The 144,179-nt window shown below is 35.7% G+C and overlaps 1 protein-coding gene and 1 pseudogene across 1 annotated transcript; both read left to right on the top strand.

Moving 5' to 3' along the window:
- The first annotated feature begins 36,403 nt into the window (after positions 1–36,403).
- On the top strand, positions 36,404–121,112 carry PRRG1 (proline rich and Gla domain 1). The gene is made up of 4 exons (XM_074214199.1): positions 36,404–36,436; positions 36,621–36,674; positions 85,913–86,073; positions 117,647–121,112. The coding sequence occupies exons 2-4, from the start codon at positions 36,665–36,667 to the stop codon at positions 118,166–118,168; spliced, it is 693 nt and encodes a 230-aa protein (XP_074070300.1). The 5' UTR covers positions 36,404–36,436; positions 36,621–36,664; the 3' UTR covers positions 118,169–121,112.
- LOC141506970 (aspartate aminotransferase, mitochondrial pseudogene) lies at positions 41,752–53,008 on the top strand (annotated as a pseudogene).
- Positions 121,113–144,179: the final 23,067 nt, after the last annotated feature.

Here is a 144,179-nt window from a genome sequence, read left to right as displayed (position 1 = left end):
GTTAGCATCACTTACTACAGATGGCTTCTTATATAGTAGGCAAGTGGGGAGTCAGGAAGAGCTGAACTGGTGGAAATTATCATGAGCAGAAACCCAAACTACTTTTGCACACATCTGGATTTGGTAGAGAGACAGGCAGACTGTTAACACCTGAGCCTACAGAGACTACTTAACACAGGGGAAGCGTGTATGAGTTGGTGACAATACTCCACAGCTTAAGGGTAGACACAGCTAATGATGGAACTGTTTAACTCAAAACAAAGACTTGTTGCAACTGATGAAATAAAACACATCTTTTCAGGTATTGTTTCTGTTTGAGTCTTTAACAATTGGAAGACAAGTTTCTCATGTCTTAGCCTAGATATCCATGTAGGAGGGCAAGAAGTCAGGGGACATTCTTTCATGGGCAAGTAATGTGTTGAAGGCCCTGAACCATCAAAGTGTTTTTATTTTTCTTTTTTTGCAGGCAGTAAAATCTTTCAGTGAGTTTGGATTAAAATGTTTTCAGTGAGATCATTTTGTACTGAATTCTTTTTAATGAGGATATAAGTAGTAATTTATAGAACAATACCAGTTTGGATTTTAGGGGTCAAGTCACTCATTTTAATGTAAGAGTAATGGGATTTGGATTTGAACCCATATCTTTTGACTCCAAGCTCAGTTCTATGCTAATTAACTGATGAATGTGAATTTTTGACTATAATTGTAAAAGAAATAACAAATTAGGTAGTTAGGTGGCATAGTGGATAAAACATTTCACCAAGAATCAGGAAAAGCAGATTTCAAATGAGGCCTCAAATACTTCCTAGCTGTGTGACCCTGAACAAGTCATTAACTTCCATTTGCCTGTTTTCTCACCTGTAAAATGGTGATAATAACAACACCTACCCCAAAGAATTGTAATGAAAATCAGATGAGATAGTATTTATAAAATACCTAGCATACTAAGCATACTACTTATTTCCTTCTCCTTAAAATGAGAGTTAAAGAAAAAAAAATGTCCAGTAAGCAAATTGATCAGGAAATGTAGAAATAGATACATAAGTCATTATGTAGAATGTATATAATAAATTTCAAGTGTTTGTGAAATATAAGTATTCAGAAGTTTTAATGTATCCATGAGAAAATGAATAGTACAGCATGAAGAGTGATGTTGGAAAAAACTAGGATAAATATCATTTCTTACTTCTGCCTACCTACTTTGTATAAGGACTGTTTAACACTGAACTAGTTAATTAAATACAATCCATCTTATTGCTTTCAAAAGCAGTCAAATTAAATCAGACTATTTACACGAAAAATTCCAAAATTTGTACAGAGGTTACTTTTACCACTTCTTATTAAAGATTTAGAGCCCAAATCTATACCGAGCTATGATTGCAACCAATGACAGCTAAAATGTTCTGTTATACTATTTATTATGGCCATAAATATAACAAAGTGGCTAAAATTAATCAAAATATTCTTTATTAAGCTCTGGTTTTTAACTTTAATTCTTTCCTTCTGTCTCTCCCCACCCCCCAACTGGTTTGTAATGCAAGCTACATCCTTCCAATGAATTACAGGGCCCATTCTAATTGCTGTGTGTTCATGAATGGTAATTAGATGCAAATAGCATGTTGGCACACCACTGAAATGAGAGGTTTGGCATTGCCTTAATCCAGTACTAGGTATTTTGAATTGAAACTTGAGATCTAGCCAGGTTTAGTTAACTTTATGATGCATCAATTTTGCTGATAACCCCAAGATAGTGGTTATATATAGTTTAATATCCCTTGATTGAGAAATACACAACAAAAACTACTGTGAATTAAGTGACAGTATAAAATTAATATTTTTGTTAACTATATCTGAGAGGTGTAGAGAGAGAGAGAGCTAGTTTTGATGGGAGGAAGATCTGGATTCAAGTTCTGCCTCAGACACAGAGCAAGCCACTTAATCAGTCAGTATGACTATAATTATGTTATAGATGTGCTGCTGGTCTTTACCAGTGGACAGTTTCCATACTTGAAGTTCCTTATACCAATAAAATTGCTCTTAAAACATCAGCAACTTAAACTAAAGTAGCAACTACATTCATTAGTTGTTTTGTTTTTCTTTTGAGGCAGTTGATATTAAGTGACTGCCACAGGGTGTCTAAGGTCGGATTTGAATACAGATCCTCCTCATTCCAGGGTTGGTTATCCACTACACCACCTAGCTGCCCCTAAAAAATTATTTTTTAATTTTTATTGTCAGTTCTGAATTATCTTCTTGTTCACCCCTCCCGCACTCATTGAAAGGAAAAGAAATAGAAATACTCATTATAAATAAAAACTATGTAAAATATTTTCACATTAGACATCAGTAACTGTACATCTGGTGGGAAAAGGAATGAATATATGTTATGTTTCAGTTGTAGACTGAGAAAAGTATTTGTGTATTTACTATATTTAGTCATACTGAACATTTCATTGTTGGAAAAAAAAGTTCAATATGGTCGGTAGACATGGAGTCATTTGACTAGCTGTGTGATCTCTTTGCCTCAGTTTCCTTCCCTTTGAAAAAAGGATTGTAGTAACACTTCCCTTCTAACTTTGTTGTGAGAATGAGATGGAATAATATTTTTAAAACTCTCAGTAAACCTGAAAGCAATATAAGATGTTAGTTAATTTTGTTATTGCAATATTGACTGAACTTTTTTCAGTAATTCTGTGCTTCTCCTTCCCTCCTTCCTACCCCCACACTTCTGCCCTCCCCTGCATGCTTAGGGAACCCTTGTTGTCCTAGCTTTATTAATAACCAACTGTGTGACTTCCCAATATAATTCAGGAGAGTGTTGGGCTTGGAGTCTGTAGGCTTGAATTCACATCCTTCCTCAGGCACTGAATATGTGGATAATAATGGCATTTATATCCCAGGGTTGGAGCAAGGATTAAACCAGACTGTAAGGAGAGGATGAAATAAGATAGTATATTTTTTAATTCATTTATTTATTCATTTATTTATTTATTCTCATTTTGTACAAATAATTTTTTTTATACGTTAATAAAATATTCTTGTTTAAGAGTAAACAAAATATCCCCTCCCCCCAAAAAATATACACTCGCTTGAGTGATAAAGTGAAGGGGAGAGAAAAAAATTAAAATTAAAAAAAATAGTAATAATTATAGGTATGGTCAGGTGGTGCAATGGATGGAGCACCAGCCCTGGAGCCAGGAGCACCCGAGCCCATATCTGGCCCTGTATACCCAATTATCACCCAGCTGTGTGTCATGCAAGCCACCCCAACCCCTCTGCCCTGCAAAAACCAAAAAAAGAAAAAAAAAGACCCCAAATAAAATAGTAATAATAGTAGGGGTGGCTGGGTGGCAGACAGAGCATTGGCCCTTGAGCCAGGAGCACCCGGGTCCAAATCTGGCCTCAAGACACCCAATGATCACCTTGCTATGCGGCCCCAGGCAGGCTACCCAGCCCCATTTACCCTGCACCCCCCCCCCAAAATAATAATAATAAAAAATGTGCTTCAGCCTTTGTTCCAATGCCACCAACTCTGTCACAGGTGGATCACATTCTTTATAAGTCCATCGCAAAAGTTACTTCCATATTTTTCCACCGTTGCCATTGCTGATCGCACCTCCCTCCTTTCATACTTCTCTTCTACCATGTACTATATTTTCTCTCTCCTTTCACTCTGACTCTGCTGTGGGTAGCTGAGTGGCACAGCAGACAGATCCGTGGCCCTGGAGCTAAGAGGCTCCGAGCCCCCATACCACCCCTTAGGCCCAGCATCCACCTGGCCCTATGGTCCCGGACAGGCCATCCAATCTCAGCCCCTTGCAAGAAGTAAAACAGAAAATGTGTTATATCTGACCACTCTCCCCCCATGGTCCATCCTCTCCTCCATGACTGACATCCCCCCTTCCCCCTGCCCCCCCCTTCTTACTTCAGATGTCTATACCCCATTGAGTATATATATGCTGTTTCTTCTCCTAGCCACCTCTGATGAGAGCGAAGATTCCCTCACTTCCCCTTGCCTCCCCCCCTTCCATATCATTGCAATAGCTCATTGTAATAAAGAAAAACCTTATTATATGAAATATCTTGGCCTATTCCCCCCCTCTCCTTTTTCTTTCTCCCATTACATTTCCCTTTTTGCTATTGACTCCATTTTTACACCATATTTTATCTTCAGATTCAGCTTTCTCCTGTGCTTCAACTATAAAAGCTCTCTCTACCTGCTCTATTAACTGAGAAGGTTCATATTAGTATTATCAGGTTATTTTTCTATGCAGGAATACATGCAGTTCATCATCGTTAAGTCCCTCATATTTTCCCCTTCTCCATTCTCTATGCTTCACCTGAGTCCTGTATTTGAAGATCAAACCTTCTTTTCAACTCTGGCCATTCCAACAGGAACATTTGAAATTCCCCTGGTTCATTGAAAGTCCATCTTTTTCCCTGGAAGAGGACATTGAGTTTTGTTGGGTAGTTGATTCTCGGTTGCATTCTAAACTTTTTTGCCTTCCAGTATATTATATTCCAAGCTCTACAAGTTTCCAATGTAGTTGCTGCTAAATCCTGTGAGATCCTGATTGCAGCTCCACAGTATTTGAATTGTGTCCTGGCTGCTTGTAATATTTTCTCTTTGACTTGGGAGTTCTGGAACTTGGCTATAATATTCCTGGGGGTTGGTTTTTTGGGATCTCTTTCTGGGGGCGGGGGGATCGGTAGATTCTCTCCATTTCTATTTTGCCCTCTGCTTCTAGGATATTAGGGCAATTTTCCTGTAGTAATTCTTTGAAAATGATTCAAGGCTCTTTTCCTGATCATGACATTCAGGTATTCCAATAATTTTTAAATTAACTTTCCTAAATCTGTTTTCCATATCAGTTGTTTTTTTCAATGAGATGTTTCACATTTTCTTCTAATTTTTCATTTTTTTTTGCTTTTGGAGTATGGAGTCCTGATTTCTTGTAAATTCATCAATCTCCCTGAGTTCTATTCTTTGTCTGAAGGATTTGTTTTCCTCAGAGAGTTTTCTTATCTCTTTTTCCATCTGGCCAATTTTGTTTTTTAAAGCATTCTTCTCCTCAATAACTTTTTGAACTGTTTTATCCATTTGACCTAAGCTGGTTTTTAGCATGCTGTTTTCTTCAGCTTTTTTTGGATTTCCTTGACTAAGCTGCTGACTTCATTTTCATGTTTTTCCTGCATCTCTCTCATTTCTTTTCCCAATTTTTCTTCTAACTCCCTCATTTGATTTTCAAAGTCTTTTTTGAGCTCTGTCATAGCCTGAGCCCAACTTCTTTTTTTCTTGGGGTATTTAGATGCAGGAGCTTGTGCTTCCTCATCTTCAGACTGAGTGTTTTAATCCTTCTTGGACTCATAGGCAAACTATTTCTCAATGGTGTTCCTCTTTTTTCTCTGCTTGCTCATTTTCCCAGCCTGGGCCTGTTTTTGGGGTGCTTCCTGAGCTTTTGGGACACTCCCACAAGGATCTCAGTGCATGAGGCTCTGTCCTTCTTCCTGGTCTGTGAATGACCATAAGCACCCCCCTCTGCCATGGGGCCGAGGTGGGGGGGCCCTGTTGTTCTATGGGGGGCCTAGACTGCAAGCAGGATCTGAATGTGGTCAGAGCCCCAGAGTCCTGTTCCAGGGACAGAGGACTGAACTGAGTCTCTCTTCACTCCCCTCCCTAGGTTCAATGGGCTCATACCCTGGGGGCTCCTGCTTACAGGCTCCGCCTGCTTTTGTTTTCTGGATAAGGGCTGCAGCACTCATGCTGCTGGCTGTGTGCCCTGAGGGCTGCTCCCGCTGGTAGAGGTCTCCCACTGTTCCCCCAATTTGGGCCTGTGCTCCCCCTGGGGCATAGTCCAGGAAACTGCCAAGGCTCCCAGCGCCCTGGGACTGCCTCTGGGAGGCTGAAGTTCTTCTGCTCTGGCGGGCCACCCCTCCAACCCCAGGGAGCAGAGCTTTTCTGCTCTTTTCCAGGTTACCTTGAGTAGGAGAACTGCCTCACTGGGTCCCTCTGTCGGTTCTGTCTCGAAAATTTAGTTAGAGTCCTTAGTTTCAAAGATTTATGAGAGAGCACCTAAGATACTATCCGCTCTTGTTGACATCTTGGCTCTGCCCCCCAATAAGATAATATTTGCAAAGTGATTATCACATGCCTAACATACAAAAATAAATATTTTTGCCCCTAATGCATGTTTAAGAAATATTTGTTTTCTTCCTTAATTTCTCTAATGTAAAAATAAAGGAGTTCGACTAGATAATCTCTAAGATTACTTCTAGGTCTATCTTTTAATGATTCTATAAGAGAAGAAAAAGAAAGTTAGATATTTTGTTTTGTTTTTAGAGTGGTGTGGACACTGTTCCTTTCTTTCCTTTCTGCCCCCCTGCCCAAGATAGCAAGTAATTTGTTACATGCACAATCATATTAAACATATTTCCATATTAGTCATGTTGTGAAAGAAACATTGACAAAAGGGAAAAAAACAAAAAAAATTAAAAAGTGAAAATAAATTGCTTTGATCTGCATTCAGATTCTGGAGTTCTTTCTGTGGATATGGATGGCATTTTCCTTCACAAGTCTTAGAAATTAATTATCTTTGATCTCCCTATTGCTGAGAAGAGCTAAGTCCATCATATTTGATCATCACATAATGTTGCTGGTAGTTTGTACAGTGTTCTTCTGGTTCTGCTCACTTCACTCAGTCTCAGTTCTGTAAGTCTTTGTAGGTTTTTCTGCCTGCTTATCATTTCTTTTTTTTTTTCCAAGGCAAATGGGGTTAAGTGGCTTGCCCAAGGCCACACAGCTAGGTAATTATTAAGTGTCTGAGACCAGATTTGAACCCAGGTACTCCTGACTCCAAGGCCGGTGCTTTATCCACTGCACCACCTAGCCGCCCCTTGCTTATCATTTCTTATAGCACAACAGTATTTAATTATGTTCAGATATCAACTTGTTTAACCTATTCCCCAATTGATGGATATTCCTTCAACTTTCAATTCTTTGCCACTCCAAAAAGAGCTGCTATAAATGTTTTGGTACATGTGGGTCCTTTTCCTTTTTTTTTTTTTTTTTTTTTTTTTAGGTTTTTGCAAGGCAAACCAGGGTTAAGTGGCTTGCCCAAGGCCACGTGGCTAGGTAATTATTAAGTGTCTGAGACCGGATTTGAACCCAGGTACTCCTGACTCCAGGGCTGGTGCTTTATCCACTATGCCACCTGGCCACCCTCCTTTTCCTTTTTTAATAATTTTTTTGGACTACAAAGAGAATCCTATTTGTTTTCAGGCTCCATATGCCTGTAGTGCAAAATGGGATAATATGATGCCTTTGACTCTTTCTAAATTTTATAGTGTTTACTGATTGGCAATAAATTCATCCTGCACCTTTAAGCAAGAAATACAATTCCTGGATACTGAAGAACTCGAAGAACAGCTTTTAGTTTGGAGGTTGGAGAAGATTGCATTTTTTTGTAATCTAGAAATGACAGTGAATCTGGGGCACTGATTTGGCATTCAGAAGATTTGGTTCAAGTTTCTTCCCCCTTCCACCTGCTCATTGTCACCTTTGGAAGGTCACTTCAGACTCTCAGAACCTAGGTCCTCATGGGTGACATAAGGGGGTTGGGCCATTTGATTCACAATATCTCCTTTAACTCTGAATCTCTGATCCTAAGTGTATTTTATGTCATCCATATACTGAGTAAATTTCAGGGACTCTATTTCCTCCAAGTGGCAACTCTTTCCTCTCCTGTAGTAGAGAGGAATTTCCTGAAATTTAGCTATGGAAAACAGGTTTTTATAAAACCTGTTGGAAGTCAAATGAAACTACTTGACTATGCCTTTAAACTTAAATCACTCTGCCTTTCATTGATTGGCCAATAATAGATCCCTTACTTACTCATTGTTGGATTTTGTTAGTAGTTAATTCTGGCCCTGAAACTGTGGGTCTTCCCCTCCCAGATTGATTCTTTTGGCAAGTCAAACTAGGCCATCTGTTGCTACAGTTTTACCTAGCTTTTAATCACTGAATGGGTGTTTGTTGCCCAAGACCTGGAAAAGACCCTAGTTTCAAAAGGCCAGAGTCTCCCACTGCACCTGGGGCCATGGCCTGTCTGGAGGAGAGAGAAGCTGATGACTTTGCGTGGCCCTGCCTCACTTATGTCCAATCACATAATGAAGACATCCTATTTGAGGATGAAGGATGGAAAACAACACTTATTCCAGCAAGTCTGCTTCCATTCAGATTGGCTTCCTGACTGTTCCTTGAACAAAACATTTCACCTATTAGTTCTGGCCATTCTCTCTTGCTGTCCCCTATCCCTGACATTCCTCCACTCCACAACTGCTGACCTCCTTGCCTTCTTTCAGTCCCAATTATAATCCTGCCTCTCCAATCCATCTTAATTCCACTGCCCTTTTCTCTGTTAATTAAGTTTGATTATGCATAAAACTTGCTTTGGATATAGTTGTTAGCATGTTGTCACCTCTGCCTCTTCCAGGCTTGTAAGTCTCTTTACATCTTTTGCCTTTTTTTTTTTGGTATCTCCCAACAATGTTTATTGAATTGACTTAAACAGCGTAACAACTAACATTTATTTAAGGCCTACTCTGTGCTAGGAACTCTGTTAGGTACTTTAAAATATTAGCACATGTGACCCTCACAACAGTTCTGAAAAGTAGGTTCTGTAATTCTCATTACATGATTACTGAAACTGAAGCAGAAGTCAGTGACTTCCCCAAGGTCATATAGCTAATGTATGAGCATCTGAGGCTGAATTTGCTCAGATCTCAGAGTTGAAGTCAGGCCTGATGCTCTATGCACTGTACCACCTAGATTTTATCTGAAGGTGTTCTTGGGGGGAAAGGGAAGGGAATTAGCATTTATATGGTACCTATGATATGTCAAGCATTTTGTTAAACCCTAAGCCTTTTTTATAAATATTGTCTCATTTGATCTTTATAACAATCCTGCAAATAAGGTGCTACTAATCACATTTTGCTGTGAGTCATCATTCTATCTTTGTCAGTCACCGTTAGCTGCTAATTGGACTGGGAGTGGAGGTGTGGTTAACCTGGGAGGAAAAAAATTTTGTGTGTGTGTTTGTGTGTGTGTGTGTGTGTGTGTGTGTGTCTATTTTAAAGTAGTTGAGATGAGGGAGGGCAGCTTCCTTAAGGTGTATGCTAAGCTCATAGTGGTTTTCAGGCTTAAAAAGTTTACGTAAATTGTAGTATGTTTAATAGCAATAATTTTCCTGAAATTAACAGGAACCAACCACTTCTGTAAATCTCCTTTCCTAGAAAAATGTGATTCCTGTTAGTTTCTGATTAAGCTGAATGTAAGTTAACCCATGGGTTTTCCAGGAGTCAATATAAAGTTCTCATTATTGTGACCGTGAATAGTAATGGACAGGTATGAAGGAGAATGTCATTCAGGAATTCTTGGTCCCAATAGTTTTGAGATGATTTCACTGTGTAAAAAGGTAGCTAGATGGCACAGGGGTTGGAGAGATGGGCATGGAATCAGAAAGACTACTCTTTGTTAGTCCAAATATAGATTCAGACTTTGTGAAAGTTACTTAACCTTGCTTGCCTCAGTTTCCTTATCTATAAAATGAGCTGAATGAGAAAATAACAAACCACTCCAGTATCTTTGCCAAGGAAACTCCAAATGGGATCATGAAGAGTTGGACATGATTGAACAACAAAATGTGTAAAATGATTGATACAGTTTTATTTACATCACTACCTTCAACCAGAGTCCTCTTATATCTGAGTACTTCAGTTGTTTTTATCAGCCTAGAATGCACTAATGTAATTATATTTGATTCTTAATGTTCCAGGAAAGATTTTCTTGTTTTAAATGCATTAACTGTTAATTCTCAAAAGTCACTGAACTCATTTTATAGGAGAACTTAAGAAGCCACTGTTCATTTTTTTATTTGTAACTGAGAAATAAAGCTTTCATTAATGCCTGACTCTTTGCTAAGGGGATACAAATTTAAGCTAGCCAGTCACCCTGCCCTCAGAGGGTGTGTGTGTGTGTGTGTGTGTGTGTATACACACACACACACACACACACACACACTAGTAAGGAAAGACAATAACTCTAAATAGACCTAAAAAGAGTGTGTAATATTCTCAAAGGTGGCCATATAGAAATGTATGGCTAGAGGAGGTAAAATCTGAGTTATCAGAGCCTTTTCAGTGGATCTGAAAGTCCAAAGTTCCCTTAGAGAAGAGAAGGAGATTATGGTCAAAGTAAAGAAAGCCTAATGAGATGGTTGGAAATCTTTAATTAATATGTTTCTTCAATTACCTTATTAACATAATCACTAACCATTCTGTACATATTAACAGCACTTTATATACTCTCATTTGCTAATGTTTGGGTGTCTGGCCCAGTTTCTTGGTGGTAGAACAATGCTGAGGATAGGATTCTTGAACCATCTGCCATCTTGGTTCCTTAGGTTAGGCTATAATATAACTGATAAACTGCTAGTAGTGATTAATGTAATTGATAAACTGTTAGTAGAGATTTCACCTGTTGCTGTTTGCCTCCTTAGAAGAGTAAGATTTTACTTATCTTTCCTTCCTTAGCATGAGTTGAGTACAGTGATTCACATTTAGTGAATTATATCAACTTTAAATCTTGTGAAGCAAAAGTCAATAGTTCACATTAACATAGATAAAAGAAATCTTTGGGTGCATAAGCACAGAGGAAAAAGAAGGAAACTCAGCTTCTTTGTAATTCTTCTGTGTTTTAAATTAAGAACAAGGAACAGAAAAAAATTATCCATTAAATAATTTAAAAGATGCTTCAGTTTTATATCATGGCTAATTAAAGACTGAGATTGCTCTTCTGTTCTTCTCCCCACTCCCTTCTAAAAAGTATAGAGAAAAGAAAAGAAGCCAACAAGTGTTTATTAAAGGACTACTGTGTTCTGAGCACTGTGCTAACCTCTGAGGGATAGAGAAAGGCAGAAAACATTCCTTACTCACAAGTTCTCAGTCTAATGGGGAAGATAACATGCTTGTTCAACTAAAATTTATATAGGCTAAATTGGAGATAATTCAACCAAGGGAAGGCTAGCATTTTTGGAGGGATTATAATAGACTTGAAGGAAGCTAAGTGACAGAAGTGAGGAAGGAGAGCATTCCAGGCATGGGAGATAACCAGTGAAAATTCCCAGAGTCAAGACATAGAATGTTTTATGTAAAAGAATTGGAAATCAGTGTCACTTGACTGAAGAAGGATGGTAAAGTTGTTAAGAGTTCTGGTGTGAGGTTAAGAAGGGTGAAACAGAGCATTTTATGTTTGATACTGGAGATGATTGAGAGCCACTGGAAAGAGATAGAGAGACATGGTTATATCTGTACTTCAGGAAGGTCATCTTGATAGCTGAGTGAAGGATAGATTGGAGTCGGGAAATGCTTGTAGCCGGAAAATGAACGCAAAGGATATTGCCATATTCCAGGCATGAGATGATGGTGGTACCATGGTGGTAGTTTCAGAAAGAAGGACATATTCAAGAGATATTACAAGGTAAACCTGAGAGGGCTTGGCAATAGATTGGATTTGGGTTGATGAAAGAGTGAAAAGTCAAGAATGAGATCTTGGTTGTGAACCTTGAGTGACTAGAAGGATGATGGTATCCTCCACATTTATATAAAGGGCTTGGAGGAAAAATGATAAATTCTTTTTTACATGTTGAAGATGTCTATGGGATATCCTATTTGAAATGAGATAAGAGATTAGAGGTCAGAAAGGAGATTAGGACTACATTATCTGTGTGTGTGTTTGTGTGTGTGTGTGTGTGTGTGTGTGTGTGTGTGTGATATCTGAATTCTTGGGAACTGATGATATCATCAAGTAAAATAAGAGAAAAAGCCCTAGGACAGAGCCAAAAGTAGAGGGAAAAAAAGTATAATGAAGGACCAAGAGGATGATCTACAATATAAAGGGCTATCAAGAGATCAAGAAGTATGATGATTGAGAAAAGGCCATTAGATTTTGTAATTATGACATTACTATAAGTTTAGGGAAAGCAATTTTAATTCACTAACGAAATTGGAAATCAGAGACTAGTGTTAAAAAAAAGAAAATGAGAGGAAAGGAAATAGAATAGATTGCATTCTCAAAAATATCAGCCACACAAAGAATTAAAAATTGAGGGGAGGCCTATCAGTTGGGGAATAACTGAACAAATTTGTAGTATATCAATATTTTGGAATGCTATTGTTCTGTAAGAAATCATGAGCAGGTCAATTTCAGAAAAACCTGTAAAGACTTCCATGAATTGATGTGAAGTGAGTAGAACAGGCTAACATTGTGTGTGATCAACATGATAGACTTAGCTCTTCTCAGGTGTCCAATGAGCAGACAATTCTAAAAGACTTGTGATAGAAAAATGTCATCTACATCCAGAGAAAAAAACTGAAATCTGAATGCAGACTAAAGCAAACTATTTTCACTTTTTAAAATTGACTTTATTATTTTTCTTTCTCATGGTTTTTTTTAAACCCTTTAGTTCTGATCCTTTTCACAACATGACAAATAAGAATGTGTTGTACTTATAAAACTTATATCACGATTGCACATTTTTAGCCTATATCAAATTACCTGCTGTCATGGGTAGGGAAGGAAGTAGAAAAATGTAGAACTCAAAATCTTAGAAAATATCAATGTTGAAAACTATCTTTACATGGAATTGGAAAAAACAAGTTAGCCATAGCAGAGAGCAGAGAAATAGGATGAAAGCTATTGGGGAAGAAAGACAATGGACATATTTATGAATACACAAGATGTGTATTGTGGGGGGATGGAAGGCATTGAGATGATGAAATTGGGAAAGGGGTGAACATGACTAGAGGAATTGGGAAAGGGCTTTTGCAAAAGATGGTACTTGAGTCTTGAAAGTATCCCTGGATTGCAAGAATTGGATATGAGGGAGAGAGAGCATTTCATGTAAATGGGACAGGCTAATAAATAAAGCACCTATTAAGTCCTTATTGTGTTTAAGTTCTAGGAATACATATATCTGTTCCCTCCTCAACTCTCTCCCCAAAAAACATTTTCCTTGCTACATGGATCTTAAATTCTTTTAAAAAAAGATAAAACATGTAAGAGAACTGAGAAGATGAAGAGGGGAGAGAGCAGGGAGAAAGTAACCAGGAGGGGACAAGGCCAGAAACTAAGTCTGGAGAGTCAAGAACTGAGTTATATTTTAAGTGAGCATGAATGTTATATCTTCTTCATCCATTGGAAGAGGAGGAAGTGGGATGAAGATATGCCAGTATGAGAAAGCTGTTGGGTTAGAGATGGAGAAGTAGACTGATTTTACAAGAAATATTGCCCTCAGAGAAATCAGCTAAACACCAAGAGGCAGCATGTGAGATTAATTTAATTATCTCTGCCTCTTCCCGTCATCCTCTTGCTACTTTGATGGTTATGGGAAGAGAAGGTTCTGCAGTGAATTGGAACCAATCAGAAATAGAATAGAAGAATTAAAACTAAGAACAGGAACCAAACTCTTTACTTAAAGCCTTAAAGCCCATTCACTTGAATGTTCTTAAGTTTAAGGCTGCAGACTTGTTCATCTGCTCCTTTCTTCTCGTTTGCCTTTTTTCCATTTCTTTTCTCTGTATTTAGTGCTTTTACTTATCAGTAAGTACTTATCAGGTCAGTGAGAGAAAAGATAGAACAAATTACCTATTTTGAGTTTGATTGGATAAGCCTTGGATAAGCCTTATCTGTCTAGTTAAAATAATATTTCTAACTGACTAAAAGCCATAGACAAATCTGCCTATAATTAGCCTTCTGCCTAATATGCTTCCTGCTAAGCAGTGCAGTTTTGGAAATAAGTTAAAGGCATATTTTTTTGCCATTTTTGCTTCTAAAGGAATCCTATATCCCCAGACTATACTTGCCTCAACCCTTGCATTCCTACAATTTTTTTACAAATATGATAAGCAATGGGGTTTAGTTCAGTAATTTGAATCTGATTCAGAGGTTGACCAATGGGTGATATTTCACCTACTATTAATAATTAAGATTTGTTTGGGACTGAACATTCAACTATTATACCTTCTGTTTGTGCTGAAATTAAATTTAGAGTAATCTCATTTTTTTCTATTCATTACCACTTAAACCAGTTTTCATTTGCTTATGATCCTGAGAAGAGAGGTCAAATGGATCAAGAAGTAGGTAAGACAGGATTAGGACAGTTTGTCTGGTTTAGTAGTAGGAATTTAAGAGATGAGTAAATGTTTTGAAAATGACTTGATCCTCCCCAATATTCAGACCAGTTATTGGTGGTGGTGGTAGTACTGAATGATAATTTGGGGAAATGAAAACAATAAAGTGATAATATTGGTTCTTTTAAAATTTGATGTGTTTTATTTCATATTGCTGTGATTCCTCAATTCTTCCAGGCAACTCCAGTCCCTCTTCTCTTCCTTCCTTAGGCAACCTTTTATACCCATAGTTTATTATCTGGGCAGCTAGATAGTGCAGTAGATAGAGTGCTAGACCTGAAAACCGGTGAAGTCTCACCATCTTGAATTTAAATCCAGCCTCAGACTCTTACTAACAGTGTGACCCTAGGCAAGTCACTTCACCCTATTTACCTCAGTTTCCTCCTGTGCTTATCTTACCACAATCCTTCCAACAATGACTCTTTCTTTTATCATCTCTGCCATTTTGATGGCTGGGCTTCAATTGATTCTTGTCAACTTCTCTTCTCCAGATTCCAGCTATGTTCTGGTTTATCAAAAGTGTTGGCTTAACTACTCTATTTTATCCAGGCTTTGGTGGATTTTGGGTGAAAGATCATCTTTACTATGCCTAAAGAAAGTCAATAGATCTTATCTCAGAACACAAAACTATTCCAATGATGGTTGCCTGCAGCAACTATGAGATAATGGGAGAGGACCCAGGAGGGCTGGGAATTTTGTCTCTTCAAGGCTACTGAGGGTGTCTGGATCAAAGATAACTTATAATTTCCTTAAGAAACCAAAAATTGAGCACAATCTGTGGGACCAGTGGTGGAAAGAAATAGAATGTGAAAGTCTTAAACTATAATGGATGATAGAAATGGTGTGGTTTTATTTTTTAAAAGTTTATTATAGTCACAAGAAAAATAAAATGTGAATTTTCTTCCCATTTTCTATGATAAGGTGGGAATTATAGTCCTCCTAGTCCATTTCCTTTTAATTATTCTAGGGCATATTGCCTTGATGACAGTAATCAAAGCAGTGACGGGGTTTTTGAAAAAGTAGATACAAAGAATCGTTGGGGTAGGATGAATATGCCTTCATAAATCACACTGCTCAACATTTTCTTCTATATAAGGCCATCCCTCAGAGCTAAGGAGGGAAACAAGCTGGGTGTTATTTACTCAGTCCTTCCTTCCCAAAGAGCCTTTCTCATTAAAAAAAAATGCTCATACATTATTGCAAGGGTGATCCATAGTTTACTTTCTCCTCCCACTAGCTTCCTGTCCAGTTGCCCAATTTTAGCTTTGCCCATCTATATAGAGAGGCTTCTCCTGCTGCACAGTGTATGTAAGGCAAGGCCAGCTCAGGACCCATAGGTGAGCAGGGCTAATCCTGGCATAACTTTAAATTTCTCAGAGTGAGCTAATTTGCCAAATGGAATGAGCATAGAAAAGAAGGAAAAAAACAACTTCCTGGGTTACAAAGTTTTAGATATTTTCAAAGGGGAGCTCCAGAGTATCTTTCCTATCAGTCTTCTTCTCTCTGCCTTCTTCCTTTTCTCTCAGCTGACCCTAGAAAGGCCAGAATCAGTACTGATTATTGTTATATGTGTGAATTGCTTGCCTAATTTTTTCATAATTACCATTCAATACAATCACAGTATGCATACTATTACCTGTTCTAGAATAAATATTCTGTAGATTTTATTTTATTGCTATTCTAAACTATTCAATATATCTTCATAGTTTGTTTTTTGTGTAGTTTAGTATAGTTTTTTGTGTAGTTTTAATCTCATCAAAAATTAAAAGCCAAAAACTCGAGTACTTTTTGATGCTTAAAATATATATTTTTAAAAGGAGGTTACAATTCCTCTTGTATCAATTATAAATCCCTTCTAAGACATTTGAAATTTTAAATTATATTTATAAAACAGAACATCCATTTTTCTTTTTTTTCCCACTTATTTTGCTTTCCCTTAGCTCTACTTTTCATGTGTTAGAAATTTACAAGTCCTTCCTTCAAGACAGATTTCCTCAATTTTATGGTCTCAGAATTTAGAGCACATTCCCATGTTGAAAATTCAGAGGTTCTCTGAACTTGGTTGAGAAAAAATTTTGCAACTTTATTTTCACTAATTTCTAAAAATCTATTTTTTTTAATCTTTAATTCCTTCTACTATTTGAAAACATTCTGAGACGGGGCCTATGTATTTCACCAGATTATCAAAGGGACCTATGCTTAAAAAAATATAAAATGACCAGATTTAGAGCTGAAAGATTCTATATCCAACTCCTATTTGTTGTTGTTTTTTTTGTTCATTAATTTTTGTTGTGCCTGACTTTTTGTGACCTCAATTGGAGTTTTCTTGGCAAAGATACAGAAGTAGATTGCCATTTTCTTCTCCATCTATAAAAGATGTGAAAACTGAGGAATACAGAATTAAGTAACTTGTTTAGAATCACACAGTTATTAAATGTCTGAGGCCAGATTTGAACTGAGGAAGATGAGTCTTCCTGACTCTAAACCTGACACTGTACCCACTTCATCACCTAGCTGCCCACCTTAATTTTACGGGTGAGAACATGGAGCAGTTATGTGACTTACACCATGACCAGAGAAGTTAAAAGTAGCAGAACTTTGACTTGTATGTTCTTGCCGTGAAACTACATTTACTCCCTCCAAGCCAATGCCAGATAATAGTAGCAAATAACAAATATGAATCAGAAAACATAGGTATGAATTCTAGCTATACCACTTATTGTCTATTTGACCTTAAATGAGTAGCATCTCTGGACCCCAAAATCCCCATCTATAAAATGTGGTGAAGTTGAGCTGAACTGTAGCTCTGAATCTGTGATCCTGAGAGGATAGATTGAAATGAGGATTTTTTTAATAACCTCATAGAGCACTATGACTTCATAGCTATGGTTAAGAGATGAATGTTTGACCAAAGAATAGAATATAATTCTTTAGGTCTACTATAGCTATATGGAGATAGCTGTGGGGGAAAAATATTGTATTGTAGTCAGATAATCCTGATTTGGATGGTGACTGTTACTTATTTGTTTTGTGTTCTTGAACAAGTCTCTTAAAAAACCTCATTTCTTTATGTATTACATGAAGGTACTATTGGAACTAATCAATTAGCCCATTGAATTTTTAAGATGATGTATGGAAAAGAGAAAGTGCTGTACTAAATGGCAGATCATTTTTTTATTGTAAAAGTCAGGTTATTCCATTTTCAAAGACAGATGTGAGAGCTATATGTATATATGCTCTACTTATGGGAAGCAAAAATGGGAATTCTTGGGAAAACTGGTCTGATGAGTAACTGGAAAACTTCAACTTAATGCAAGTAATACTATGTTAGACTTAAAGCTTACATTTGAATTGTCTTCTTGACCATTAAGTTTAGATCTCTTAGAAACCTTTAATGAGATTCCTTGAGCTTGCACATTTCAATCAGTGATAGGCACTCTTTTAAATATCCTTCTGAGAGCAGTTTCTTCCTGTAATCCCAAAGGCATATTCAGTTTATCTTATAAGATATGTGATGCTGCTATCTGGGAATTCATTAGCATTATGGTACACATATACATAGGATATAGGAAAAAATACTATAGTATAGTAAATAGTAAAGCTTTTTTAACTCTCAGAATTTCCTTATTGAAATGAAATTATTCAGTATAATTGGATTATTTTTAAAAATTCTCCAAGAACACAATTAGTTTGTCTATAGAAGAAAATTTAAATTTTAGATAATTTATGTTCCATTTAGAATTAAGATTCTTTGCTGTTAAATCAACAAAACTACATTTTCTTTTCTTTCTTTTTTTTTTTGCAAGGCAAATGGGGTTAAGTGGCTTGCCCAAGGCTTCACAGCTAGGCTATTAAGTGTCTGAGGCCATATTGAACTCACTACTGACTCCAGGGATGGTGCTCTATCCACTGCGCCACCTAGCCGCCTCAAAACTACATTTTCGTTGTAGATTTCCAGTAATGCTAAATTTTACTGATTCTTTTCTCTCATATCTAAAAGAGGCTCATTAAATTTTAAGATGTAAACCAAAACAAGAAGTTAATACCATGGTATATTCTGGTAACTAATAAAGGTAGAAGTCTAATTGTAGACTTCTCAGAATACCTCAGTAATTTCTAAAAATCTTTGATTTTACTAATGAGGGTGAATTCTCAACAAAAAAAACTATTCATGTCTCATTTAAAAAATGAGAAGGGTGCAATATGTGTGTATATCAAATTGAGATAGATGGTAATGACTTTAAAACATTCATTGTAAAATATTAATTTTTTTTTAGTTTTTGCAAGGCAATGTGAGTCTAAGTGGCTTGTCCAAGGCCACACAGCCAGGTAATTATTAAAGTGTCTGAGGTCAGATTTGAGCTCAGGTACTCCTGACTCCAGGGCAGGTACTCTATCTACTGTGCCACCTGGCCACCCCCAAAATATTAATTTTTTTTATTGATTTTTATATCCTTAGAGAATCAACTTTTCAACAAACTAGCACAACTCTAGATATTTAATTATATTTACACACACACACACATAGTGGTCTAAAATGAGATACTATTCATTAAGTCCTTACCATAGTTCCTGACACAAAAAAATAGATATTTAATAAATGTTCCCTTTTCTTTTCCACTTCTATGCTGGTAAGCCTTCACCTCTCCAGTGAAATAAGGGAGGCAAACTTTTCCTTTTCTTCTTTGTCATTATACTTACATTATTTGTTGTTTTGGTTAATTCTTTTCCGTTAACATTGTGTATATTATTTTCCTCCTATGTTGATGTGCATTATGTAATGTACATTTTCCTGAGTTTCTTTGAAGTTCTATATATGCTTTCTTAAAGTGAAATAATTTTGTTTCATTCATATAATCTTTACAAAATGATCTTTTGATGCTAGTCTTATTATCAGTCTATTTCTTATCCTTCTCCATTTGAAGTTTCCCTATTGACCATATTTGCTGGCATATGCCTCATTCTGTACCACAGTAACACTGTTATTTCATCAGATCTTTGGAATTAAGATTGAACATTGAATTGATCAGAATTTTTCTTTTAGTATTTTTTCTTTGCATTATACAAGCTATTTTGCATATATTGTTTCTCAGTTTTGCTTTTCTTTTCATCAGTTTACATAGATTTCATTTCTCTGAATTTTTGTATTCAGTTTTTATAGCATAATTATGTTCAATTAATTTCATAAACAGAATTTATTCATTCATTCATTCCCCAATTGATGGACATCTATTTGGTTTCTAGTTTTCTGCTACTAGGAAGAGTTCTGTTAAGACCGACCTTTTTTTGGTTAGGCTTCCAGAAGAAGGACTGGATCAAGAACTATTAAAAGTGTAGTGACTTTTTTTCACACAGTTCTCAATTATTTTCGAGTGGTTAGACTGACCAGTACATGGCTCCACCAACAGAGTATTAATATGGCTATATTTCTACCCTTCTATCATTTATTGTTTTGATTGGGTTTCTTCTTTTTTCCTCCATTTTTTCCATTTTGATAGGTATGAGGTAAACTACAAAGCTGTTTGAACATACAGCTTTTCTTTTTTTAAAAAATATATAAATCTAATTTTATTTGAAACCTCATTTAATGTCTTTAAAAATAAAATGTTTTGTATCTAGATTAATACTTAAAGAACAAGTCATTTCTGTTTCATTGCCTTCCCTTTTGGTTGTGGTAAAGTTAGCAGAGCCATAATATTTAGTCCTCCCCCCACACACACACATTTTGCTTTACTGGCATTAAATAATAGTGATTTTCATTTTATTTGTCTTAACTATTACCAGAGATCGACAAAGAGAAAACTTTCTAATTCCAACTCTATGACTTGAATTGTTGGTCTTCATGTTTTCTACTCTGTTCTGATTTTTCTTAAAACTTTTTTTTTTTAGGTTTTTACAAGGCAAATGGGATTAAGTGGCTTGCCCAAGGCCACACAAGGCATTTATCAAGTGTCTGAGCCGGATTTGAACTCAGGTCCTTCTGACTCCAGGGCTGGTGCTCTATCCACTGTGCCACCTAGGTGTCCTCTACTTAAAATTTTTAATTGACATCTTGTTTTTTCCATCATCTTAATTTTTTTAAATACTCCCTTCTCTCTTTCCTACCCTATAAGGAATCCCTTTGTGATAAGACAAAGAAAGGGGGAAAGTAAAATTGAATATGCCATGTTTGACACTATATAATATTCTGTATTCATATTCCCTTCCTCTTCAAAGAAGTTTTCAAAGAAGGGATCTTGCTGATTTTTTTTTTTTGCATTTAATTCTTTTCTACCTTCTAAATTAGTCAATGACACATGTTAGTGGAGTTGTAAATTGTTGCAACCATTCTGTCTCTTTTTTTTTTTTTTTTTGGGCAAGGCAATAAGGTTAAGTGACTTGCCCAAAGTCAGGTAATTATTAAGTGTCTGAGTTTGGATATGAACTCAGGTCCTCCTGACTTCAGGGCTGGTGCTCTATCCACCTAGCTGCTCCTTTTAAATAGTTCTAGATGCCAAGAATTATCCAACCATTTCCAGGCCATCATTTCTGTCCCTGCCTTTCACAGTCTTGTCCTTCAAGTTGGAAAGAACCTCAGTAACCATGTACTATGGAGTCAACTTAAGGAAGCTCATCCAGGTTCTACTGGAACACTTCCAATGAAGGGAACCCAACCATGATTGTTTTAGACAACTCTAGTACTTTTTTGCACATTTCTATTGCTCCTTGTTCTGTTTTTCCAGAGCCAAAAGTCTCATACTTTTATCATTTCCTCTCCACCCTCTAGTAGTCTTATTTCAAGACTTTTCAGAAACTTCTTTATGATACTGGTTATCCTCCTTCGAATGCTGTTATTCTTATCCTTACTCTTCTGAACACAGTATTATAGTTGTGGTCAGACTTGGACAGAGTGCACAGAAATGATCTTCTTTCTTATTCTGCAACTTATATCTCTTAATGTAGACCATATGACCTTTCTTGGCTTCCACATCATCCTGTTGACTCATTGAGTGATGTCATTGTTACAAGATAGCCGTTAGGATGCCACAAAGCACCTCTAACAGTTTTTTATTGTATTTTCAAGTATATGAGATTTCATGGAGAGATGTAACAGCATTAGTTTGACCTGCTTCTCAGAGCTCTAAAGTCACTCCAGTTGAGGGAGAATGAGGATAATCTTCGAAAAAAAAAATTTCAGTTATTCTATACTTGACAAACAGCCATTAGCATAAATATTCTGTAAGCAAAGATGAACCGAAAAAAGGGTTGTAAATATCTATGAAAATTATTTTATATCTATATAGATACATAGATAGGTATATACATATGTGTAGATATGTATGTAATATATAACATATATATACATCTATATGTAATAGTTTAATATATGATAAATTTAGTGTGTACATTTTAAAACTTTTTATTTGTTTCCAGACTTTTATTCTCTTGTATATATTTGTGTTTTAATAATAAAATCATATAACAAAATAAAAATAAAATAATAAAACATGTATAGCATTTTAAGGTTTTTTTGAAGGACTTTGCAAACGTTATCTTATTTTATCCTTGGAATGACCCTGGGAGGTAGGTGCCATTATTTTCCTACTTTTTAGCAGAGGAAACCAAGGAAGACAGAAGCTAAATAACTTGCCCAGGGTCATAAAACTAGTAAGTATTTGAGTTAGGATTCAAACTTGGGTTATCCTGATTGCCAGACAGCATTTGATTTGCTGAGTTACCTAACTGTATGGAAGTACTTTTTAAAAAAGTGCTTAAATGACCCTCTTCTTTTTCTTTTTTTAAAAAATTCACTGTCGCTCAACAGCCTCTCTTTTCATATCTTCTCCCAAATTAAAAACAAATAACTCTTGCAACAAATTAGCATAGTTAAACTAATCCATACATTGGACAAGGTGGTACAATGAATAGAGAGCTAGATCTGGTGTCAGGAAGATCTGAGTTCCAATTCCAACTTAGATGTGTGACCCTGGTAACTCTTTAACCCTCTTTGTCTCAGTTTCCTCATCTGTAAAATGAACTGGAGAAGGAAATGGCAAACTATTGTACTCCTTGACAAGAAAATCATAAATGAAGTCACAAAGAGTCAGACATTGCTGAAACTAACCATTAACAATATATCTTAAGTCCCTCACTTTCTGTGTCAGCAGGTGAGTAGCTTGTAACCTTTCACTTAGAAAAGTTCATTCTAATATGGATAAGCAACATATTCCAATTGTGGAATCTGAGCTCTCAATTCAGCAAATATTTATTTGACACCTATTATATACAAAACATTTTGCAAGACATTAGAATGGAAAAAAAGTATTCTTTCCCTCAAGGAGCTTCTAATCAGTCAAGATAGATATAAAATAAAGGACATTGTTATGTAAACATTAAATATATAATTTTTCATGTTAAAGTATTATGTGCTTTCTGTATGCCTGCCTCTCTCTGTGCTAACTGGTGGGTATTCAAAAAGGAAGAAAATACCTATACTCAGGTACCTCAGAGGAGCAGACCTGGGTGACCTGAGAGGAAGACTATTTTTTTTTTTTTTTTTTTTAGGTTTTTGCAAGGCAAATGGGGTTAAGTGGCTTGCCCAAGGCCACACAGCTAGGTAATTATTAAGTGTCTGAGACCGGATTTGAACCCAGGTACTCCTGACTCCAAGGCTGGTGCTTTATCCACTACGCCACCTAGCCGCCCCGGAAGACTACTAATGAGATAGCATTTCAGGCAGGAACTCACTTCCCAGTCATCTAGATGAAGGGAACACTGAAGACAGGATATTGTAAGGAAGTTTAGAAATTCTAAGGGCTGGAATTAAGAATCATTTCAGAATGATTCAGTCCAGATCCCTAGTAAGTGTGAATTAAAGATTAATGAATGAAAAATCATTCATTAATCATTATTTAGCTCTTTGCCAAACATTGGTGATATAATTAGAAGAGATAGTCCTTGCTTTTATGAAGCTTACCACATAATGAGAGAAGCCAAAACATTGGGGAAGGGTGATTGTAAAAGGGTATTTCGTTCTGGGAAATCCTTGATGATCTGGGCAGTAGATAGAAGTAAAGAGGGAATTGAATTGATTACTATTGCAGAGCAGGAGGTAGAAAAATGCGGATGGGTGTATTGTGTATGACAAAATGGAGGAAAGGTGGTCCTACAATCAGAGTCAGGCTAACTAAACATAGGTGGTTCAACAGGTTGAAGAGCAAAGTGGTGCCAGGCTGTTTCAAAGCTAAGCAGGGCTTGGCCACCTCCCAAGCATGGTCTCTGGAGGCATTGTTGGGAAGGCACAGCATGGCAGGAAATTAAAGTCTTCTTTTAAAAACTACTGTAAGACATCAGAGGGTCTTTGCTGGTGGGACTCAAATACATCAGAAATTCTGAGTCTCTCTGGGCAACAAAAGTCCTTAGAAAGTAGATGCTGCTAGAGACTCAGATCAGCAGTTGACTGTATGCCCCTCTAATGGAATGGCTCCCGAGAGTGTCTCATTTCCTTCCACCTTGGCATGAGACTGTAGAATTGGTGCCAATTATGAGTTCAGCCAGGCATTTGGAATCTGTGTTCTGGATCTTGACTAACACAGACTCATGCTGCTTCTTCTGGCCCATCACCTCACTGCCTAGAAGTGGGAACTTCAATTCATTGTCAGATATCTGGAGTCATCATTATTAAAATAAATAATTAGAGGCCAGTGGTCAGTTTAGTGGATGGAACATTGGACTTGGCATCAGGAAGACCTGAGTCTTCTCTCAGATCATTACTTAGCTGGACAGCCCTGAGTAAATCACTTAACCTGTTTGCTGCCTCAGTTTTCCATATCTGTAAAGTGGACATAATAATAGCACTTACTTCAAGAGAGGATCAAATGAAATAATAACAAATGCAAAACACTTTAAAAACCATAAAGCTTTATCTGATGTCAGTTATTATCATAGTTCTGAAGTCTTTCACAGTTATTTTTCTTTTAATTCTGAAGTGATTTTATAAATTGTCCTCCTGGTTTTGCTCCCTTTGTATCAGTTCATAAAGGTTCTCCCAAATATCACTGAGTTTTTCCTCTATGTTATTTTTTTACAGCTCAGTAATGTTCCATTATGTACATATACTAAAATTTGTTCAGCTCTTTCTATGAATTATGGGCATCTACTTCTTGCAGTATTTTTAAAAATCAAAATTCAGTAATTTGTATAAAGTTATTTTGTGTGTGTGTGTGTGTATGTGTGTGTGTGTGTGTGTATTCCTTTATTTGATTTTTTGGATTTATAAGAAGTTGAAATATTTTTGTGGAACCCATCACTCTTGATTTGAGGAGCTTAGTATGGATAAAGGGAAATGTTTAGTTTCATATAAAGTGAATTAACTTTATATACACACAACATTTTACAATTTCATTTTTGACATAATTTCTTGGGGTTTTTTTGGTTCAGACTTATGATTTCATAAGTTCTGGGAGATTTACATTGCAAATTGACAGCTTGAATTTAACTTAAGAATCTTAGTTGCCTGGGATATTGAGAGCTTACTTCACTAGTTCAATGACTGACTTATATTGCAAGTATATATCACCAGGTGAACTTGAACCCATATCTTCTTCACTCCAAGGCCAACCCTTATTTGACCATAAGTTTTCCTGGCTTCAAGACTGATATTTTCCACCACTGTCTCATTTGCTCTTTTCAAGGATAAATTATCATTAATATGGACAACAAAGCAGTAAGAGCAAAGTCATATTCCTCTGTTGAGATGGCAAGAGTACTGAATTTGTAATCAGGAGAGATCTGAATTTGAATTTTGCCTCTGACCCTTTCTACCTTTAAATATGGACTGGTTTCTTTTTTTATATTTTGTCTTCCCCTTTAAAACAGAAGTTCGCTTGTGGCAGGGACTGCTTTTCTACTTGTATAGAACTAAATTTAGCTGTGGTATACAGTAAATGATTAATAGATGTTTGTTGAACAAATTGTCATGGTAATTTAAATGTGGCTTCATGTTTCAGCCCTGCCACAAACTTTGACAATTTTGGCAAGTCTATGATCCTGAATTTCCACCTTTGCAAATTTTGGAAACAAACTAGAAGACTTTTTTAAGGTCCCTTACTGACATTCTAGCCAGTGAAATTCAAGTGACATTCTAGTCAGAGGAACAGAAACTGCTAGAGGGACATTTTGAATGAAAAATCAACAGACCTTGGTTACTAGGCATGATTTATAATGTAATCAGACATAACTTAAAGGTTTCAAATCCTATGACTGAGAATTATATTAATATTTCTAGGAAATAAGGAAGTTAAATTGTGGAAATTGGCTTGGGAAGGAAGATATTATTTTAAATATGTTAGGTGGAATTTTTCTTTTTCTTTTTCTTTTTTTAGGTTTTTGCAAGGCACATGGCGTTAAGTGTCTTGCCCAAGGCCACACAGCTAGGTAATTATTGAGTGGCTGTGGTCGCATTCAAACTCAGGTACTCCTGACTCCAGGGCCTGGTGTTCCATCCACTGCGCCACCTAGCCACCCCTGAAATTTTTCAATGGACAGGAATTCTGGTCTGAAATCTCAGAAAGAGGGAAGGACTAGGGATAGATATTTTAGAACCATTTATTTGCCAGAAGGTAATAGCTTATTATGTGGCATTAATGTAATCCAGCAAAGGAAGAGAACATGGGAAATAGAGTTGACTTTATCAGTCAATTTGTAGATATAATTTATGACAGCTTCCATGGTTTATTCATTGAAAGGTTCTTTTATGGCATTATTATAATTTATTCAGTTTGTTATTCCATTATCTTTAATATTTTATTGAGTACTTGATATTCACTCCATTGTCATATAAAATTAATATCTATGGCTTGGTAGTTATTAGTGAAGTGATGACTTTATACCTGATATTATTAATCATTTTAGATATTTGTCCTTCAATCTGTTTTATTTATCCTGTACTTTTTCTGGCAGTATTTTTAAAAATCAAAATTCAGTGAACTACTTTGCAAAAAAAATCACCTTGTCAGTAGTAAAATAATGAAGTCAGTATCTTATGAACAGAAGTATTTTTTTTTCAAGAAACCATTAAAATTAAGTAAACTCATTCGTTTTGAACTTTCTATATCAATACATAGTTGGTTAGAATTCTAAGAGTTGGAGGTAAGTGAATTGTAAAAATGTGCAGTGAAGGAAAAAAATGGAAATAGGAGTGTCCTGAATAAAAAATAGGAAGAAGGCTTGCTCCTCTGTCCTTCCTCCTTTCACATTTCTGGCTCAAAGAGAGAGATCTGAATTGAAATAGTTCCTTCATAAATTCAGACATGATTCTTCTCCCAAGATGATTTTAGGTCACATTATAGCAATGGTTATCTAGATTTCTGATTCTAAGACCTTTTACACTCTTAAAAAAAATTAGTACTTCAAAGAGCTTTGTTTATGTGCCTTATCATATTAGATAATAAAAAATGATAAAGTATTTGTTCATTCATTTACAATTAGCCCATTACACATTAACATAATTAGCATTTTTAATGGAAATAAGTATTTTCCAAATTAAAAAACTTTAGTAAAATGCCTGGCGCACTGTTCTGTATATTTTTCTAAGACTCTTTAATGTTTGATTTACTGCAAGGCAGTTGGGTTTTCATATCTGCCCTGCATTCACTGTTTCAATGTTATTTCATTTAAAATATAGGAAGAAAATGTAGCCTCACACAGATATGTAGTTGGAAAAGTGTTAGTATTATTTTAAGAATAACTTTGGGAACCTCTAATTTATAGAAATCTTGATAAGAAAATCACAATTTGGAATTAATATTCCCAAACTCCAGTAAATACTTTGTTCCTTAGTTGACTACTCCCTTCATGTTGTTGTACTTTAAAGGGAACTCATTCCTTGCTCAGTATCTTAATCCTTCCCTTTTGGAGAAATTAGATTAAGGTAAATCATGGCTTAATGTATTGGGTGCTAGAATCAGGTAGACTCATCTTCTTGAGTTCAAATCAGGTCTCAGATATTTATTAGCTTTGTGACCCTGGGCAAGTCACTTAACCCCATTTGCCTCAGTTTCCTCATCTGTAAAATGAAATAGATAAAGAAGTGGCAAACTATTCCAGTATCTTTGCCAGAAAGCTCAAATGGAGTTATGACAACAGAATTGTACCACTTCCTTCAGGTAGTGGACAAGTAGGAAACTACCCTTAGTGGATCACTGTATTTAAGGGTACAACCCATCTAAATTTTGATTACCATGTTTAATCCATTTCCCTAAGGAAAGAATTAATATTTTTAGAGAAGCTATAAAGTTTTAACTATGCTTCCAAAATGGCAAAATGTTTTATATGTCCTCTTATTCCGTTAGCACTTAAAATTATCTGCTGTAGTTTGTTCATCAAAAACTTTGTTCTAAAAACAAACAAAAAGCATGTTGTCCTTTACCTATACCTTCAGACATCAAATCCCCTTATATATTGACCTGTTAATTCTATTCTTACCCATTCAAAAATTTCAGCATAAGTTCATCTTTTAGAACCAAGATTTTCATTCAAAAACAAAAATTTTCTATCCCCAATGCTCTTCCCCTAACTCCAGCTATTCTGTCTGTAGTAATTGTTTCCCTTAAAAAGAAGGGTAACGACTTTTTCCATACAAAATACATGACATAGCATTAAGCAGAGAACTACTGAAAAGAGGTACCTTAGTGCCATAGGAAATATTTAGTGGCAGTAAAAAAAAAAGAAATATTTAGTGATAAAAGTGTCGTAAAGGGAGTGTGCATTTCATTGTCTTCATGAACAAATCTCTTAGAGGCTCAGTTTCTTTACTGGCAGTCATAGTACCTGCCCTAACTACATTATAGGAAATCAGTCTGCTGCTCTTTACTCTAATTTATAAAATACTTTATTATTACCCCAACAGTAAATAAATACTATGATGCTTAGAGATTATTAGTTAGACTCGAGTTTTAGCTTGGGTCATTGCAGAAGAACAGTGCCAGCCACCTGATATGCATCTTGGAATTGGAAAGCAGAATTTTGATATAATTGTACAAACAGCCTTATTTGTATTATTTTGTTCTCATGATGTCAACCTTGATTGGTTTGGGCATCACTACTCAGGGTGTTCTAGTACTTCTTTATTCCTGTCCTCTAAACAATCAATTAGTCAATCAGTCCCTAAGTATTTATTAAGTGCTGGCAAGCATTGTGCTGATGCCTGAAGATTACACACAAGGTAAAATATTTTCTGCTCTCAGGAGTTCATAGTCTAATGAGGGAGAAAACATGCAAATTAACTACATACAAACAAGATATACAAAGCATAAAAAATTAAGTGTCAGCAGAATAAAGACTGAGGAACCTGGGAAACACTGCCAGTCTTGTTTTGTTACTAAAAGTGCTCTATTATGTGCTTCTGTGATATTTCTGCCCCTGCCCTGCACCTAGCAAAAATACAGAGGAGTAGATAGATCAACTTTGTTATATTAATGGAATGATATTCTCTGAAAGTTCTAACTCTGTTAATGTTCAATTTGCATATAGGAACAGAGACTTGAGAATTATAGTTAGTTCTTTTCATTTATGTCTATTTTCACTAAAATGAATTCTTTCCCTGTATGCTCTTTTATGTGAAGACAAATTACTTATAGTATTCATTTATATTTCTGGTCAGTTAATTAATACTGAGGAAACCTGGAAAATTTTAAGTTAATTGAAAACAGGTGCTAGTTAAAATAGTTGGAAAGTTGTAATCTAAGAAGAAGCCAATTTGCCTTTAACTACTCTGTAGAGTAAGGGGCTGAACCTAGAAATGAAATTGTTTTTAAAAAAATATTTTGGCAAAAATACTTTCATATAATCCTGTAATTTGTAATTTTATGCATTTTGTATTACGTAAATTGTTACCAAGGTATTTATTTTCATTTTTTTATTTTTGCAAGGCAACAGGGTTATTAAGTGACTTGCCCAAGGTCACACAGCTAAGTAAGTGTCTGAGGCCAGAACTCAGGTCCTCCTGACTCCAGAGTTGGTACTCACTCCACTGAGCCACATAGCTGCCCTACCAAATTATTACAAAAAATTATTATGACAAACTATCACAGAAAATAGTTTACATAACAACTATTTAATCACAATATGGAGTTGCTCATGCTAAATAAAAAGGGGTCCCATGGGCTTCAGCAGATTGCTGAATGGGTTCATGCCACAACAAAAGTTTAAGAACTCCTTTTGTAGAGTGACTTCTGTTTCTGGTACTTAAATTATTCCTGTTTTAAAGATAAAAAAACTATGATGCTATAATGTTCAGTGACTTGACTCGGCCAGTGGCATAGCTAAGCTAAGAACACTGATCTTATTGAAGTCTACTATTTACACAGTGAAATTTTTTTTGTGTGAAATACAACAGGACTTGCAATTAATTTTTAATAATGAATCTAGAAGAAATAATTGGAAATTTGTGGATCTGTGTGGCTAAGAATTGGGACAGGCCTATTGAAAGAAAGAAAATAAACTTTTTTTTTAAGGACCAGCATTGTGCTAAGCATTTGAAAATATTTTCATTTGCTTCTGACAACTGAGAAATTTGTGCTATACCTTTTTCAGTTGAGGAAAATGAACTAGACATTTAATAACTTTTCCCAGAGTGACATAGCTAAAAAGGGTAAGCTAAATTTGAACTGAGATCTTCTTGATTCCAGGCCTAATGTTATCCAGTAGACCACTAGCTGCCTCTAGGAAGGCAAGAAATGTAGTATAATGGAAAGCTCTCTGGTCCTGGAGTCAAGACATTCTGGGCCTATATTCTAACCCAGATGTTTATTTCCTGTCTGACCTTGGTCAAGTTGCTTAGTCTCTCTAGGCCTCACTTTCCTTTTTTGCAGAATGATGTCACTGAGCTGGATTGGCCCCTGAGGTCCCATCTGATGCTTAATCTGTGATTCTGTGAATGGTTTCAGCTTCTATCTTTTCAAATGCTGTTTCATTTAGGTTTTTGGTTTTGCCTTTTTTAAATGTTAAAAGAAGTAATGCATATGTGGTTGTTTTTCAGTCTTGCTTTGGGGTTTTCTTGGCAGTGATACTAGAATGGTTTGCCATTTCCTTCTCCAATTCATTTTACAGATGAGGAAACTGAGGCAAATAGGGTTAAGTGACTACCCAGGGTCTCACAGCTAATAAGTGCCTGAATTCTGATTTGAACTCATGTCTTCTCAACTCAAGACTCAACTCTAGGTCCAGTGCTCTATTAACTGAATGACCTAGCAGTTCTACATTGGTCTCATTCTTTAATTTTTTTTTTTTAGGTTTTTTTGCAAGGCAGTGGGTTTAAGTGACTTGCCCAAGGCTACACAGCTAGGTAATTATTAAGTGTCAGGCTCGATTTGAACTCAGATCGTCCTGACTCCAGGGCTGGTGCTCTATTCACTGAGCCACCCAGCTGCCCCTCATACTTTAATTATTAATGATCCTGACTATTATAGACTGGGATCATTGATAATTAGACTTATGCACCCTGAAATGACTTTGAATTTTAATGACACTTCTGAAATGGAGATAGTTATTTTGTCCTATATAAGCAGTTGAACTTTGAATAAGCAAAATAAAGAAAATAAAAAATGATTTTGTTTAGTTTGTTTAAATTCTACCCTTTAAAGGCCATTGGATTATGGTTGTAAGGTATGTATGTATTCAGTGGATAGCGGAATGGATTTTGTTTCACTTATACCTGGCAGACATTTGGTGCTCTTCTAGTGGATCAAATGTGTTTTTTCAGTTGTAATATTGCAAATTAATCAGTCACCAGATTAGACTTTGAAGTTCATTCTTACCTGACAGTTTACTTGGCTAATGTAATCAATTCTAAAAAATGTCATTGTTTGTTCTTTATTTTTGAAGACGACCATGACATCAGGAAGGAGATGTCATGACTTGTAAGAGAATTGGATTTAAATGATGGAGGGCTTAAAAAATTACCAGCCTTCCTCTCTTCTCTAAAGTCATCTGAGGTCCAGTGAAGACTGGACTTGGCTCTGGATTCAGGCCTTGGTCTTTTTAAACTAAGGTCTTTCCCCAGTGTCAGTTTATCTGAGACAATATCTATTCTGTAATTAAGGCTAGGTAAGAAATGAGGCAAAGGATGACCTCTTTTACTTTGTCAAAGAAACTGAAATCGATTTGGGAGTGGAAAACCTTCAGGGTTTCTATCTAAAACAGAAACTTCTGCTATTTACACTCAGTCTGAACCATCAGAATCCAAACATTGATCAATGAAACTGGGACCTACTATTGGTTATCGATTAGAGCTAGGGTGATTTGGTTTTAAGACATAGCCCATTAAAAAAAATCTAGGACAAGATACCTCAAGAAATCTTGCTAGGTTTCAGTGATCAAAATTTATATTTCTTTGGGCAGGTATGGATAACGTCTGGTTTCCTGTGTAAAGAGAGGGAGGGAGGAGAAAAAAGGAAGGAAGGGAGGAAAGAGCATAGGAAGGAAGAAGGAAAAGAAGGAAGGGAGGGAGAGGGAGAGAGATGAGTTGCCCAATTGAAACTGGTCTGTTGAGTCCCCAGTGGGGCAGCTGCTATTACTTACAGGTTGTTGCTTGACCTTGGTTCTTGGAAGAGGATCATGACATCAGGAAGGTGATCAAAATGAAAGTACCTTCTGTAGAGAGCTTGTGAGATGCTTTGTAAGTGTCTTAGTTTTCCTTTGTTCTCTCATTATGGCTTATTCTCAATTTTTCACATACATTGGGGAAAAGATCAGTTTCCACATTGGCTAGGTACACGGGAGTCACTGAAGAGGCGATGATTCATTCTTGTCCTTACAAATTACAGGCAGAAAATCTGGAGGGTGCATTATATATGCCACTATGGGAACAAATTCATTGATTTTAGAGTAATAAAAGAGTTGTAAGCAGCCAAAATAAATTTTAGCAGACGTTTTAATTCTGGAAGTTTCTTTAATCTCATGTGAAAGATTTGTGAGTTACAATTTTTTCCTCCTCCTTTCTCACCCCTTTTCACTTCAAATCCATTTGTGTACAGCATAACCTTATTCAAGGTTATGATAGCATAGCATCAACATTTCTTATATTTTCAGATTTTTTAAATTTATTGATTAGGTTTGCTAAATGTTTTCTTTTTAATCTTTTATATGGGATGGCTCTTTGGAAAAGGAGAGGGATACAGAAGAATTTAGGTGATGGGAAAAAACCCAAAGATCTAGGCAGATCAACAAAGCAAATCAATAAGCATCTAGTAAGTTCCTACAAAGTGCCAGGCACCAAACTAAAGTACTGGCAGAAGACAGTTCTTGTTTTCAAGGAGTTTACTCTCTAATGGAGAAGATGACCATGCAAAGAACTTTTACAAACAAGATATATACAGGATCCTTTAGAAATCATCACTTGAGGAAAAGGAAGACAAAGAAAAGCACTAAGATGGAGTAAAGGCTTCTTGTAGAAGGTAGGATGGAGTGAAAATTTAGAGTTAGGAGGTAAAAAGTCTTGTAACATCAAGAAGGCCGGGGGGCGGCTAGGTGGCGTAGTGGACAAATCACCCGCCCTGGAGTCAGGAGTACCTGGGTTCAAATCTGGTCTCAGACACTTAATAATTACCTAGCTGTGTGGCCTTGGGCAAGCCACTTAACCCCTAACCCCGTTTGCCTTGCAAAAACCTAAAAAAAAAAAAAAAAAGGCCAGCAATAATCTCATTATAATGTAAATTTAAAAAAAAAACATTGATGCAGTAGATATAGCTCTAGGACTGCAGCCAGAAAGACCCGAGTTCAAATTTGACTTATTACCCTTTTTTAGGCCAGCTTTTTTCAAGAGAATACCATTTTGCTTTAGGACTGAAACATTCATTACTGAATAATATAACCCCAAACTTGCACTGTTATCTTCTAGACCACCTAGAGATTTACTAAATTCTAGTCAGTATTTATATACCAAACTCCTGTCTACTTTTAAGAGACAGTACCCTTTTGCAGTCTTAAGTCATATGGTTTTTCCATAATTGCTATGTTGAATCACCATCATGACTGGTGTCTCTGCTTCCTACCCTCTAGGACAGTTGAAATTATTTCATTTAATCTTTTCAGTTCAACAAATATCACATAGTTTCTCTTTAGGTTTAGGGGAAGAGGTTAGTTATTTGGGATATCAATAGAAGAAAAATAGCATTGTGCTAGGTGCATTAGTGGAAAATCCAACAGCTCATACCTTCAAGGAATTTCACTTAGGTCATATAGCAAAATTTAATAAAAACTGATATTTGTATGCCACTTTATTTTGCAAAACACTTCTAATGTGCTCTCATTTGGTCTGCATAACATCCTTGTGAAGGAGATATGTTATAGGCAATATTACTTTCATGGTATATAAGATTCTTACGATCATACTTCTTATAAATCTTAGAGGCAAAATTAGAACCAAATCCAGTATTCATATTGATTCCATGGCTGTTATACTTTTCAGCATATACTTTACTGCCTTTGTCTACTGGAGGGTGAATAAATTGCTGCTTAGCCTTTTCTTTCCCAGGCCACATCATTTTCTCTTTAGCCTTACTTCTTAAGGCCTGGGTTCAAATTCATGAATTATTCCAAATCTAACGCAACTTATGTGAGAAAACAATCCGAGACTGACTACAGGGAGAAGAAACCCTACTGAAAACGCCATGGCAGAAGAAGGCCATGAAAGTCAAGTCAGCAAAATGACCTGAGTGAGAGGGAATTGAAGAGATCAATTGAAGAACAAAGGGCAATGGGAATTCCTGTGTCCACAAAGATGGTTCAACAGGAGGTCAGAAGAATTGCGGATGAAAAAGAAGTGAATGATTTCAAAGGAGGACACAATTGTTGCTTCAGGTTCATGAAATGGAATGGACTAAGCATGTATTCACACACCAGACTTGCCCTGTGAACCACAGACCAGAGCACAGGCAGGAGAGCAGACAAAGCCTCTCCTAAGACAAATGAGAATGAGCTGATGGATGGGAGTTTTGACAATGATGAGGATTATATGAATTTTATGATGAAAAATCTGAGTTCAATAACTATGTAATACTTTTTTTTTTTCAAATTTTGGGCTCCCCCAAATTAAGGTGTGTCTTATACAAGGGAGTGTCTTATGGGTAAATACGGTGATTCTCCACAGTGCTGCCTTCAGGAGCTTTCATGGCTACTGGAAACTGTTTTCTTTTGTCCTTTGGCTAGGGAAGTCCTCACATACTTGGGGTAGACATTCCCCTAACTCACTAACAGTTTTGAAGTCTGTAGGTTACTTTCAACCTGGTTTAGTTTGTCTACTAGAGTGTTTACCAGGGTGTAAATGCTGCACAGGTACAGCATGAGAGTTGGGTGAATCAGATGGACACCAAAGGTGAATGAACAGCCCTAAAAAGTCCTCACATCAGAGATTCTAGATCTCTTCAACATCCCAAACACACTAGAGATAAAAATACTATGAATGAAGTAATCCCTTTATGTATGAGGTTTACCTACTAACTGGGAATGTAGATAAGCAAGCATATAAAGAATAGCTTCATAGATTTAAAGCTGTACAAGACCTTGGATACCATTGAATCCATCCCCTTCATTTTACATATGAAGAAAATGAGGCCATATAGATTAAATGACTTGCCTAAGATAACAGTTAATCAAGTATCTGGGATTTGAATTAAGATTTTCCTGACACTAAGGATCATTGATTTATCTACTATATACTATTCTGCATCTCTCTTTATAAATCAAATCTACATGTTGATTATAAATTAGTTTGTGATCAAGGATACTTGCATTTGGGCATATCATGAAAGGCTTCACATAGCCAGTGGTATTTAAGTTGTGTCTAGAAGCAAGAGAGGGAACTTAATGAGGTAGAAGTGAGGAGGGAGACTTAGGAAATGCCAGACTTAGGAAATGACCAGTGCAAAGTCATAAAATCTAAGGGAGATATGTGAGGATTAGAGAGAAAATCTTTTTGATGACATCACAGAATAAAGAGGAATGTTGGAAATTGAAGTAATATGCAGTGAGACTGGAAAAATAACTGAGACAAGCTTGGGAAGGACTTTAAAAAGCTGTACTGAAGAGTTTATAGCTGATGTTAGAACCTCTCTGAAGATGTAATATTATGTTCTGGGGAAAAAAAGGAAATAGACTAGCTTCTTTAATTTACACAAAAGTAAACTGAGGCCCGAGGATTTTATTTGCTCAAGGCAAATAGCCAGTTAATGACAAGACCAGGACTTAGAATGCATACTTTGAGTCTATTTTTTATTTGACAGTACCTACTATACAATTTAGCACAACTTATATTGTTTTAGCCTTTAATTGCTTCCTTTAAAGCATGTTACTTATCCTCATGTAAGTCATAAACTTGTGGCAGAGACCGTGTCTTATGATTCTTTTATTGCCCTTGAAGTGTTAGGTAATGACTAATACCCCACCAAAAAATTGTTACTTAATTGATTGTTTCCTCTCTTGATTATGGGTTTAATGCTGTTCAAGTGAGTTACATTATTGGGTTTTTTTAACTTGTGTATTTTTTTTCTTGCCTTTGGGAAAAATTGAACACAGCAGAATTTTCTTTTATCTTTGTATACTTTTGCATTTGTATGTATTTTTCTCCTAAGTTTCTCTTCTATATTATATTAATTCTATGTTCATTAAAAACTTTTATAGAGAGGAAACCAGTTTTAATAATGCAATCTAGTAATCTGCAATTTTTGATTTTAGTTGACAAGGCCACACAGCTAGTATGTGGCAGAAATGTCAGCCTAGGTCTCCTTAACTCCTAGCTAGACTTTATCCAATATACCCTACTGCTTATCTAATCATTACATTAGATAATTTAATAATGACAACTTGCCTGGGATGCTGTGCTTAATCATGACTCTGTCAATTTTATTACTATCCCAGAGGGTGATGCTTTCAGTTAATGTGTAAAAAACATGTTGAATTTAATAGAGAATTGGACTATATTTCTCCAAGGGATGGAGGACAGACCCGTTGATAAGGAAAATATGTCAGAATTTAAACTGTAGTTGGAAATCTTTCTGGCAATTTCTGTAGCTGAATGGTAAGTAGAATGGTGAGATAACTGTTTTTTTTTTCTTCTTTGTCTACCATAGAAACTTCATCTTGAGGGTGGGAGTGAGGAAGGAAGACCAGAGAAGGAATATATGCAGAGGACAACTATCAACTTTGCACTGAGGTTAGACTGTTTGTCTCTTGTATTTAAGTCATAAAGAAAAGATTCAAGACTAAGTTCGATATAGATTAAAAGGAAATGCTCACATTTTCTGTATGTATAAGAATCTGGATTTCAGAAAATTCATTCTAATTTACCAATGAACCTTTGAAAAACTGATAATATGTTCATATCATGTTTTATACAGGGTCATTATCATCCAAGGGCCTACCTAAACCAAAGAGAAAAGTCATGGAGAGGGGTAAGTTACTCTTTACCTGTAGGTGGTGTTAATGTTACCAAGTTATTTTAGAATTAGACTACCCCCACGACAGATAATTCTATTTTTAATGCCAAGTTTTTTGGTGGGAACTTATTTTCATCTGCTGTTTGTGTCACAAGGTTTGTACATGAGGGTAAATTTAACCTTTTCCCAACCCCAGGTATATGAAGTAAATGATCTGGAACAAACCGCATCCAGCTAATATAATAATTTATGACCTTGTATAAGCAAGGACAGAAACATATCTCCCTCTTCCCTTTTCCCTCCTTCCTTTTCATTTCTTTCCCTTTGGAGAGCTACCATACAGTCTCTGATGAAGGATAAAAGGGAACTCTTAAGTTAATCCTGGTCCTAGTTAGTAATAACTCTCCCCCTCAGACTTTTCCCATACTTACTATTCTTTTTTCCTACAACTCTGTAATAGTTATGGTGTAATGTTGCATATTATAGTTATCTGTGTTTGTGAATTATTCTTCTACCAAGTGGTAAACTCCTTGAGGATAGGGATCATTATCTTATCAAAAGTTTGCCTCTTTCCTGTGAGCTTTGCATGTAGGTACTTAAGTGTTTACCAAGAATTATGAAGAACCCAAGTTCATTTGTTCATTTTGTTTGTGTTTATTCATCTGATAACCTATAAAATTAAGGTTTAAAATCAACCTAAAATTGTGATTTCACCGTAGAATCAATTTAGGAAGATCCACTAGAGTACATATAGAATTCTGTAGTTCAGATTGGTAGATGATTTTGTTTCTATTGATATGAAAGAAACACAAGAAAACATGAATTAATGACCAGTTAGGTTTTTTTTTTGTTTTTTTTTAGGTTTTTGCTAGGCAATGGGGTTAAGTGGCTTGCCCAAGGCCACACAGCTAGGTAATTATTAAGTGTTTTTGAACCTAGGTACTCCTGACTCCAGGGCCGGTGCTTTATCTACTGTGCCACCTAGCCTCCCCGACTAGTATGTTCTTACCAGAGAGTAACGGAAACACTCATAGTGGGTGTGAATGGGCTGCTGCATATCCACACAAGTAGGAGTTTGGAGAACAGGGATAAAGAATGTCATCAAGGGGCAGCTAGGTGGCACAGTGGAGAGAGCACCAGCCCTGGAGTCAGGAGGACCTGAGTTCAATCTGGCCTCAGATACTTAATAATTACCCAGCTTTTGTGACCTTGGGCAAGTCACTTAATTCCATTGCCATAAATTAAAAAAAGAATTTAAAGGAAAAGAAAATGGTCCAGGGATGATACATTAGTACTGTTGGGATGTCAGAATAAAGGGAAAAGACTTCCACACACCCTTGTGGAAAATTTACAGGACAGACAAATGTTGCACTGAGAAAGCATTATGGAAAGATGACATGCACAAATCTGAGAGGGTACTTTTAACTGCTCCTGTTTAATCTTGCTTACTCTAGAATCTCTGATACTGTCAGCTGTCCATAAGTATATTTAGTGAAGACGTGTGATCTTAAGGTTTGTTTGCAGGATAATCTTTTTTGTTGTCCAAGTCACCAAATGCATAAATCAATTTAATCAATTATAAATCCCAGGCCTTGCTGGAAAGCACAATAGAGTTAACTTTGTGCAACACCTTCACTTTGCTATTGAGAGAAAGGAGGTTCAGAGAGTCCAAGTGATTTATTCAGTGTCACACAGCTCATTCATTACAGAACTAGTATAGAACCTAGGTTTTCTGACTGCCAGATCGGTACTTCCCTCTGTCCTTTCCCTTTGCCCCTTTGTTCTAATTTAAACAAATAGATCCTCAACCAAGACCTTCAAAGCACCTCATTGTGGTAGAATGTTGGCTTTGAGTTCTTGTGTCAATAGAGAGTACAAGCTATGGATGCTCATGAAAGCCCAATTGAGTCTACTTTCAGAAGACCAATCTGGTTTAATACAGAGAAACTCCTTATCAGTAGGTTGGCCACTCAGTGATGGTATTTGAAACTGGTAGAACATGAAGCAAATACAATATTAAACGACCTTCACTTTGTGCTCCATCCTTCCACTTTGACATTGCCAGTGTCAGTGAAAAGAAAGAAGGCTGAAGGTGCTCACCTAGTTTTAGACTAACTATAAACTTAAATGGAGTGTGTAGTATGCTGCGTGTGAAATCCTTATCTTGTGAACAGTAGGTAGATACAATCCTGAGAAAACTGAATTGTGGTTTTCCACGAGGTTTCTATCAAGTTAAACAAAGAAGAGATACTTCAGCTAAATAGAAGACTCAAATTCTTGGAGAAACAAATAAAGGAATGGACATAGTTAGTGTTATCCTGGACTCAAAGGAAACAATGCATTTGCTCATATTGCCTTACAGAGATCATGACTAAATATTTATAATCATTAAATAATAATAGCTCAAATTTGTAGCAAAAGTTTGCTGTGTTTTCCATACATTATTGCACTTGATTCTTGATTGCACAAGAGACAAGTACTATTATTTTACATATTTTATAGATGAGGAAGCTAAGATTCAGGGAGGGAAATGACTTGCCAAGGGTCACACAGCTAGTGTCAGAGGTGGGATTCATGCCCATTTTTATGCATATGCTTCTTTCAGGTCTGTCTTTGCCCTTTCTGGAAGAGTTATGAGCAGTGTTATATAGAGTATATACAGTTTAGTGACTTTGGTGGTTGGTATAGTTCTCAACTACCTTCCCAAATGTTTAGGTTACTTCGTGACTACACCAACAGAGCATTAGTGGTCTATCTCAAATACTTTCTAGTACTATGATCCTGGATAGTCACTGAATCTCTCTTGAGCCTTGATTTTCCTTATTTATAAAATGAGGATAATAGTTTTGTCCAATGTTCCAACATGCAGAGGTTCTGTGAAAGAATTTCACTGACCCAGACTATCTCTCAGTTGAGGAAACTTTTAATGCAAGCTGCATTTAATGCAGGATGGGGTATAACAGTAGGGGGAAGGTTTTTGGTGTGGGATGGGTTTGGAGAAGGGTCCTTAAAATGTTTTTGGCAGGTGTAAGCAAGTGGTTAGGGTACAGCTGGTCTTAGGATGCAGAAGGCACCTCAGGGAGGATGAAAACATATTTATCACAGGAAATACTAGATTTGTAAACATGTTTTCCAAAATTAAAGTTTTGGAGTACAACAAACTCAGAGTAGAGAGATTTGGGTCTCATCAGTGGCACTTATTTCATGGGGTGGTTTTGAATATCAAATGAGATAGTCACTTTATTAATTTTATAAATATTAAATGTTTCTTAATTATTAGACCATCATCAGAGAAATTTTCTGTAAAGATTTTTAGCCTAGACTAGTTTGATTTATGCCAGACTATTTTGTAGTTTTCTGAACAGCTTTTCTCCTTACTCAAGTAGACTGACTTTGGGTTTATCAGTGTGTGCCAGTACTGTTAGATTGCTTCCTGCTCTTGTTTACCTAATGTGTTCCATTGATTAGTTTTACTGTTTTAATTAATGCTCAATTCTTTTAAGGATTACTGCTTTTGAGATATGATTCTACCAAGACCTTTTTCATTTCTACTTTCATTTAGAGACTCTTGACCATTTTTTCCTCCAAGTGAATTTTTTTTTTTCATTTGTGTCTAGTTCTATAAAGTAACTCATGTTATTTTGATTGGAATGGCACTAAATCTGTAAATGAATTCAGATAGTATAATTTTTATAGTTTTAGTACAATCCAACTAAGAATGGCTTATTTTTTTATTTCTATAAAGAACATTTGTATAAATTCTGAATGTGTCTTAGTAGGTAGGGCCCCAGGTATTTTATCTGTAATTATTGTGTCTTTCCTTATTCCTTCAAATTTTTTTACCTTATTTTACCAAATAATTAACATTTCTTAAGTGATATCAAATAATAATTTGAAGTAAATATCCTTGCTTTATTCTTTCTCTTATTGAAAAGATCTCTTATGTTTATCATAGATAATACATACTTTTATATGCTAATGAGATTAGAAAGTAATATATTTGTGCCTATGATTTTTACTGTTTTTTAACATCAGTGAGTACTGCAGTTTGTCAACTTTTTTGCATGTATTGATATAATGCATTTCTTTTGTTATTAATATGGCCTATTATCTTTATAGCTTACTTAATGTTATATGAATTCCTAGTATCATTCCAACAAGGATGTAGTATATAATCTTTTAAGTATGTCACTGTGTGATCTCTTTTCTAACATTTTATTTTGTAGTTTGAGTCAATATTAAATAACTTATTTGTCTGTTATTTTATTTCTTTTTCTCTTTCCCTTGTTTGAGTGTCAGAATCATACTTATTCCTAGAAGAACTATGTGAGAATTACTTAATTTTATATTTTTGGCAAATATTTTATGGAAAGTTTTACATATTTTTTCTTGGAATGTTTCTTTAAATTAATATGTACTCTCATCTCAGTTTTTCTCTTTGAGAATTCACTTATGGCTTATTTTATTTCCTTTTTTGAGATCTGAGTAATTTATAATTTATATTCTTTATGTTATATATTCCATTAATTAGCATTTTATATTTAAGTATATATGTATATAAAATATATTTATCTCTTGATTTAGTGATGTTTTGTTTCATGTATTTGAGTAAGATTTACTAACAGTTTCCTTCATCTGTCATTAATTCTTTTTCATTTTTCTTTTTTAGATTTTTTCAAAGCAATGGGGTTAAGTGTCTTTTCCAAGGCCACACAGCTAGGTAATTATTAGGTGTTTGAGGCTGGATTTGAACTCAGGTACTTCTGACTCCACTGCATCACCTAGCAGCCCCTGTATTTTGTGTTTTTTAAAAAAAAAATATTGGGTCTTAATTTTTTTTAGTTGCAAGACCAGTTCATTGATACTTGCTTCTTTGGTTAATGAAAGTGATTACAGTTATAATTTTTCCCCTTACGACTTATTTGACTACATCCTATAAGTTTTAGTTTGTAGTCCTGTTACTTATATTTTCCTTTGATAAAAGTCTTTATTGTTCTGTAATTCATCATACTCTTTTAGAATTATATTATTTTATATTCATTTAACTTTGAATTCCTTCTTCAGATTTACTTATTGTTTATAGTTCTTATTCTGTTTAGTTAGTAAAATATATTTGACATATTTACTTTTCTGTATTTATGAGGTCTTTGTAGCCTAGTGATATGATCAGTTTTGTGATAAAGGTATCATACAAAAGTAAGAATTATTTATTCTTTTCATGATCTCATTTAGTATTTACCAGAGATCTAATATACCTAACTTTTCCAAAATTCTGTTCTAGCTCTTTCCTGTTTATTTTTCCTTTGATTTTTTTCTGTAAGGGGATTATATCTTTGCTTTTTAATGAGATTTTGTTTGAAATTTAATAGTCAATGTAATTTGGTATATATTCATATCTAACATTGATTTTCTTTTATTATCTATTGACTCTTTAAGCATAATGTAACTCTTTTAACTATGTGCTTTAATTGCCTTATCTGAGATCATGATTACCACATCTACTGTTTTGAATTCATCTGTGATATAAAGATAAGACTTCACTTCAACATCTTAATTGCTTGTGAATCATTATGTTTCAAGTGAATTTCTACTTTCTAATCCATGTCACTCACTACCTTCCTGTTTTATGGATGAGTTCATCCTATTTCCATTCATGGTTCTCATTGATAGTTGTATTTTTCCATTTCTTATAACCTCTTTTAATTTTCTTCCTTTGCCTTCCCTTTCCTCTTTTACAAAATAAAATAAGAGATTAAAAGAAATAGAATTCATGCTAATAATCTATAATTAGAGTTGTCTGATCCTGTTCTTCTAATCTTTTTTCCCTCCACCCTTTTGATTAGTCTTCTGTAGTTGTTTGTTTTGCTTTTGATTATTCCCTTTTCAATTCTCCCTTTCTATGAAACTCTTTTCTCTCTATTCCTCTTTTCCCATTGACTTGAATGCATTTTTAAAATTTTTAAATGCCAAATTCTGTGTGTGTGTGTGTGTATTCAGTTCTCCTTTGTTCTCTTCAGATAAAAAGGGAGGTTCATGTTATACTACTTCTCTCTACTACTTCCTCCTTTTGTGAATAATCTCCTGCTTCTTGGATTTATTTTGCATAGTCCTCTATGTGTACAAATCATTTCTGTGATAAAACAAAGCTTTGGAGGGCAGGAACTATTTCATTTTTGTCTTTGTGTCCTTAGAAACAGATGTTTGGCACATACTAGTGGCTTAATACATGCTTGTTGGTTTGGTTGACATCTAGCAGCAAAGTAATACTAAAATAATTATGTTGTAGGACTTCTTTCACTAAAAAGAGTGCAGTAGTTACCATATTAGTGTGACTTCAAAACTTATTAAGTAATTTCAGGCTGTTGAATAAAACAAAGAAGAGATTGAACTACTTTAAATTATTTATTTTGTGAAAAACAGTATTCTTTATCCTTTGGGAAGCTGCCAAAATGAATTCATTATTGTCTGTGTGTTCCAGACCCACATTTTCAGTGTTTGTTTCTTTGGATAGTAAAAAGCAGATTTGTCTAATGTTGGGTTTCCTCCATCACTGGGTGGGGCACATTCTTTGGTAGAAAGCTCTAAAGTTCTGATTTACTCATAGGAATCCCCACACTCAAGATTTTGGTGAAGATGGAGCAGTTTTTTGACCACCTCTCACGAGAGTTTTAATTGCTGTTTAGCTCAGGCTTTCTTAAGGGGACAACTTCCAAGTGCTCCAAATGAAATTAGAAGGCACAGGTAAGCCATATGGAAGATTTGCTCACATGTTTGAGGCAAATAAAGGAGCTGGTCCAGGTGGTTTTATTGCGTGTTTAAATACAACCAGAAACATTTCATGGGACATTTGGTTTGAAGAAATATGCTATAAAAATCATTCCATGTTTTTATGGTCATGTAAGAGATTGTAAATTAAGTCCATAAAAACCAACCAAAAGTGGATATATTAGAAGTAGAGAGTAAGTAAATGAAATTTTTCATTAGATTATCATTGTTGCCCATTATTAGCTATTGTCTTTCTACTGTTTGGGCATCTGAAATCCATTTCACTGTATATTGGCTTACCTGGTAAATCACAGAATTACAGATTTAGAGCTGCAAACAATCTTTAAGGTCAAATACTCTAATACATAATTAAAGCTTGAATCTTAGCTGCAACAAGTGAAAGTCTTAAGATTCCAGGAATGGGGAAAACACTGCAACTTGAAATACTTCATATTCCTAACAGTTGTGTATGTAAAATAGTCCTATGTGAAGTCAACAAGGATACATTGACTCTCTTCTTTTTTTTTTTTCCCTTGAGGCAAGGCAAATGGGGTTAAGTGGCTTTTCCAAGGCCACACAGCTAGGTAATTATTAAGTGTCCGAGCCTGGATTTGAACTCAGGTACTCCTGACTCCAGGGCCAGTGCTCTATCCACTGCGCCACCTAGCCGCCCCTATTGACTCTCTTCTGAACAAAAAACACTAATAAGTTTGTTTCAAGACCATATTGCTAGACCCAAGATGGCATAGTAGCAAATTATTTTTATTTTATTTTATTTTTTAGGTTTTTGCAAGGCAAATGGGGTTAAGTGGCTTGCCCAAGGCCACACAGCTAGGTAATTATTAAGTGTCTGAGACTGATTTTGAACCCAGGGACTCCTGACTCCAGGGCTGGTACTTTATCCACTGTGCCACCTAGCTGCCCCTTAAACATTTATTTTAAAAATTTTTTTCCTAGGGGCGTCTAGGTGGTGCAGTGGACAGAACAGCAGCCCTTGGCGTCAGGAGTACCTGGGTTCAAATCCGGCCTCAGACACTTAAAATAATTACCTAGCTGTCTGGCCTTGAGCAAGCCACTTAGCCCAATTTGCCTTGCAAAAACCTTAAAACAAACAAATAAACACATAAATAAATAAATAAATGAAAGTTTTTTTCCTTCCTACCATCCCCTCCCCTTACCGTAGAATAGCAAGTAATCTGATATAAGCTATGCACGTACAATCTTGTTAAATATTTCCCTATTAGTTGTGCTGTGAAAGGAGAATCAGAATAAAAGGGGAAAACCATAAGAATAAAAAAAACAAAATAAATTAAAAAAAGTAAAACCTGCATGCTTTGATCTGTATTCAGATTTCATAGATCTCTCTCTGGAGGTAGATGACATTGTCTATTGCAGGTCTTTTAGAATATAGATAGTGTATTTCAAGAAATTTTAAAAAGAAACCTATCCAGTTCTCCTTGAAACAGGACAAAATAGAAATGGGAAGAATCCATGTGTCACTTCCTATTAGAAACCTTAATATAAAACTTCTAGGAACATTGTAGTCAAAATATAGAGCCTCTAGGTAAAAAACATACATATATACATATACATACTGTATATATATGTGTGTGTGTGTGTGTGTGTGTGTGTATGTGTGTGCGCACACACATATATATTGCAAGCAACCTCAAAGAAAAATTCAGTTACAGAAGGACTACAACCAGGATCAAACATGATTTATTCTCTACTGTCATAAAAAAATACAATATTCCAAGGCAAAAAATAACTTATCTAGCAAAAACTTAGTTAAATCCTACAATGACATAGAGAACTTCCAAACATTCCTGATTTAAAAAAAAATTAAAAAACCAGAGCTATGTGGAAACCTTTATTCAAACTCCGGTGTTAAGAGAAATATAAAAATGTAACAAATGAAATATTGTAAAAGACATTAATCATACCAAGCACTGATATGTCATCTGTTTTATACAGGTACTGTGCTAAGTGATTTAAAATATCTCATTTTATCCTTACAGCAACTGTTGGAAGTAGGTGATTTTATAATCCCTGTTTTACAGTAGAGGAAACTGAAGCAAAGAGTTTAAGTGAATTTAATCAATTTCTTATTTTCTATTATGGGGAAATAATACATGTTTCCCCTGACTTCTATCATCATCAGAGGTTATAGAAGGAATCTATTTACACAAGTATTGGAAATGGTTTCATTCTATCTTAAGTTTAAGAGAAGACCAGAAAGAGAAGAGAAAAATAATATAGTCGAGGAAGGAGAAGGAAGGAAAAGGAAGGTCAGGGGAAATTACCTTTATAATGGCAGTGCACAAATAGACTTCTGTACAAAGAGGAGAGGATGGTTAGGAGGAACAAGCTGGTACCTGAATATTACCCGCATTCTCACAATCTCACTCTGAATTGGACAAAGAAGGGAAGACTATACCCATGGTTGGGTATAGAGATACATGTCACTTAACAGAGAAATGAGTGGATGGGGGAGGGGAAAGAGAATAGAATAAGATGGAGAGTAAATTCAGGAGAGATTAGTCCTAAACAAAACAAAATCCCAAAAACCTCTAAGAAAATACAAAAATATTTGCATCTATTTTAGAGGATGCAAAGAATGGAAGTACCCATAAGTTCTTGAATGGCTGAACAAGAAATGGTATACAAATATGTGGAATACTATTGTGCTGTAAGAAATTAAGGAAGTGAGGGTCTATTTGGAAAACCCCTCCCTGAGTAAAACTATATTCATAAAAATAATTGTTTCAAACATGTGTAAAGTAGCTGGACAATAAAATTAAAATTTCATGTTTATAATATGAAGACTCTAGAAATATCTTCATATATTGGAAAGCTCTCTAGAAAATTGGGGTATAGGGGTGGCTAGGTGGCACAGTGGATAAAGCACCGGCCCTGGAATCAGGAGTACCTGGGTTCAAATCTGGTCTCAAACACTTAATAATAACCTAGCTGTATGGCCTTGGGCAAGCCACTTAACCCCATTTGCCTTGCAAAAACTTAAAAAAAAAATTGGGGCATAAATTCCAACCCTTGTGACCAAGAGCAAGTCCCTTTCACTCTGTAGATCTGAGTTTCCTGGACTTTAAAGGGAATCCTTCAAAACTGCAATTTGGAAGACCTGAGCTCAATGTGGCCTCAGATACTTGTTGTATAATTTTGGGCAAGTCACTTAATTACTGTTTGTCTTTGTTTCTTCAATTGGAAAATAGTTACTAAGTGTCTATGGTCAGATTTGTACTTGGGTCTGCCTGCAGGCCCAGGGTTCTTTTTGCTGTGGGACATTCTCATACTGGGTCCTACTTTATTCAGAGGGACTGAATAACAATGGAGTTATTTTTCCCTTTCCCTTTTGCTAACAGCAAAAAAGATAAGGCAAGAGCTAGGTATTAGTTACTAATTGTAATAATGCCAAGGATGGCTATTTCCTTCCTGAACAACTTATACATTCCAGAAGAAATGATAAAAGTTTAGTGTTTCCTCCAGGGTTACATTGTTCAGAAAGCCTTCCTCACAAAAATATTCTGAAAGTGACTTTTTCCTTTATGCTTTTATGCTTAAGTAGAATTTGTTGTTTTAGCATGTTTGTTTTCTGTCCCAAGATGTCTTTATCAAAATATACTACTCTTTATCTTAGTCATATATATATAGTTGCGATATTTTTCTTGTTTTTTTAATCAATTTTTATCTTGTTTTCATCAATTTTTCTATATAGTATTACTAAAAATTGTTGGATCAAGTTGAAAAACAATTCATTAGTTAAATATTGGCATATCATGTAACATTCCAGTGAAGTAAAAGAGTGATAGCCTTTTTGTACCAATGTCAAGGTCAAACTATTTTTAGAGTTAATTTTAACCCTAACTCTTGGCGGCTGTGCCTGAAATTCTAAATGCTTTTATGTTGAATTTGTTGCATAGCTTACATTTGTTATTGAATATCCAGTAAGCCATTTTATTTTATTTTATTTCATTTTATTTATTTACTTTTTTTAGATTTCTTTGGCAAGGCAAATGGGATTAAGTGGCTTGCCCAAGGCCACACAGCTAGGTAATTATTAAGTGTCTGAGACTGATTTTGAACCCAGGGACTCCTGATTCCAGGGCCGGTGCTTTATCCACTCCGTCACTTAGCCGCCCCTATTTTATTTTTTTAATGATGCCTGTTTTCCAGAATACCCAGCATGGGAAAAGAAACTTCAAAATGCAACATTGATGACAAATGTTTTCATTTTTTCAAATATTAAAACTTGCTCTAGTTATTTTTTTATTTGTTTTTGTTTTAGGTTTTTGCAAGGCAGTGGAGTTAAATGATTTGCCCAAGGTCACAAAAGCTAGGTAATTGCTAAGTTTCTGAGGTCGGATTTGAACTTAGGTCCTCCTGACTCCAGGGCCAGTGCTCTATTCACTCTGCCACCTAGATGCCTCTCTGGTCATTTTTAATCTATTGCAAGTATGGTTATTGTTGTTGATCAGTCATTTCAGTCATGTGGGACTCTTTGTTGCTCCATTTGGGCTTGTGAAAGATACTGGAGTTATTTGCCATTTTCTGCTCCTTCTCATTTTTACAGATGTAGGAAATGGAGGCAAATGGATTAAGTGACTTTCCCAAGGTTACAAAGCTATTAAGTATCTGAGGCCAAATTTCAACTTAGGTCTTCCTGACTCCAAGCCTGACACTCTATCCACTGTGCCATCTGACTTCACAAGTCTGGTATTCCAGGGCTTTATCCTGTCGTGGACTCCCAGAAGGCTATATCAAAACATATTGGAAGGTTCTACCAGGCTCCAAGTATGGGACCTATCCATGTTTAGTATCAACTCCCAGACTGATCTAAGGTCAACTCCACCAGTGGGTTGGACACTGGATAATGAATTCTTTGGCCATGGCAACTCAATGAAAGGCAGCATGATTGAGTAGATAGCATCCTGAATATGGTACCTGGAAGACCTGAAATTTCCTGAATTATTAAAAAATGGTTTTATATATTTCCTATTTTCTCTATATCCCTTTGTCTCTAAGAAAATCATCCCTTGTAATAATTTTTTGAAGATTGAAAAATCTCTGCAAACTCAAATGATACTGTATGTCCTTTTAACTTTTTAAAACTGTGGTGGACCCCTTTATCTCTGTAAGAAATCAACTTGAGTCTATATTTCTATTTTTGTCCTTATTCCCAGTTTTAGACCTGTGGGAAAATATTAAGCATTTTTTTCAAGTTCTATCCCCAGTTTCTTTTTACCACCAAATAGTCCTAATAAAGTCAATGTGGTAGAGTTCTCAGTGGTCTTCCAAATGTCATTTTAAAAGTCCTAGATAGTTCTTTCCTTCAGCACAGTTCTTAGATGGTTCTGAAATTAAACTCTGGTAAAGATTGGAGAGAAGTGATACAGGCCTTCTATAGCTTTTAGATGCTGAAGATCACATCAACCCCAAATAAAATAACTATGAAAATTCAACAAATGATAGTTTTCAGCATTTATAATAGCTAATTAGTAATAGGTAATATTTAATAGTGCTTTTAATGGGCTAGACTAAGCACTTTACAATTATTATCTCATTTATCAACTTCAGATTATGGTTCTTTCCCCCCCTTCCTCTAAGTTATTATTTTTAGCATTTTAAAAAAAATTTGAGTTCCAGATTTTTTCTTCGCTTTAACATTTCCACATTAATCATTTCACAAAAAAAGATAAGAAAAATAAAATGAAAAAATATATATTTTAGCTTGCACTCTTTGTCTCCCTGGAAGTGAATAGCATTTTTCTTTATGAGTTTATTGTCTTGGATCTTGGAGAAGCTAAGTCTTTTTAGAGTTCATCATCATTACAATGTTGCTTTTACTGTGTGAAATGAACTCACTTCACTCTGCATCAATTCATATAGATATATTTAGGTTTTTATGAAAGTATCCCTCTCATCATTTCTTATAGCACAATAGTACTCTATCATAATCATATACTATAGCTTGTTCAACCATTTCTCAATTAACAGACTTCCCCTCAATCTCTAATTCTTTGCCGCCATTAAAAAGGACTGCTATAAATATTTTTTTTACAAATAGGTCCTTTGCCTTTTTTTTTTACTGTCTGGTTTTTCTTTGATTTATTTGGAATCCAGCAGACCAGTTGTCCAATCCCTTTATTGTCTCAGTCCTCCCGACTTCAAGACCAGGGCTCTATCCACCATGCCACCTAACTTCCCCACTTGTAGGTTTTTTTACTTGTATTTCCTGCTTTTTTTTTTCACACTTGTTGTCTTTGTGCTCATTGTTTTGCATTTATTACCAGTATATTAAGTTCCTTTTTTTTCAACGTTCTGCCCAGAAAAGATTTTTGAATAGTACTGAATTCAAATTCAAAGTGATCTGGTTTGCAAAAGTGAATGGAGAGGCAGCTAGGTGGTGCAATGGATAGAACACCAGCCCTGAAGTCAGGAGGACCTAAGTTCAAATTGGGCCTCAGACACTTAATTAATAATTGCCTAGCTGTGAGACCTTGGGCAAGCCACTTAACCCCATTGCCCTAAATAAAATTTTTTAAGAAGTGATTGGAAATCATGCTGCTGAACCTAAGTTTGGTCCTTCTTAAACCTGAGACTGACTATGGAAAGGAAAAAACAGCAGAAGATGGCCATGAAAGGCAAGTCAGCAAAATGACCTGAGTGAGAGAGGGAATCAAAGAAATGGATTGAAGAATAAAAGACAGTGGAAATTCCTGTATCCACAAAGATGGTTCAGCAGGAGGCCAGAAGAATTGCTGATGAAAAAGAAATTCCTGATTTCAAAGGAAGAGACAATTGGTGCTTCAGGGTCATGAAATGGAATGGACTAAGCATGTGTCCACGCACCAGACTTGTCCAGGGAGAGCTTGTGGACAACCACAGACCAGGGCATAGACAGGAGAGTAGTCATGGTCTCTCCTATGGCAGTGATTCATCATCAAGCACAGATGAAGACAAGCTAATAGATGGAAGTTTTGAGAGTGACGAGGAGTTGTATGAATTTTGTGATGAAGAAACTTGAGATCAATAACTTTATGTAATAGTTATTTTTCAAATTTTGAGCCCCAAAATTAAGGTGCTTCTTCTACATGGGGTAATACATGAGTTGATATCTCAAAATTTAATTTGCATTTTTCTAATCAATAGTAATTTAGAGAGTTGTTTTCATATGATTGTAGTGAGCACTAATTTATTTTCTTTTAAAAACTGTTCATGGTGTACCCATGTCTACTGGCTCTCTTGCCAGCAGCCACTCACCTCTCTGCCTCTCCATGGTGCTGCTGCACTCTTGCCACCTGCTCTCTGGAGCTACCTCCTTCCACCTAGACCTTGGTGCCACCGCCCCTAGAGCCAGCTCCTGGTGGACCCATGTAGAAATGCCCCCACCACCACCCTATCTTGGGAGTGACAGAAGCACTTAAGAGAACACCAATAGCAAGATGAGTCTGGGAGTTGGGGCCTGCTGAGATGATAATGGCAAGCCCTATATTCTTCCAAGTGACAGTAAGGCAGAGGTCCTAATTGCAGGGAAGAACATGGACAAAGAGTATCTGCCCATCGGAGGACTGACTGAGTTTTGCAAGGCATCAGCAGAGTTGGCCCTAGGAGAAAATAAAGAGGTTCTGAAAAACAAATGTTATGTCACTGTACAAACCATTTCTGGAACTGGAGCCTTGAGGGTGGGAGCAGTTTTCAACAACGGTTCTTCAAATCCAGTCGAAATGTCTATCTTCCTAAACCATCCTGGGGAAATCATACCCCTATCTTCAGGGATACTCACATGTAGATGAATGACCATCACTACTATGACCCTAAAATTTGGGACTTTGACTATACTGGAACTGGAAGACATTTATACTGGACATTATACAAAAATCCCCAAACAGAGCATCATCCTTCTGCATGCCTGTGCCCAAAACACTATGGGAGTAGATCCTCTTCCTAAGCAGTGGAAAGAAATGGCATCTGTGATAAAGCAAAGGAAACTCTTTGCCTTTTTTGACATGGCATACCAAGACTTTGCCAGTGGAGATGGCAACAAGGGTGCCTGGGAAGTTCACCACTTCATTGAGCAGGGCATTAAATTCTCTCTTTGTCAGTCATATGCCAAGAACATGGACCTCTATGGTGAATGTGTGGGAGCTTTTACTGTGGTTTATAAAGATGCTGATGAAGCCAAAAGGGTAGAATCCCAGTGGAAAATCCTGATTCCTCCCATGTATTCCAATCCCCATCTCAATGGGGCCTAAATTGCCTCTATGATCCTGAATAGTCCTGATCTGAGGACCCAGTGGCTGCAAGAGGTAAAAGGCATGGTAGATTGCATTATTAGCAAGCAGACCCAGCTAGTTTCCAACCTCAAGAAAGAAGGCTTCTCTCACAATTGGCAGCATATCTCTGACCAGATTGGCATGTTTTGTTTCACAGACCTGAAACCTGAGCAGGTGGAACAGCTGAGCAAGGAATCTGTATGACATCCATCTATATGACAAAAGATAGCTGCATTTCCATATCAGGAATCACATCAGGCAATGTAGGATATCTTGCCCATGCCATTCACCAAATAACCAAATAACTTTCCCTGGTGAGATGGAGCAGAGACAACCTTCACACCTTCAGACTCTGCTATTTTGCGATTCAGAAAGGTGATTGAGCTGGCAAAGATAGGAGTGGTGTGAGAGTTTCTTTCAACCACAGTGTTTAATGCTCAGTCATTGAAGGTATCTCAGAAAAAGATCTGTGATTAAGCTAAAGGCATCTGAGACTACTGTTTGAAGCAATTTAACCCCAACTCATCCTCTACAACTTTTTCAAAACATTTTATGTTTACAGTAATACTACCAAAAATCCTGTTCTAAGATCAGAATTTCTCTCTCTCTCTCTCTCTCTCCCCCTCCCCAAGTCCAAGATCTCCTGGCATTAAAATATTCAAGAGCTTTAATTTAGGTAATAAATAGCACAAAACAGAAATCTCTGAGGTGCTAAAAGCTTTCAAAGAAGATTTGTTCTAACTTCTACCTCTTATGGGTCTCCTGGGACAGATGGAGTCTCCTCATATTGCAGGGTTTTTGAAAACCATAGATGCTGTTGTCTAGCATCTTGGCTTCAAAAAATAACAGAAGAGAGAGATGACTGTCAGCCACTGAACATCTAAGACTTTTTTTTTAGGTTTTTTTTGCAAGGCAAACGGGGTTAAGTGGCTTGCCCAAGTCCACACAGCTAGGTAATTATTAAATGTCTGAGACCGGATTTGAACCCAGGTACTTCTGACTCCAGGGCAGGTGCTTTATCCACTACGCCACCTAGCCCCCCCCAATCTAAGACTTTTTAAACTTTACCTTCCTCCCCCATGTTCAATTGCTTTCTGTCCCCAAATCTTCCCTAGTTTCTCTCTCTCTCTGCTTGAATTAACCTTCAGATCTCTTCTATAAGGATGCATATACATAGAGAATTAAGTTAAATATAATTTGAGAAATGAGTATGTTCTCTCCTCCCCTTTCTTAGCAAAAGATGAAGGAGGAGAATTTGGTAAACTGACTGTACTTTGATCTCATGATGGTAAAGTTTTTAATCATCCCCCTTTCTGCCCCCCCCCCCCCCCCACTGGACCTCATCAGTGTGGTTGTGCAATACATAACCTTTCTCCTGACAAGTCTGTCCAGGGCAGTCAGTCTTGGGAGATGAGCATTTTGAGCTGTGGTTGTAAGATTCTCTATGTTGCTAGCTGAGTTCAGATTTGAACCTTTAAGAGATTACCTTCCAATGTAATTGCATAAGCCTTTATGAACTGCTTTCATCTGTTACAAGAAAATTGTTGTAGATTGGAAAACAGCACCTGTTCATATGCTTTGACCTTTTATCAATATCAACCCTATATACTTGAGAAATGAGACCTTTATCAGAAAAAGTTTATAAAGTATTTTTACTTCATTGTCTATGGCACCTTTTAACAAGATGTATTTTTTCTGCTTATTTCTTAATTAGGTCTATTTTGGTTTTTACTTTGTCTAAAATCATGATTTCTCCTCTTTTTTAAACTTGGGTTAAAGCAAAATAGATTCTACTCCAAGTTCTTATTTTGACTTTGTGTGTCTTTCTGTGTATCCTGTAAGCAACATATTATTGGATTTCAGTTTCTAATCCATTCTGCTATTTACTTCCAATCATCCCATTCACATTCATTATTATCATTTCTTTGTTTTTTCTCCATTCTGTTTTCTTCCATTTATCCTTTTCTCTTTTTTATCCTCTCCTCAAAAAAGTCTTGTTTTGTTTTTGACAACTGCTTCCCTTAATCTACTCTCCCTTTTATAACTCATCTATTCTTTTCTTCCTTCTTCCTACCTTTCTCTTCTACTTTCCTGATAAGTGATTTTTCTATCTGTGTGTGTGTATATTATTTTTCTTCCTTCTTGGAAACAATGAGATTCAAACATTGTCCACCCCTCCTCTTTATTTTCCATTCCACTGTAAAAACTTTTTACACATCTCTCTTTTACTTTTTCTTTTTTGAGATCACAATTTAATCATCTCACACCCATGTCTTCTGACTATGTAGATTCCATCTACCTACCCTAATAATGATAATTAATGTTCTTAGGAGTTACATCTTCCCATATAGGAATGTAAAAAAGCTTAACCTTAAATCTTTTATGATTTCTTGTTCATGTTCACTTTTTTATGCTTCTCTTGAATCTTGTGTTTGAATGTTAGATGATTTATTCAGCTCTGGGCTTTTCACCAAAATGATTTAAAGTCTTGTATTCATTAAATGTCCACTCCCTCCTACCCCCCCCCCCCCCAAGGAATGTATTGGTTTGTTGAGGAATTTATTCTTTCTTTTTTTGGGGGTGGAGTTTGCATAGCAGTGGGTTAAGTGACTTGCCCAAGGTCATGCAACTAAGTCAGTATTCAAATCTGGCCTCTAAGTCTTCTGCTCTATTCACTGCCACCTAGCTGCCCCTAATTAATTCTTGTTGGGCAGCTAAGTAGATAGCTCACTGACTTTGGGTTCAGGAGGACAGGTGTTCTAATCCAACCTCAGACACTTGTCATTTACTAGCTGTATGACCTTGAGCAAGTCACTTAACCCTGATTACCTTGCATCCAGGGCTCTCTCCAGTCATCCTGATTCATATCTGGCCATTGGACCCAGATGGCTCTGGAGGGGAAAGTGAGATTGGTGACCTAGCACAGCACCTGATTCACTCAAATCCAATTCTGGTGCTTGTCATGGTATCATCTCCTGGATGTGGTAGTTTTCTTCAAAAATGAAGGTCAGACATAATTCTTGATCATAATTCTAGCTCCTTTGTCTTCTAGAATATCATATGCCAAACCCTCTACTCCTTTGACATGGATGCTGATGAATCTTGTGTGACCCTTACTATGACACCATGATCTTTTTGAATTAGTGGAATTAGTTATTTTTGATGACTTGCAACACACACACACACATACGCATATACATACATACATATACATACATACATATATATATATATATATATATATATATTATTTTTAATTTTATTTTTCTAATTACATGCTACGGTAGTTTTTCAACATTTGTCCATTTGCAAATTTATAAGTTTCATGGTTTTCTACCACCCTCCCTTCCTTTTCCCCTTCTCTTGGTGGTCAGCAGTCTGGTAAAAGTTGTAAATGTACATTTGTGTAAGAGGAATTAGGACTAAGGGGAAAGAAAGAAAACCATGAGATAGGAAAAAACGTAAGTTTTTAAAAAGTACACATTCATTGTATAAATTCAGATTCTGTGATTGTTTTTTCCTCCTCTGGGTATGGGTGGCATTGTCCATAACAGTCTCCAGAGTTGTCCTTGATCTCTGAACTGCTGAGAGGAGCTGCATCCATCATTGTTGATCAACCTCCAGTAGTGCTGTTACTATGTACAATGTTCTTGGTTCTGCTCCCTTTGTTGGTAATATTTTTTCCTCTGAATTTGACTGTGAAGTTCTTGGTAATTTTTATATTTTCATCTCTTTCAGGTGATGAATGGTAGATTATTTTAATTTGTTTTACCCTCTGATTCTAAGATATCAGGGGAATTTAATGAAATATGTTACTAGACTTCTTTTGATCACGGCTTTCAGGGAGTCCAATAATTCTTAAATTATATTTCCTCAAATGTATTTTCCTGGTCAGTTGTTTTTCCAGTGAGATATTTCTGATGTTTTCATTCTTTTGACTTATTTCATTGTTTCTTGATATCTTGTGGAGTCTTTAGTGCTTCCACTTACCCAGTTGAATTTTTAATGGTCTGTTATCTTCAATGAGCTCTTATACCTATTTTTTATTTGGCCAATTTTGTTTTTTAAAGAATTCTTTTCTTCAGTGAATTTTGTGCCTCTTACTATGGGCCATTTCTGTTTTTAAAGATTCTACTTTATTTAGTGTATCTCTTTTTTTGTATCTCTTTTACCTAAATTGCTAATTCTCTTTTCATAATTTTCTTGCATTATTCATTTTTCTCCTCATAATTTTCCTCAACCATTCTTTTCTGTCCCTTAACTCTTCCCTGAGTTCTTATTGGACTTGTGTCAGTTTTTATTTTTTCTTTGAGACCTTGCTTATATCAATTTTACATTATTGTCTTTTGGGTTTATGTCTTGGTATTTCCTGTCACCAGAGTAGCTTTTTAAAATTAGGTTCTTTTTGTTGGGGTGATTTTTTATTTTTTAGGTTTTTGCAAGGCAAATGGAGTTAAGTGGCTTGCCCAAGGCCACACAGCTAGGTAATTATTAAGTGTCTGAGACCGGATTTGAACCCAGGTACTCCTGATTCCAGGGCTGGTGCTTTATCCACTGCGCCACCTAGCCACCCTGTTTGTTGGTTTTTTAATATTTATTTTTGTCAAACTATTATTACAATAATTTTGTTAAAAGAGTAAGCATAACCCCCCCCCCCCCCCAAGAAGAAGAGAAACCTCAAGAACAGTGAGACAGAGAGAAAAAAATGTACTTCAGACTGTGTTCAGATTCCAATGGTTCTATCTCTAGGGTGAGTTGCTTTCTTTATCATAAGTCCACCAGAGAAGTTGCTTCAATATTTCCCCCACAGTTGCTATTACTAGCTGTATTTCCCTCCACTCTATTCCTCCCCACTTTCATTTATTCTATTGTTTCTCCTTTCATCCTGGCCCTGTTCAAAAGTGTGTTGTATCTGAGTACCCTCTCCCACAATCTTCTCTCTCTTCTATCTCCTATTCCCCCCGCCCCCTTCCCTCCTCCCATTCCCCCTTATCCCATCCCTTTCTTCTCATTTTTTCCCTAGGGTAAGATAGATTTCTATATTCTATTAAGTGTGTGTGTTATTTCCTCTCTGAGCCATTTCTGATGAGAATGAAGACTCACTCATTCCCCCTTGCCTTTCCCCAATCCACTCCATTGAAAAAGCTTTTTCTTGACCCTTACGTGAAATTTCTTAACTTCTTCTTCATCTCCTTTACCTGTTTCATTGAAAGTCCTCTTTTCCCCTGAAAGAGGATGTTCAGTTTTGGTGGGTAGATGATTCTCAGTTGCCTTCTGGAACATCATATCCCAATCCCTATGAGCCCTTAATATAGATGCTGCCAGATCCTGTGTAATCTTAACTATGGAGCCTCAGTAGTTGAATTGTTTGTTTCTGGCAGCTTTTAGAATTTTCTCTTTGATTTGGGAGTTTTGGAATTTGGCTATAATATTCCTGGAAGTTTTTCTTTTGAGATCTCTTTCAGGAGGTGATCAGTGAATTCCCTCAATTTCTATTTTACCCTCTGCTTCTAGGATCTCAGGGTAATTTTTTCTGTATTATTTCTTGAAAAATGAAGTCTAGGCTCTTTTCTTGGTCATGACTTTCAGGTAGCCCCAAAATTTTCAAATTATTTCTTCTGGATCTGTTTTCAAGTTTGGTTGTTTTTCCAGTGAGGTATTTCACATTTTCTTTTAATTTTTGGCTTTTTTTGGAAAAGTTTTATTTCCTCCTGATTTCTTGCAATGTCATCAGCTTCCTTTAGTTCCATTCTGCATTTGAAGGAGTTATTTTCTTCAGAGAGCTTCCCCCCCCCCCCCCCCTTTTTCCAGCTGGCCAATTCTGCTTTTTAAGGCATTCTTTTCCTCATTTGCCTTTTGTTTTGCTTCTTCCATTTGACCTAAATTGTTTTTTTCCCCGTAAATTGGTTTTTAACATATTATTTTCTTCAGTATTTTTTTGTATTTCTTTCACCAAGCTCTTGATTTGGTTTTTCATGATTTTTCTGTATCACTCTCATTTCTTCTCCCAATTTTTCCTCCACCTCCCTTAATTGTTTTTCAAAGTCTTTTTTGAGATCATCCATAGTCTGAGCCCATTTTCTATTTCTCTTGGAGGTTTTAGATATGGAAGCTTCAATTTTGTCATCATCTGAGTATGTTCTGATCTTCCATGGGACTAAACTAATTCTCTATGGTCAGATTCTTCTTTTTCTGTTGTTTACTCATTTCCTCTGCCCAAGACTAATTTACAGCACTTTCAAGGCTTTAGGGTTTTTTTGGGGGGTGGGGGACACCCCACTGGAACATTTATTCCTCCAAAGTCTTATGCTCTCTTGCCTATACTTTGATAAATAGGTGACCACAGGCCATCCCCTCTGCCCTGGAGCTATAAGGAGGGGCCCTGCTGGGCTATCTTAGTATGGAAACCCAAACTGCAAGCTGGATCTGAGTGTGGGCAAACAGCAGAGTCCTGCCCCCAAGGAGAGCAGAGATATTTCTGCCTTCTCCTCTGGCCCCTTTACCTCTGTGGGCTGTGCTCTGGAGGTGCAGGCTGGTTTCTCCCGATTCTCACTGCAGGTTCTACCACAGGTGCTCTTTATTCCACACTCATTCTGGTCTAGCCAGATTCTCTCCCTGCCCCTTCAAGCTGTTCCTGGGCTGAGCTGTGACTGGAGCTTTTTCCAACTCCCAGTCCTGGTGAAACACACCTTTCCCATGGAACTTCTAAGTTATCTTGGACTGGGAAAATGTATCACTCAGTCTTTCTGTGGGTTCTGCCCCTCTAAATTTTGGCTGGAGTCATAATTTGAGGGCTTTTGGTGTTCCCTGGGGAAGGAGTTCCCAGGAAATGCTGCCTTCATGCTGCCATCTTAGTTCTGCCCCCACCCCCTTGTTGTTGTTGATGATTGCTCATTTTTCTGTCCTATTTCTTGATTTGAATTTTTTATTTCAATTGAACTCTGCTACTGTTCTAAGATTTAGACTTTTTCATACTACTGTTTTTAGAGTTAATTCTGGGAGTCAGGTAAGTTTTCAGTTCTTCCAAAGTAGTGTTATGCTGGTCTTTACCCAGAAAGTGCTTCTGGTCTCATGCAGTGCTCCCCTCTGTGCTGGTTCTAGGTCCTGCTTTGAGATGGACCAAAAACATTTCTCTCTATCCTGGAACTACAACCCACTACCACTTACGGGCAATGGAATTGCCAAACACTACCCATCCTTGTGCCCAGGGGTTAGTTCAGGATCCCCTATAATCTCTTTCTGACAAGTTGTCTAATCCCTTTATTGTCTCAGGACCGAGGGTTCCTGATGTTTTTGCTGCTGCTATTATAGTTATCTTCAATTATCACAGTTGGTGATTTCTGGGTCAGCCCCCCCCCCCCCCCCCCCCCCCCCCCCCCCCGTGACACAGACATTTCTTGACAACCTCCTAAATTGTCTGGGGCTGGAAAAAATTCATCGCCCTGACTTTTTGTTGGTTATGTCTCTCCAGAATTTGGTATTATAGGTATTTTAAAGTTGTTTGGAGGGGAATGTTGGGAGAGTTTAGATGAGTTGCAGCCTCTGCTCTGTCATCCTGGCTGCACCCAAAGGATGGTTCTTAAAGAATATTAACATCTACCTTAACTGATTGAACTCCTAGTCTCCCTTGTCAGCATATAACATTGATAGAAGCCTGGAGACTACTTATACTTAGTTCACCCTTCTCTGCATCTCCCTTTCCCAACTTCAACAATGTCAGTCTCCTCCAGGCCTTCAGAGTATGCCAAATGGTAAGGCTGGACTTGATTGAGAATTATCTTATATTTCAGGTTTGAGGTTAAAATGAGCTCAAACAATTGTATATCACTTAATAAATTTAAAAACCAAGGTTTACTTAGCCATAGTGGGGAAAGATTACTCAGCAAAAATGCATCATTATTTCCATGCCATAATAACGCCCCTGCCTCTGGGTGGGTAACACTGACGTACAAATCAGAACAATGAGGAAGGACTGGTAACTTCTCATGCCTGATCTCTTTCTGTTTTTAGGCACCCACAAAGCTGTATTAATGGTCTGATCTTTGGGCATTTTAGCCATTTGAGTTTAAAGGATGGTTTCTGAGCTTTTAAAGTCTTTGTGGGATAGGGTCTTAAATTATTCCTAGCTTGGGTCAGCTCTGGGAGAGCTTGTCTTCTCTATGACTTTTCATGTTGCCATCTTAAATGAAAAGCACAATCATGTTTTCAGTGAATATTTTTGGGCCAGCAAAGTGATATCATTTAAAACTATGTTCCCAGGACTATTAATAATAATACCAATAATAGTAATCATAATGATGCTAATAAATAGCTAATGCTTATATAGGGATTATATGGTTCAGACACTGTGCTAAGCACTTTGCAATTATGATCTAACTTATCTTAAATTATTATCTTTATTTTACAGATGTGGAAAATGAGGCAGATAGGCTAAATGATTTGCCCTGGAGTCCCAAAACTAGTAAATGTCTAAGACTAGATTTGAACTTAGTTCTTCCTAGCTCCAAGCCCAGCAATCTATCCACTGTGCCACCAAACTCCTTACTTTCCCCTCTTTCCCCATTTGCAAATTGGAAATAAATAATACCAGCTATAGATTTAATTTAGTTTAATGTTGCTAGTATTTGATGGGTGGGGAAACAATGAATAAAACACATTTGAATGAGGACACTAGCATCTATTTGAAAATCAGATGAAAAAGCAAATGTAATTTCTCTTTTCTTCATTTTAAACTCAAATATCAAGGGGCAGCTAGGTGGCGCAGTAAGGGGCGGCTAGGTGGTGCAGTGGATAGAGCACCAGCTCTGCAGTCAGGAGGACCTGAGTTCAAATCTGACCCCAGATACTTAATAATTATCTAGCTGTGTGGCCTTGGGCAAGCCACTTAACCCCATTTGCCTTGCAAAAAAAAAAAATGAAAAAAATATTCTAGAGCACTGGCCCTGGAGTCAGGAGTGAGTACCTGAGTTCAAATACGGCCCCAGACACTTAATAATTACCTAGGTGTGTGGCCTTGGGCAAGCCACTTAACCCCATTGCCTTACAAAAACTAAAAAAAACTAAAAAAACCCCAAATATCTCTTTCTTTAATCTTAGCTCCAGTATTAACTACTTTGTGATCTTTTGTAAAATGAAGAGTTTGGACTAAGGGATCTTGAGGAGTTCCTTTTTACTGCTAAAACTTCATGGTTATCAAATCTTTAAATTCTGCATGACCTTTTTTTCCTGAACCATTATTGCTTTTAATCTTTTACTCATATTTGGACCCCATAATCTTTCCCGTAATCAATCAATCTCTCTCTCTCTCTCTCTCTCTCTCTCTCTCTCTCTCTCTCTCTCTCTCTCTCTCTCTCTCTCTCTCTCCCCCCCCCCCTCCTTTCCACATAAAAGAAGGACACAGGGATGATTTGAACTTCATCTTCTGTCTTTGGAGATAATTCACATTACTCCTAAATCACTTCTTTTATGTTCTGATCTTTAGACATCTTTTCTTTCCTCTGGGAAAATAAAGCTAAATCAGTACTGCCTTGAATGTCCCAATGATAACTCATTTGGGATTTGTACTCCTAGTCTTCTTAATATAGAGTAGCCTCCGATCCACAGAAACCAGTGAGACATTCTGTAAGCTTGGGTTTCATAAACTCTTTGCTCATTTGCTTGAAGATAAATGGAGGCAGAGTCAACCATCAGAGTTGTTGAGAGATTGGTCACTGGAAAGTGGGAGCCAATAAAGGGAATATGTGTATAATAGTTTGGCTCCTGTTACAGCTTTGAAATAAGGATGGAAGGACCTAAACAACCTATTTGAGGGATGGGTTTATTGTTGTGGTATTTTTTAATTAGATCAAATGTGGAATCTGGAAAGCCTCAACATTCTGTATCTAAGAGAGCTTCCTTTTTGGTTTTGTGGAGAAACAACCATGAATGGGTGACCACTCTACTACTCTTCTATCTGAGAGGGTCAGATGAGCTCCATCTACCACATCAGATTTTTGTTGCCCAAGGACATGATATTCTTCTAGGATTTCAGAATGAAAGATATTTTCTTTGACTTGTGTATTTGGGAAGTTTTATTGCCCTAAACTGGGGTGGTAAGAGCTTATTCTTGCATAGCTTAATTCTGTCCTCCCAAATGCTGGTTAAACACAAAAGAGAATTGTAAATATTGTATTTATCAGAGCATAAAGTAAAATAGAGAATAGAGCACAGTTGACACAGCAATGGACCTGGAGTCACAAAGACTTGAGTTCACATGTGATCAGAGACTGTTAAGACCTGTGTGATTCTAGACAATTCCTTTAACTCTATTTGCCTTGATTTCTTCATCTGTAAAATAAATTGGAGAAGTAAATGGCAAACCACTTGATTTTCTTCGTATACAAAACCCTGAAAGAGGTCAGTCAGACACAATGCAAGCTTGCCTGGTAATGTTAAATGGATTATATTGCTGTTAGAATAACAGGACAAAAATTATAGTTTTTTATAAATTGTTGAAGGGCAGTGCTATCCTATTTTTGTTTTAACTAACTCACTTTTTTTTAAACCTTAAGCTAACCATCAACCCTATGATTCTTTTTTCCTTATATTTAAAATGATAGAATTGGAACAAATGGTCTCACTAGTGCTGCTTCTGTTTTTTCTAACAAGTACAGTTTTTAATGGACTTTATTAATGTACCAATAGCATTAAGTCGGTAACAATTAACATTTTTTTTCATTCTGACTGCATTTGGAGTTTTCTTGACAAGGGTACTGGAGTGGTTTGCCATTTCTTTCTCCAATTCATTTTATAGATGAAGAAACCTAGACAAAACAAGTTTAAAGAATTGTCCAGAATCCTATACCTGTTCAGTGTCTAAGAGCAGATTTGAACTCAAGTCTTCTTGACTCCAGACCCTTTGCCCAATCCACAGTGCCACCTAGCTCTCCCACCATGAACAGTTCAGGGAGATATATTTTGAACTCAAGCTCATAGTATTGTAGATTTAGCTAGAAATAGGACATTGTGATTTTCCCAAGATTGTACAAATCATATATGCCATTCAGGATCTGAACTTCAGTTTCTCTTTTGTTTTTCTAATTTTTTTTTCTACTTCACAATTTAGTCTTGCTCTCCATCAGTGAACTGCCATCTGAGTATAAGAACTTCCTTTTACTGGAGGAATATTACTGGAAACTAGATGACAGTATTGGGCATATCTTAAGGAAGGGGTCAGGTAGAGAATGAGTAATATTATTTTTCTCACTGATTCAATTAATAACCAGTCTTTTGTATTTTCCATTTTTATTCACACTTGAATAAAATGAAACTATTATGCCCTAAATTTTGCTAATTTGTATGTTTTCAGTAGCTCATGGAGCACCAACTTCAAAAGTCAATATTTAGGATAAGGATGCATAGTTTATGGACTCTGTAGTAATTATACCTCTTTGATTTGTCTTTGAACTATTGCTCATTTGAGGTTGTATCAGAAGTTTAAAGCTGGATGTCTTGTTCTATATTGTCTAGGATAGAATGAGCTTTTAAACTCAAGAGCCCTGGAAAGTGATTATTTTGTAATGTAGTATCTAATCTTATTTAGCAATTTCCTGGTTTATAACTCATATAAAGACTAATGCCATACATACACATTTATAGACAATTAATTATTTCATTTTATTTGCTTCCATTAAAGTCCTGCCTTTTCTTGATTTATTGTGGTGACATATTCATGTTTCTGTAGTTAATCTCATGTCAACAATTCATTGTAAACCCATATCTTCAGAATTTTAAATCTACAATGCAAACCTAATTGTTATTGACAGCTACCATCCTTTTTCCTTAAGCAGGATTTTCTCTCTAGAAAAATTTTCTTTCCACTTCCATGACAAATATATTTTTTTAAGTCTACTATGGTTCTTGGGGTATGTGTATGTACTATATTATAACAGTATGTATTCACATGTAAAATGTACATTTTGCCTGTGGAAGACAGAACCTTTTCCTAGATTTTTTCAGGACAGTAGAAATGGAAGAGAATCTGTGTTGTTCAATTGTTTTAGACTCTTCTTGAACCCTTCAGAGTTTTTTTTTGACAAAGACAAAGACACTAGAGTGGTTTATCATTTTCTTTTCCTGCTTATTCTATAGATAGGCAAATAAGACTAAATGGACTTGGTCAGAGTGACACAGCTACTAAGTGTCTGAGGTCAGTTTTAAACTCAGGAAGATGAGTCTTCCTAACTCTAAGCCCAGTGCTCTTTTTGACACTGCCTCACATAACTGTTCTACTTTATGCTTATGATTATTCTGTAATGTAGGTTGTTATCCCGATTTTATAGATGAATAAACTGAGGCTAACTGAGTTACCCAGGGTCACATAATGCTAGTTTTATTTGAGGGCATATTTGGAATCAGGTTCTCCTGAATTGGGGTTAAAATCCTCCTTTTTTTTCTTTTTAAAAATTTAGTATTTTATTCTTCCCCAATTACATGTAAAGACAATTTTAACATTCATTTTTAAAATTGAGTTCCAAATTCTCTCCCTCCCTCCTTATCCCACTCATTGAGAAAGCAAACAGTATGTTTTAGGTAAATATGTGTAGTTATACAAAGCCTATTTCCATATTAGTCATATGATAAAAGAGAACATGAGATTTAAGACTCTTTTCCACAGTACTATCCAGCTGCTTCTAATTGTTATCAATGAGCCAGTTTAGACTCAAGTGAGGTTTCAGAATTCTTTTGGTTTGTATGGTGGGCCCATACTCAATTTTCTTCTATAAAATGGCAAAGTAATGTATGGGGATGTCAGAGGACGATAGAGTAGATGGCGTCTGTGATTTCTTCCAACACTATATCTATGAGCCTATGTTTATTTGTAGTTGAACAGAACCTACCTAGATTTGTGATCTCTTAACATTCTTTTGAGAACTCATGGTCACCTTCATATAACAAAGGCATAAAATCACCTTCACTGGAGATTTATATATCTTTATTCAAATGAGTCCTCAAAAACAGAAAACCCCATGCACATTGTCCTACCCTCTGTGGTTCCTGTCCATGTTAGTCTTCAAGTCCTCTACAGAGATTCTGCCTAACATGCTTGATACTTTCTTCCTGATTTTTTTATATTTTGTAGCCAGTGTTAGAGTGCTGGTATTCATTTCTCATCTTTTGTCTTTGTTTCACAATGGACACATCTCTTACTTTTTCTCTTTTATTATAAATCTAAAATGTTTACATTTAGAATGATGGCAATTGTCAACACCATACATATTTATATTACAGTTTTAAAGTTATAAAGATAATGGTTGACATCAAGTTGTTGACAGCATCTAACTACAGAAGCATGAATATTCCACCACATTACATAAAGAAAGTGGAAGGTTCTGATTTAGACAAGTCAAATGAAATTATTAATTGCTTTTAAATATGTTTATTAGTTATCATCAGCCTTCACAGGAGTTAAAAATTAGGAAACTGTCAAAATTTAAGGTGTTTTTTATTTTTTGCAAGACAAATGATGTTAAGTAGCTTGCCCAGGGTCACACAGCTAGGTAATTATTAAGTGTCTGAGGCTGAATTTGAACTCAGGTACTCCTGACTCCAGGGCTGGTGCTCTATCCACTGCGCCACCTAGCCGCCCCTCAAAATTTAAGATTTAATCATAGAAATTTTGCACTTTAGAATTCTGATTAATATAATGACCATTAAATTATTTGCTAGACACTGTACAAGGAAATGCGCAAAAGATAGTCCCTGTCTTTGAGTAGCTCATAGTCTAATGTGGGAGACAATATATAAATTACTACCCACAGACAAGCTACTATATAAATAAATTGGACCTAATCAGCAGAGAGGAAAACTAGAATTAAGAGGGATTGGGAAAGAATTCTTAGAGAAGATAGGATTTTGACTGGAGTTAGAAGGAAGACAGGGAGGCCTGCCTAGTGAACCATACTACCCATTTTCTGATAGAAAGATACTAGCTCAGGTTGCAGAATGAAATCCATTTTTGGATATGGCCAATGCAAGAATTGGTTTTGCTTGACTGTCCATAATTGGTTTATTTGACAGTTAATATTTATTTCTATGGTTTTGTTTTTCCCAGTAAGATAATTTACTCTTTTAGATGAGATAAATGACCTTTTTAACCATTAGCTCAGTCACTAATGGAGAAGGGATAGAGTTTATAAATTCATTGGTATGGACAACTCCTGGATGAGCATTCTTGTCAATGCAGTTTGGCATCTTTAGTGCAATGTATGATCTAAGAAGGTTAATTCAGAGCATTGGAGGATTCCTGGCCTGCCTTGGGTCACCCAAACAGTATGTGTCCAAGGTGAAACTTGAACTCATGACTTTTTGGTTTTTAAGACAAACTCTATCCACTTTTCTCAACTGCTACTAGTAAAAGAGGAACTCTTTCTTATTTTCTCTTCTGTTTTAATCTGTATTGTTAAAGGAGAAATCATTAAATAAACAGAGTAATGTGGTTTTCAGCAAGATCATAATGAGTTTGGGGGAAAGACATAGTAATGCTTAGGAAAAAATTGAGGAAAAAAATATTGACTTTTCAATCCCACAGTGCTTCCTTCGAGTCTCTTCTATTATATAAATCCATTTCTGGAATGTTATCTAACTTTATTCCAGGAAACTCTATTGTTATGGTTGTTTTCATTTCATGAACCTCTTCTCCCCTAGCTCTAGGACATTTTAGAAATGGTTTATCTGAAATGCCCCTAGGCATCAGTTTCTGTGTATTAAAGATACAAAGGAAAAATAGCCACTTGTCCCTTTCTTAAGACAAACTCTTAAGGCAATTTTTTTTTAGACTTATTTAAAGATGTCTACAGTAGAACTCAGCCTTTTGAGTGACAATCAAGTTCTGTTTTAGAAATCTTTCTAAACTAAAAGCTAAATGACTATAAATCTAAGCTACCTTTTCTACGTGTTGAGGATCCTTGCATGTTTATTGATCTAGATCCAATTCTTTAAATATTTATCAAGTACTTTCTGTGGGTCAAACACTGTATTAAGAGCTGTAGATACAAAAGAAGCAAAATACAGTCCCTGCCCTCAAGGATTTTTCATTCTAGCAGGGGAAATGACATAAACACACACACACACACACACACAGAGTCATGGAAAGAGGAGTAGGGAGGGTGAGAGAGAGAGAGAGGGAGGGAGGAGGAGGGAGAGAGAGAGAGAGGGAGAGGAAGGGAGAGATTTTTTGGGGGGGAGAGCAAGAGCACAGGCTAAATAGGAAATAATCAACAAAAGGGAAGACACCGGGCTTTCAAAGATTGGGTCAGGTTTCCCATAGCAGGTAGTATTTTAGTTGGAACTTCAAGGAAACTAGGGAAGTCAGTAGGGGAGAGGAGGAGAAGAAAAAGCTAAGAGTTGGAAGTCTTGTTCATGGAACAATCAGGAGGCCAGTATCAGTGACACGAACAAGGACATATCAATATATGGAGAATGGAAAGGTAGAAGGTCTGGATTATGAAGGGTTTTGCCAAAAAGCATTTTCTATGGCACTGGAGTTTCTAGAGGGGAGAAGACTTGATCAGATTTAAATTTTTGAAAGAAAATCACTTTAGTGGCCGAATGGAGAATGTACTAGTGTAGGGAAAAAATTGGGGCAGGCAGACCTACAAACAAGGTAGGTCTGATGAGAACCTGCACTAGAGTGTTGGTGGAAACAGGGGAGAAAGGGGCACATTGGAGAGATGTTGCAAAGGTTTTGGCAACAGATTGGATATGAAGGGTGAGAGATAGTGAGGAATCTGGAATGACTCCATGGTTGTGAGCCTGTGGAATTGGGAAGATGATGTTATACTCTAAAGTAATAGGGAAGGGGATGAGTGGAGAGGAAGTTAGGGGAAAAGTAATAAATTCTATTTTGAACATGTCCAATTATGATGTTCACTGAAAATCCAGTTCAAAAGGGAATGAGTTGAATAAAGATGGCATAATTAAATCCTTGGGATCAGAGATCCCAAATGAAGTAGTATAGAGGAAGAAGCAGAGAGGACCAGGACAAAATGAGGAACACTTATGATTAACGGATGTGATCTAGAGGAAGAGATGACAAAGGAGAAAAAGGAGCGGTCAGGTACATAGGAAGAAAGCAAGGGGAAAGCTGTGTGCTGGTATCAATGAGGACATAGTGCAACTAAGTTCAAGAGGAACGAGGATAGAGACTGACCAAATCGGGCAACTAAGAGATCATTAGTGACTTTCAAGAAAGCAGTTTTCATAGAATGATACGATTAGAAGCCAGATGATAAGAGATTTTTAAAAAGAGTGGGAAGAGACCTATTATAGTCAGCCCTTTCAAGGAATTTAACTGCAAAGGGCAGAAGAGAATAGAGCAGAAGAGAAATAAGAGGATGAGAGGATAGAAAGAACAAGTGTGAGGATTTTTTTCATGATAGAGATGACGCAGCTATGTTTTTAGGCAATAAGAAATGAGAGAGCGGGAGAGAAAAAGAGATCCATTAAAAATAAGTGATGAATGGTGATGGCAGAGGGAGCAGTCTGTTGGAGATACTGGATGGAATGAACAAGTAGAAAAGGGTTAGCTTTGGTAAGGTGTAAGGCCACTTATTTATACTCCCAACATTTAGCTGGACACACAGTAGGTACTTTATTTATTGAATTACCTACTATGGGCCAGATACAATTTCACTTGGGGGAGGAGTTCAGAGCTCCACTCTCCAGCCCTCCAATCAGAGAGGAGAGACAACTGAGGGTGAACTGAGATGTTAAGCAACAAAACCAGAGTTAGTCTTCCTGGTGATGAGATTTCAGTTAATCTCCTGAGAAAACATGTAATTTCTTGGAATTAAGCCAGAGCTGCTTTTGATAGGTTACAAGTATTGGAACTTGAGATAAGTGCAGTTACTGTCGTTTTCAATTTCCAGGACAAGTTAAGTCAACAAACATATCTTCAGCTATGCTTCACTTTGAGAATAAAAAAAAAGGCAAAAAACATTTTGTGCTCTCAAGGAGCTCATAGTCTGAAGACACTAAAATTCAGAGAGGTTAAAAAACTTGTCTTTTGACAGTTTGTAAATAATAGCACCAGGGACTTGAACCCAGTCCTTTAAATTCTTTATTTCCGATGTCCCATTCTGCACAACTTATGGCAGTGACATCGAAAGAAACAAAAATTTAGAATTGTTATTTTTCTCTATTCTTTATTTCTTAGCAAGAGAAAGTTTAATGTTTGTATTTGACTCTTTGTTTTCCTTGGGAAGATGGATTCTGTCTGTCTGTGATCACAGCGAGCCTAGCTGCCAAACAAAACAGTAATACTTTACATTGGATGCAAGAGCAATAATCAAAGCAAGCAGGTTGGAGCTTGGTAGATGATTACAAGAAGGGCTCAGATTATGTTCATTGTCAGAAAAACATCATTTGTGAGAATGCCATTCCATAATGTTTCTGGGGTGGGGAGGAAATATTTGAGGCTTTTCTTTTAGGTATTGACAGTGGATAGAGCATTGGGCCTGGAGTCAGAGAGACATGTAGTCTCTGGGTGACACTGGACAAGTCATTAAACCTCTGTCCACCTCAATATCTTCAACTAGAACATTGTGATAATAACAGCACCTATTTCAAGGGTTCCTGTGAGGATCAAATAACTTAATATTTGTGAAGTGCTTAACACAATGACCACCATATTTTAAGTGCTTAATAAATATTTGTACTTTTCTCTCTTATTCTGTTTTGACAACAAATTCTGATAAATGATCATAATCAGATTTAGCCAACTAATTGCCTCATTTTTAACTATAAATGCCTTTCTCAGTCATAGAATTCCAGAATATAGAATCTGAAAGAGACCTTAAACATCCATCATATAGTCTTAACCACAACCATTTTACAAACAAGTAGGCCAAAATGATTTACCTAAGGCTATATTGCTAGTAACCTCCTTATATCTTTTTTTCCATTGCAGACCCCCGTATCCAGTCATTTCCTTTCTCACAGTACAGTGCTTGAAAAAGTGAGGCATAAATGCTGCCTCATTCCTAATGTTATGGTGTAGTTTTATAGATGCCCTTTGATTTCTCCCAGTTATTTCTCTTCATCTCTTCCCCTCACCACACTGAATCCATTAAATTTCCTTTATAATCAAGAAAAGGATTTAGCAAACCTAGTAGACACACTAACCACATCTGATCATATGTCCCCATCCCCCAATCTATAACCTCCCTGCCTTTTTTTCTGAGATACTGGGGGGGAGTGTTTTTTACTTCTTTGGAACAAATTGTTTATTACAATTAATTAGAGTTCAGCCTTAAATACACTACGTGAAATAGTTGCAGAGGATCCAGGTCTCAAATATGTACTCTGACAAATATTTAAAAATAAGCACCAGATCAACTAATATTTAGAAAAACTAAAGAAAAATTATAGTTTTAAAAATAAAAAAAAGTACAAACACAGGTAAATAAGGCTCAAGATTTCTAGCTTGTACCCCAGATGCCCCAGGAGCACCTCACTGCATTTAGGGTAGCTAGGTGGTGCAGTGGATAGAGCTCTGTCCGTGAAGCCAGAAGGAACTAAGTTCAAATGTGACTTCAGATCAGACACTTGCCAATTACTAGCTATGTGACCTTGGGCAAGTACTTAACCCTGATTGCCTCCTGTCCAGGGCCATCTCCAGTCATCCTGATCCATATCTGGTCACTGGACCCTGATGACTCTGGAGACCTCATTCAAATCCAGTTCACATGCTTGTCATGACATTACCTCCCCTGATGTCATCGTCTTCTTTGAAAAAAATGAAGGACAAACATCATCATCATCTCTGCATTTCCTTACTGTGTTCTGACCAATGAGCAAATTAGAATTAAAATGAAAAAAGCTTAGTAGGAGTTTTTTTCCTCCCCCCATAAAAGGTGGAGGGATCCCTCTCTATAGTTTACCTTAATACTACAGCTACAGTAGATTGCTGGGCCTGGAGTCAAGAAGATTCATCTTCCTAACTTCAAATCTGGCTTCAGACACTAACTACCTGTGTGACCTTGGGCAAGTCACTTAACCCTGTTTGCTTCAGTTTCCTTATCTATAAATTGAGCTGGAGAAGAAATAGTAAACCATTCTAGTACCTCTGCTGAGCAAAACCTCAAATAGGATCATGAAGTGTCACAGGTGACTGATAGGCCTGAACAACAATAAAACACTACAGTCCTCTATATATTGATGGAAGAAGTAGACAAAGCCAGAAAGAAAACAAATTTGTAGAAACAACTAGGTTAAATCAAATGCCTATAGACTATATAGTTGTGAGGGTATTGTATATGAGATATCTGATGGATACTTAAAGGTATGGGTAAAAAAATCTTAAATTTTTTTAATATTGAGAAAAGGTGTCCTAGAAATCATTTGGGGGGGGCACGTAAGGTCCATAGGGAGTGTCCAATTTCAGAGAGATCAACTTGAATGGAGAAAAAAAATGGCATCTTTACTTTTGCTGATCTCATAAATGTAATACTTCTTTTAATTGTTCTGAATTTTAAAAATCCAAACTATTATTCTGAGAAGAGTTCTGTGATAATACTGATATCCACCAAGGTTCACCTGTGCCTTTCACTGTCCCAGCATGGGTTAGCCTCCTTCCCCAAGTTCCCCAAACTACTCAACAGGAGATTCATTTCTGCAAAAGAAGACAAAACTGACCCTATCCTGGTACCCTCAGTCTATATTGATGTGTCTTCTTGGTTACCCACGTCTAGTTACCTAGTTACCTATGTCTAGTCTATCCCTCCAAGACCCTAGACCCTGCTGGGCATCTTTCCTTGAGCAAGAGAAGGAGGCTGCACCAACCCAAACTGAAGCTAAGTGGTAGTGTTTCCTTGCTGATAATCTTTCTGTGCTATAATTAAATAATTCCCTTTTGTTAACTGTTTGACGACCTCCAGGTGCTTCATTTCATCCCAACTTCAACCAGAACTAATGGTTGTCATCGTTAGGGCCACATGTGGATCCTTTTAGTAATGGACTACATCTTTATCATTTTCACTATGAGCTGAAAGATATAAAAAATATAAGGTCCCATTATGCTATTGCTGCCTTTGTAGGCAGCATTTGACTTGGTAGAAAAAAATATGTGATCTTGCAACCTTTTTTTTTTGAGAAGAAGGTATTTTTCCATCCTTTCATCAAAATCATTTAAGATTCCTTTTAATTGCAGAAAGAAACCATCTTTAAGTACCATTTGACAATAAATATGAGATGAAGGATGAACAGGGAGGATTGGATGCATATTCATCCAAGGTGTTTACCATTGTGATGGCAGAGATCTCCTTTGAGAGGGTCTTTCCTGTGGATCTTAAGCATCCTTCCAGATGCTTCTATTTGCTGATGATATTGTGACAATTTCATCAATACCCAGAAATATTGTAGTCTCCTCATTTTAAGAACTTTGACCCAATCATCTAGGAAGGACCAAGTAGATATAGTGTTTATTGCCCAAATTTCAATAAGCTTTCTTTAGATACAATATTGCTCTTATCCAATCATGTATATAATTGAAATTATTCATATGGACAGAGATGGGGATGAAGGGGCCTGGAGATGAATGGGAGAAAGAAAACTGTATTGCTTTTAGGCAATTTCAAAGTTCTTTATTCTTCCCAAGCATCCCATGAAAGCATATGAAGCAAGATGACTGCATCCAGAGAAAGGCTCATCTTTTCAAAGATAACCTTTTTTCCATTGTTTCTATTTGACAGCAAGAAATGGAATGACATTTCCTGAAATTAGAAATAAGCATTTTATAGGGAATACATGGTGGGCATGAGCAGTTTGTAAAATAATAACCAAAAAGAAACAATAAAGAATAGGAGCAAAAGATTGCATCAGTGAATTTTATTATGGGAAGAGAAAATGGATTATGTGGCAAGCCAAGGATAACAGGTAGACTCAAGTGCTCTATTGCTACCTACCCTCACAAGGTAAAGTAAAAACAACCAACATGGTAAAGATTTGCACAGAATCAAAAGACATAAACAGTTTATAATCTGAATCACTGAAGGGAATTCCTGAAGTAATGGAATGGCAGATACATTTAAGTATTGAGTCTTCTCTTGCTATAAAATTACTTTTTGCCTGCTTCCCTTTTTTCTAATTTGCTACTTCTTCTGTTAGGATAGAAAACTATCAAACAAGCTGTGAAACATCAATAGAACATGAGACTGAATATTAAAAAATTTCAAAAAATAATGTTTTATTTTTCAATATATGTACAGTTTTTAATATTAATTTAAAAAATTTTCGAGTTCCAAATTTTCACCCTTCACTAAGATGGTAAACAGTTTAATATAGATTTTATATATGAAATCATGTAAAACATATTTCCTTATTAGTCAAGTTGTGAAAGAAGAAACAGACCAAAAGGAAAGAAGCACACATAAAACTCTGAAAAAGCAAAAATAATATGCTTTGACCTGCATTCAGACTCTTCCAGGTCTTTCTCTGGAGTCAGATAGCATTTGCCATCACGAGTCCTTAGAATTGTTCAGAGACTTTAAATGAGTAGAAAGCATGAACTTGGTGCCCACCCCCCACAAAATAGAATGTTTTGAGACCTCTTTCCTGCATTAATTCTTGTTTCTAGATTGTATTGTGGGCAATTGAGCTTGCTAAATATGACAATTTTTAATAATCTAATCATAACAATAATGCTATAAGATCTTCAATTGCTTTCTGAGTCACAAATACTAAAAATAAAAGGCATATAATGTAACTTTTAAGCAAAGTACTTCACATTTAAATTTAAAAGTCTCTGTGTGTGTGTGTGTGTGTGTGTGTGTGTGTGTGTGTGTGTGTAGTGACTCCAAATTCCAGCAAGACTATACTCTGATGTTTCTTCATTGTTCGATGGTAAGCCTGGATTTTTGAAGACTATACTAGGAGAACAGAAGCTATGTCACATTCTGCCAAATTGTAGAGGCTTTGAGTACACTTTTGGGCATCAGGTTGTACGTTTTTCCTAAGAACTAGGGTTAAGTGAAAACAAACTCTTCATCAGATGATTTGGGAAAAGGGAGAGTTGTAATAGAAAAGCCAGGCTAGTAAGGCATAGGAAACTCATCAAATAACTAGAAGATAAAACCATAGATGTTTTTGGAGTTTTCAAGTTTATGTGTTGATATCAGGAGAAGTTGTGTTTTTGTGTGTGTGTGTGTGTGTGTGTGTGTGTGTGTGTGTGTGTGTGTGTGCAATTATCCAGATACACTCCAATATTTAGACTTTCTAGAGAAACATAATTTTTCTCCTCCACTTTTACTAAGTGGCGTGAATCTTTTTTTGTGATTTTACTGAGTTTCTAATGTTGATGGTATGACAGAATATGCACCCATTTAAATTGTGTTTAAAGCTATTGGTTAAACATTTCTCATTTTGCACTCATACATTTCTTCAACTGATATTTTCTGAAGTGTTAAAGAATCTTAAAAAATGAAAAAACAAAAATTAAGCTAAAATCTTAAAATGTTTATTCTGAGTATTTTTCATACAGTCACCTTCCTCATGTTATTCACATAAATTGTTTCTATCACTTAATAAGTAATCAAAATTATAGCTAGGTGGCCTTGTGTTTGTATCTCCTGGCTTAGAGTCAAGAAGACCTGAGTTTTTATTCTTATTTTTTCTTTTTTCTTTTTTTTACAAGGAAAATGGGGTTAAGTGACTTGCCCAAGGTAACACAGCTAGGCAATTATTAAGTGTCTGAGGGCGGATTTGAACTCAGGTCCTCCTGACTCCAGGGCCAGTGCTCTATCCACTATGTCAACTAGCTGCCCTTAGTAGGAACTCTTTACTCAATCTGTAAAGATCAGTTTTCCCATCTGTAAAATGGAGCTAATAATAATAATAATAATAATAATAATAATATAGTACTTCCCTTTATAAGTAACTACTTCTAGGGTTATTATAAGACTTGGATGACATAGTCATTATGTTTGCTGATGAAATTCTAGTTGAAAATAAAATTTTAAGATAGCAAAATAAATATTAGCAGTTAATTGCTCACACATAACTAACTTTTGACCACTCATAATGAAATGTAAAAAAAGAGACTCTTTCCTCTTGCCTAAGAATGAGACTGGTAAAGTACAAGTGAAGACTTTGTGATCAGCAAACATAAGCATTTCCATATAATGAAGGCTAGAAAAAAATCATATATAGAATTATTATATATATAGATAGTTTAAATTTGACATTGTAGGACCAATTTCCCTGTGTTGCCTTCTGAACTTCCACCTTTTCTGTGTATTTTACAATGTTTATTAATGCTTGTCTATTTTTCTTTGCAACACTATTTTTCCTGTATAACTGTCCTTCTTACTTCCTGTCCTGAAAAACAAATAAAAATTCTCCTTAGTAGAAACAGAAAGGGGGGGGGGTAAAATAAGTATAAACATTGTGCTATAGTTTTCATGTTTGAAAATGTTTGCCTCAGTGGGGCAGCTAGGTGGTGTAGTGGATAAAGCACCAGTCCTGGAGTCAAGAGTACCTGGGTTCAAACTGGTCTCAGACATTTAATAATTACCTAGCTGTGTGGCCTTGGGCAAGCCACTTAACCCCATTTGCCTTGCAAAAAAAAAAAAAAAAGAAAGAAAATGTTTGCCTCTTTCTGTATCACTAGTCCACCACATATCATTAGATTTGGGGGTATCTTGTTGCAGGTATTTTCCCCTTTTAACTATTTCTCAATTGCATTAATTTTGTACAAAAATCTTTTATGTTATTTTAACCACTTGTGGTTCTTTCTACCCTTTTATTCATTCATTCATTCCTTTGTTTATTTATTTATGCATTGCTAAGATAGCTCTTGTAAGAGTAAACACAATCCCTCCCCAGCCCCCACTAAAGTAGAAAAACCTTATGAAAAACAAAGTGAGAGAAAAAGAAAAAATTATACTTCAATCTGGGTTTGGATTCCATCAGCTCTGTCCCTGGGCTAGATTACATTCTTTATCAGAAGTCCATCAGAGAAATGGCTTCCATATTTTTTCCCACAGTTACTATTGCTAATTGTATTTCCCACCATCCTTTCCTCCCCACTCTCATTTATTCTTTTCTCTCCTTTCACCTTGTCTTTTCTCAAAAGTGTGATAATAGGGTAACCAAGTGGCACAGAGGACAGAACACCTTCCCTTGGGCAGGAGGGCCCAAACCCAAGTCCCACCCCAGGTACCCAACAACCAACCAGCTCCAGGTCATCCAACCCCACCACCAAGCAAAAGTAAAAAAAAGTGTGTTGTATCTGACTACCCTCTCTCGTGATCTACCCTCTCCTCTCATCACCTATATCCTCTCCCCACCCTCTGTTCCTTTCTCCTATCCCCTTCCTCTCTTTTTTTCTCTAGATTAAGATAGATTTCTATACCCTATCAAGTTCGTATGTTGTTTCCTCTCTGAACCATTTCTGATGGGAATGAAGACTCACTTAACCCCCCCTTCCATTCTACTGCAAAAGCTTTTTCTTGACTCTTTTATATGAAATATCTTATCCTAGCCTGCCTCTCCTTTCATTTTCTACCAGTCCATTCCTTTTTACCCTTTGACCTCCATCTTTATAATATATTATACCTTCATATTCAACTCCCTCCTGTGCCTTGTCTATATATGCTCCTTATATGATTCTTATGAGTTATCAGTATCATCTTCCCATGTAGGAATACACACGATTCAACATCATTAAATTCCTCATAATTTTCCTTTGCCATTCTGAGTCCTGTACTTGTGAAGATCACACTTTCTGTTCAGCTCTGGTTGTTTCAGGAGGAAAGTTTGAAATTCCCTTAATTCAATGAATTCTTTTGCCCTGAAAGTGGATGTTCAGTTTTGCTGGGTAGTTGATTCTTGGTCATAAACTAAGATCTTTTGTCTTCCAGAATATCTTATTCCAAAGCCCTATGAGCCCTTAATATAGATGTTGCTAAGTCCTGCGTTATCCTGACTGTATTCCACAATATTTGAATTGTTTCTTTCTGGCTGCTTGTAATATTTTATTTTTGACTTTGGAGTTCTGGAATTTGGCTATAATATTCCTGGGAGTTACTTTTTTGGGATCTCTTTCAGGAGGTGATTGGTGGGTTCTCTCAATTTCTATTTTGCCTTCTGCTTCTAGGATCTTAGGGAAGTTTTCCTGTAGAAATTTTGTAAAAATGAAGTCAAGGCTTTTTTCCTGATCATGAATTTCAAGTAATTCAGCAATTTTTAAATTGTCTTTTCTGGATCTGTTTTCCAGGTCAGTTGTTTTTTTTTTTAATGAGGTATTACACATTTTCTTCTAGTTTTTCATTCTTTTGTTTTTGTTTTACTGTTTCTTGATTCCCCAACAAGTCATCAGCTTCCTTTATCTCCATTCTACTTTTGAAAGAGAACTTTCTCATCTCCTTTTCCATCTGGACAATTCTGCTTTTTAAGGTATTCTCTTCATTAACTTTTTGGACTGCTTTTTCCATTTGACTTAAGCTGGTTTTTAACATATTATTTTCATCAGTATTTTTTTGGTAGCTCTTTGACCAAGTTTCTGATTTATTTTTCATGTTTTTTCCTGCATCTCTCATTTCTCTAATTTTTCCTTTACATCCCTTAATTGGTTTTCAAAATCTTTTTTGAGCTCTGCCATAGCTTAAGACCGATTCCTATATTTCTTGGAGGTTTTAGTTGCAGAAGTTTGGACTTTCTTATCTTCTGTGTGTGTGTGTGTGTGTGTGTGTGTGTGTGTTTATCCTCCATGAGACCAAAGTAATTGTCTATGGTTTTTCTGTTTACTCATTTCCCCAGTCTATGCCCTGGTTTGGGGGTGCTTCCCAAGCTGAGTGTTATTGGGATACCACTGCAAGGAACCTAGTTCCTTCAAGGTCTTAAGAGTCCTGTCCCAGAAATAGTGAAGAGATCTTGTCAATCTCCCCCCACCTCCTTACCTTTTGTGGGCTGAGTGCTCTGGGAGCAGCTGGGGGGGGGGGGGGCTCCCTACTGGGTGGTTCCGCAGGCCTGCTTTCGTCTCCTTGGATCAGGTCTGTGCTGGCCTGGACTCCATGCTCACTCTGGCAGAGTTTTCCCGCTGATATTTGAACTTGTGCTTGGTGATCCCTGAGTTGGAGGGTCTGGATACTGCTTCAACTGCCATAAGCCCATGTGCCCCCAAGGACCCAGGTGCCAATGGGCTGCTCCTGGGAGACTGGAGCTCATTTACTCCTGTGCTAATGCCCCCTTCAACTCGGGTGAAACGGAGCCTTCCCATGGATCTTCCAAGTTTCCTTGGGCTGGAGACTTGCCACTGAGTCTTTCTGTGACTTCTGCCTCTCCCAGATTTAGTTAGAGTCATAATATTAAGGCCTTTGGAGTTTCTTGGAAGTGAGATTCTGGGAAATCCTGTCTTCATGTCACCATTTTGGGTGTGCCCCCACCTATCCAGTCTTTAATCAGTAACTTTTCTTCTCTCCATAGCTGTAAGAGAGATCTCCTTCCCTGCTGTTTTGGTATGGCCTTTTATAATCTATTTCATGTTTCTGTTGGGAGCTTTTTTAAGGTAAATAGTTTGAGATGATAACTAATAAGACTAATTTTTCCCAGACTGCTTTCTAATTTCTCAGAAGTTTTGTTAAGTAGCAAGTCCAGGTAGTAGTTGGTTTATTAATTTATTGAAGTAATCTATACTACTCATATACAATTGCTTCTGAGATCTTGTGTACCCAGTACATTCAACCGATCAATTTTGATCAATTTTATAAAGTAATACTAAATTATTTTCATGTTTTCTGATTTAAAATGAAGTACTACTAGACCTTCCTCCTTAAAATATTTTTCTCTTAGAAGTTAATGACTTTTTTTGTTCCTCTATGTAAATTTTGTTATAATTTTGTCTAGTTAAGTAAAGTAGCCATTAATTTCTCTTGCAGAATTTCATTATTTTTGTAAAAGTTCTATAATTATATTCATATAATTACTAGATGTATCTTGTTATCTATTTTCTGTATTTGATTAATTTTCTTTAATCTTTTCATACTATGTCATTTGAGATAGATAGTTAAACAGACAGACAGATAGGTAGGGTAAATAATGGATTGTTTCATTATCTATGGTATATTTAAGTCAAAGGTTCTTAACCTGAAATCCATAGCGTCTCCATAGGCATAGATTTCAGTGTAGTACATTCATTTGCATGGGGAAATTTTATTTAATTCTATTTTTTAATTAATTTTATTTATTTTGAATTTTACAAATTTTCTCCTAATCTCACTTCCCTCCCCCCACCCTCCACAAAGGCAGTCTGTTAGTCTTTACATTGTTTCCAGGGTATGCACTGATCTAAGTTGTATGTGAGGAGAGAGAAATCATATCCCTAAGGAAGAAGAATAGAATATAAGAGATAGCAAAATTACATAATAAGATAACAGTTGTTTTCTTAATTAAAGTAATAGTCTTTGGTCTTTGTTCAAAATCCACAATTCTTGCTCTGAATACAGAAATTTTATTTTTTAAAATTTTTTACTAACCTCATTGTGAAACTTAGCATTTCTTTCAATAATGAATTTTTGAAAAATATATATTGAGTAGGGGGTTTATAGGATTCACAAGATGTTGAAGGATCCATGATGCTAAAAAAATCCCAAAAAGGTTAAACTCATTTTTAAAATATAGTAGAGCTTCCTTGTTAATCTCTTTTAACAATGTCTGTTTTTGGAGTTGTCCCTTAGGAAATCATGATTCTTTTTCCCCTCTGCTTTTTTGAGTTCATTTGAAACATCCAGGACCATATTTTAACATTCTCTGAATCTTTATGTTTCTCAAGGGTTTTTGTAAATAGCATGTTGTTGAATTGTGCTTTTTAATCCATTCTACTGTGTTCATCCCATTCTCATTCATAATTACAGTTGTTAAATCTTCATTTCCATCTGTCATATCCATTTTCCTCCTTTGCCCTCATATCTGCCTTAATAAATGACAGTGGTAAAAGAGAAGGAATATCCTTGATACTAATAATCTATAATTGAAGTAGTTTAATCCCATTCCTTTGCCCTTTCTCTCCTCAGCTAATTCATTTCCTGATTATTGGTTCTTATACTTTGTTTTTCTTTTGATTATCCTCTTATGATCCATCCTCACAATGTAAAGTTTTACTTCTAATTATTCACTTTCCTTTTTTTAGATCCCTCTTAAACTAACATCTCTCTCCCCATCTCTACCTCGTTTTCTGATTAGTTAAATTTATTTGTATCCCAATTTGTGTTTTTGAGATCCTTCTTTGCTTAGTTTAGGTAAGAGTACTTGTCTCTCCCTATTTTCTTCACCATGTATTTTCCTCTCCTATACTACAGTTATATGGGGAGAATAAGGTAAATGTTTCCCATTTCTTCATTTCTTCCCTAGTATATTTCTCCCCCCCCTTTTTTCTTCCTTAGAAACATACAATATGGGGTAAATCTATCCCCAACCCCTTCATTTCTTTTTAATTCTGTGATCCTAGAAAACAGTGATCCAATTCCCTTTGTAGCTAGGGTACTGCTGCTGCCACAGGGATGAACTGGTTGTTTAATAGTATGAAATAGCTGGAATTCCTGGTTTATAAGTATTTCCTGGTGTTCCAAAATTAATTTTGGCCTTTATCCTTCTTTATCTCATTTTCCTATGTCCAGTCAGTAATTGAGTCTTTCTCCCTGCCATTTTTGGACCTGTCAGGTTCCATTATTTATCAAATCACAGTATATGGTTTTGGCTCAGTCTCCTCTAGTTTGAGAGCTCCATAAATTGACTTCAAGCTTCATTATAGATTAGGTAGAGAAAACTAAAGCAGAAATATGGGGGGAAGAAAATGCAGTTTTTTTTTTAAAGCAGTGAAACTTCACTGTTGGAATTTACTTCTCATTGGAAGGTTCAAATCCTAGTTAGTTCATAACTGTCTTTTCATAGATGGTTATTTATTTTGCTTAATACACATAGAGTTTTTCTATAGCAAGTGGTCCCCCCCCCAATAACATGTCTAAACAGTTTTTAACAGAACATTTTGTGTTCCAAGTTCTTTTCCTCTCCTTCCTGAAACAGTAAACAATATGATAAAGGTCATACATGTGCAGTCATGCAAAACTTATTTCCATATTAGTCATTTTGTGAAATAAAATGGATCAAAAAACTCACAAAAATAAGTGAAAAATAGCATGCTTTATTCTGCATTCAGACTCGATCAGTTCTTTCTCTGGTGGTAGCTAGCATTTTTCATGCTGATCATCATAGTGGATGATCAGCATATTGCTGAGAATAGCTAAGTCCTTTGAAGTCATCATTGTGCAATATTGCTATTACTATACACAGTGTTCTACTTGTTCTGTTTACTTCACTTTACATTGGTTCATGTAAGTCTTTCTAGGTTTTTCTGATGTCATCCTGCTCATCATTTCTTATAGCACAACAATATTCAATTACAATTATATACTACAACTTGTTCATCCATTCCCCAGTTGATGGACATCCTCTCAATTTCTAATTCTTTGCCCCTACAAAAAGAATGGATATAAATATTATTTTGCAAATAGGCCATTTTTCTTTTTCTTTTGTTTTTAATCTCTTTAGGAAACAGATCTGATAGTAATATTATAGTAGTTACAGTATAACTCTTTGGGCATAGTTTGAAATTATTCTCCAGAATGATTGGATCAGTTCACAACTCAACCAACAGTTCATTAGTGTTTCAATTTTCTTACATCTCTTCCAATATTTATTATTTTCCTTTTCTGTCTTATTAGCCATTTTGATAAGCATGAAGTGGTACCTCAGAATTGTTTTGATTTACATTTCTCTAATGAATAGTGATAGAGTATTTTTTCATATAACCATAGATAACTTTGGTTTCTTTTGTCTGAAAACATCCTGTTCATAGCCTTTTACCATTCATCAATTGGGGAATGACTTGCATTCTTCTGAATTTGACTCAGTTCTCTATATATTTGAGAAATGAGGCCTTTAACAGAGACACTTGTTAAAAAATGTTTTTTTCTAATCTTGGTGAGCAACTTGGGCATTTTAAATTTTTTTTGTCTTTATATTTAATTTTGTTTGTAATATATATTTATCTTAAGCACTTAAAAACATTTTCCTATGAAAGTACATAGTTTTCATTAGACTGCTAAAAGGGAGGCTGTGATGCAAAAAAGGTTAAGAAACTTCTTTACTAAGGTAACTTTTAGAGAATGTGCCATAGGATGAAAATATCTTTTAGCATGAGTAATTTGAAAAATGTACTTAATGTGGAGTTAGAAGAAACTTGGGATAGAAATTTCCTGTGTCAACTGTCTATGGTAAAGTCACTTTTCTCTCTGAATCTCAGTTCCCTTTTTGCAAAGCAGAGATAACACTCTGTGACACATGGACTTGTTACATACCAAATCAGATTTGTTAAGAACTTTGCAAATACTATATGAATACCAATTATTAAATTATTCAATCCAGAATACAAAGGAAGATTTCTGACTGAGATTATACTGGGACCAATAAAATATCAAAATTCACATTTTTAGATGTGTCTCTGCTCTCTCAGTGTAACAGCTTGACAGCTCAGAAGGCAGGAAGAGGAAACTAGGGATGGAAGGAACCACAGTCAGGGAGGAGAGTTAGCTTCTCCTGTTCAAAAGCTTTAAGAAGTTAGGACCTGGGCAGCTAGGTGGCGCACTGGCTCTGGAGTCAGGAGTACCTGAGTTCAAATCTGGCCTCAGACACTTATTAATTACCTAGCTGTGTGGCCTTGGGCAAGCCACTTAACCCCATTTGCCTTGCAAAAACCTAAAAAAATAGTTAGGATCTTTTATAGTATATATTGGAAATCTAGTCAAAATTTGCTATGATCAGTTGGTTAGAAAACGTGGATCTTCATTCTGATCACTTTTCATAAATTTTCTGCTCTGGTGGTGATGCAGAAATCAAAAGATTTCTGGGGAGAAAATAAGAAAAATGTTTAATAATTTCAAACCTCTCCTTCCTCTGGCTATGAGTTAATTTAGGAGGCTATTATAGCTACAATCAAGTTTCATGGATACATTCAAATTCAAAATTATGCACCATAAATCTCATTTTCAAGGTCTTAGTAGTATGCTTCTGTAGAGCAAATGACCCTTTATATTCTTCATTACTTTTTTGTTTGTTTTTTTTAATTCTGTACAGATCGGCAGGTCAGTTGATAATTTAAAGTTTGAGAAACATTTGTACTTAAAATTTTGGGGAAAAAAAAGAGGTGATATGTAAAGTAACTGCACCATGAACAAAAATTAGAAAATTAGGGGTTTTGGGGGGGCAAATGTTGGTTAGAGTTTAAGTTTTTGATTGATTAGGTTACATTTCATATTTCCCTCTATTTTTCTTCCTTTCATTCATTTTACATGGCCTCATATTTTGTAATTTGGACAACTAGATGGCATAGTGGATAGAGTATTGGACCTTAAATCAGAAAGACTCCTCTATTTATGAGTTCAAATTTCACCAAACATTTATTAACTTTGGAACCCTAAAAAAGTCACTTGACCCTGTTTAACTCAGTTTGATTCACATGTAAGCAGCTATGGTTTTAATCCATGATGTTTCAGATCTAATTCTTCATCACTTCTGTTTTTCTTCTGTTTTCCACTGCTGTCTCATGTGCATTTACAAACAATTTTTTCCCCAAAGTAACAAAACAAAGTCATTTATTGTTACACAGCTTTGTATTGTTCAATTGTAGTTTTGATTTACAAGATATTAACAAAAGTCCAAACCCAGGGTTTCTTGCAATGCAATCTTTTCCCAATGATCATCCATAACAGGTCCTTTTTATTTTTAAGAAATGTAGCTAAAGACAATCCTGAATACCAACAATGAGCATATGACCATGTGGTTTGGGAGTTCTACATTTCCTTTCACTGGTATTACCTATAGAAGGGTTTCACCATGTGCATGATAAAATTGACCTTTCCAGGAGCTGAAACAGTTTCTTAAATGAGCTCTTTGTTATTTTGTTCTTGGTTGTGTTTGGTACTTGTTTTTGTGTTCCTCTTGTATTCCTATTTGTTCTCCATGAAAAACAAATAATTTTTTTTTAGGTTTTTGCAAGGCAAATGGGGTTATGTGGCTTGCCCAAGGCCACACAACTAGGTAATTATTAAGTGTCTGAGACTGGATTTGAACCCAGATACTCCTGACTCCAGGGCTGATGCTTTATCCACTGCGCTGCCTAGCCACCCCAGCAAATAATTTCTTCCAGTTTTCTTTCTAGGACACCTCTTTTTATTGAGCATCCATTTATTTTCATTTATGATTAGATTTAGATTTGTGGAATGGGTCATCTTGGATTATAGCTTAAGCTGTTTGCATATGGATGAAAATAAATTTTAAAATATTTTTAAAAAAGAAAAAAATTAGCTTAAGCTCTTTTGTTCTTTGGAATCCCTAACACAATTTCCTCCTCTAATTTGTGAGAGAATAGTCTTGTTTTTCAAATCTTTTCCTTTCCATTTGAAGGTCTTTTTTCTGGTTACTTGCAGAAATTGTTATTTGCCAATGTGATTGTTGAATTTAACCATTATATATCTTGGAGTTTATTGTAATTGTGTTTTTTTTTTCCCTCCTAGATATGATCTGTAGATTCTTTCCTGTTGTTTTCTGTATTAAGAAATTCTGAGCAGTTTTCTTATATTATTTCTTAAATTGTGTTCACGTTTTTGAATGTATATTTTTTTCTGGAAATCCTATAATCTTTAAATTGTATGTACAGAGCCTTTCTTGGCGATCAATTTATTTTGCCTGAATGGAGATTGTGCTTTTAAAATTTCATTTTTGTTTGTCTTTTAGATCCATGCATTTTCATTCCCAATCAGTTATCCTCTCCATTGTTTCTTTTATGAGATTTGAAGCTGTGGTTTCATGTTTTTTCGTTCTGTCAGTTATTCCTGATGTGTACAAAATAAACCCTGCTCTCACAAATTTTATTTCTTTTTAAAAAACCATTCAGGAGCATCCTACTCTTTGTGGTTCCATCTTGTCTTCAGAATCCATAGAATCCTCTTCATCAGGTCTTGATTCATTTTATTTAGACTTGCAGAACTCATTTAGAGATCCCCGATCTAGAGTTCATCATTTCTCTTCTTGTTATTACTATCTTCCCTTTTGATTTTGCTACTTATGAAGGTTTTTAATTGTTAACTTCCTGAAGTATTTGTAAATTTCATTCATCTTTTCTTTATTTTCCACTTTTACTCTTATCACATTCCCTTCCCTCTTAGGTTATTTTCCCTAAGTGCTAAATTTCAAAACTGTCTCAGGTCCCTTTCCTCTGGCTAATACATGGTTAACCACTCTAGATTTCTACCCCAAATGACTCCTGGGAGGAGAGATATGACCCCAACATGCGCTTTCCTTCAGCCTTTTTGGAGAACTGAAGAGCCTCACATACATCTCCTGTTCCTCTTTTCTACAGTTCTCTGACTGATAGTATTTGTAAAGAGCTTAGTGTGAGATTTAGCTGATAGTTGGTGCTAAATAAATGTATAATCCCTTTCCTCTGCTTCCATTAGATCATCAGCTCCATTAGGAGTTTAAGGTCTGCTTTTCCCTTTCTTCCACTAAGCTTAGCACAGTGCCTCAGACCTAGTAAAAATGCTTGTTGATTTGTGAGTTCCTGGAAGACAGGAACTGTCTTTTAGTTCATTTCTTATCCACAACTCTTTAAACCATGCCTGACTCAGAGTAGGTGCTTAATAAATGTTTGTTGATTGATTTTATTTGACTTGTTTTCTGGGTTTATATTTTTACGGCTTCTAGAATTTCATACGAACATTTCGTTGTTGACAAAATTGAGGCAAAACCTAAATTACAGGGAAAGTAGGTTTTGATTTTCTGTTAGATAAATGAATGGGTGTAACAATTCATAAAACCATTGAATTCAGTTCTCAGCTTTATTTATCTAGTATAACCTTCAGTCTCTCATATCTCATAATGTCATTATGGGCGCTGCATTTCGACAACTGTATAGTACAAGGAAAGTGTGCTGAAAACAATTATTTGTGCCATTGTTCATACTGAGTGAGCTACCAGTGACATTTTTTACATTTATAGGGATGGAGAAACCCCTGAGATTCAATAATTCATCAACCATCAGTTTTCATTTTGAATGTTTAAATTCAATTATTTTTGAAATGTGTTTTTAATTTCCCATCTTTTTTTCAGTTTTCCTCACTGAAGAGAAAGCCAATTCAGTATTAAAACGTTACCCAAGAGCAAATGGTTTTTTGGAAGAGATAAGACAAGGAAATATTGAACGTGAATGCAAAGAAGAAGTTTGTACTTATGAAGAGGCACGAGAAGCCTTTGAAAATGATGCAAAGACTGTAAGTATTGGGGAGGGTAATTAAAGATATTCCTTTGTAGATTTGTTTTTCTTCCATACTACTGAATATGGAAATCCTGCATTTCAGAAATGTCCTCCTACCTGAAATCCAACTCAGCCTAGGTTGCCTCACCTTCTCTCTGTCTCATTGTGAATAAAAGCCTGTGACCTGAAGGAGGTTCTGAAAGAAAGGAGAATTTGTGTAGTAGTCCTGTGTATAGGACTAAGAAATCTTTTCTCAATATTTCTTCAGAAGCTTTCATAAGCTAGAGTATGACCTCTACTGCCTGGAAGGAAGCCTTTATTTTCATGAATAGCTTTGTTCCTGAACATTATTATGTAATAAAATTTTGTTTTATGTAGCCAAGATTGATCAGTTTTATTAAAACATATCTGGCTAAGCTGAGGGAATCAAAAATGATTCCCAATCTTTATAGTATCAAAGTGTATTTCAGACATTAACAAACAGTATAAATAATTCCTTTTGTGAGAAGCCACTTATATCTAGACTTTTTCTTCAATGTCTACATCGAGGAATACTAACTACTATAGAAAACAGATATTGAGAGAGGACATAAATTTAAGAGTTATATAGGAGACACATTAGGCAGGGTTTTTTTCTGCTTATCAGCATCTTCCTTAACACAGAAGCGTATAATTTGAGGAAATGAAGAGAGAGAGAGAGAGAGAGAGAGAGAGAGAGAGAGAGAGAGAGAGAGAGAGAGAGAATGAGAGAGACAGAGACAGACAGACATGGTATTGCTTATCTGGCTTATCTGGCTTCTGTAGTCTAGTCTCTTTTTTTGTCTTTTTTATGGACAATGTGCTTTCTCATTCTAAAGATGAATCAAAGAGTTCAAAATGGTCCTTGGAGGAGCATTGGACCAAGATTATTTTTAGGGATTTCTCCACTCTCATTCTTTTTGGAATTTTTGGAGATTGCAGCCTATAGATAGGAGAACATAGGGAAGGAAAATTCCTAGGAAGTAGGATTTTCCTCTTCTGAATAGGGACAGTGTAGAACCAAAAATCTTAAATAATACAAAACTGCCCTTGAGGGTTTTGAGGAGGTCTAAAAGGAGGCCAGCATTTCGAAGAATTATTTATTTTAACAATTCCTTCTCCTTCTTTGGGTTCTGGGAAATGATTTGCAGAAGCCATTGGCCTTTTCAGAGGGTGAGCCAAAGGGAAAAGTAATGGAAAATACAGAATTAGGCTATGGTGCTAATAAAAATCTGTCCTGAATGCTACCTAGAAGAAAATAGTTAAAAACACTAGGGACCCTAGAAAGAGTTGTAAATATGCATTGGCCTGAAAACTAGAAGAGAAGACAATCCTATCAACCCAGCATCCCTTCTGGCCCCTGTTTATGTGTGTTTTTTTGGTTCTTCCTTTCCATGCAGTTCTTGAGCTGTCATGGTGATCTGTATTCCAAAGCACTTTTAAGTTTTGAAAAGCTCTTTATATCTCTTCTGACCTTCACAACAACCCTATATGGTAGCTGTTATTCTTAGCCCTGTTTTATAGATGAGAAAACCCAGCGACTTACCCAAGGTCACATGAGTAGTAACATCTGAGGTAGGAATCAAACATGTAGGTCTTCCTGAGTCTGAGTCCAACTATGTCCATAATTTCTCAAACAGGAGCCTTAGGGCACTATTTTTTTTTAAGGTTTTTGCAAGGCAATTAGGGTTAAGTGACTTGCCCAAGGCCACACAGCTAGGCAATTATTGTGTCTAAGGCTGGATTTGAACTCAGGTACTCCTGACTCCAGGGCTGGTGCTCTATCCACTGCACCATCTAGCCACCCCCTTAAGGTCACTATTAACTGCCCAGAACTTTCATCCTGATAAGGAGTAGGTTAGCTGTGATCAGTGAGGTGGGGTTTTGTTTCTGTTTTGGAGTGTTTTTTTTTTCAAGGCAATGTCCAAGGTCACATAGCTAAGTAAATATTAAGTGTCTGAAACCTAATTTGAACTCAGCTCTCTATCCTCTTTGCCATACAGCTGCCCCTTAGAGTTGGTCTTTTAGGATATAATCTCTTTTTTGAGCTGGTGGCATGTGAGACTATTTGAGAAGACAGCCTAAGACTAGAAATAAGAATACTGTACACAACCTATGAGTACATGACAAGTTGTTGAAAGCAACTAACATTACCCAGTTATTTCAGCTTTATCATCCTTCTACCTGCTTCATTTCTGATGCAAATGAATAAAGTGTAGATTTAAGAGGAAGATCTGGTAGGCTGTTTTGGACTGGATAATAAGCCCTCATGCTCCTCTTGACAAGTTTACAACTATCTGCACACTGGTTGTTTCCCTTTAATGGACATCAACATAATTGATCAATATTGTTAATTCTACCCTGCATCCCCAGTTATTGATAGGTCTAGAATACCTAGTGGCAATAAAACTTGTCCTAAGAAATTTATTTGACCATAAGGAAGGCCAGAAAAATTTAATATACAAAAGAAAGTGTGAAATCCTTCTGACATATTTCCTGCTGGGTCTGGGTTTGAAAAGGACAGATTGACTTCCCATGGCAAAGTAAAAAAATAAAACCCAACTGTTTGAATCCTAAGTATAGGTCAGAAAATGATTTGGAGTAGCTAGTTTATAATTTGTACATGAGGGATTCAGCAACCAACTTTATAATCTCCAAGGTAGGGAATTATTCCCCTTCAAAATGGAAATCACACACTTGAGAAAGGAGTTGAGAGAATCTTTTCATTATCTCCACAAAGGTGCCCCCAACACTATACAAGCAATGAAAACTGATTCTGGTGTCAGACATCACATCTCATAGTTCCCCATGGTCATTTTTTTGTATAACAGATTATCAACTCAGTACAGTAAAGACTTTCACCAGGAATCATGTTGACATCAAATCAAATAACAGCCCCACAAAGTTCTACTTAACAGTAATTTTCACTCTGCCCAATTTGGTACGGTGCACTGTGGCTATTAATATTAATTAGTATAAGACAAACGGGTGACAAAGTAGAAAGAAAGAATTATGAACCTGAGGTTATAAAAATATAAGTCCAAATCTGGCCTCCAATGTTTACTAGCTGTGGGACCTTGAACAAGTCATTTAACTTACGTTTGCCTCAGTTTTATCATCTGAAAAGTGAAAATAATAACACCTGTCTCATAGTTATTATTTCAAATGAGATATTGTTTGTAAAATGACTAGCACAGTGCTAAGGACAGTTAGGTGGTGCCATAGAGCATAGTGTCCTGGATCTAGATTGAGGAGACTCAGCTTCCTGAGTTCAAATCTGGCCTTAGATACTTACTAGCTGAGTGTCCCTGGGCAAATCACTTAACCTGGTTTGTCTCAGTTCCCCCATCTGTAAAATGAGCTGGAGAAGGAAATGGCAAACCTCTTCAATATCTCTGCCAAGAAAACTCCCAAATGGAGTTACAAAGAAGTAGACTGGATTGAAACGACTAAACAATAACAGTAGCACAACTTTCTATAAATATTCATTCCCTTCTTCCTAAAAGCAGAACATATTGGTGTAGTTTTACAGCTGTAACATAATATGCACCAGGCATTGACATTTCCGTTTTGCTCATATAAAATATTTGCTTGTATAAAAATTCTAAAAGCATCCTGTTCTCCTACCTTCCTCCTTTATCTTCCTTTTTATATGTGTTTTGACTTCTCTCCTTCATTGCATTCAAATGGTTCAAATCCACAGTCACCAAATGACATGATGCCATTGTGAGATATCACAAAGAATGCTAACCACACTGTTTTGATTCCATTTTCAGGTTACCAGCATAATCACTCTTCCTTTCTGTTTTAGTTATAATTCTAAAGGATAGCTACAGAACCTTGAGAATAATTTAAATAATATTATAAGGAAAATCAAACTTTAAAAGATTTAAGATATTTCATCAATGTAAAGACAAATCATGATTCCATAAGACTCATGATGAGGAAATGGACTTAACATGTAGAGCAAGAGATTTTTCAGACACCACCAATGTGGGAATTAATTGTTTGATCATGATGTGTTTATGTTACAAGGCCTTTATTTTTCTTTTTTTTTCCCAGTTGGAAAAAAAAGAAGAGTAAATACTTTTTAATTTAAAAAAAATTAATTTAATCTTTAAAAAAAGAGAGAAATTGAAAAAGTCACCAAGATTGGGAGCTTGGGTAGATGGCGATACTATCAGCAGTATTATGGAGATTAGGGAGAGAGGCTATTTCAGGGAGAAAGATCATATATTCCATTCATGTTTTTTCAGATGTCTATGTGACATTCACTTAAAAATGTTTGATAATTTAATACTATTCATGGTATTTTAGTAATTTGTACAGAAGGTGCCCTATTTAGTCTAGTTTTCTCATCCTCCTCAGGATGGGGTATTTTTAACTATAGATGAGGGTAGGATTCTTCTCTTCTGTGTAAAGAAAAATTGCCTATGTCAGTCCTTATTATAATACGTAAATCATACCTGAAATTGACCCTTAGAATATCCTGGTTTTGTTGATCAAGTTTAACTCTAACCGACTTACTGCAGTTAGGGAGCTACTCTTTGGTTAGCTAATTGTTGTCTCTTGTAATTTAGTAATCATAAGGACCTATATCTTTATTAAGACTAAACAAACTTGAGTATTTGAACTTGAATGCAAAATGCCCTGATCTTTCATCTGGATAAATTTATCCCCACTAGAAAACCCTGACTGACTAAATAGGACTCAGTAAAATTTTGGATTAGAATAAGTTGAGGAAACTGAGAAAGAATCTGTCTCTTAGACAGGGAAAAGCCCAAGTATTGGACATTTCAATTTCAGACTTTAAAAAGAACAGTAGAACTCATTCAACCTTTCTGGAGAGGAATTTGGAACTATGCCCAAAGGGCAACAAAAATGTGCATACCCTTTGATCCAGCAATACCACTACTGGGTCTATACCCTGAAGAGATAATGAAAAAGGGTAAAAACATCACTTGCACAAAAATATTCATAGCAGCCCTGTTTGAGGTGACAAAGAGGTGGAAATCAAGTAAATGTTCTTCATTTGGGGAATGGCTTAGCAAACTGTGGTATATGTATGTCATGGAACACTATTGTTCTATTAGAAACCAGGAGGGATGGGAATTCAGGGAAGCCTGGAGGGATTTGCATGAGCTGATGCTCAGTGAGATGAGCAGAACCAGAAAAACACTGTACACCTTAACATAGGGGCGATGATCAACCTTGAAGGATTCACATATTCCATCAGTGCAACAATCAGGGACTATTAGGGGCTATCTATGATGGAGAATACTTTCTGTATCCAGAGAAAGAACTGTGGAGTTTGAACAAAGACCAAGGACTATTACCTTTAATTTAGGGGAAAAAAACCCTGATATCTTATTTTCTGATCTTGCTATCTCTTATACTTTATGTTTCTTCCTTAAGGATGTGATTTCTCTCTCATCACATTCAATTTGGATCAATGTATACCATGAAAACAATGTAAAAAGTGGCAAATTGCTTTCTATGGGGGGTGGGGGAAGGGAAGTAAGATTAGGGGAAAAATTGTAAAACTCAAAATAAATAAAATCTTAAAAAAAAAAGAAAGAACAGTAATTAAGGCCATAATAAGTAAGAGGGGCGGCTAGGTGGCGTAGTGGATAAAGCACCAGCCCTGGAGTCAGGAGTACCTGGGTTCAAATCCGGTCTCAGACACTTAATAATTACCTAGCCGTGTGGCCTTGGGCAAGCCACTTAACCCCATTTGCCTTGCAAAAAAAAAACCCCATAGTAAGTAAGAGTCAGAAGGATCTCAAGTAATAGACTCAGGATTTAGGGTCCCAGTAAGAAAGAGAATCTTATATATATCTTAAAATTGCAGGCTCTTAGATAAATGATATTTTATAGCTAGGATGATCTAAATTATGATTCCCTTTTGGGATTAAAAAACCTTCAATAAAATTATTCACTTTATTCATTCCCTTGATTTATAGTTCAAAAGATAGTAAGATTTTATTTAAATAATCTCTTATTCCTTTTAAGAAAGAAATTATCAGTGGATAAAGTTCTGGGCTTGAAGTTAAGAAGACTCGTTCAAATTTAGCTTCAGATATTTCCTATTTGTGTCACTCTTGGTGAGTCACTTAATCTGTCTGCCTCAGTTGCCTCAACTAAAACTGGTTATAATAACACCTACCTTCCAAAGTTCTTGGGAAGATCAAATGAGATAATATTTGTAAAGTGCTTAGCGTATAGTTAGTGAAAGTAGGTGCTATATAAAAATGCTTATTCCTTTCCCCTTAAGGAACACCCATTCTATTTACAGGCAGAATGTTCTAAAAATAAAGCTGTATTCTTGGCCAAGAATCATTAAACTTTTAGAGTCAATTAAAACTGCAAATTCAGAAATGCAAGGGAGAACTTGACTTCCCCAAATTATAGCTTAACTTGTAGCCTTCTCAAGGTCAAGAGAGCTGCAACCCTAAAGTCATCCTAAAGCAGTGAAGTTTCTCTGTGAATATAAATGGAAAAAAGTTACTGGCCTGTAGCATGCAAAAATAAAAGGGACGTCTCAAAAACTGGCTGTGTGTGTGTTTGTGTGTGTGAGAGAGAGAGAGAGAGAGAGAGAGAGAGAGAGAGAGAGAGAGAGAGAGAAATCATGTCAACTTGTAGCTTGCGGCAGTTTGAGGAATGAATAAAATATTAACCTTTGCCTTTAATTATAGCTCATTAAGTAATGTTAAATAGGGATTTTAAGATTGCAATGATTGTTCCCCAGTAGACTGGACCTAGGGAAATTGGGAGTGTTTATTATTCACTATTTAATAACTAATCTCAAGATGACATTCCTAGAACTGCCTACGATATCTTTGTTCTTAACATTTTCCCTGTTAATCTAAATTACAGCTACATACTACAGGGTGAGAATAGAAGGGGAATGCTCAAGTTTTCATTTTAAATGGAGAAACGAATGACCTTGAAAGAGATTAATAATCTATTTTTTTTCTGCTTTTTTTTTTTTAAGATTTTTCAAGGCAATGGGGTTAAGTGGCTTGCCCAAGGCCACATGGCTAGGTAATTATCAAGTGTCTGAGGTTAGATTTGAACCCAGGTATTCCTGACTCTAAGGCCGATACTCTATTCACTGTGCCACCTAGCCGCCCCCACTCTGCTATTTTTTAGATTATATCTAAAAAAACCAACCAACATAGCTGTATTAAAGCTTTGGGATGCCCTAGTTACCATTAATTTTGTAAAATTAAGTTATTTTCAATGATATATCAGCTATGACTAGAATTAGTCAGAAAGATTCTAAACTAGCCTGACCCTTAGTTGTTATGCAAGCCATTTAACTTCTACCTCCCTCAATTTACTCATCTGCAAAATGGGAATACTAATAGCACCAGGGTTGTTGTGAGAATAAAAGGGGTAATATTTATAAAAGTACTTTACAATTTTTAGAGCACTACAAAAATTCTAATCATAAGCTATTATGATGCTAGTATAAGCTCAATGTTGGGTCAGATATTCAGCTGTATACTTTTTTTGTTTTCTGTTGTTGCAAGGCAATGGGGTTAAGTGACTTGCCCAAGGTCGCACTGCTAGGTAATTATTAAATGTCTGAGATGGGTTTTGAACTCAGATCCTCCTGACTCCAGGACTGGTGCTTTATCCACCATACCACCTAACTGCCCCTACTGTATACTTAATTACCCAATCCAAACAGCAACTTTTAAAGAGGTTATTTGTTTTTTATTTCTATTTTCTCAGTGTTATGCTGACATAGTAAAAAATGCATACATTTGGTAGGCTGTATAAAGGGCAGAGAGAGTGAGGAACTGAGAAGAATTATTCATATAAACTGGTGAAGAACTGGAAGATTGGTGTGGCTTTTCACAGAAAACATATTTGGGCTTTGGATAGAAAGATGAGGGAGGGATTTGGAGGGATATATTAAATTTGGGATGTTTCTGGGACGTCCAGTTTTAATATCTAATTGATAAGTTATTATGCATGACTGGGGTCAGGAGAAAGACTTGGACTACATAAAAGGTTTTGACTTCATCTGCATAGATATGACACTCCTATAGAAGTTGATGAGGTCACCAAGAGAAAAGGACTTAGAAAAAAGCCTTTGTTATCATTCAGCTTGGCAGCCTGATATAAATCATGTTCCAGCAGAGGAGACTGAGAAAGAATGGTAAGATAGGTAGGAAGAGAAGAATATCCAAGAAAAAATATGGTCAGCAGAATAAATGGATTGAGAAGGATTAGAACTGAAAAAAAAAGAGCACCAGATTTAAAAGATTGTTGCTGTTTTAGAAGATAACAGTTTAGGTTTAAGGATGAGGTAAGAAACCAGATTGCAAAGGGTTGAGGGGTAAATGAGAGGAGAGGAAATGTGACACAGTGTGAGTATAGACAGGTCCAGGCATCTATATCAACTGGTAGGCACTAGATAACTATCTGTCCCTAGGACTGCTCTCAGAGTCTTTCTGGCCTCAATAGGATCTGTTAGAATTTACATTCTGCTAGCATTACTTCAGCTTCTATGGGTAACCTCTACTACAAATTAGAAGTGGAAAATTAGTATTATGCAATTATATCATGAAACATGGATGCGATAACTTTCTTCAAGAATTTGAAGGACTGCCATGTGGAGGAGGGATTAAACTACAATTATCCCTTCTACTATCTCTACTTTCCCCATTGCATGTAGTTTTGATATAACATAAACTGGCATAAGAAATTAAATGGGGAATTTTGGGGCAGGGGAGAGTTTGTGAAGGCCAGCAGACTGCACAAAACCTATTACCATATTTTAAATCAAATTTTGCAGTAAGATACTGTGAAACTCCCCATAAAAGAAAATTTCAGATTTCTTCGCTGGTACAAAGGGAGGACCAAAAAAATTTTATATGGATTTTCCAGATCATTGGGGCACCATACCCCTAATCCTCATGACGTGGAAGGGATAACTACAGTTCAATTTGGCCTCTTTGGGCAGTACTGCAGAGAGACTAATTTGGATTTGATTTAAAAAAAAATTTTCCTTAACAATTGAGCTGTCCCATCATGGTTCCCCTCCTTGAAAGTCTTCAGGAGAAACTTTTCAATCTCTTGAAGTATATTAATAATGGGGATTTCTTTTGTTTGAAGATTGAAGTAGTTGCTGCTGAGTTCTCTTCTAATTTTCAAATTCTGTGATGCTGTGATTTATGAGAGAACATGAACAAGAGTCCCATGGATGAAATGTGGATGAATGGGTTGCTATTTGTCCTTTAGGAGAAATACTCATCTTGATGAAATTATAGGTACAGTGAAGTCTAGAATCTTAGTGTTTCAGAGCTAAAATTCATCTCAGAGATAGCTCAGCTCATTCATCCCTGGAGATGAGAAAGTGGGAAGAGATAGAGATGAAATTACATGCTTCTACACGCAACTCAGTGTGCTCAGTTGTACACTGATTTTATTTTTGAGACTGCAGAATGGACAAATACTTGATGAAATCAATGCTTTTATGCCATGTGCCATATTCTAATATATCTTTGTATGATTTATGAAAGTACTTCAAAACATGATATTGCATAAAAATACTGAACTGAATCCTGAGTCCCAACACTTGACTTTTAGTTGGATAACCATAGGCATGTCATTGAACCCTCTCTATGCTTCAGTTTCCTATTCTTTAAATGAAGATAATATTTACTAGGATTTTGTTTCATATTAGGTAAATCATATAGTACTATATAAATGATGATTATTATTCAGAATAAAATTTTGTTCTCAGAGGATATTTTATTTGAAGGTACCTTTCTAAGGACAGATAAGTAACATCTTATCCTAGGCCACCAGACCTTCTCTTTAAGAGTTTTAGACTGTTCTGACTTCTAATCTGTGACCTATATAATTTAGACTATGTAAAAATGCCTAAAACTTCAGTGTTTAAAGGAGTCTGTGTTTGGGTTCCTCTCTCATGATTTTCTGCTAACAAATTTTGTTTCCACTTAATGCAAATATTAGGTATCTTGGTGCTTAATTCTGAAATGCTAGTTAAATCTTAAAACTGAACTAAACTTCAGACAACTTTGAACTCAAGCTGGTGGGCAATTTGTGCCTGTCTAATGAATGAATGTAAGAGAGAACAAGTCCAGGGAAAGTGAATGCATGTTGGAACTTGTTGAAGCACATTCATGCTCTTGTTTTTTAAATAGTTCAAGGCTGAAATTTTCAATGCCTGAATAATTATTTTATATTAGACAAATATGCATTGGTCTCTGGTATCCATACCAACTGAAAACAATGGGGTTATGTGTGTCTGTGTTTATGTGTCTATTTCCTAGGCTGTGTTTGCTTCCTCTCTTTCCCCCAATTTAAGATTGTTATCACAGAATTGAATTTGGAAGGAACCTTTAATCTTTTGCCAAATAAAAATCTTCTATGAATAGGTCTGGCTGGGTCATGCTCATCCAGTCTTCAGTTGAACACCTCATTAAGGAAGAATCTAGTCCTGCAGAAAGAAGCCCAATCTACCTGGAGTCAGCTCTCATTATTAAGATGATTTTCTTTGCTTTAAGTATAAATTTGTGTCTATTCCCTTGTTTTTAATTTTATTCTCTGGGGCTAAATGGAACAAGTGTGATCCTCTTTGAACATACTTTCACATTGTGAAAAATGGCTATCATGTCCCTAATATTTAAATAAAACCTCATTAAACATTAGGGAATCAGGAATCTTCCAAGGCAAAATCTAGTTCTCAAATTCTTAGGTACTTTAGTTTATGAGTTGATCTGGAGTTAAGGATGTCTCAGCAAATGTATCTCTGGGAGGATAAATATTTTTGCATCTCTCACAAATTCCTTCTTAGAGTTCTCATAACACATAACATGTTTTGTTGATCTCCATGTAATAGAATGAAGGCAGGACTTCCATGTTTGCAAAGTCTAGTCCCTATGTTTTTTTGTGAAGAAATCAGATGTTCTTTTTGCTAATCATTTATGGCTGCTGGAAGATTCACTTTGGAGTCATAATAGATTATTGATCTGTAATTCCATCTAAAATGTCCTTTGTTCAGATGATTTTCATATGTCATGAACTTCCATCAACATTCTTTCCTCCTCATTGTTCTTGATTTCCAATCTTCTACCAGAACAGAACACAATTTTTCAGACATGTCTGACCAAGGGAGAGGATAGCAAAAATATTATCTTCCCAGTCTTGGACTCTGACCTCTCTCAGTGTCATCTATGATCATGTTAACTTTTGACTTCCATGTCATCCTGTTGACTCATTGAGCTTTCAGTCTACTAAAACTGCCTGATTTATTCAGAAAAAAATTCACATCTACATTGCTTCAAGTGTTTTGTTTCTTTGCTGTTGACTATACATTTATCCTCATTACATTTTATCTTATTTGATTTAGTCTAGTGTTTCAGCCTGTCTTGGATACCTACTCTGGCTTCAAATTAGCCATTTACACAGGCATTGCATCTCTCCTTCCTTCCTCTCCTTTTTCTACCCATTGAGAAAGCAAGTAATATGATATCAATTATCTAATACTACGTCCTTCATATCAAAGATCAATTAGATATGAGGTCATGCAAAACATATTTTATATTAGTCATGTTGCAAACAAAAAGTATTTTTTAAACCCAGAAAAATAAAGTGAAAGACGTGTCTTTCATTCTGCATGCAGAGTTAGTTCATCAGTTTTCCCTCTGAAGATGAATAACATTTTTCTTCATGAGTACTTTGGAACTGTTTTGGATTGATGTCTTATTCAGAGTAGCTAAGTCCATTGTGGTTGATCATCTATCCTGATATTTTATAAAGGGAAGAGAACAGTCTGCACAACATGGGTTTGTTAGTTTGATTTCCATTCCTAGAAAGATTATTTAAGAGAGCATTAAAGAAATAATTGGAAGCAGTGATAATAGAAAGTTAGTATGGCTTCATCAAGGGTAGATCATACCCAACAATGACAGAAAGGTGATGAATAGGGGGATGCAGAATGTAGACATGGTTTATCAGTGGATTTGCTTGGATTGATTTCACTTGTTTGTCATGAAAAGTGTGTTTTTTGTTTTTTAATTGGGGAGATGGAGAGCTGGAGGTCAGGGAAATAGGGAAGAGTCATTGAAGCATTTTTAAATTCTTTTTAAGCATAATAGAAGAAAATGCAAAAATTCAGGAGACACAGGCAACAAGACAACTTTGAAAGTAACAGGTTGAATTTATCGTGCTTTTTTTCAAAGTAAGCTATTTATATTAGAGGAAGTTTCATACAATCATTTTCTGTTTTTTTTTTAATTCAGAATATTGTAATTGGTTTCTATTAAAATTAAAAAAAAACAAAAAATAAAAATTATTTTCAAAACTTCCCTGGTGTTGACCCTTATCACCTTCCACCTGGACTATTTCAATAGACTTTGAGTTAGTCTCCTTGCCTTGATATCTCCCCCAATACCATCCATATTCCACTCAATTTCTAAAGAGCTCTATCTAAAGCATAGATCTGACCATGTCACCCTCCCTATTCAATAAACTCCACTTTTTTTTTTATTATTTCTAGGATCAAACATAAACGAATTCTTTTTTTTTCACTTTTTAAAGTATTTCATAATCTATCCCCTTCCAGTCTTCTCACACTTTACTCCCCTGCATGGGGCAGTGACATGAGCCTTCCATCCCCTGGCTCAGTCAAGATTTTCACTGACCATCCCCATCCTGAAATACTTTCCCATCCTGTCTCTGCCCTCTGGCTTTCTTTAAATCTCAGCTAAAATCTCACCTTTAGCAATAAGTCCTTCCTGATCCCTTTGATGCTAGTGCCTTCCCTCTAAATTCTCTTGTATTATCTTATAGGTACATAGTTATTTGTATATCGACTCCTTGCCTTCCCATTAGGATGTGAGCTCCACAACAGCAGAGGCTGATCCCCATCCCCATTTTTTTAAATAATACAGCATTTAATGCAGAGTTTGAGATATGGTAAGTATTTAATAAATACTTTTTGAGAGACAGACAAAAAGTATGGGGACGAAGGAAAAAGAGAAAATGGAACCTGTACCTTCAATTTTGGAAAAATTAGTGTAGCAGATAATTTCAGCGGTCTTGCATGTGACATCAGCAGTTTTGGAGGCAGAGGGGGTTTCCAGCTGGGAAATGACCCAAAGAGTATACAATTGTCTTGACTAAATGTTTCTTGTCTGTTCCTTCTGCCACTGGTGACAGGGTAATCTGTGGAAAGGTATGTCCCAGTATATCTGGGGGCTGGAAAGAAGTTCCTTGTTCCATTTCTTGCTCACTTATTTAAAGACTACTTACTCTGAGGAAAGGTTATGCAAGGCAAAAATTAGTAATTTACTAAATAAATTATAACAATAACAGCTAACTTTTATGAAGATTTCATGGTCTTCTTTGAGAATGAATCATCATCATCATCATCATGTGCTTTAGGACTTTACAGATATCTCATTTGAGCCTCACAATAACTCTTCGAATAGGTGATCTTTATCATCCCCTTTTGACAGAGGTTAAGTATCTTACCTAGAATCATCCTGCTAGTGTCTAAGGTCTTATTTGAATTTAATTCTTCCTGACTCTGGCTAAGCCTGTCTGTTTATTGCAACCCATTGCTACTAGTTCTTAGGTAAGAGTAGCTTATTTAGATTTTAGCAAAGGTTTTGATAGAGTATCTTTACTAGAGAAGATGGAGGGACTTTGTAAGAGATAAATACAATTAGATAAATTCATAACTGAACAAATTCAGAACAGCTGGCTTCTGTGAGTAATGAATATTCCTAGTCAATATAGCAAGAGTTCTCCCGTAAGTTGCCCTCAGGTTCTGTGGTCATCCTTGGGCTGTATAACATTTTTATCAATTTCTTGGATAAAATTGATAACCTGCTCATCAGTTTTGCACATGGAACAAAACTGAGAGGAATGGTGAACACCCTGGAGGACAGTCAGGATTCAGCTTTGGGCTGAATTTAATAAGATGTGATTCAGTAGGGATAAAAGAAATTTTACAGAGGGGTACAAAAAAATCAGCTTCATATGTACCAGCTGGGGGAATGCATCATTTGAAAGCAGTGGTTTGATAAAAGATCTGAGAATTTTAAAGGACTCCAAAATCAAGATGATGTGACTGCCATTATAAAAACTGATATATGTTGAACTGCAATAAGAAACACATAGTTTCTAGGACCAGAGAGGTGATGTGTATTCTACTTTCATCATGCCTTATCTACAGTATTGGGTTTAGTTCTGAACACTGTAATATAAGGAAGATATTGTTAAACAGGAGAATGTTCAAAGGAGGGCAGCCAGGCCAGTGAAGAGCCTTGAATTTACATCACATGAGAGTCAATTGTAAGACCTAGGTGTGATCAATTAGCCTGAGAAGACAGGGAGTATGTAAAAGTTATTCCAAGTTTTTGAAGGACTGGAGGAGGGATTAGACTTTGTTCTGTTTGGCCTCAGGGAGCATAATCAGAAACAATAGGTGGAAATTACACAGGCCAATTTGGACTTGATGTTAGAACAGACTTCCTAACCAAGAGAGCTATCCAGAAGTGTCCTAGGCTCCTCAGGAGATAGTGGTTCCCACTCCCCAACCCCAACCCTTGCACATGTTCAAGAAGAGGTTGGGTGATTACTTGATAAGTGTATTGTTATTATATTTTGTTTATGAGTTGGGATTAACAGCCACTAAGGTTTCTTCTATCCTTCACAAATTTGTGTTTTTTTTGAAATCATGTATCTATCAAAATATTACAGTATTTTTCTTGACCTGAAGAAATGCATCATTCTCATTCTTGCATCAAAATAGCTCATTTCCAACCTGAGCCCACAGAATATAATTCTGGTCACATGAATTTTTGGGTTTATTACTAATTATTTCTAAATATGAATCCTACGAGGTATAAGTGTGTTTACAAACTAGACATTTCTACATCTGGTAAATGGGAGCCTGTTCAATCTCAAAAAAATAATTCTTCTTATGCATGATTAAAGTAAGGTAAGCCTAATACTTTATGCAGTAGTCCTCTTTAGAAATAAATCATTTTCTCAGAATAGCCATACGTAATTGTTGCAGTGGAAAGCCAAGACTTCTGAGTGTTTGAGGTGTTTATTGCCAAGTGAGTTAAATGAGCATAAGTGCCATGGTCTGAAAAGACATTTGCATTTGACAAGAATATTTACCATGTTACCTTAGCCTGTCCCAGTTAAATTTCTCACAGTAGTAGCATGTGGCTGTGGCATATGTCCTATCTGTCAGTCTTGGACTTGCAAACAGCAGACAGGTGGTGAGAGACAGTTCCTGAGTTCTCAGTCTTTTCTCTGCCTCGAGAAACTGGCAGGTTGGAAGATTTGGTGTTGTGTGTACTCTGTTGGGGCTCATGCACCAAAAGTTGAACATCATCCTGGAAAACCCAGGGTGCTCAGGTTGTGTTTGTGTATTCATTTATTTGCTTGTGGGTTTGAAATTATGTTTTTATGTCAGAAAATGTTCTTCTTCTTCCCTGCTGGTTTTTGCAATATTTAAAAATTTGTGATGCAAGGTAGTTTAGCCACATGATAGAAACCAGAGCTAAAAAACACCAAGACAATTCCCAAGCATTTAATTAATAGTCAAATGATTCTTTTATGATGAATTTTGCTTGAGATCACATCAAATATATAAATATTCTTGGACATACATAATGTTAGCATAATTCAATGAAGGTATTAACAAATGTCAATAAATTTTAAAAAATCTTTTTTTTTTGTGACTATTGGAGGTCCCAAATTTATGATTTCATCGGTGTGGTTAACTCATGGTTGAAAAAGTTCCCTCCATTCAGGCAGATATGTTATTTGTCCTAGTAAGGAATTTAGCACACTTCCTGCCCAAATGAAAAAAACTTCCTGAGAGGTTCAAATTACCACCTGGCTAATCTATGTAAGGCTGAAAGCCAGTTTTCCTACTTTAGAGTTGGTCTATCAGCTCGCCACCAGGTGTTCAGCCCAGCTTGCATGAATCAGCACCATTCCAAGTATGTCTGGTCTTACTTCACCCAGATAAGAATGCTATGAAAAGAAAACAAAACAAAACACTAGGCCAAAAGTCCAATTTTTCCCATTGCCCCCAACAGTTCTTCTGATTTTGAGGTCTCCTCAATAAAACTGGCTTTCTTGCCTTTCTTTCTATTGACTGCCCATTTGTGTTATGTTTCCTTGTACAGCACTTTCAAATCCTGAACCTTGAATCACCCCTGCTGATTATTAATTTTCATTGGGAGCATTTATATTTTGAATTGACAATCCCTAGAAAATCAGAGCTTGATTTTATTTTGGATTTATTTTGGTTTTGCCTTTTGTTTTTTCTTATGTTGATTGTCAGAATTTAAGAAAGAATTGGGGAAAATATTAAAAATGCAGATTAAATTTTAGTGCATGCTTTTTTTTCTTCTTGAGAAATGATTGTCAATCATTTGCTTAACCTTCAAACAGTATGAAGACAATCTGTAATTTAGTCTTGCCTAGATCATTGAAAGTTTACAAGACTTGCTTATTTGAGGTCACACTGATATTATATTGAGCCTAGGTCTTCTAGACCTGAAGGCTGACCCTTATGCCTTTGCATGGAGCCTGTTCTGCTCACCTCATCCTTAGTTACTATATTCTCTTTATCCCTGTTATTTTATATGTAGTTTGTATTATATATTGTATAATACATTTCAAGATAGAGAATGTGAGCAATGCAGACAAAAGGGTTTATTCTTTTAAATGTTTATTTTATTTTTTCCAATTATATGCAAAAGTAATTTTCAACATTTACCTTTTTTGTAAGTTTTTGAGTTCCACATTTTTCTATTTCCCTTTCTTCCCCTTCTCCACAATAGCAAGTAATCTGATCTCAGGAGAGTTGCTAAGTCTATTCTTTTAGTTAAATGAGTTTTCTGGATCACTTAAACTTTTCATAATGGGATCATTTTATCCTATTTTGTGTCAGCCTTGCAGATGAGTGTCCACCTATTTGCCAAGATTGAAAATAGTTATCATAGTAAGCCTCAGTTTCCTCATCTTTAAAGCAAAGATTTTGATGTGTCCATAAAATGTGTAATTGTTGTTGAGATCCAGCAAGATATATAAAAATATCTATCTGAAAATCTAGTTACAAGACTACATTTCTGTTTATTTATATGGACATCTTTACCTACCTCTTCCCTACCTTCCACATTTGAAATGCAGCTCCATTAGTAGAATGTGGTATAGGTTAAGCAGGAAATAACATTTTGCATGTACTAGCATGTTTAACTTATTTCAATATTAGTCATATTGTGAAAAAAGAATCAGAACAAAAGGGAAAAAGAGACATGAGGAAGAAAAAATATAAAGCAAGTTTTAAAATAGTATGCTTCAGTCTATTCAAACTAAAGTTTTTTCCTCTGGATGTGGATAGCATTTTCTATCATAAGTCTTTTTAGGATAATTAAGTGTTTATTTTTCTTCTTGTATTTATATCCCCAGTATTCAATGCCTCACTTTATTAAAGATGCCTTACACTGTCCATATCCAGAAAAATAACTGATAAATAGAAGTATGTATTGCATGATTTTGCATATTTATATCTATTTATGTCTAATGGTAACTATCTGGGGGGGGAATAGGTGAAGAAGGAAAAAAAAATTACACAATTTTAATGCATATTTGAAAGTAATAGCAGATTTGCAGTTTTCATGTAATAATCATCTTTTTTATTATATTGTTATGGGAATACTTGTTTTATTCCATAACTGAAATAAAATAAATATATAAAATATAAAATTCTTATTGAATTCATTTACCCTATGGTGCCAATTAATCAGATTTTACTAATTTGCAGCTTTACTTTGCCTTTTGTTGAGTTGGATAGTCAATTTTGAAAGTATCTAAATTGCTGCTAAGTATTAGTTTTTATTGATTGGCCCAGTGTGATACATGAACTTGACATTTTGTTGTAGCTAGCAAAAAATACTTTTGTTAGGACTTAGATCATCTTGTAAATTTTTTTCTATATGCATTTTGAAACAATAATGATCACAAGTGAGTTGCTAAGTATCCTCTTTCAGTGTAAATGTGTACATTTTCTGAATCACTTAAACTTTTCATAATGGAATCATTTAGTCCTATTTTGTAACAACCTTGCCGATGAGTATTCACCCACTTGCCAAGATTCAAAATAGTTATTATATCATTTCTCATCTTTAAAACAAGGATTTTGATGTGTATGTTCCATATAAGGTGGGATTGTTGTTGAGGTCCAGCAAGATATATGGAAATATTTTATGAACCACAGAAATACCTTAGAAATGTGATCTGAGATGGTAAAGGCATCCTAGGCTGTTGTATCCATTTTGGTTAAGAGATAGCTGGCAGTCATTTCCCCTAATTACTCTGGAGCTCATGTAAAACACTCCCTGTTTCCAGAGAAGGAAGAAGGAAGGAATTGAAAGGTAGTATTAATAGATTACAAGATTTATAAATAGAAGAAAGAATTTGGCAAATTACTTGAACTTTCATAGGCTGCTTGTGAAAACTCAAACAGGCACATTTTGAAAATCTAGCTACAAGACTATATTCTGGCCTTTCTGGTCTTATGTTTTAAATCTTTCAGGTTTATTTATATGAATATCTTTATCCACCTCTTCCCTACCTTTCTCATTTGAAATTCAACTCCATTGGTAGAATGTGACATGGGTCAAGCAGGAAATAACAATCATGTCATAATTAAAAAATGAAGAACAATATGCATGTCCCAGCTAGAACTTATAGGGGAATTTTATATGAGCAAGGTAAAACTAGGATGTGGACAACCTGCCTCCTTGGCAGGGAGGGGGTTTACTATGAGATTTTAATGACTCAAGGTGTTAAGCAAATCTATTTATTGCCATGGTTGAAAGATGACTTCATTATATGCTACTCTAATAGCATGTTGGAAATAGTAGTTCATCTAGAATTCATGCTAATCAGGGACAGGTAATATAATGGAGACCTGGTTTTTGTCCTAATTCAGTCACTTACTGTGTGGTCTTAGGTAAATCACACATTTAAAATTTCAGGTCCTCACTTTCTTGAAATGAGGGAATTTAAGTTTGATATAAGGGAAGAGACAAGGATTTATGCCCCTGCTGTGTGTTATTTCATGTGATTTTCACAACAGCCCTGGGAGATAAGTATTATGATTCCCCATGTTACAGTTGAAGAACCCAAGGCAGACTTGGATAAATGACTTGCCCAAGGTCTCAGCTAAAAAAAGTGTTTAAGGCTAGATTTGAACTCAGTTCTTCCTAACCCAGGCTTACTGCTCTGTTCAATGTGCTACCTGGCTACCTCTAAGTAGCTAATAAAATATAAACATGATAAAAATTTTTTGTTTGTTTTTTGCAAGGCAGTGGGGTTGAGTGACTTGCTCAATCACCAAGCTAGAAAAAACAGTAATAAAATTCAACTGGAGCAACAAAAGGGCAAGAATAGCAAGGGAACTGATGAAAAAAAAATGTAAAGGAAGGTGCCCTAACTCTACCAGATCTAAAACTACACTATAAAGCAGCAGTCATCAAAACTGCTTGTACTGGTTAAGAAATAGAGTTATGGATCAGTGGATTAGGATAGGTTCAAAAGAAACTGCAGTAAATGACTACAGCAATCTACTATTTGACAGACCTAAAGACATCAGCCTCTGGGATAACAACTCAGTATTTGACAAAAATTGTTGGGAAAACTGGAAAGTAGTATGGCAAAAACTAGGCATAGATCCACATCTCACACCCTATACCAAAATAAGGTCAAAATATGTACAGAATTTAGACATAAAGATCAATACCATAAATAAATTAGTAGACCAAAAATACTCTTAACTATCTGATCTATGGAAAAGGGATAAGTTTGTGACCAAAAAAGAATTAAATCACATTATAAACTATAAAATGAATGATTTTGACTATATTAAAAAGGTTTTGCACTACTATAATCAATTAGGAGGAAAACTGGGAAACAATTCACAACTAGGAGTTCTGATAAAGGTCTCATTTCTAAAATATATAGAGAATTGCATCAAATTTATAAGATCACAAGTCATTCCCCCAATTGATAAATGGTCAAAGGATATGAACAGACAGTTTTTGAATGAAGAAATTAAAGCTATATATATAATCATTAAAAAAATGCTCCAAATCACTATTAATTACAGAAATGCAAATTAAAATAACAATGAGGGATCATCTCACATCTATTAGATTAGCCAAGATGAGAAAAGGGAAGATGATCAATGTTGGAGAGATTGTGGGAGGATTGGGATATTGATGCATTGCTGGTGGAGTTGTGAATAGATCCAATCTTTCTGGAGAGCAATATAGAACCTATGCTCAAAGAGCAATAAAACTGTTCATACCCTTTGACACAGCAATTCCAATTCTAGGTCTATATCCAGAAGAAATTGTAAAAAATGGGGGAACTCATACACATTCAAAAATATTTATAGCAGCTCTTTTTGTAGTGGCAAAGAATTAGAAATTGAGGGGATGCCCATCAATTGGAGAATGGTTAAACAAGTTATGGTACATGAATACTATGGAATATTATTGTTTTATGAGAAACCATAAATGGTTGTACTCTAGAGAAGCATGGAGTGACTTAAGGGATCTGATGCTGAGCCAAGGGAGTAGAACCAAGAGAACAGTGTACACATCAACAATAATATTGTGAGATGAACAACCTTGATGGAAGCAGCTCCTCTCAGCAGTTCAGAGAGCTAGGACAACTATATTTGTGACTGGTTATGGACTATATTATCCCCAACCAGAGGAAGGAAAACAAAACAAAAGAAAACATACACAAAAAACCAACCCTTCCAAATCTGATGAACACTTTATAAAATTATCTCTTATGTGTCTCTTTCCCTTAATCCTAATTCCTCATGCCAAAAATTACTAATTTGTAAACCTGTTTATCAAAACTTGCATGTAAAATGCTAACTTGACTGTTCCCTGCTGAGGGGAGAGGGGTAGGAAGGGAGGGTGGAAGGAAATTTTGTAACTTGGAAATATGCATGTACATTTGGATGAAAATAAATCAATATTTTTTTTAAAAAAAAGCTTGCCCAAGGTCACACAGCTAAGTAAGTATTAACTGTCAGAATTCTGATTTGAACTCAGGTCCTCTTGACTCCAGAATTGGTGCTCTATCCCTTGCATCACCTAGCTGACCCAGGACATGACAAATATTTCTAGTAATGTTGAACTTCCCCTGCCCACATCTTTTCTTTTTTATTCTCCTTTTAGGGTGAGTCATATATTTTTTGAATGTTGGTTAGGAATAAATCAACTCAATTGGTGGGTCTGCAAATCATGGATGAAGAAGGTAGATTTTGAAATCTGACACTATCAATTTACTAAATGCTTCACTACCTCCCCCTCTTTATGTTTGACTTCTTGTTATCTCCTTGCTTCTTTTCACTGCTTACATTTTTTGGCCTTTTATGTAATTTACAGTCTAGACACACTGGCCTAGTTGCTGTTCTCTGTATTTAATGTGACATCTCCCACCTCCTGTCCTTTGCTCAAGTTGCTCCTCACATCTGGATTGCTCTCCCTATTCATCAACCATTCTGGAACCAATTTTCTTTTCAAAAAGTGACTCTCAGGAAATTCTCTTATGACTTTAAGTTCTAGAGCAAGCCACTGAACTGGATTGGCAGTGGGAATTTTTCCATAGAGAATTTCCTGATAGTACTGAAATGTTAAGTCACTTATCTAATGTCACAGTACATAAATATATATATATATATATATATAATCACATATAAAACCTGAATCCAGATATTTTTGACTCTTAAGACTGGTTCTATATGTAATATGTTATGTTGTGTGACTATGTCTTGCAGAAGACAATAGATCTTCTATGCAAAAGATATCTCACATAGTAATTAATTAGCAAATGCTTATCAAATTGAATTTTGGTATTTTAAACTGACCCTTTGCTACTTAGAAGCAAATTGTACTAGACAGAGTTTATATTTGATCCAAGAAACAATCAGGAACCTTTGTAGTTTATTAAGTAAGGGAGAGGCTAGTCCAGGGGTTTAGATTTGGAAATGGAATAAAGTGGGATTCTTGTGATCCATATAACAAATATTAAAAAAAATTTGCTTAGTTTCCACAATATGGAAAAGATATTATTCAGTTTAATGTGTAGCACTGATTTAGTTCAGTCCCATTTCTCTGCCTTTTGCAGGCCCTGTTAGCTCATTCTCAAACCTAAACCATTGGATCAACCTGAAGAATGCAGAAATCACATTAAAACTTCCCTGAATATATTTGATTTGGAGCATGGGTGTCACCCAACTTTTTCTTTTTTCCTTAGTGATAGCTAAACTGAAGAAAAATTAAATTGTGATTTTTTTTTGGTTTTGTTTTTTCCAAGACAGTGGGGTTAAGTGACTTGCCCAAGGTCACACAGCTAAGTAATTATTAAGTGTCTGAGGTCAAATTCAAACTCAGGTCCTCCTCACTCCAGGGCCAATGCTCTATCCACTGTGCCACCCAACTGCCCCATCCTCCAACTTTTTAACTCTTCTGGGTCATATTGCCCAACAAAATATTGTCAAGGATAGCATACAGAATATAATTTTTATTTATAGATACAACATATTACCAATGGGTATAATAATCAAATTTAATGCCACATGAGTGGGCTTTGAGGGCCACATGTGGCCCACAAGTTGGACACACCTGAGATGATGTGGAATAGAAGAAATAACAAAATTCCTGATAGCCATATCCCCCCTGTGAGATTCCATGATCCTCTGAGTCTAAGCCAGGAAGGGTTCATCCAGTAGAATAGAATTTCCTTTGTGACAATCTGAAATTTTGTTGATGATTTATAGCCACTCAACATACTCAGTTAGATGATGAGAATATTTGCAAGACAGCCAAGAGTTTACCTAAGAAAAATGAACTAGAAATGTGGAGAGAAGAAAGAAAAAGGAGCCCCATCCAAATTCTATGCATATTCTAGTTGATTGATTGATTGGATGGTAGAGGACTCTTAAGCCAATTATAATTTCAAGGAAGGAGTTGTGGATTTCAGACACTGGAGCACCTCAAAGGGAGAGGGATTGCCAAGGAGCAGTAGGTTTCTGGCATCCCTCAAATCAGATTTCATGGGAAGCTGCCTATTTTGCCTACATTCATCAAGGGTCATCAAACTCAACCTCATCATTTTGCAGTTGAGAAAAATGAGGCCCAGAAAGGTTAAATTGTAATTTAAGAATTACAATTCTTGAAAGAATTGTAATTTCAAAGGCTTCATATTCCAAAGTCCCAAGATGATATTTAGAGGTAAAATGAATTAAATCAATTGTTAATTACAGTGCCCGATTAACCCAGATCCTGTAATAGTGTATAGTATCATTAAATTTTCACATTGAGTTATTCTTTTCCATTTCAACTTTTTGCCACTTTAAGATTACACCTGGTATTAATCCTAAGTAGTTGAATTTTCCTATTAAGAATTTTAATTTTTTATTAGTTTACCTCATAGTTTTCTCTTTTTCACATCTTTCCCCCCTCTTATGCTTTCCTAGTCTCCTTTTTGAAAGAGAAAAATGATCTGATTAATTCTATCTGAATAATTCTGTCATATTCATAACTTTATTTGATAATTTCAGAAAAAATGCTTTTAAAGAGAGGGCAGTATTTAAACAAAGGAATAAATTGTGAATTTCAGGCAATGGAGCATTCTAAGAGGGAGATTGCCAAGGAGCAGGAGGCTCCTGGCACCCCTCAACTCAGACTTCATGAGAAGCTGCCTGTTTTGCCTACATTTGTTCAACATCATCATTTTGCAGAGGAGAATGCTGAAGCCCAGAGAAATTAAAATATTTTGTCTAAGGTTCACACATGTACTTATTATTGGGGTAGAAAATATTGGGGGTAGAAATGATCCTTTCCCACGGTCTTTCTTGAAGTTCAGGAAGGAAAAGAAAAGTAATGTTGGCTCTGCAGCAGAATACATTTTTAGTGTTTTCTATTCTCAACATGAAACAATCAATAGAAAATCTATCCCATTTGCTATCTAGGTCCTGAACTGATGCAGTTGTGATGAGACCTGTTTGTTGAAATGTTAGGGCAAAATGCCCAGCTGTGATTTTTAAAGCAATGTATCTGTGAATCCTTCTTGTCTTGATTCATTTTCCCAGTGATAATTTATTTCCTTTTCTTAGGCTGTAGGTAGAGAAGACAAAATAGAAATAACTAAAAACCTCCTGATCATTCTTTGATAGATCTTATTTTCCACCCCCCCTCCAAACCTCACACCTCACTTTTTTTCCCTTAAGGATTTATTGATGTTTTGTTTTGTTACATGACTTTCATTTCCAAATAAACCCCCATTCCCTTCTCTGACCCCCAGAGAGCCACTACTTGTAACAGAGAACTAAGAAAAATATTTTGATAGACTTCTAAGAAATATTTCACTTGGTTCTGAAAAGCCTCACATAAAGCTTTTGGCCAGCTGGATTTCTTTCCTTGAAAATAAATGGTTGTCAACCACTCATGACTTCAAATGGAATTTAATTTTATCATTGATATAATTTTACCTTTATCTAAAACCTTCTGAGACTTTAATGAGAGTCTTCTTTCCTTTAAATAAATATTGTATTTGGTACTTTAAGGTGACTATTACTATAGAAGTGTTTAATTGCACAATCAGAATTTCAGCTGGTTATTTTCATCCTTTCAAAGTGTTGCCCTAATATGCTTTCAATGTCACATTCATAGATATGAAGTACTCTCAAAGTTTTTCTCACTTTTTTTTTTTAACTATATGGGGTACAATGGCACATAAATTACTTGTATGAACTTTGCTTTTTTTGTTCATGTAAATAAAATATCATCTGTTCTTTAAATTCAAGCAAACTTTAATTTGATCTACAGTCTTAGGTCGAGGGGAGAATCTAATTATTGATGGCATTAATTCTGTCACCACATACTTTTTATCTAGGTAGATATGTAAGGATAGCTAAAGCTGCAAGGTTTGGTTACCCTAATTAAAGATATTATAATCCCCAGTGAAATGAACGAGCTGAATTTTTCTCTTGAGTGTTCATTATAATTAAATGATATGAAGATTGAGTTTTCCAGGAAAAAGATAAATTGAGAACTGTCTAATAGAGTAATTTTCTTTAGAGCTTTATGTTTTAAGGAAAAAGGACTGAATTTTTCTTTGGGTAATAGAGTTGGGATGGGTAGGAGAAGAGTATGGAAGTACATGAGCTAAAAAGTAGAAATTTACATAAATTTAGTAGATCAAGACTGGAAATTTCCATAGAGAAATGAGACTATGTCCAGTGACTTTCATTTAGTGGGTGTCTTGCTGTATGAATGAGAATATATAGAAGACATTGAGGATACAGGGAGACTTTTTCTTTTCTTATCTTAGCAGTGACTCATATTTATAAAACATAAAATATTATAAAATATAACTTTTACCATCATAGAAGCTGCTCTTCTCTCTTTGCCCTTTGAAGGAATGGATTTTTTTTTTTAGGTTTTTTGCAAGGTAAATGGGTTTAAGTGGCTTGCCCAAGGCCACACAGCTAGGTAATTGTGTCTGAGACTGCATTTGAACCCAGGTACTCCTGACTCCAAGGCCGGTGCTTTATCCACTACGCAGCCCCTGGATTATGTTTAATGTTTAATAACGAACCCATTGTTTCAATACTCTGAATTTATCCAATTAATTTTCTTGGTCCTCATCAATATTTCAAAATCTTTCTGAATTAAGATGTCATACAGTATGCATGTATACTATATATCTAGTTTACCTCTTTCTACATATGTGTATATTATATATCTAAATTTTTGAAATAATAAGTTTCCTCCCCTTTCTTACTTTCTCTTCTTGTGAATTCCTTTTTCTTTTTTCTTAAGAAAACAACAATGCATCTCATTCCTCCCACCCCCCCTACTTTGCTCTATTTGTCTTAATTTTTTCTTTTCCTTTCTTTCTTTCTCTTTCCTTCCTTCCTTCCTTCCTTTTCTTTCTTTCTTTCTTTCTTTCTTTCTTTCTTTCTTTCTTTCTTTCTTTCTTTCTTTCTTTCTTTCTTTCTTTCTTTCTTTCTTTCTAGGCATTGGGGTTAAGTGACTTGCCCAAGGTCACACAGCTAGATAATTAAGTGTCCCCAGTCTCCTGACTCCATAGCCCAATGTGCTATCTACTGCGCCACCTAGCTGCCCCTTATTTAATTTTCTTTATTACCTTTGAGGACATTAAGGTTCTAAAGGGGAAACTATATTTTCTAGAAACTAATTAGAATTTGAAGATAATTTTATAGCCTCTTCCATTTTCTGAAATATATTTATCTTTCTAGGTTTCTCTTAATATCTGTGTTTGCATTTCCATGTTTCTTTCCAGCTCTGGTACCTTCATCAGCAATGCTTGAGAAACATTTATTTACTGTAAATGTTATTTTTTCCCCTACCTGTAGGATTGTACTCAAGTTTATTTTAAGAATAAGTTCTCTGTAGTTGCAAGACCTTATCATTTGCCTTTTGGAATATCATATTTCAAGATCTTCTTTCATATATAGTTGTAGCTTTGTCCTTGAATTCTTTTTTTCTGACTACTTGGAATATTTTTTTTTCTTTGACTGGGAAGCTTTGTACTTTGTCTATAATATTCCTGAGGGTTTTCATTTTGAAGTTTATTTCAGAAGATTTTTGGATTCTTTTTTCACTTTGCCCACTGGTTCTACTAGATCTGTGAAGTTTTCATTTGTGATTTCATGAAATAAAATAAACAAGCTTTTTGGCAGAGGGGGAAGAGATCATGATTTTCTAGTTTTTAGATTTTCTTTCCATTTCTTTTACATGTCTGTTGTTTTTGATAACCAATATTTTATGCTTTTTAAAAAAATCTCTTGTTTCTGTTTTTTCCAATTTTCAAGGAGTAAGCTTTACTACTTTTGGTTCTAAGCTACTAACTCCTTCATATTATTTCATTTATAACTCATTTCATTTATGATTTTATTTTTCTCTTTATTTCTTCCAGGTATTCTTATAGTCCTTGTTTTCAAGTCATTTCTTCCCCTCCCCTCCCCCAGGATTATGTTTAAAATTTTGATGTTATCATCTTCCAGATTTTCCTTTTGAGAGATTTTTGTTCCATAGTAAATCATAGCTTTTGGTTAAATTTTCTGGTTTAGTCATCTCTCTAACCTCATTTTGAATTGTGATATTGTGTGGGGGTGGGGGGGAGCTCTTCCACCACTTGTACACTTGGATGGTGTAGTCAATGTCCTAATCTCACTTTTCTGGGGTTCTGCTTCTGTTTTTCATTTCCTTTAGTGTATCTATACTCAGAACACTGACAGGCTTCATCCTGTGTTGCTTTTCCTGATATCAAGGCACTGTATTATCTGGAGTTTCAAGATCAGGATTTTAGCTGGTCTTTCCCTTCTGTGACAGTCATAGTACTGTCACAAGTGCCCATTTGGGGTGCTCCTGTGGGGTTCCAGGCTATTTATTACTACTAGGAACCTCTAGGGATACTCATAGGTTTCTGCTATTTATGTAGTCCTAGGCTGAATGAAAGCACTTACTAATGTTTCTTTTTGTAGTTCTTGGTTGTTATTCAGTCTGATACTTTCTAGACATGTGTTGGAATAAAAGTGATCTCCTTTGTGATCTATCTTGGTTATTAATTTTTTATTTCCCTTCATTATATCCTCTTACACTTCTTCTAATCTTTTCTACTCATTCACCTCTTTAGAAAAAAGGAGAATGTGATCAGCGCTGTTAATCTAAATTTGAAACAGACTGCTCTCATTCCAATGCCCCTTATCTCTCTGCTGCTCTCAAAACCCAGGCCCTGGTTCATACTATGTCTTTCTTTCAATTTCTTTTTAAAATTTTTATGGTGGCGCAGCTAGATGGCACAGTGGATAGAGCTCCAGCCCTAGACTCAGGAGTACCTGAGTTCAAATCTGGCCTCAGACACTTAATAATTACCTAGCCGTGTGGCCTTGGGCAAGCCACTTAACCTCCATTGTCTTGCAAAAACTAAAAAAAAAAATCTTTATGGGAATATTTCTGGTTTATGCTTATTAATGTGATGGTTATATATTCTATCTTAGTTGATCCTTATAAGTCCAAAGGGTAAAACCCCCAAAAGTAACTCAGTTGTGCCCAATACTTGAGAAAGAAGAGTTTCAGAGAACTCAAAAGAGTATCTGGAAAAAATGAAGGAAGAGAAGAAAAATGAACTTTCTTAATGAAACAAAAATTCTGGACTGGTAAAAAAAAACTGCAAGGGGAATAAATACTCTTGAATGGAATGACATTGTTAGGTTCTTTCTCTTATATCTGGCGCTTCTCCCTTTGGCTTCAACCTCCTCTGGTAAGTCTACACTTCAGGATCCTCCACCACAGCACTGGTTATCTTGTATCCATGGCTTTCCTGGTCAGAGTTCTGAGGACTTCTTTACTCCCTGGAATGTTCCTGATTTTAGCATTAGCAGATTTGTGCTGGCTGCTCTGCACATTCTTCTTATATATATATATACTTTTATATCTTTTATATCTCCTACATCTTCTTTGGGTGTCCTTTTTGTGCAGTTCTGGCCTGGATAGAGTTTACTGTTTTTTGGGGGTTGTTTTCCCTCTTCGGATTTCTTTTTTGTTATTTAGTCTATTTCCTGTTTTAGATTTGTACTGGACTATATTTGAGAGATTTGGGTGCTTTTGTCACATTTTGGTTTTTATAGCCAGATTATTTTCTTAAAATTCAATTTGTTGTGATTGGTGATGCTAACCTAGCTTCTCAGTCACTACTAAGCAGGAGTAACTTGGATTATGTAAATGTATATATTAATGTTAGCAATTTCTATATTTATAATGTTTTATAGTCAATAAGTACTTCACATTTATTTTGATATTTCCAGGGCAGCTAGGTGGCACAGTGGATAGAGTGCTACACCTGAAAGCAGGAAGACACAAAATCAAATCCAGCTTCAAGACACTTAATAGCTATGTAACCCTGGGCAAGTCACTTAATCCTGTTTATCTCAGTTTCCTCATTCATAAAATGGGCTGGAGAGGGAAAAAAAATGATAAACAACTCTATTACCTTTACCAAGAAAATTCCAAATGAGGTGAAGAGTCTGAAACAACTGAAAAATCAAGAAATGCTTTGAAGTGGATAGTGCAAATATTATAATTCCCACTTTACAGACAAGGAGTCAGAATCTCAGAGAGGTTGCACCCTGGATTATTTGGATATAAAGCTTCTGACTCCTGTTTCACTGCTGATAGAATGCCATTCTGCCTTGGTAAACTGGCTATTGTTCTCAGTAAGTCAGTGCGCCACCTGCACTGTGTGGTTTAAGTACTGGGAAGGTAAAGAATGGCAAAAAAGACTATTCAAGTGGTGATGGGGTATTTTTCTAGGTGATTGGAAATAAAGTAAAGCACTTATGTTCCACCCATTGTTTAAAATTGTCACATGAAATCCCTAAGGTAGCTTAAAATCTCTAAGGAGATAATAGAGAATGGACTACCTGAAAAATGAAGATTGACATGAAATATATATCAGGAATTTGCATCATCACTTTTATGGGACTAGCTCTGGAATCAAAAGATCTGCATTGAAATCCTCCTGATATTTATTATATTTTGGTCTAGATCTCAATTTCCTTATCTGTAAAGTGGAGAATTTGTACTAGACAGCTACTGGGATCCTTCTGATTATCTTGTAATCTTACAATAATCCACACCATTAATAGTTTCATGAGTTGCTTTGGCTGAAAGGATTCGTCACCTGAGAGCCAACCCCATAATGTTTAATAAATCTTTCTGGACTTAGCTAGTTTGATTGGACAGCATATTAGAGTATGTTGTTGAGAGCCATTAAGGATTATACTTGCCTGAAATATTTATCCATTTGTGCATTGTTCAAAATATTATTCTTTGTATTTTTCTTTGTTCTATTAAGCTTTATGTTTGTCATGCTTTTATGTTTAATGTCATTAAACTTGGTGAAATTATGTTGATGTTATGTGCTAGTTTTGGAGATGCTTAAAAAGGCCCAGTGTTCTCTGTTACTGAATCTTTTTTATTGTTGAAGAAAAAGAAAATCTAAATGTATTTAAGAATCTACTGCTAATTTCTGTGCTGATCATTTCCAATTTGCATTTATAGAATTTTATAGAATATTTGTAGAATGTTAAATAACTCAAAATTTTCATGTTTACAGTTAAATGTTATAGATTTTTTTTGTCACCAATTTTTGGCAAAATTATGAAAAAAAATCTAGATTTCTAATGCAGATGACCCTTTGGAGTGATTACTTATTTTTTATAAATTGTTTCTTTTTTCCAAAGGATTCACAACTGTTTTCTCTTAAGTAGAAACTTCTCTGGTGCATTAAAAAAAATTTATACACATCTTCAAGAGCACCTTGTTTTTTTTCTAAAAGCAAGAGGCAACTGTATAAAATATCCTGTTACTGATTTTATAATTAAGAGAAAAAATGAATTATTAAATGATTAAATTTTCTCTACTAGTGATCACAAAACGCAAAAAGGTACATTTGTGTTGCACTTATGCTACTTCTCATTTCCATATGAATCATCTGATTGGGGCTGTGTACATTTCCTCATACACTTCATCATCATCATCATCTACATATTTGAAATATTCATAATAGCAGCAGTAAACGTACATCAGTTTCTTAGCATCATGAAATACTAGCACTCAAAGGATAGAGAAAGAAAGAGGACTACAGAGGCAAATGATGTATGTAAAGGCTAGGCAGTGATAGAGCTGGATACTCAAAGCTACGCCTTCTGACTCTATGCTCTGTCCATTATTCTCTTCTCTTTACCAAAAAAGAAAGAGGGTTGATTTTATTTTTATTATTCTTTTTGTGACTTTTATTTTGTTCCTTAATTTTACACTGTTGATTTCAAACCTTCCTTGTTATTAAAACCAAGTCTCCATAATAGAATTCATTACCTGTAGCTTCTGCAGTTATATAATTGTAATTAACTTGGGGTATAGATAGTGGAAAGATAGGGTGATGTGGGGGGAAAGCAGAATTTTAAATTTTAAGAATGGCACAAGCAAATCAATAGTCCTTGTCACAGGGCTTCTCTGGTCCTGGGTTAATATCAAATTAGTCGATTTGAAGCAAAGACTTGATATTATAAGAAGTAATAGAGTGTTTTGTTTGAAATTCAGTTTTGTAATTTTAGGCTTCTGCTTTGTACAGATTCCTATTCACATTATTACCTTTATTTAAAAAAAAAATCTTCTAGCTAAATACAGTATAAACATAAAAAAGAACCCAGTCAGCAGAGGGATTGATTGCAAGAGAATGTAAAGAGAGGTATGGGAGAGAACACAGAATAGATTAAGGGGTAGACAGCAAGATGATTGCCATCTCCCCCCCCCCAAATTTGAATTCTCTAGCCTGGATTTAAATTTTTTATATTGTAGTTATTGAATGTTCAGCTTTTCTATTTGCTATCTTTTAACCATTTCAGTTTCTGATTTATTCTGTCTTACTGTTTTTAGAAGGAATTCTGGAACAGCTACACAAAGGAACCTCAGGGAGAAAACAGAGGAAGTAATTGGTATCCATTTTACCTTGCATTTCCATTAATCATTGGCCTTTTTGTTATTCTCCTCATCATATTCATAACTTGGAGATATCTCCTAAAAAAGAAAACACGCAGACAAACCATGTACATGAGGCGGGGAGCTCTCGAAGCTAGCAGTGATGGCCCCATGACAGACAGTAGAGGCCCTCTCCCATCTCACCTCAACATCGCTCATTCCCCACAGGAAGAACTGTTTGACAGCAGTGGGCTCTCCCCAGGATTTTTGGGCTTTGTAGGTGGGCGCTCAGATTCTGTCTCTACACGACTCTCTAACTGCGATCCACCACCTACCTACGAGGAAGCCACTGGTCAGACAAATCTGAGAAGAAGTGAAACAGAACCTCATTTAGATCCACCCCCCCAGTATGATGACATCATGAACTCCAGCTCAGCCAATGCCATTGCTATGGTACCTGTTATCACTACCATCAAGTAAAGCAGAAAAACAAGTCTTTATTTCTCTGATTCTTTTTAAACTACTAATGGGAGAATTTTATAGCACTTTATCATTGCATAATCATGCATTTGCATAATTTATTGGACCTTTGAAGTAAACCACTCCCCCCTTTCCATATCATTTTTTTCTTTGCTTTTGTTTATTTTCTTTCAGGTTTTATCAGTGCTTATTTTGGCTAGTGGGGAGAAAGGAACAGATACCCACAGCATTGTTCATATGGGAGTGCATATAAATTTCGGCTCAGTATATATGCAACTGGCTTAAAAAGCCTTAGTTACCTAAGAAGGGAGACTCACCAGAAACTGCGAAGTGTAGCATTTAACTAAATCTGCAGTTTAGAAAGCCAACAACATGCTAAATTTTGCAAGTAGGAAATTTTGCTGGACTAACTTTCCTCACTAATTTCCCATTTACCTTAAAATGAAAATGCATGCATTAATCTGAATTTAGACACTTCTGACAGAGATAGCAATAAATGATAAAGTGCTAACAACTTTTAACTAGTAAGATAATTGGTTTATGACATTTCAGGGTTTGTGGTGTATTTGGTAAAGAACCAAACAGTGTTTATGTATTTCTAGATGACTTTGGCCACATTTATACATTTCATGCTTTTTTTTTTCTTTTGCCATGAGATAATTTGTAAAATGGATATGGAAATCTATTATAGAATGATGCATTGCTCAAATTTGATCTTAATTCCCTCTTTACTTCCCCATTACCTATTAGCACCATCCCAAACTTGGCACTTCCACCATCCTCTTAGGAATATAATTAAGATTAAAAACTCTAAAAGAAAATTATTTTGTTACAGTTATAGGTTAGACTGAAGTCATTGCCTCAGGATTATAGGGAGGCAATTTCCCATAAAGTTAGATATAAAAGAATTAAAGCACTGTGATTTTTATATTGGTTTTCTATTGACAGAGAAAGATTGCAAAATCTGTGTAGTACCAGGGGCAAATTGGAATCCAGTTGCAGCCTCGTAAAGGTCTTTGATTGTGTCACCATTTTCTTTTCATTTTGTTATGTTTTGGAGGGAGCTACAAAAAGTAAGAAGTTGATGTAACACTCCCCTAGGCAGAATGTTTGAGAAAGAAATGCGAACCTGTATTGGTAGCTATGCTGTTCCCTACAGTTGAGTCTGAGTTTCTATGTTGCACTGATATGAAAATGATCAACCTATCCACCTGAATGTTTTCATGAAGCCCCACTCCTATGTTCTCAACCATTTCTCCACATCATCATAAATTCCAGTCCCCAAGAGACAAAGGGAATTGTTTCCTGAATATAAAAGAAATGTATATTTCTCATACATATAGACAAGAAAGATGATGACTCCGGACCAAGTAGGTTATGTGTTAGTGAGAAGTTTCAGCAACAATAGTCTATGTGAATCATTAATTCATAGTGCTTCCACACAGTCAAGAAGGTAAAACAAACTTCTCTTGACCTTGCCTCCAACAATGTACTTCATTCAGCCTTGATCCCACACATCTTCTACCATTTATTACTGTGCTGACATCTGGATTGCTTGCTCAGCATTAACTGTCCAAAGGCCCAGGGGAAAATTCTATAAGATTTTTAAATTCAAAAGTTACAAAACAACTCAATCATGGACTACAGCCTTGACACTAAGGACATTGTTTTCTTGAGCCTCATGAACATGACTATAAATTTACAGTAGACAGAGATGCCTTCTTTACAAATGAGAGGGCAGGACTATTTGACCTCCATGATTTCATCCAGTTCTTAATCTATATCCTATGTACCCTCAATCTTTGGCATTTTTTAGAGACTAGGTATTAGGAATTTTCACTTCAAAAGGGTTTTTTTGATGTGGTTTTTTTTTTTTTTATATTCTGTAGAAGCTGGTCAAAGCCCTTCTAAGATAATTAGTATAGTGCAGTGCTTGAGTTGAACCAGTAGCTAGAAGGAATTGAAGGACAAGAGCTGGGTATACCATAATATAGGCCTGAATTATGTTTGTTTCCCGTTTTAAGCTCCTGGGCTTAATTTTACTGCTGCTTTTTATGGATATCCAAGCTGCAATACAGAATGGATTTTGGTCTTTTGAAATAAAGGCCAGATCCTAAAATATATCAATCAGTGACTACAGCTGTTGATCAGAGAAAATCCTCTACAAGACTGATAAAAGGCAACGAGCCAGAAATGTCTGTGAAAGAGGCCAGAGGGGGAGAAAATACCACCTGTTTTGTTTAAGATTCATTTAGGATTTGGTATTTCCACTCTCATCCTGAAATAAAAATCCAGTTTTATAGACTCAATTTCTTAACATTTGCAGAAGACAAGGGGCTCATTCGATGTAGCAATATATTTTTTATGTTTATGCCTTTCCAGTCTGATTGATATTGCATTTGCCTTCAATGGTTTTTAATAAAGGTTTATTTTTGCAGAATATATTTACTACCTTTCTTAAATTAACTAAATTGAACCGTTTTTGCATTAAATAATTGAAGTAGAATTTACAGCCTTAGTCCTGGATGTTTTACATGTGCGACTGTTTGTGAACCTCTAAGACAAGCAACCTTGCCTTCTTTGAATGTAACAATGAATTGCATCATATGCAAACAATAAAGTGATTTCTGATTTTTTGATGACCCTTGTGGATAGAGGCACTGTTGTTGTTCATTCAGTAGTTGAATGATAACTTTGAGATTGATTATCTGATTGATATCTGTGGAGGTTATTCTAACTCAGTTTTGTGTAAATAACATGTATTTGATTACAAGATTTAATATTTGAAGACATTTGGTTTACATTAAATTATGGTATTTAAACATTTTACTTATGTTCATAATAGATGAGATTTTTCTTTGTGTCTGTGATTTTTGGTATGCTAAATAAAGCTATTTTTAAAACCAAGAAATTCTTTATGCCAATAAAATTATACTATATACAATTTTCTTCCAATAAATTTTTCTCTGGGGATTTTGAATTTTAGCTGACTGAATCTCTAAAATTTTCAATCTTGGAGCATATCTACAAAATTTTCCTCTTAAAGAAAGCAAAGAATAACTGGTGTGATATAACAGGCATATTTTAAATGGGAGTTTAAAATACTGAGAGAGAAAAGCACTTTTCTGTGAGAGCTGCATCAAATGATCCTGGCATGATATAAACTGGAATCACTTCTTCCAAGAAGTGTGTTTGTGTACTTTGTCAAGATCTTAGAATGACAAAAAATGAAGATACTTAAGGACTGGCTATGTTTGAAGGCTTCTCTTTAGCAGATGAAAATCAGCAGTTGAGGATGAAAATCTTGGTGACTACCAAAACTTCATTTTTTTCAGTTGAAGATGGGAAAATGGTTTGCCTTATCACAAACCAGTTTAAAAGTAAGTATTCATATTTGAGTGGTGTGGAATAAAAAGGTTTCAAATCTCTTCCTTTTCTCTTTAGATTAAGATGAAAGTTTGTTATTTTTAAAGATGGTGTGCTTTTCATAGGTAATTTAAACCACCTGCTCTTAATCTGGGGTCTGTAAACTCTTAAAAAATATTTTGATTACTATTATGACATAATTGGTACAGCTAGGTGGTGAAGTGGGTGAAATGGATGAAGTAACCCTTCTTGTGAAGACACATCTTCCTGAGTTCCAGTTTTGCCTCAGACTCTGGCTTTTAACTCTGGGAAGGCCACTTAACTCTGCCTTGATTTTCTCACCTGTAAAATGAGTTGGAGAAGGAAATGGCAAACTAAAGAGTTGGACATAACTGAACAACATGGTATAAGGGCTTTTATTCTTAATGCTATATTTTTTAATTTGATAATGTTATTCTGCAGAGGGGTCTGCGGGCTTCATCAGACTATTAAAGGGATCAATGACATAAAAAATGATGAAGAATTCCTCCTCTGGGCCATCTAGTCCAACCTCCCATCCAAAGTAGGAATACTCAGCATCCTTGACTTAGAGTCCTGCTTGTGTGGATAAATAAGCATGAAAGAGTTGAAGAAAAGCAATACAGGACAGCAAATTTTGACATGTAGCTCTTTAATGATCAAGAGAAAGCAGTACAAGTTTACAAAGCAACAAACCATTTAGTTAACATATGGTAAGTATGCAGGAAATATTCTTAAAACAAAAAAAATTCAACGGAAGTGGGGATCTCTTTCTGTATCTCTGAATATGTCAAATCAATAGCTTCTTTCCTAATCTCTCTTTCCTACCTCTCCCCTTCTTAGCCCACATTGTATATTACTGAACTGAACTCAGTAATCCTGATTAAATTATGTGATTTTTCTCCCCCTCCTTTTTGTGTGCACCTTCCCCCAGAATTTAGGCTCTCTATGGTCTCCATTAATTCTGAGCTTTGTCATAGTTGTGACTGCCTTTGATAATATGGACTTCTATATCTAATTATATATATCTATATCTTATCTTATATACCTAATTCTTATGTTCTTTAATATGTATCCTATAATTCTATTAATTGTTTATTGATTATTTCCTTTGTGCCCCTGAAAAGTTTATTTTATTATTATTATTTATTTTATTCTAGCCAGTAAGTCCTATTACTGTTATTTGATTCCTTCTCTACTTCAGCCTACTCAACCCTATTTCCCTTTAAGTTTCTATGAAAATTGCTTTCTATGTAATTTAACTTAGCAAATCTGTATGTCTATATTCTATTCCCCTTTTTGTTCATCTCCTTTTCCTAATTATTTTCTTGAGGGCAGGAACCATTGTAAATAAGAGAGAATAGAAATGCCAAATTATAATTCTCTCTTTATTCTGGTCAAATTATTTAATCAAAAGGGAATTAATTCCAATTCATTTCAACTCCAATCAGTTTTTGACTTCTGTTTGCATTCCATCAATTTTACACTTATTTTAATGTAACTACTGAAGTGTTCCATTTCAATATGTATTTTATCATCATAAGCTTCTTGAGTACAGAGGAAAATTTGGTTTATTTTATATCCTATCAGAACACTGGATACTTAATAAATGATGGACTCTGGAGCCTAAAATAACCCCATCCATGTTGTAAACCCCTTTTCTGAGACTTCTCTTTACTTACTCTGGAATTTTTAACATTGTGGGAGAAATTTTATGGCAATTTTTTATGCTACTTTAAAATTAAGCCTCTCAATTTTATCCATATATTTTTCTATCCTTAATGCAAACTAAATTTGTTTTATTCGAGTCCCTTTGTAGGTGTTGAAGCTCCCCAAAATTGGGGGGGGTTGGTTCTTAAGGAGGAGCAAAAACTGAATTAAGTTAAAAGCACATTTATTGCTGGTTTGCTAAATCTTAACCTCCAGCTAGCAGGCCTGGAGCAATCTCCAACCTGAGGGCCTGGAGGGGTGGTTACTTTTCACTTAAATGCCCCTATCCTGTCACTTTCCAGTTCATCCAACCCATGAAGGGCAACATAGAATGGGGCCAGACAAAATGTGGAAGAAGCTGAGGGAACCCCAGGGAGGTGGGGGGGGGGGGTTGAAACAGGGAAGGAAAGAAGACCTTCTAGTGAAAGGAAGAGAGGAAGAGTCTAAAGACCCAACCTAAAAATATACCTTCAGGGCCTATTCAAGGCATTACTGATCCTTTGGTTTTACTCTTCCTAGTTGTCTCTAAATAGCCTTTTCAAATGCTTATTGCTGGTATCTTGAATGGGTCTCACCCACTCTGATCAACTGGACCCTTAAAATATAGAGGAATTTCCAATCCCTTATTACAGAATTATAAAACCTTTGATTTAGACTTTCAGAGATATTGAAATTATCAGATTTAAACTCCATCAAAGCTATTCAAAGTTTGAAAACTATACATCATCAGTGATGAAACTGAATTTTGTAGTTGTTATTCCTTGCCATTATTCCTTCCATTTCTCTTCAGTCCTTAGATATTCTAATTACTATATTGCCAAATCCTTTCCCAAGATAACAACATTGAAGCACACTATCTAGCAAAACTTATGAACTTAGTGTCAAGTTGTTATCCAAAAATGAACAGTTAATTATTTTTCTAGCCCATAAACAAGTTACAAATTACATTGTGCCTTTATCCATAATACAAGTTTATTCTTGGTTATAGCTGCTCATTCAACTAAATCATGTAAGTTTAAGTAGGGCCATTTCTTATCATCATTTTTACCTTTGCCAGATCTAAAATTATTTTATTGACATTCCTTTAAATTTTAAACAAAGCAAAGTACTCAGTTAATGCCCTTTCTCATTCAAAATAGAAAATACATTTACAAAGAACAGTGAACTTCAAAAATTCTTTGAAATTTGGAGAAAAATTGATCTTACTTTAGACCATGTTTGTATCTGAATGAAAATATATTTCATAATCATCTCAGAATGTACTTTCCCACTGTCTTAATAATGATCAATCCCTACAAACCCAGCCACAACACAATATTTTTATTCATTGGCTTTTTTTTTAAGAAATCCAAAATAGAAATTTAGTCATTCCATTCAAGTTCCTTTCTGCTGCCTCATCAACGTATTGACAAATGACCTTGGGTCCTTGAAAAATTTGGCAGTTTTTATCAAGTTGCAAAGACTTCCAAGTATGGTTTACGCCACATTTGATTGTTAGAAAAGCCTCTGGAACCCTAAATTGGAGGTAAGTTCCTTGTGTTGCTACCAGAATTTTTTGAGGTCACCCAATCAAATATGGAATTTTGAGGGTAACCAAGAAAGGACGATCACTGAAAGATGAATGAATTCATGCACTCTGAGATTTTAAAAACTGCTCAGGATTTTATTATAAAATATAACAAAGTAAACTGGTTAAAAAAAACTTTTCCTCTGAAAGAGTCAACTAGCACTTTAGAACAGGGTGAATAACAACCCTGTTGCTAGGTCCACAGAGAGAGGGAGATAAGGAGAGGTAGGGATAAAGTCAGTTGGAGAGAACTGACTGACTCAGAGAGACTTGCCCTGGGTGGAAGTCCAACTTAGGTTTTTAATAGTCTTGCCCCTTATCTGAGCACTGAGGGCAAAAGGGGAAATCCCTCCTCCCCTTATGTGATGGTAGATGGTTGGAGACTCGGGGTGGGAGGGTGGAAATGAGACAGGATATAATTTTTTTTTTTGCTAGGCAGTGGGGTTAAGTGACTTGCCCAAGGCCACACAGCTAAGTAATTATTAAGTGTCTGAGGTCAAATTTGAACTCAGGTACTCCTGACTCCAGGGCCGGTACTCTATCCACCGTGCCACCTAGCTGCCCCTAAGATATAAATTTTATGTTCAACAATGAAATAATAGGAATCAATTTGCATCTCAAGAGCAAAGATCCTTCCACACCCATAATGATTCCCAGATGTAACAGCATTAAAAATTATAGAATTTGTTTCTGGTTATAATTTTTCTACATTCATAATTCTCTACATCATTTGAGGGCAATGACTTCATTTTTCTCTGTTTTTCTTATGCTTAAGAGCAGACTTGCCCATAGTAAAATTTAATAAATGTTTTTCATATTGAACTGAACTGAGCCAAGTTTGAAGAGACTTATCACCATAAGTTTGATCTCTAGAAGATTATTTTAACAGAAATATATGCAAAACTAATCAATGGGACAAATTGAAAGGCCTAAGTAATCCTTGCCCTCAAGGAGCTACTTTCAAGTGGAAGAAGCTACATGCAAGAAATTTTCTCAAAATATACACATGATAGATGGAAGATTACCTTAGGGTAATATGGTAGTAGTGGAGGGTATTGGGAAGGCATCATTTGAGCTGAATTTTGAAGGAAGTATCAAATTCTAAGAGGTAGAACTAAAGAGACAGAACCTTCTAGAAATAAGGGAGAACCAAGGGAAATGGTCAGATAATAGCAAGAATCCTAGTATTCCTGGATCACAGAGTACATAAAGTAGAAGAAATAGGAAGACCAGAAAGATAGCAAGGGGCAGGTTGTGAACAACTTTGTTTAAATGTCAACCAAAGGAACTTATAATTGATCCTGAAGGTAAATGGGGAACCAACAGAGTTTATTGAAATGCAGATTGACATGATCTCATGCTTTAGCAAAATCATTTGGGCAAAAGAATGGAAGACACACTGGACTAGAGACATTTATTGGTTTAGGAAGCTATTAAAATAGTCCAAGCATGAGGTGGTGAAGACTTGGACTAAGGTGAATGGATGAGATGGGGAAAAATATTTAATAGATATCATACAAGTAAGAATGACAAAATTGGATGATATATTGTAATATAAATGAAGAGGAATAAAAAAATAAGAATTGTTTTGAGAATATAAAGACTGAGGTTTTTGGTATCACCAATTTAAGATTCTTAGTTTTTTTGAATAGTGAAAGAATTCACACAAAGCCCTGGGGTATTAAACTTGCTCAGGATTTATTATGGACTGATTTTTTTCTCCTAGAGAAACAGCAAGCACTTTGAGAACAGGAATGAATAAAAGGCTAAGGAGGTTTGTTTGGGAGATATAGAGACAGGCAGGGTGAACAGACTAGGCCACCAAGGGAGTTTAGGCCACTTTTTTTATAATCTTGCCCATTCTCTAGGAAGTGAAGGGTCTGGAAACTGAGGGCAAAGGGGAAATCCTACCCCTCTTATGTGACTGAAATCAGGTAGAAGGTTCAAAGTTGGGGTGGGGGTAGAAATGTTACAGATTTTACATTTAACAATGAAAGAACTGGAGTCAATTTACATCACAGAAGCAAAGAAGCAGATAACATCTTTTACAAAGTTTAAAAGTATAAAATATTACCAAATCTGTTTCCAGTTGCAAATCTCCTATATTCATAACTCCCTGCATCATATTTTCATAATTCCCTGTATCAATAGGACATAAAGTTTGAGATATCCAAAAAACAATTGATAGTATATGACTAGATCAAGAGAAAAATTAAGGCTATATCTGGGAATTATCTACATAGAAAAGATAATTAAATCTATCTGATGAGACCACCTAGTGACAAAGTATAGAGCAGAAAGAATAGGGCCTGTGACAGTTTTTGTAAATATTATACTATGAGGTGAATTAGCTACTTAATGGTTGTAAAAGTAAAAGAATCATTAAAGCATGGAAATCTGTGCAAGCAGTTATGAACCTCAGAAAAAGCACAAATCTTGAAATAGTTCTTTAATCATTTTTGGTAAGCATTACTAATTGGGCATGTGAATTTTTCTTTGGTAGTCCTAGCCTTATAATTCGAAAATGCAAAAGAGGTAGTTCAAACCCATGAAGCTCTATTGTCACATCCCACACCTTGACTTTGGGGGCAGTTGGAGAGGGCTAGGACTGGAGTCAAATTCAACCTCAGATACCAGCTGTGGAGCCTTAGGCAAGATACTTAACCCTGTTGGATTCAGTTTCCTTATCTAAAAAATAAGATGGAGAAGGAAAGGACAAATGGCAAAATGAAATTACCCAGAAATCCCAAATGGACTGAAATGTCTGATTATTTGCAGAATTCCAGTAAAGGGAAAATCCAGTAGTTTTTGAAGCAATCCATTTTACTTTTATACATTTTAAATTGTTAGTTTTAATATACGGAAAAAGTTTTTAATTTATTCTCTACAACTTAGGATCATAGATTTATAGCAAAAAGGTATAATCATTTTGTCCAATTCCCTTATTTTGCAAATTAGAAAATTGACACCTAAAGAATTGAATGCTTTTTTTTTTCAAAGGCCACATAAGTAGGAAGAAGCAGGCAGGATTCAAACCCTGATCCTTGAATTCAAAATCCAATGTTTTTACTATTCTACTGTACTGCCCCAAGAGACTAAATTGAAATAGTCAATGATTCCCTAAGTCTTCTATTATTTTAAGTTTAAGCACTATGAGAAATAAATATGTATGCTTTTCTGTTTTGAAAAACTCAGTTGAATTTCTTTGAATTAGACCTGCTAGGTTTTTCCAATGATATTTGTAAACAGTGGTTGAGATTTCTCCAGATGATTCAGTGTGGAAGTTAAAAATGACTTTAGTAGAGACTTTCTTCCTATGCAATCCCCACGGATATGTAGCCTAAATAAGATCAGAAAGCCAGCATATTGCTGACTACATGTGATTTTATTTAAAATCTACCCGTGCAAAAGGGAAATGAAATAACTAGTAGTTTGGAAAATCCATTCTGACATCTTCTTGTTTTCCTCCTACCTCTGGAGTGACCTTGGCCATGATTCATTTACCTCATGACATGGTGTATCAGGGCTGAAAATGGCAACTAAATGACAAATCCCTCTCTAATGGTTTCAACCCTATTTATATTTCTTTCCCCCCATACTTACCCTTCAGAAATATTTCAGAAAGATTTTTTTTTTTAGGTATTGTTATTAACATTAAAAATGATGCTTGGGGATTTGTATAGTCTATTACAAGTAAGGATTCATCTTACTGAAATATTAACTAATTGCTAAGGGGCATCTTTTCACTTACAAAATTCTTCCCAGACATCTTTGCAACATTCCCAGCTCAGAAACAACAAATGAAAAAAAGACTGACATTTTAGTCAGATGACACTGATTTGAATTGAAATTTTGCTATCTTTATCAACCTCAGTTTTCTGGTCTATGAAATGAGAAGATTGAACTTAAATCCTTTCAGATGTCCCTTTATCTCTAAATCCAGGATCCTGTAGACCCAAGCTTCTTCAAATTCCCCTCATTCCATTTAATATGCATTTTCAAGGTAGCTCAGTTTTGTTTTATCCAACGTTGAAACCAATTAGGATGTAGTTATGGATTAGACTAGTAAAAAGACTAGTAAAAAGAAATAATCAACTTTCAGTTAGCATAATTTTCAAATACTTATATACAGTATAGTCAAAGCGAATGACTATGGGAAGAAGATGGGGAAAGAAAATTTATGTAACTCCCTCCTACATGACAGGAATACTATATTCATCTAGGAAACATTTTTACTGCTACAATAAAGAGCAGTGAATAATCCTGGTAAATCTCTCCCAGGTCCCCACAGGAGAAGGAAAGCTCCAGGCTGTGGACACCAAATATTTTCCCTCAAAGTGGTACTGAAAGTTTGTAAATATCTTTGAAGAGGTGGGTTCAACAAGTTAAGCGTGTTTCCTTTTATTTTGAGCCAAGGGGCTGACTCAACTGCTGAAATGAGGTAATAGCTTAAATTTATATGTTAACCTTGAGGAACCACTCCTGGGCTCACAGAGGAACCGTTCCACTTCCTGATCTATATCCAGGTTTGAGTTTTGGCCCATATTCAAACCTGGGGAGCCTGGCCCCTAATGACTGCTCTGTTCTCTCACACTCTTCCACTCATAAAACTTCCCACCCACACGAAAAATTATCAGCATAAAAGACTCAAAAGCATGCACTAACATAACAGGCTTCAGTAACTTTAGGACTATGGTTACAATCAGTAAAGAGGTTCATACTTAAGCTTCATCAGAACATAAAGTACTTGGGATCAGTGATTGCATTTCACTTTGATCTGCACAGTCCAAAAAGAAATGTCTATTCATAAAATGTGATGCCTTAAGAGCGACCATCCTCTACAGTACAAAAGGTATCCTTTCTGCTAATGGGATGAAGGGCTGGATATCTCCAGATCTCAAGCTCATCTCTAATCTTAGATACAGTCACCTCAGGAATCATGTCACTTACTCATAAAAGGAAAAATAAAAAGAGGCACCTTGTAATTCCAGGTGCAAATCACCTGGTTGAATGGGTAGAAGGAAAAACATTTTTAATTGCTTACCATAAGCTAAACACTCTATAAAGGGTTTTCAGTTGTTTCTGGCTCTTCCTGATCTCATTTGGGGTTTTCTTGGCAAACACACTAGAATGGTTTGCCATCACCATTCAGTTCATTTGACAGATGAGGAGACTGAGGTAAACAGAGTTAAATGACAGGGTTACACAGCTAATAAAATTATCTGAGGTCAGATTCAAACTTGGGGAGGTGAATCTTTCTGTCTCCAGAATTTGCCCTCTATTCACTGCACCACATAACTACTCATGCACTGTGAACACAAATACAGAAATAAATTAGTTCCTGTCATCAGAGAGTTAACATTCTAATAGGTGAGACCACATAAAGACTGGGGGCCAGAGAAAGGAGTAATGGTCTGAGAAGTACCAAAGGTGGTGAATAGAGGAATAGTCCATTAATGTACCCTTTCCAGGTGTGGTCTTGGTACTGGTGACTTGATTCCAGCTTTTGGGGAAAAAAAAGGTAAAAAGAATGAAGAGGAAGGTATATGGTAGCAGAGAGCATAAAGCTAAGTGGCCTAGTTCTTCATAGGCATGTTCTCTGGAAGCCTGAATCAGAGGATGATTCATCTGGAGTGGTGGAGCTAAAAATGTTCCAGGGAGAACACTGCTAAGGAACTTCTCTCCTTCCAATCATAGCTTCTGATGAGTTTGTTTTTCATATGGAAGAAGTGGGCAGTGGGGTTAAATTGGAAGAACACAGCCCTCCCCTCACTGGAAATGAAGAGATAAGAGTACCACCTATATGGGTGAAACAAGCAAGGGATCACTTTTCTTTTTTTTAAGGTTTTTTTTTTTTTTTTTGGCAAGGCAATGGAAACCCCAAGGTCACATAAATAGGTAATTATTCCTCCTGACTCCAGGGCTGGTGCTCTATCCACTGCTCCACCTAGCTGCCCCCACTTTTCTTTTAAGAGATGCAGAACCCTGGCCATGTGCCACTGTCTTATGGCTGAGTAATTGACTTAAACCAAAATGCAACCTTCCTACATGCTAAACCAAAATCAAATGGGAAGCATACTTCATGGGAAGGCCCCTATAATGTACATCAACATTAAGCTTTAAAATTTTGCAAAGTACTTTACACACAGTTTCTCATTTGACCCTCACAACAACCCTCTGAAGTTAATACTTATAGGTATTCTATAGAAATTCTCTATAGGTATTTTATAGGAAAGGGAATTGAGGCTCTTGTACCTAGCCAAGTTCCTGTGGCCAGCAAGTGACAGAAGCAAGATTCAAAATCAACCTTTTTGACTTCAACGCTAGTGCTCTTGCCTTAGCACACTTATACAGACACTAATATGTATAACATATGTATGTATATATGTAAGTATATTTCATCAAGGCTTAAAGCACTGTATTTAGTTATTGAAGACTTTTACCAAGTGATTATTCTGAAAATAATAAATTCTGTGTTTGCTTTTTAAAGTTGAAAGAGAAAGGGAACAAGCAAGAAAGAAGATGTGTCAATAAATATTGTTTGTAGATTAAATTTAGAAACATAAGGATCAAACATGAAGGAACTTCTGCTCCTGAACTCTCTGGCTTTTGGTTCATTGCCACAAGACACAGATACCAAGGGTATCTGCCAACTGAGCAAACACAAAGTGAACATCTGATAATTTCAGGGATTTGTGGTTCTTTTTTCCTGATTGTTAATGTTTTAAACAGAGGATTTTTTTTTTCAGTTCTTCTGGGATACTGAAAGAGCAAACAGTTGAAAGAAATTGGAGATAAGAATGGTATAGGTTGATTATTTGTGATCCTGGTCATCACCTTTAATACTGAAAACTGATTAATGAGCAAATAAATGAATGCTCAAAGAAATTTTAAAGAAGGCTCATTTTCATTTCTCAGTGTCTAGGATTCCTTTCTTCAAACATCCCTATATGCTGGAGTAAAGGGGTCATTCTTCGTCTACTTTTGCAGTCTTTGGTTACATTGACATCTGCTGGTGGTTAGTGTGCCTGCAACATCTAATCATCCAAGTGCAGCAATGAGTCCATAAAAGAGCACTTTTTTTTTAAAAATCATCTACTATTTGCCAGACATTTGCATTAATACTTGTGGATACAGAGAGAAATAAAGACAGTCTGTTTCCCAGGAGCTGACAGTCAGAGACAACATGCAAACATTGGTGGTCGTCTCAGAGGAAAGGAACTAAGATTAAGGACTAGGAAAGGAAACTAGGGAAGCAAGAAAGCAGAGAAGAAAAGGGAGAGTTTTCAAAGCATGAGGAACAACCTGTGAAATTCAAAATTCTGGTAGCAAGGCCCGGAAATGTAACATGGGTAGTACATGAGATTTATACCTCCTCATCTGTGAGCTCAGAGGAGATTCCTGAACTAGATGGGAGAAAAGGCCAATTAGTGCTTGAGATCAATAAAGTACTCATTAGATAAAGATTAAAATGCATTTATAAAGCTTTTAAAATTAATTTTTTAAATTTGCTTTTGAGCTAAGCACTTCATTAGGTGCCAGAGAAGAATGAGTGTTCTCCCTTAAAAGGAAGCCTTGGCATGAGCTCTTACTTAGTAAGACATAGTCTGGATCCTTTGGACCCAATGGCAGCACAATATTGAGAAATACACCAGAGATAATTTTTAAACACCCCAAATTTTAAATTCTGTTGGCCAAAACTTGGTAAGATGGTAAGATTCAAGAACTGAGAAGTAACCATAAGCAACTTTAAGACTGACAGGATTTCTTTTTTTCTAAAGAAAGTATCTGGGGCGGCTAGGTGGCACAGTGGATAGAGCACCAGCCTTGGAGTCAGGAGTACCTGGGTTCAAATCCAGCCTCAGACACTTACTAATTACCTAGCTGTGTGGCCTTGGGCAAACCACTTAACCCCATTGCCTTGAAAAATCTAAAAAAAAAAGTATCTGAGATTTGTTACTTCTAAAGATGTAAGTTATAAGAGAGTGACAAAAGGAAATGGAAAGATGACCACTGGAGAGTTCTCTTTATAATTCTGCCATCAACTGAATTTAAAAATTATATATTCATGAGTTAAAGGTGAGGGAGAAAGGGAAAAACAAAATGGAAAATATGCCCATAAATATTATCTGTTAAATTTGGGGATATAAGGAATAAGTATATGCAGAGAGAGAGCTGCTCCTTGACCCCTTGGCTACAGGACACAGATGCCAAGGGGATAACTGAGGGCAGACTTGGAGACCTGGTATGAAACTTTGGGCTGTATCTCTTACTAGCTGTGTGACTGTTCATCTTGGCTCCCTCATCTGTGAAATGATGGTAGTACCCCTACTATGTATTTCATACACAAGGCTGTCAAGGGAGGGAAGTGATTTGTTATTTCTATGAGTGTTAATTCAGGGGAACATAAACTTAAAACTGAAGTATTTTATTATCAAACTATCAACAATTTATTTAATGCTTACTTTGTGCTAGACGGTTTATTAGACTTTGGAGAAATAATTCAAACAATGAAGCAATCTCTAATCTTAAAAAGTTTATGTTCTAATGAGTGAGAGAAGTATGGTATGTACACAAGTACATACAAAACAAATATAAAATTTTGCTGTCAAGTTGTCTTAGTCAGACTCTTCATGACCCCATTTGGGGTTTTCTTGGCAAAGATACTGAAGTGATTTGCCATTTCCTTCTTCAGTTCATATTACAGATCAGGAAACTGAAACAAACAGGGGTTAAGTGACTCATTCAGGTCACACAGCTAGTAGGTATCTGAAGCCAGATTTGAAGATGAGTCTTCCTGCCTCCAGGCCCTATTCACTACACTACCTACTTACCCTAAATACAAGAAAGTTATCTACAAAATAGTTTAAGATGGATGACAGTAGTAATTGGAAGGATCAAGGAAGGCTTCATAAACAAGATAGGACTTGGCATTTTGTTATGAGGAAATAGGGATTCTAATAGGCATAAATAAGGGGGGATAATGCATTCCAGGTGCGGGGGATGGCTAAAGCAAAAGCAGAAAGCTGGGTACTGTATTCTTTGTTTGAATAACAGAGAAAACTACTTTCCTTGAATCATGGTGCAAGAACTTTCAAAGCTAAACAATTTTATATTTGATCTTAGAGTCAGTAGAGTTACAGAGTAAGAAAGTGACATGGTCAGATCTGCACTTAAGAAAAATCTCTTTGTAGTTGTAGAAAATTAAACTGAAATGGAGAGAGATTTAAGACTAGAGAATGATTAGGGCATTGCAATTATTGCAATAATTTGAGTGAGAAGTGATAAAGGCTTAATATAAGACTGGCTATTGGATAAGAAAAAGGAATCTAATGTGAGGTAAATATTGATGATAAGGGGGCAGCTAGGTGGTGCAGTATATAGAGCACCGGCCCTGGAGTCAGGAGTACCTGAGTTCAAATCCGGCCTCAGACAATTATTGCCTACCTGTGTGGCCTTAGGCAAGCTGCTTAACCCCACTGCCTTGCAAAAACTAAAAAAAAAATATTGATGACAAGGTCGGACCAACTTATTGAATATGTGGGATGAGGAAAATGAAGAGTCAAGAATAACACCAAATGTACAAACTTGGAAGTCTGGAAAATGATGGTGTCTTTGACAAAAACAGGATTTTAGAAGAGGAAATGTTTTGGTGGGAAGAAGGACAGATGAATTCTGTTTTAGACATAGTGAGTTTGAGATATCTATAAGACACTGAGTTTGAAATGACTGTTTATGTGGACCTCAAGTTCAGGAAAGAGCCTCTATAGATCAGATCTACATATAAATTATTAAATAATTAATAAATATAGAGAAAGAAGAGAGAAAAGAAAGTTGAGAGGGTACAGGATAGAGATCTGGGAAACATCCAGGTTAGAGACATTATATGGATTTTGTGCAAAGGAAAGCAAAGAGAGGTCAGACAAAAAGGGACATATGTCAGGAGAATATTGTCATCACGTGGAATAAAGGGTGATGGACAATGTCAAATGCCTTGGAGAGGTCAAGAAAGATAAAGCCTGAGGAAAATATAAACAGATTTGGAAATTAAGGGAGAAAAGTTTCAATTGAGTAATGAGGTCGGGAGCTGTAAGAAAATCAATTCTTGACTTCAAATCCTACCACACATTCAATTTTCAGAACTTAAACCCATTTTCACAGCAAGTGTTTGCTATTCAATTTAAGCTAGGAATAATAATAACAACAATAGTTACTATTCATATAGTTAGGTTTGCAAAACACTTCATGGACCTTATCTCATTTGATCCTCACAAAACCCCTGGAAGGAAGGTGATTATTATCACCATTCTACAGTTAACTGAGGTTGGCAATGTATTGCCCAGGGTCATGCAAGTATCTGAAACTGGATTTGAGGTTAGGTTTTCCTGACTCTAGGTTCAACATTCTACCCACTGGGGGGGGGGGCGGTAAAAATAATCTGCAAGGTTACCAGAAATATATTTACTGTCTTAATATTATCCTAAGCCTCACAGAGTGCATACATGCAAACCTACACAATGTCAAGTGAATCTCTGGAAAAAGCTAATATTAAACAGAGAAGAATATTCTTTCAACAAATTCTGAATTTGTGATGGAGAATCTAGATTGCTCCCTGCAATTCTTTTTCAAAAGATCTTTATTCTGCCAGTTCAAATTCTATCCTTCCCTTAGGTTAGGCTTTCTTCTTTAAATGCAGAAGGTAGCCTGTGGATATCATGTAACCAAAGAGACCATGTTGTGCTCAGCTCGTAACAGTTTTATGAACAAGGGACTGGCTATAGGTGTCCCCTCCGGTTCTGGCTGCAACATCCATCAACACTCTTTCTTTATCAGTGCCATGGCACTACCTCTGGGGACAATGAAAATTTTTCTTTTTTCAGAATGCTTGTCATAGCTCAGACGTGATCTGTCATTGTTATCTTCTGAATTCTACTTCCTTTCAGCATGCACATCACAGTCCTCTTTCTATTTTAAAACTCCCTTTCTGTCTTATGAGTCCAATGTTGCTCGTATCTGCAGACCCCTGTAGGCTCTACAGCGACTAAGAGCATTCCAAGGTTACATCATTCTCTCAGAAGTTTACCCAACCTTAAAGTTATTTTAGAGTTATTTCTATAATTCTTGTTTCTTGCATAAAAGCTAGAGATAAATGTAGACCAAAAAAAGAAACTTAACTGCTTAGAGCATACTAGGGGTTTGTGATGAAGGATATTTTAATTTTTTAAACTAAATATTCACATTTAAAGCCAGAAAGTTCTAATCTCAGCAGCATGTAGGGTATTGATTTAGAAATGAGTTGGAAGTTTACAAAGAAGTCTTAAAGCAATACAATGAAACAATTTTAATATTTTGTCTAGGATGCACAAAATGCATTATGTCTCTTCTGGATAGAAGGAAACAAGTGTTTATTTGGTATCTATTATGTATCAAGCAGAGTGCTAAGTGCTTTGGCAAATATTATCTCATTTGTCTTTACAACAATCCTGGGAGGTAGTTTATTATTACCCTACATTACAATTATTTCATTATTATTATATTTACATGTTACATCACAAATTATTGCATAGTATTGCTTTTTTTACAACTGAGGAAACTAAGGTTAAATGTCTTTCCTAGGGTTTCTGTTAATGTATCCATGGTTGATATGAACTTAGATCTTCCTAAATCTACTTAACTGTGTTTTCACCAACTTTAATCAGCCACCCCAAATTCATTCAATTAGTAAGAGTCATAAAAGATCAATAGAGGAAACAAAATGCACATAGCCCAAGAAACAGAGACTTTATTCCCTTTAGATCAATAGCTGCATGGGCTTCTGGTAGTTGTAGTTTTTCAACATGGAAAGATAATCAACTATTATGAGATCTAGCTGGAGGAAAGAATTCGGGGAAGCTGAGAAGTTTTAAAATACTAGGGGGAGAGGGTTAGAGAGCAAGAGACCATAGAAGCAGCAGTGGAGGACATTTTTTGCTTGCAAATTAATTTTAAACATTGAACTTCTGGAAGCTTTGCTCAGTTCTACTTAGTTAGCAAAAATCTCATTTGGGAAGATTCAACTGGTTTTTTCTGAAAGAAAGATCTTCTTGCTCTTGTCCCTCTCCCTTTTCTGTCTGCAAGGGAGGTGGTTTGACCTCCATTTACTTTTTTGTTAAACTGTTCTTTATTGTGTCATTAATTCTTCAAATTCAGTTTTCTCTAGGTAATAGAGAAAACTGATCTGGATCCTTGATATATGTGTGGGTGTGAGTTTAAAATTCTGTCTGTGCAAATAGACAAAATTCTTTTCTGTTGATAATCTCTCTGTGTAAATAAAGACAAATAAATGTCTTTAATTACATAGAAAGTGCATGTATATCTTTAATTATGTAGAGGATTATATAATTATATGTATGTATATTTAATTATATAATATATGTCCTTATGTAGATATATAAACACATATGCACAAACATACATATATATGTATATATACACATATTTTTATGTAGTGAGAATGCAAACAGGAAAAAACTTTTGTCTATTTATATATAGACAGGATTTTTATGAGTCAGGGATCCTTATCTGCAGGGGAAAAATAATTCAGGAATTTCTGAATTATTTTTATAATATTAATTGTCACCAAAAGTAGCAGGGAAAAGAACACAAGAACTTGCTAACTATGAATGCAGCCTAAAAATCCTGAATATCTTCAGTAGATGGACAGAAGTAACTTGATTAGTGGATAGAATGCTGGCCCTGAATTCAGGAGGATCTGAGTTCAAATGTGAACTCAAACACTTGCTAACAGTGTGATCCTGGGCAAGTCACTTAATCCATTTACCTCAGTTTTCCTATCTATAAAATGAGCTGGAGAAAGAAATGGTGAATCACTCTAGTATCTCTGCCAAGCAAACCCCAAATGAAGTTACAAAGAGCCATGATACAAAACTAATCAACTGACAATAACAACAGAAAAGTGTGGCCAAAGGGAAAATAAAGTCTAAAGTTAGACCCTTTGGGTGGAGACAAGCATGGTGTGAGAGAATCCTAACTCTTTTCTAAAGGGAGAGGAGACTCCTCTAGACAAGCTCTATCATACCCAGTGAGATATTGTGCCTACCCTAAATATTTCCCCCAGCACTTAGCATTCAGAGTTCTTTCCAACACATCCTGAACCAAGTTCTTCAGTCCCAGCTTGACTTGTGTATCCTAGGACAGAATTCTAAAATCTTTCTGAGTTTATTTTGTGCTTTTTATTTAAAATTCTCAACCATTACAGCTTAATTTATTTTAAAAAATCTTACTTCCCATTCTTTCTCCCCACTTGTAAAAAAAGCAATATAAAGTACACCATTCTCACATCTACCTCGATTTTAACTTTTAATCTTGCTTCTTTGATCAGATTCAAGGATATTAAGGAATTTTATCACATATGATCAATGTGAACTATAAGAATGATACTGTAACCTGTAAAAACTAGTTTATTCAGACTCTATACAGCATCTGGAACTTGTAGAAGCAGCTTTATGACTTCATTGAACAAATTAGTATACATTTATATAAGAAGTGGCATTATATTAGATTTAAAGTCAGAGGTTCTGAGTTTAAATTCATCTCTTGCAATTACTACTTGTGTGCCCTTGGACTTTATTCTACTACCTCTAGAAAATAAGGGAGTTTGAGTAAATGACTTTTTTTTAAGGTTAAGGCAAATGGGGTTAAGTGGCTTGCCCAAGGCCACACAACTAGGTAATTATTAAGTGTCTGAGACTGGATTGGAAGCCAGGTGATCCTGATTCCAGGACTGATGCTTTATCCACTGCACCACCTGGCTGCCCAAGTAAATAAATGACTTCTAAGGTCACTTCTAACAACAGATTGATATCTCCAATCCCAACTTCCCTCCTGAGCACCAGTGTTTCATCACCAACTATTTGATAGGCATTTCAAAGTCAAAAAAATCCAAAACAGAGCTCATTATTTACCCCAAGCCTACCAAAGTAGCAGTGGAATCATCTGTTTAAATACTGAAAATATATGAATCAAGAACCTTTGTCAACTCAACACAAAAATAGATTTAAACTTCAAGGAAACAGTTATTCATGTTTTTTATTCTGATAATTATACCTTACTAAATGAGCAGTTTCCAATTGAGAAACTTTAAAGAAAAAAAAAAAGAAAAAAATTTTTATGGAACATTCCAGAATTAAGAAGAGGACAAGAAGTCTCCAGTTCCAGATTTATGAGTATAGTATGAGTATAGTTTCCTCACTCATGTGTCTTTTTAAAAGATGTTTGTAATTGTGGACCCACTCTCCCCCACATTTGTTGAATGCATTTTCTGTGTGTGTGTGTTTTATTAAACAAAAGTTCTTGAATGGAGAAATTTCTTCACTTTTACTTTTGTTTCCCTATTACCTAGCACAATATCCAACATAGTGGATTCAAAATAAAAAAAACTTATTGATTGACTTCAAGTTAGAAAATATTTTAGAAATTTGTCCTTCACATTTTATAAATGAGAATACACATAGTGTATTTTTATTATAGTTATTTGTATATGAACCATATCTTTATTACTATATTGTAACTTCCCTGAGAACCAGGACTATGTCTTATATCTCATCTTGGTAGGAAATTCTTTTCACTGAAATGTTTTAGCAAATTGTCTGAAATAGTTTTAGAGATTTGTTTGAAGCACTGCAAGGTTAAATGACTTGACCATGGTCATATAGTCAATATGTGTCAGAGGCAGGAGTTTTTCTGATTCCCTATATCTTTTAAAACACATTGCCATTCACCTGGAAAATATGAGGTGCTTAATGAATATTTATTGGATTGAGCTGAATTCCATGTGTGTCTGCTCCAAATAATCTATCCTAATTTAGTTATTTGATAATCAGAATGATATTTTATATGTCAATAAGTTTCAAATATGCTTTCAATCCAAGGTGAATTCAGGATAGGCCTGGTCATGTGTGAATTAATGGTAAATGGTGATATGGTTCTGAAGGGGCAGAAAAGTTTAATAACTTTAAAAGGACATTCATTTCACTTTCAAATTACAGCAGTCATTATTAAGAGCAAGATTCATCATTTAGAAACTAATATACATATGTTCATTTATCTCAGCACCACACAACAGATGGCCGTTATGTCTCCCCAAGTCTACTAACTGCAGAAATGATTTCATCAATTTGAGTGAAGGTTGAATGATTTATCCAGCCTACACTGAAATCTACAAAAATAACTCCATTCCAATAATTATCCTCAGGCTATTTAGTGTAAACTAAACAATTTACAATGTTTAAAAATCCTAAAGAAATATTCCAGTGCCTATTAGTTCTGTTTTTATGGGTGAGGAATTTTAAATGCAAGTCATTAAATTTGAGAAAAGAAACCACACAGTGCAATGCATGTGTTACCATTAAACTTAAGGAATTCATTCCTCATATTTCATTGAGTTTGAAAGAAACAAATCAAATTTTGATCAAGTAGTTTAACTATAGCCCTCATTAAAGGAGGCAGTGACTTCTGAAAGAAACTTTACCAAGTATATTTAGAATGAATGTCTAGAATTTCAGTGCCCTGTTTTGATGTCTAAATCTTATATGGGACTTAACTGATACAGGGACAGAGTCAGCAGTATGTTATAAAAAAAATAAAAAGAATGTTCTACTGGCAAGTAGCAGTCTAGTTTCACATCTATCACTTGCATTTTTCTCTTTAAACTTTTTAAAATTCAATGTATTTTATTTTTAGTTCTAAATTCCCACTCATTGAAAAGACAAAAACCCCCACAATCATTATAAATATATATTGTCATATAAAACAAATTTCCACATTAGCTATGTTCAAAAATAAAAAAAAGCAAGAGTAAGGAAATAAAAAATGGGTCTCAATCTATACTCTGAGTTCATCAGTATCTATCTGAAGTTGGAAAGCATGTTTCATCTTCAGTCCTTTGGAATTGAGCTGGATCATTGTGTGGATGAGTATTGCTAAATATTTCACAACTGATTATCTTTACAATATTGCTGTTTCTGTGTTAATTGCTCTCCCTTTACATCAGTTCATGCAAGTCTTACCTGTTTTTCTGAAATTATACCATTTATCATTTTCCATCTCAATAATATTCCATCACATTGATATGCTATAATGAATTTGGTCATTCCCTAATTAAAGAACATCCCCTTGGTTTTTCCATTCTGTGCCACAAAAAGAGCTGCTATAAATATTTTTGCACACATGGGCCCTTTTCTTCATTCTTTGCTATTTTGGAGTATAGACCTAGTAATGGTGGTAGCTAGTTCAAAGTGCACAATTTAGTAGCTTTAAGGGTACAATTCCAAATCATTTCTCTGGGGCAGCTAGGTGGTGTAGGGGATAGAGCACTGACCCTGGAGTCAAGAGTACTTGAGTTCAAATCTGGCCTCAGACATGTAATACTTACCTAGCTGTGTGGCCTTGGGCAAGCCACTTAACCCCATTTGCCCTGCAAAAACCTAAAAAGAAAAATAAAAAAACAAAAAAAGTGTTTTCCAAAAAGACTGAACTAATTTAAAATCTAATAACATTTGGTTAAAAAGCAACATTGCATTCATGTATCTATTTTCCCATATTCCCTTCAGCATTTTTTCATTTTTCTTCTTTTGTCATGTGAGCTAATTTTATGGGTGTGCAATGACTTGGAGTTGTTTTAATTCAAATTTCTCTTAATTCTTTAGTGATTCAGGGCATTTTTTCAGATGACTATTGATAATCATTAATATCATCTGCTATAAATTTGTCTAAATTCCCTATATATTTCTGTAAATTTGACTTGATTCCCTATATCTTTTAGAAATGAGTCTTTTATCAGAGAAACTTGCTGTCCAGCTTTTTGCCTTCCTTATCATTTTAGTAGTATTGGTTTTGTTTGAGCAAAATCTTTTTAATTTTATATAATCAAAATCATGCATTTTACCTATGAACCTTTATCTCTCCTTTGATTATGTTCTTTTCCCTATCCATGGAACTAACATAATTTGTATTTATTTTTATTTCTATTTTATTTTTCCAATTACATGTAAAGGTAGTTTTCAACACACACCCATTTGTAAGTTTATGAGTTCCCCATTTTTCTACCACCCTCCCTTTCTTCCCCCCTCTCCATGCTAGCTAACAATCTGTTAAAAGTTGTATATGCACAATTATATCTAACATATTTCTATATTAGTCATGTTGTGAAAGAAGAATTAGATTTAATGGGAAAAAATCCTCGAGAAAAAAAAGAAAAAATATAAAAGAAAATTTTTAAAGTGAGCATAGTATGCTTTGCTCTACATTTAGACTCCAAAGCTATTTGTTTTTGTTTTTCTGGCTGTGGATATCATTTTTCATAATGGTTGACATAATTTTTACCATGCTCCACCAATGTGCTTATATCTCACTTTATGTCTAAATCATATGTCTATTTTGAACTTATTCTTGGGAAATAGTATGAGATGTTGGTATTCCTAATTTCTTCCAGACTACTTTTCAGTTTTCTCAGGTTTTCTTTTTTTTGGCAAATACTGACTTCTTTTCCATATAGCTGACATCTTTGGCTTAATCAAACTTTACGTTAATCATTTCTTATGATTTACTATGTACTAGATATTTCCCTAAGCATTTGATAATCAAAGGAAAAACAACCCTTGACTTAAAGAAACACATTCAAATGGGAGAGGAGAGCCTATATTATTAAAGTACTATGTATGTATGAGATATAAAATAAAGAAGATAAAGTCAAGGGAAGGCACTTGCATGGACCTTCTGCAGAAGGTAGGAATAAGGGATCCAGACACCAGTAAAGAGATGGAGTATTATGTTTAGGTGAGGTTAGGAGGGCAAAAGAAGGAGACAAGAAAGCCTGTGTAACTGAAAGAAAGAGTGAGAAAACTGAGAAGGTATGAAACATTAGATTGTGAAAGATTTTGAAAGTCACTCAGTTTTTCCTATTTGATCCTGGAGGTAATAGTGAGCCAGTGCAGATTGGTGTGATTTAACTTAGCTTGTTGCACCTGAATTTCCTCAGCTGAAAAACAATGAGATTAAATTAGATGATTTTTATCCCTAAAAACCATACTGGATTGAAAGTCTTGGGTGATAAGTTGCACTACCACTTCCTTCACAGATATGGCATATGATGTATCCCTGACAGGTAGTAAATGAAAATTATGCCTATCCAAGTAATAAACATCAATCACATGAACAGGAGTGTAGGTTTTAGCAGCATCCAAGCTCCTTTGGTAGGACAAATGGTAAGAACATTTGCAAAGGATTCTGTGCATGAAGAGAGGGAAATATTTAGGAATAGTAGAAGAGGACCAAACTCAATTTAAAATCATTTTTTAAGTATTTCATATATTCAAGACATTAAACTAGATACTGGAGTTATAAAGAAAGAGTGTCTACCCTTGCATTCTATTGGTAGAAATGATCTATAAAAAATAGTACACTCTCTCAAGGTTATGTGGAGAAGGAAAATATACTCACAACTAAATACACTCACCATAGAGGTGGTGCTTTGAAGGAAGCTAATTCAAGAGATGAAGAAGGTAAAAATTCATATTTGGCATGTACAGTAGCCTGCACAAAGTTAGCCACTGACCATTATTGCTAGGTCAAGTGAGGAAAACTCCTGTAAAGTTTAAGCTCCAGCTGTAAATTTTTGCTTTTGTTTCTTGTCTCTTTCCAAGATTTGTTCTCAGTTTGAACCCAGGGAGTGGTGAAAGGCCTTTGTATTCTCAGATTAACAGGAGAACTGACAGTTCTCTATTGGTCTGTGTTTCACTTTGAGCCATGGGTGAGAATCTGGAGCCTCTCTATTCAAGACCACAACTTCAGGGGGATACTGTGTCTGAACTGATATGTCAGAACATAGTGATGGGAAGTGAAGGAAGGACAGAAATTTAGAGAAGAAAACCAATTAGGCAGTTAGGTGGTACAGTGGATAGACCACCAGCCCTGAAATCAGGAGGACTTAAGTTCAAAACTGGTGTCAGTTACTTACCAGTTGTGTGTTCTTGGGCAAGTCACTTAATCCTAATAATCATATCCAGGACCATCTTCAGTAAGCCTGATCCACATCTGGTTTAGTGGACTCAAATGACTCCAGAGAGGAAAAAACTAGATATTGATTGTTAGAGGTTGATAATCAGAGCAACTTTACCATTGTTACTCCAAGGGGCAGATTGTCATCAATCTGCTCTTCTGTGGTTACAGTTCAAAATTCTTGTGATTCACAGTCACAGGTTAAATTCCTGATCACCATTCTCTCCTCCATACCTCAATAGATCAACCTTATCTTTCTGGTGTCATTATCCTATTCCTCCTTGCCCTTCCATT

This window comes from Macrotis lagotis, chromosome 1 (genome assembly GCF_037893015.1).
Source record: "Macrotis lagotis isolate mMagLag1 chromosome 1, bilby.v1.9.chrom.fasta, whole genome shotgun sequence".
In the NCBI taxonomy this organism is placed as follows: Eukaryota; Metazoa; Chordata; class Mammalia; order Peramelemorphia; family Peramelidae; genus Macrotis; species Macrotis lagotis.
This window is presented reverse-complemented; position numbering and strand designations above follow the sequence as displayed.

Coding starts and splice junctions, on each gene's coding strand:
- PRRG1 (XM_074214199.1), top strand. Junction 86,074..117,646: donor TTGAAAATGATGCAAAGACT/GTAAGTATTGGG, acceptor TACTGTTTTTAG/AAGGAATTCTGGAACAGCTA.